This window comes from Pezoporus wallicus, unplaced genomic scaffold, assembly GCF_028554395.1.
Source record: "Pezoporus wallicus isolate ANWC-B61680 ecotype Strahan unplaced genomic scaffold, APGP_CSIRO_Pwel_v1 contig_8673, whole genome shotgun sequence".
Taxonomy (NCBI): Eukaryota; Metazoa; Chordata; class Aves; order Psittaciformes; family Psittacidae; genus Pezoporus; species Pezoporus wallicus.
This window is the reverse complement of record NW_026637196.1, coordinates 1,877,921-2,022,099: the sequence shown is the minus strand read 5'-3', so window position 1 is coordinate 2,022,099 and position 144,179 is coordinate 1,877,921. Positions and strand designations below refer to the sequence as shown.

Below are 144,179 nucleotides of genomic sequence, written 5' to 3'. Positions count from 1 at the left end.
TTATGAAACATGGAACGCCCCAGGACCATCCAGAATGGGTCATAGCCAACACACACAACAGCTCTGTCCAGAGAGATGCTTTTCCTGTTTTGATCTTGTATGTGGTTGAGCGCAGGAGGACAATGCCCATTACTGGCCATACGGAAAGTCCAGCAGCCAGATAACTTTTGAGTAACCTCAACTGTCCAGCCACGCAAGTTCTTGCTGTTCCCATATACAAGAAGGTGGGAGACGCTTGACTTCACAGAGCAGCATGACTGGCACCCAGGTTACAGGCAGCGGCATATCCAGCTTTGGAGAGCTGCTCAAGAACTGACGGCTGGCCCAGAGCATGGGAAGGATGGTGCGGACAGGCTGCTGGGCAGCACACGTTACTTAAGCATTTGTGCTCCAGGCTGAAGGAGAGCGTTTCTGTGGAACCTGTGCGTATTCACGCATGTCCTCCACGCCTGTTATCCTGGCACTCAGCTTTGTCTTCTGGGGCAGAGAGCCTGATCTGATACACAGATGCTCTCTCTGAATTAAAGAGCTGGCAGAACTTGCTTATCGTATTTGCCAGGGCACCACAAGGAAGACAGGCAATGCCTAGCAGGTGTGTGAGTCATTTCTTGGCTTATTAAGAGTTTTCTTCCCATAACATTTTGTTCTAAATAAATAGCATTGTGCTTTAAGGAAGGCGGTGATCACCGACACAGTCTGCTCCTCATCTCTGGGAAGATCACCTGTAATTAGTAAGGACAGAGCTTCAGATCTCCTGGGCTATCACAAAAAGATCCAGAGGGGAATCTGCAGACTAAGTTACCAAACTAAAGGGAGAAGAAAGCAGGATTTTACTTTGAGACAGCTGAGAACCAAGAGCCCAAAACCTAAGTGGACATGATTTAGGATATCACAAAAGGAATGGAGTTACTGTTGGGTCAGAATCTGTCCTATTAATGTCACAGCACTAGACATGTTAGCTCACATGCAACACATTTACAGCTATTTTTCAAACCTCAGTTTTCAATATAGGTCCTAGAGGTACTAAAATATACAGGCAAATATTTTCAGCTGTTTATTATAGGAATTTTCCCCAGGACTGCAAATTCCCTTCAGACAGAGACATAGGCTTAGCATCAGAACATAAAATTCTGCCCAGTGTGGCCATGTTTAAAGAAAAGTCTTTCAGTATTCATCACTAACAATAATTTGCTTGGTTTTTTTGTCACAGGCTTTTAGTAATTCTAGAAACAAGCAAATCTCATCTGCAATACAACAGCATAAAACATTTTGTCTTCCTCTGCAATGAGAATCACATTAACTAGCTCAGTTGCTTGCGGCAACACTCACCTATTCAAAAGAGTAAATTGCAATGCAAGTGAGGTGTACTTACACATTAGAAGCTGTAAAGGAGAAAGGATCCGATGCAGGAGCAGTTTCTTATCAAGGTAACTACTTATATCTCTTTTTCCACACTGATCCGTAAGCCCCACATGGGGACTAGTTGGTTTATTGCTGTGATTGGATAGTCAATACACGAATTTTCCTGCCCTGGAGCAATCAAGAGTCCAAACAGAAGCACTGTTACTACCCTCCTGTTTGCTTTGATGGGGATTTAGATGAGTGGGTAGCAGGTGGGTTTCCTTTCTCTCTCAGATGAAAACTATTAGTGACTGCTGCAGGTGCCAATCCTACTTTCTGGCCATAGAAGGAGGGGTAGGGTATGCTGGTTGTAAAGGGAGGATTTGGTGCCTCTTTGTACTGGTTACTCTCATTCTAGACTTCATCCTTACTCACCCTTCATCTCTTTATGGGCCTTTTCCACACTTCCTTTGATGTGTGGTTAATGGGCTTTGTTTCTAAAGAGAAACCTCTTATGGCATTATTACACTTGGGAACCTGCTGCCTCCTGTCTTCAGAAAGCATGCTGGCTAGTTCTGGTCCTCTCTTAAAGCTTGGTAACAGAACTTGTAGCTCACTTCTCTGCAGGTGAGTAGAACATGAATTTCAGCTTCCTTTCACCCTGCAAAATTCCAATGATACTGTAATGTCAGCTTGTGCGGGGGTTCTCAGTAGTCAGGGGATGAGATGGTGCTTCACGGTGTGCATTTGTCCTGCAGCTCTTGCTTTGCCATGTACCTCAATCAGATATTTCAGAGCTCTTAGTTTGTGTCTGGTTGGGGCTGAGTAGCCCCAGACTTAGCTTTGGTCATTCTCTGACTAGCTGTGTGTAGCGCTTAGTAAAAAAGAAATCCATAACATCTAGGTCACACAGAAGCAATGCTGGTTATGAAGATGTTGTGATGATGTCTGCAAGAACAGCTGTTAGCAAATCAGGACAAAACCTTATAGCTGCAAACCAACAAAGACTTTCTGACACCACAAATATGTGAAAATTCATCTCCCTTTAGTTTGGTAACCTAGGTCTGCAGTTTCCCTTCTGAATCTTTTTGTGGTTACCCCATCAGTTCTGAAGTTCTGTCCTTACTAATTCCAGGTGCTCCTGGCTCCAGCTGACTGAGACTACACTCAAGCTGTTTTCTGTGATGGTCCTGAAAAGGAAACCTTCTGCTCTTCCAACAAGAGCATCGGATGGAAAGGTGCTGTAGGTAACAGATGTAATGACATCACATAATCTCTCCTGCAGTTGAGTCTATATAAAGTAGTTATTTTTCTGTTATTGACTCTTCATCTGGAGGAATGCAATTTTAAAAACTTACTGCTCTGCAGGTTAGGATGCTCTTTTCAACCTTCAGGCTATGCCACTGACGTCCAGTTAATGCTCTTACGCTTTTGTGCCAATTCAGTTTAAATAATATCTCCCTTCTCCTCTTTCTCCCGGTCACCAGGATAAAGTAAGATGATGTGACTATGTCCTACTTCCCTGTTTACATATGGCCAGACTACGCAAATCCAGCATCTCCTAGGAGGGAGGGCTCTTCATGCCCTCAATCAGTCAGATAGCTCTTCCCTGATCTGTCCATGCTTTCAGTTTCATTTGAACTATAAATGTCTTTCAGTCACAGCTTCAGCACAGTACTGTGCACCAGCATTAACTCTCATTTGTCTGACTGGTGCTCCCCTCATGCAGCCCAGAACCACACTGTCTCATAGTAGCAGCACTCAATGTCCCTCAGTTTTGCTCTCTTGCCCATTGCAGTCATCTTTCTTCTAACAGTTCCATCTACATCTCACCTAGTATCTAGTTATGCATTACCCTTTTAAATACTTTGCTGAAGCCTAGACAAACAACATCTGCATATTCTATTCCCTGCAAAAGTCAATTACTGAAGACAGTTGTGAAGTTAGTCTGCAGTTTTGCTAAGCCCATTGTATGTTTCAACTACACTTGCATCCGGAGTTATTCTTTCTGTCACAGCATATGATAGATTGATGTGTCATTGAGGTCAGGCTAACAGGGCTTCAGTTTGCTACATTGCATTTTATTTTTCATGTCTCAATACAGGCACTGCTTGCTATTTTCCAGTCATGTGGTACCTGTCCCGCTTAGATGTTTACATTCCTTGCTAATAAAGCCTCGGTTTGCATCTGTTCTTTCACCTCCTTTGACACAAGCTCCAGGAGTTTAGAACTGTGCTTTTGCTTCAGACGTGGCAAGTTATTTAAAAGCCCCACAACAGTCACCAGCCTGCCTTTTATTGGTTTGCATTTATCTTTCGTCTTGACAGTCACATCAATGCCTGTTATCTCACTTCTTTCTTGAGCCTCTTTTTATGGGATTAGAAAGCTTCCGAGTCTTAACTCTTTGCAATGTGTAAATTACCCTTAACTTCTGCAGCTCTTCCTTCATTCCATAGCGAAGTGCCAAAACAGAGGTTTCCCTAGTGCATCCTTTTCCATCCTGTATGAGCTCCCTATTTCTTAAACACTTTTTGAAATGAGCTGGCTACTTCCCTAACCACTTCTCCTTCCCTGCTTAGGATGCAAATCACAGATTGCTTTCTACCTTTAGCTTAAAGTTCTGAGGGTTTTCCACATTTCTGTCTTTGGACTTTTCAGTCTCTCTGCTTGTATCAACCAGATCCTTCAGGTTTTTCTCAAATCAGCTTTGTTAAAATTTTAGCTATAAGCCCATTTTTCTTCTCTTTATACTGGAAGTGAAACGAAATCACCTCCTGAAGTGAAACTAAATGACAAACCTAAATCAGTCATGATAAGGTGCTGACATTTACAGGCAAGGCTGAGGTTCCCAGCCCCAGGCATGTGAGCCCATGTGGACTCTTCTGTGTCTCACTTTAAAGGTGCCAATGTGGACATCCACATGACTGCTCAAAATGCCCTTCTAGGTGTCAGCTTAGTGGCTGGGCAGCAGAATGGAACAAAGAACAGGGAGTTATGCTGCACCGAAGGATGAGCCTATATAGTTCACAGCTCACAGCCTGGCACTCAGATGAGCTCCTAGGCTTGGGATGCTATGGGCTCAAGGAAAAGGGGTTTCCAGCAGGTCCATACTCAGCCTTTATATTCAGTATCAAAACTTCTCATCCCTCAAGTTGTGCTAGTAGAAGTGTTTGAGTTTCTTACCTACCCTAAAGGAAGAGAAGACAAAATTCCCTAAGCTCCTGCTACAACCTTCCACACTGTCTCAGTCTCTGCTCACTGTGTCTGCCTTTAACCAAGCTAAAATCCAGCCTAAAACAGGAGTTCCAACTCTTTATGGAGAATATCTTTATGGACCAGTGCTGGGGTACCTCAGCATTGGACAGCAACGTGGAATGTGACAGAGGTACGGCGTGACCAGAGCAACCAAGGGTTGACCCTGCCAGCAGGGTCAAAACTGCCCACCAGCTCCAAGTGAGCAGGGGAGGGGAAGCTGGCAAAAAGCATAGTGCATCAGATCACTTTGGTGTACGAGACTCAAAAGTCAAAACCATAATGCTGGGTTTTCTTCAGTCAACTTCCAGGCCACAGGGGATTGATGGCCCATTAAAACGCTCTTTGGATCTATAGATTTATTACTTTTTTCCTCATGTAACTAGTTCAAATACAAATCAAGTTTGTCGTGGCTCAGTCACATTTGCCATTCCCATCTGTGGGCGTTCAGCAGTCTTTGCAATATGAATAAGGGCATGCTGCAAAAACTGCCAACAGCAGTCAGAGCTGCAGCAACCTTAGGGGTGAACAGACTGAGCATGGAGTGGGTCAGCATCAGCTTAAGTGCTGTCCTGCAGAAGTATCCCCCCCCGCCCCGACCATTAACCCCTTTATTAGTGTTGACATGCAGATAGAATCATAGAATAGTTAGGGTTGGAAAGGACCTTAAGACCATCCAGTTCCAAACCCCTGCCATGGGGAGGAACACCTCACACTAAACCATGTCACCCAAGGCTCTGTCCAACTTGGCCTTGAACACTGCCAGGGATGGAGCATTCACAACCTCCCTGGGCAACCCATTCCAGTGCCTCACCACCCTTACAGTAAAGAACTTCTTCCTTATACCCAATCTAAACTTCCCCTGTTTAAGTTTGAACCCGTTACCCCTTGTCCTGTCACTACAGTCCCTAATGAAGAGTCCCTCCCCAGCATCCCTGTAGGCCCCCTTCAGATACTGGAAGGCTGCTATGAGGTCTCCACGCAGCCTTCTCTTCTCCAGGCTGAACAGCCCCAACTTTCTCAGCCTGTCTTCATACAGGAGGTGCTCCAGTCCCCTGATCATCCTCGTGGCCTCCTCTGGACTTGTTCCAACAGTTCCATGTCCTTTTTATGTTGAGGACACCAGAACTGCACACAATGCTGCAAGTGAGGTCTCACAAGAGCAGAGTAGAGGGGCAGGATCACCTCCTTCGACCTGCTGGTCACACTCCTTTTGATGCAGCCCAGGATACAGTTAAATCACCTAAATGTGGAGACTGTTTTCCCTGCCTTCTTTATTTATGCCTGAATCATGCTGTCTATGCCCGTTTCCTTGTTGTCTTAGACATGCAAACTTTTGTTTTTCAGTCTGGTGTCCTTACTGTACTGTATCCACTAGAGTTTAGGGTTGCTGCCTTTAAAGTACTTGTATGTCCTTTGCCATAGTTTCTTCTTTTTGCTTGGGACCAGAATTGCACGCCATGAGTTGGAGCATTTAATGATGAAAAGTGCATTCCCTTTGGACGTAGCATACAAATCCAAATACACCGGTGACTACCATTCCATACGTAGTTCCTGATCCTGGTGCTTTAACATGGAAGCTTTGACATTGCCACTTCTGTGTTTCCATGTTTGAAACGAGGATGATTGCATATTTATATGGTAAATGTTTACATCTGGAGGAGATGTGCAAATGCTGCAAGAATTGGGTTCAACAAACAGAAGTAAGACCCTTGGTGATGCACATGGATATGGCATCATGAATACCAGGGGAATAGTACTGATTTACTGATCTACATCACTTTAAAATGCCTGTGGCATTGTTTGAACCTCACTTCCAGTTGCAGTAGCTGTCATCTTTGCTGAAGCCTCAGGGAAAAGGGGCAGATTTATTTCTCAGATTCTCCTGTTTGCTCACTATAGAGAGAAGAAAGCAGGGCCAAGCTGTTGGAGGAAGATGTGGTGGTACCTGGCAATGAACCGCCAATCCTCCTCTTCCCAGTCTGTATTTTATGAATAGAACAACTGGCAAAAGCCAGTGTGTGCCCTCAGCTTATTGAAGCAAGTAAGAGCCTGAAACACGAGATGCAGTTAATGACAGTTTCAGTCCACTGTTACGTGTCCTGCCAGCCCTGTTGTTGGTTCCTCTGGCTCTGCGGTGATTCACCACTATCCTGAAAAACAGGCAGCTCTGGCACTGTTAGTCACCCTGCCCCGACATGGGAACGCTCACTCTGGGGAAGCAGAGCACATACTGCTAAAGAGAAACTAGCTCCTCCTTTTCCTGAAACCTGGAAAAACTAGTTGTAGGATGTAACAAATAAAGTTATGTTTGCCTTTTTCTCCTTCCTAAAGGCTTCCAAGCCAAACTTGTTTAAAACTACAATTAACACAGTATGACCATTGTCTTCCAGTCCTTTTCCCTTAGTCACTTTTGAACTGTTGAAGTCCTATGTTTTTTTCCATCTCCTTTTATTGCACTCTGAATCTGCATCATGTTCCTTAACAGTTAACTCCATTGCTCCCCCACATCCTCCTTCACACCTGGTTAAGCATTCCTGTGGTTCAGTTTGGCAGGCTGTTCTTGTCTTATGAAAGCAAGCGCCAACAACACTGACAGACACTAAATGCTCTCCTTAGTAGCTACCTGCTTTACTTGCATAGCTGCATCTATACCATCCGCACTCACCTCTCCTGCTCGGCCCTTCAGCCCAGTGATCCTCATGCCCTTGGTTTATTTAACCAAAGTACAATGACGGTACAGTCAGCAACAAGAAATGGAGTAACGAAAGCTTGAAACCAAAAAGATTCTTAACCTCTTGCTGTATATGCCACAACTGCAGTAACAGTCTTCCCACAGGCTCTGCTCCTAATGATGGAGCAATATCCCAATGTCTTTACACAAGAAAATCAGGGACTTGGCTTCAAAAGGAGTTTCTAACCTCATACGTAATTGATTTGGGTGTAACAGTGCTGAAGGGAGCAGAGATCTGCAGCGTTTAACTGGTGTGGGATCTGAAGCTGGTCCCCTAATGCTTTTGCTTTATGCATTGGCTCTGCGTTGTGAATCTGGCCAAGCTATGTAGCATAGCCTGTGGCACAGACAGATGTACAACTGAGGCAGCTCTGCAACGGAAAGGAGCAATTCTCCTCCCACCTCAGCAAGCATGCAGTCACTTCTCAGCAGCATGGTTTTCATTTCTTGATTCAATTTTCTTTAGCTTTTCCTAGCAGATATCCAGTGCTTTGTCTGGGAGACACGCATAATCCAGTATGTTTCTCAGATGGATAGAATCACATCCTGAGGAAAGCTGAAGAAAGAGGCTAGACATTTTTGATTGCATCACGAAGACCAGAACCCAGCAAGAGCTTCTTCAGCTTACCGTTTAGACGCTGATTTGCCTGTCACTGTTTGTGCTGTTGCATGATAAGGATGATGCAGCTACAACCAAATGTCTTAACGCTTTTATTGATGGCATATAGGGGTTTTGCTCAAATTTCCATGATTTTAGCAGAGAAAAAAAGAAAAGAACTAAATATGAAATATATACACTTGCTGCAATGGGACACAGAGGGCTGGTTTAATACTCAGTTTATACTGGTTTAATTTGATTGAAAGGACACATTCACATTGACAAACTGCATGGCTAAGGAGGGAGTCTTGTATCTTAAGAGCCAGGATCCGCAACACTGGAAAGGTAAGAGTAGAGATTTCATTCTTGTTTTGCCAAGCAGAGCTTTGATGCAGCTGCTAAGAAGGTCACTTTCTAGAGCACTTTCTTGTCTGACTCAGACCTCCAAGTACAGCAGCTATATGAACAGGAGATGCATTCACATTCTGTTACAGAAAGGGATTGATGAGGAATCAGTAGGAGGCTGCAAGCATGTAACAGCATGGGTGTGCATTGTGAAGGGCTGGGGGGACACAGCACTGACCCCATTCCTTTGAGCCTGAGTAAGACATAGAAGGTGACAGGGAATAGTGCAAGTGGAGAGGAAAACTCAGGAGCTTTGTGTTAAGGCTGACCTCATGAAGGGCCATCCAAAGCGGCAAGTCAGAGAGTCAGGAGTAAAGGGCAGGCTGTGTAGGGCATGGCAGACAGGCGAGAGAGCCATGCTGGCTGTTGATGTCACCCGTGGTCAGTGTGCCAAGGTACAGGGAGCACCCACCACGGGCTGTGTGTGTGGTGGCTGCAACGCCCTGTTAAGTGGAGGGGAAAGGTGGGTGCTGGTTGGATGGGACCCAACAGGAAACTAAAGAAAAGAGTGTACATAGACTGTCTGGAGCGATTAGAAGCAGAGGACAAGAACAATAATGAGAAATACTTCTACAACAATACCTCAATGGGTTTGCTTCTTGTTCTTTCCCCCCCCTTTTCTCTCCCACTACCAAAATGAACAACTCTGTAAATGAGCCCGTGTCTTTGGATTCTTCAGCCATCACAACCTGCTTAAAGCTGATGTACAGCCAGGTCTCCCGCTGACACACAGGCAGCTCTTGGACATACACTATGTACCACAAGCCCAGACTCCAGCTGGATGTGGTACAAGGCAAAATGCACTGAACTGCCCAGACTCCGCACCATTTCCTTGTATTTGTGTGGATTTCATTGCTTTGTTTCACTTACATGTCTTACACCTCAGCCCTCTTGACGTAAGGAGCTGTCGCTTCCCCCAGTTTAATATTAACTGCTTGTTTTTTCAGCAGCAGCTGGATGAAGCCAAGGGAGTGCGGAGCAGGCTGCTGACGGCTCAATCCGCCTCAGTTTCTCCCTTTCGGGCATGATGTAGCGTGCTCCATCCACCCCAGGACCCTCGCTAGGACAAGTGTGCAGGGTCTGACAGCGGGTGATCTGGCATCCCCAGGCGGGCATCCCCAGGCGGGCATCCCCAGGCGGGCATCCCGCAGGCTCCACCGCGCTCCCGCTCACAGAACAAGCCCCTCGGAGCCCACCAAGCCCCAGCTCGCACCCCGGCCCTGCCCGAGCCGCTTCACCCCGATCTGTGCCCGGCTGGGGTCGGGGTCGGGGTCCCTTCCCAGCGCCCCGCCTGACGCAACCCGCGCCCCGCTTTGCCCCACGGGCGGCGAAACATCCCGCCCTCGTTGCATCACCCGCGCGGGGCGGGGCGGGCGGCCCGGCGGCCTTTAAAGCACCGCGTCCCTGCCCGTCCCAACGCCAAACGTCGCCATGAAGCGAGACCCGCAGTGCCCCGAGGAGTGCCCCAGCCGGCCCGAGCCCCCGCCGGCCCCTCGCATCACCCCCGAGCCCCCGGGGGAGGCGGAGGACGCGGAGCTGAAGTGCGGCTCGGCGCCGGTGTGGATCTTCGGGTACGGCTCGCTGGTGTGGAGGCCGGGCTTCGAGTTCACGTCGCGCAAGGTGGGCTTCATCCGCGGCTACAGCCGCCGCTTCTGGCAGGGAGACACCTTCCACCGCGGCAGCGAGAAGATGGTAAGGGCAGGGGCGGCTGTGGAGCGGGGGGGCAGGCGTTGGGCCGCCGGTGGTGCGGGCTCGGCTTCTAACGGCTCTGTCCTTCGCTCTCCCTCACAGCCCGGGCGGGTGGTGACGCTGCTGGAGGACTGCGGGGTGAGTACCGCGGGGCTGGGTGGGGGTTCCCATTGGCTCCGGTAGCTGCAGCCCTCCCGGGATGCGGGTGGGGGGTGTTCCCCTCCTCTGCCTTCGTGTCAGTTGTGCAGACCCCAAAGCGAGGCAGGCTTGCACTGAAGTGTTAGCAGATGTGTCCACTGCAGCTACAGCATCCCATAACCACCTTTCTCTTCTTAGGCGTGCACATGGGGTGTAGCCTATGAAGTCCGTGGGGAACAGATCCCTGCATCGCTCCAGTATCTCAACATGCGAGAAGCTGTCCTGGGAGGCTACGACACCAAGCTGGTGAAGTTCCACCCTCAGGAGAAGGATGCAGAGGAACCCATCCAGGCTCTTGTTTACATTGCAACACCCCAGAACCCTTCTTACCTCGGCCCAGCATCTGAAGAAGACATCGCAGCTCAAATCATTGTCTCAAGTGGCTGTGCTGGTCATAACATTGAGTACTTGCTGAGACTGGCAGACTTTATGCGTTACTTCTGTCCTCAAGCAGAGGATAAACATCTCTTCTCCATCGAGGAGGCACTTATTTCCATCCTTCCGTGCCTGTGCTGCACAGAAGAGTCTCCAGAAGAAACTGCAAGCAACCCTCAGAAGTCTAAGGGTTGAAATAGGTTGCAGGGTCCCAGTAGAAGGGACGTAAGGGACAAAGCAATGGGGACAGTCTTAACTGATAAAACATCCTGAATAAAGGGAGCATTAGCAAGTAGTAGGGGAGGGAGGAAGTGGTGTAAAACATGCTTGCTATAGGACTTGCGATTACTATTTGTTCCACTCCACAACAGCTATCACGGCTTTCCAGCTGGGGAGCAGGGATCTTTTGCTGGAATTCTGCTCTGTGAGACTTGCTTCCAGGGACAAGCCTGGAGCACTCAGAGAAGAAAGAGGCTCCTCTATTCTGTCTACTTCTTTCTTTTTTAGTTTGAAGACTAGTTGAGCAGGACTTGACTGGCTTTAAGCAGTATACATGTAATTCTACCTCAGATTGGTAAAAAACTCTTTGTGTAGTGGTGGAGACCTGGGCAGGTTCTGCCAAATAAGACCTTTCATTTTTCCCCCTGCCACATCCCACCTGCAGTACAATGACCTGACACTAGATTTCAGGACTTCTGTGCAATATTAAATGAAGCAGCCTCTGTAGGCTCTTGTGCATCCTATTTCCTTGTGTTGTGAAGGATCACAGTAATGCACTTATTTGCTAACATGTATTTATTATGTGTTGTATTTCCCCCTAGGAGGGGCGTCTCAACTGCTCACGTGCTGCAGCGGTGTGCAGCCCACATTCAACCTTGCACTTGTGCCTTCTAGTTTTAAATCGGTTTCCTGAGGAGCTAAGCCTGCTTTAATGATAGCAGCTTTTCTCCAAGCTTCACTGACCTTGTGCTGCTGCAGACTTAACTGACTGTAAGGAACGGTCCTGCCTGGGTGGGAAGTCTGTGCTGCCTGCAGGAAACAGCAGCATTTTTAAGTAGCCCTGTACTGGGTGAACCTCTGGTGCTTCAGGATAACGTGGGTTTCTATGGAAGCATTTGAGGGTTCTATTTCCACACTGGGGTGGCTGGTATGCATTTATCTGACTGCAGAGGACCATGACTGAGCATACTTGCAAACGTTTGAGCTATTGCCACCCTGCCTTGAGTGTGTTAAGCAGAGAGGCGCTGCTTCAAGCTCAGGCATTCAGCTTCACATCATAACAGCATGAAACCCCATAGTATTTTGTAAGAAAACTTGCTACTGCAGCAAAACAGCTCTTGGGAGCTGACCCCTGGGACACTTGACTCCTCCCAAGTACCATGTGGGGTTTTTAATTATACAAAAGGATAGGGAGTGTTTGTATTACTGTGGCTTGTATGTATATGAAGTGGTACTGTGCTGTGCCCAGTAATAAATCAAACTGACAAAGTTAGCCTTCTGTACTTCGGTGTTGGTCTTTTTCATTACTGATTTAATTAAAGAAGGATCAGAATTTAAACAAAGCCAAACCAAAACCCAGAACCTAAACCTTAGCTGGAAACGCTGCTGTAGTTCCTATGATGTGGGGTTTCTTTGGTTTGTTTCAAACAAAACCCAACACCTTGCTGCTGAGCAGCTGGCCTCTGCTGGATGTACTGGAAGACACCCATTGACTTTCCCTTTGAGAAAAGCAGATTCAGTGACTTTCCCTTCCTGTTTTCCAGCTCTTGTTGATTCTGCAGTGCTAATGCTGATGACAGATGCAAGCCAGCCCTCCTGACTGTACAGGGCAGGCACAGAAATTCAATTCTCCCTTGGCAGAACAAAGGATTTTTGTTCCGAGTGTAACTTGGCATTGCTGTGTCCAAGAGGTAATAGTGGAAGGACAAGAAACTGCTGCCACAGCCCGATCTGCTGCCTGCAGCAACGGAGACAGTTATTTCCCTTCTGCCTTGTGCACAGGGGCAATGTGCAACTGCCCTTGTGATTCCTCTGGCTGCCAGCTGCCTTAGCACTGGCAGATCACAGTACTACCTGCCTCAGGACTTGAGTGATAGGGAGAAAATGAATTGAAACAACTGAATTTAGCACTAATTAAAGGCAGTGCATGTTTCAGGGGTAGTAGATCAGGGAAACTACACTTTACCTGTTCTGTGGAGCTCACACTGCAGCTGAGCAGCTGCATCCTCACATGGGGGCTGCATCCCCCAGCTGAAAAAGCAAAGGGTTAAAGAGCCAACTTACCTGCAGGGAAACGCTCCCTTAGAAGACAGGGGTCAGGTACCAAATTATCTCCAGGTAAAACAAACATTTTCACACCTTTCAAATGTTCAAAGGCACCACTGACAGGAATTACTGGCAGATGTGCCCTCAGCAACTTGCATGGAGAGCCCCTTGCTTCATTCATCCTCTTTAGCCTGTGTGGCCCCATAATCTTTCACATCACTGGTAAAAGACAAGCAGTGAGTGCTTGTGAACAACCCATCAGCTAAGTGTTTTAAGCACAGATAACACCACTGAACTACCATTAATACCCAATTAATTCTTTGCAATGGACTTCCAAAAAGGATCCCATTTTGTTCTCATCCTATAACTGCATCATCAAGTCACTAACACAGACAATGAGAGAATGTGACTTCTTTCTCCTGAGGCTTTTACAGTGCCCTGTGCGTCTCAGAACTGGTCCTGTTTTGATCAGTTGCTGAATTAAAAATATTAAGAGCCCAGATTTGAACTTTGGCCATGTGAGAGAAGAGAGATGACACCCTGTAACACTTAGAATCATAGAATTGTTAGGGTTGGAAAGGACCTTAAGATCATCCAGTTCCAAACCCCCTGCCATGGGCAGGGACACCCAAGGCTCTGTCCAACCTGGCCTTGAACACCGCCAGGGATGGAGCATTCACAGCCTCCCTGGGCAACCCATTCCAGTGCCTCACCACCCTTACAGTAAAGAACTTCTTCCTTATATCCAATCTAAACTTCCCCTGTTTAAGTTTGAACGCATTACCCCTTGTCCTGTCACTATAGTCCCTAATGAAGCAACTATCTGTCCAGCTTCTCTGTGTGCTGCTGCTCAGAGATGGGGACCACGGTGGCCTGCCTCTGATGAACCAAATGTGAGGAAGATGATAACTGCTGCTTGGAGGCAGTCACACAACCATGGCACTTGGGAGTGCCAGGCCAGTGGTGACGCACAAGGACAGTGTCCTACCCCATACACATTTCACTACAGGCTGCCTCTCCCCATGACAGGACTTAGACCAGGGCAGCTAGCTGTGGGTTTCTGGCAGCAATGCCGCTGGCCTGGTGGTTGTTTTGGGAATGAGCACCCATCTTGTCAGAGGGTGAGACAAGTGCCCTCCTTTGCAAAGTGCTGCAGGGCATTTCTGGAGATGCATCCCTTTGCACACACCGTTTTCTCTTCTCTAACATCCCTATGACCAGCTTGTGCCAATCAGGTCACTTCACATTAGAAACTGGTTGCAATAGAAACATGTTTACAAGCACCGTCAATCACATTTACACTTCCCAAGTCTTAAACCCAGCACAGCTCGTATGATTTCAGTCTCTTCTTCAGCCTATTCAGTTCTCCTGCCCAGCAGTTCCCACATAACCCTGGAACACTGGCCTGAGTCACCATTTCCTTGAGTACGTTAGGACAGGACCTACCCAGCTGGTTCGCAGTGGCCCAGCCAGCTAAATAAAGTAGATGACAACAGTTAATCCAGCCCTGGCCTTCCTATGTATAAAGTTCTCCTGAGGTCCTTAATAGGGCAAGAGAAAGGATAAATAAACTCAGCAATGTTAAAAGCATGCAGAGAATACAAAAACAGAAGGAAAAGTGTCTGGTTCTTAGATACTACAGTGTCACTTCAGCTTCAGAGGTGAAGTATTGAGAACTGAGGAGACTTCACACAGGTAAATCTCAATAAGATGATTCCAGCTTGAGTAAAAATGTAGTTTCAATACAGCATCACTGAGTGTGAACTTACCGTGCTTGGTGCACTTCTCTACATGAGATGCTGGGTCAGAAAACTAGTGAGACCAAACTCATATTCGTGGCTGAAGGCAATACAGGCGTGCAGCTTGGCAAGGGAGGGAGGTGGCAGGGGAGGCCAGTGGCCTAGGAGAGGGGTAAGGAACAGACCAGCATTCCCCAGCGGGGTGCAACAGCAGCCAACAGCTTGGTTGAGTCTACTGGAGGAGAACGTATGTTTGAGCATCCAGAAAGCGGGGCCAGCACAGAGTTTGGAGGCTATCAAGGAGCCAGCATGAGATCTGAGTCCCAGGAGGAGCTGAAGAGGAGAGGCATGGCACCTGATGCACATACACAGTCTTGAGGGGGTCCACCATGTGTGGTGGGGAGAGGCCTGCAAGTCACAAGCTGGATGTAGCAGCTGTCGCAGGAGCTGCAGCTGGTTGTATGCAGCACATGAGTTACTCCATACATGTCTGCTTGCCACTCAAGAGACAGGCTGAAACGTGGATTTAGTCACTTACAGATGTTTCACAGGCAAATAAAAAAGCAAAGGATAAAAGCCCCAAAGAATGCTCGTTGCTGCTCCTGGGCAGCCTCTGCAGGGGTACCCAGGCTGACCGCCCGGTGCTCTGCTGTAAGGAGCCTGTCAGGCTGTGCTCTGACACGTGCTCCCCTCGGCAGCAGAGGCTGGACAGCACTTGGTGCACACTGTACATAGAGTTGATGTGTCCAGAAATAACATCTGGCTCAGTAACAGCCTGTTCCGCTCCTGCTACCAGGAAAGGTTGGATGGTGAAGCAGGGGAAATAGAGAGGGTCTATTTAATAGGGAAATAATCCCTATAAGCGAGACTGACTTTGCAGAACATACCCAGCACAAAACATGCAGACCTGGTCACCTGTGCACTTGGACACTTCTCCATATAACGTGTTCCATGTTGGGTGCCAGGATGGTAGCGCTGCCAATGTGTCCCAAAACTCAGAGTCAACCTAGGCAGTAGCACCAAATCCAAAGGGTTTTTTTACAAGTCAAGGACAGATGCAACATAAAGAAGTTCGGTCCCAGCACGCGAGTGGGCAGTGATGCACCAACAGCATGCAGCCCAGCTCAGCGCCGCACGGAACAGGAAGGGACTTACAGTCAGGCCATGGAAAACTCACTTGCAGCAAAACCAGCAGCTGCTGAGCGGAGTTTGGAATTTCCTACTAACGACTTGCCTGGGCTTAAGCGAAACCCTCCCTAATTTATGTGTTGTATTAACATTATGAGAGAAGCCCCGCATGGCTTTGAAAGGGGGGAAGAGAGGGCGGAAGGAAGTGGGCATTCTGGGCAGCACTGGGCAGCTCTACATACTGTGTTTACAAACCCCATACACTTTGTGTTTGGCTCTTGGATGTGTTTTATCCCTGCTCGTCTCATCGCAGTGCCAGCCACACTGAGGAGTGTTTATGTTTGCGAATTCCTGAAGCACAGCCAGTACCTTGAACGCCAGAGAATGAGACTGAAATAACGTTAAAGGTCAGGGAAGTTCAAAGACACCGAGGTGCTGTTTTCCTAGCTGGGGACACCACACTGGTCCCAGACCACGCTGGGCTGTTCTTGGGACACAAGAACAAAGACTTCTCTCTTATGTCCTCCTGTTTACGCTGCTTTTTGCCTCCTTCACCTTACTGTTTTAATGGGACTCATTTCCATGGAGCTTCGATTAAAAGCATCAGGGATCAGTGTGGCCTGAGCCTGACAACTGAAGAGACACCTGATAGCCACTGGCACTTTAAACTCCTATCACCAAAGGAAAGGGAAAGTTTTCATCCTTAGGACTGTTCAAGCTCTACCAGTTGACATCACGGAGTGAGCCCCAGAGCGGTGCTTCATCCACAAGCAGGTACCAGCTCTTGCAGCAGCCACAAACCTGTAAGCACCCATAGGAAGACAAGTCAGAGGATGACTTTTGACGTGTCATTTAGCCTTGTTGGTTAGCAAGCCTGTGCTTCAGAACATGAACATGATGGATGCATACCTGAGCTGATGAAGCACATGGCAGGCACGTGCAGCTCAACTGTGCTATGCAGAGTGGTCATGAGCAGCCTCCAGCGCATTGGGCACACCATCCCATGCACAAATCCATTGGTCATACTTCCAGTTGCAGATTTCTACACACCTAGCACATACACAACACGATGCGCTCACTGGCACAGCATCTGCCCCACGTACCCTCATCTTGAGGGGAAGGGAGGTAGGGAACAGACCAGGTTAACATGAGCACTGGGTTTCACTAGCTCACGGCCTCAGCTTTGCCTTGAGCTGGAGCCATGGACCGAGCGACACCACCAGCACAGACACTACTGTAGTCATGTCACAGCCTCGCATCCAACCCACTTACAGCAATTATAACCTCATCTACAAACAAACTGCTTTGGCGGGGGGGTGGGCAGCCAGAGCCAGCTTGCTGGTATTGAGCTCTGTCTACACAAAACATATGTGACATTTGAAAACATTCAGAAAACAAAAAATGCAGCTTTTTATCCCCTCCTTGCCTAGACCGCACTCCAGCCTCCCCAAACCCCATGTCAGCACCGACGGAGCACGGGATGCCATAGGAGGAGGGAGCGGGACGGTGAGGAGAGGCAGGCGCTGCCTGTGGATGTGTTGATGTTACCTCTGCTCACCCCATGGGCACCCCGTGCCAGGGCAGCGCTGCTGGGTGCGTGTTCACGTGTCACAAGTGTCAGTGCTGCAAATGACCCGACAGGACCGTGGGGCACATGCTGCTGGTCAGCTGGAGGTGCGGGAGATACTGTTACAGACAGCTGGGGTCAGCAGCTTCGTCCTCGGGATGTCACTGGCTGAAATCTCTCCCTTAGTTTTGTGTTCCAGTGAAGTATCCATTTCTTCCAGTAAAATTGAGCCAAAGGTGCATTTCAAACAGCTGGAAGGGCTTTAGATTGTACATTCATTTTATATTATAGATGCATTCATTTCAGATCATACACACATTCGGTTTAGGTTATACGTACGTTCATTTTACATTATACTTTCATTCTGCCACATTTGGATTATAATTCATTCTTTTGGTCTGCTTTATAAGAGTATACTTTTCTCCAAGATGTTCCTCTCCATAAACACATAATCCCATTTTTAGAGGAGAAAAGAGCAGGAACGCCCAGCTCCTCATGGCTGTGATAGATGCTGCCTTTTATCTTCCCTTTGACAGCAACTGTTAAGAGACTTGATTACCTCTGTAGGGCAGGAGCCACATGAAACTGTGTCTCCTGTTGCTGCACAGCGCAGTCAATTCTGGCAGTATTTGTGTCTCTAAACTACATGCATATTTAATCTATTCCTGGAAATACATCCTATAATTTCAGGGCAACGAGTTCAGAACAGAGGATAAAAAGTAACTGTGGGACGAGCCTCATTCAGAAAAAATATGCACTGTATTCCTGCCTCATTTCACTTGATGGGAGGATGCTAAAAATGAGCAGCAGTTCAGTTCCTTTTGGTCCTGTAGTCATTTATCCACACCTTGCTCCAAACGCAGGGGGAACATTCCCCATTTTGACTTTTCTTTGGCAAAGCACCACAGCAACCTCTGCAAATCACTGCAACACCGTTGCAAACTGTAATTCCTCTTCACAAGACCTTTGTGATGAAGTATTATTTCCATCATATGGATGGGAGACTGTGACATCAAGAGCATGACTTCAAAAGCATACAGTGACTTTGAATGCACAATGTGAACACTGAGGGATGATGTTTTTCAGAGTACTCAGGACTGTACATCAGGTATTCAGAGGCCATGTGGGCAAACAGATAATGTGTGCTCATGTAATCAGCACTAGATCCCAGTGCAAACATGCGAGAGTCATCTGAAATGCTCATTGTGCCAACCCTTATGTTTGCCATTGCCCAAAGAGGACCTTTGTGGTTGCCAGTTTAGCAGTTGTTTAGTATTCTTACACCTTCACATACCTAAACTTGCATAATGGTTATTTGTCAACATTTTATATAGCTTGGGATGGTTTTGCTTTATGCACATCACTGAAATCTGTGGCAGTCCCTTTCTGAGGCCGAGGCTCACAGCTGCTGGCAGTCCCACACTTCTCACATATGTTTATTCCTGTAACATCTCAGACATGAGATCTGTTTTAAATTAAAGTACATAAACAACATTACTTGTCTCATTTGCTATCAATTATATCGCTGCAAGGAAGAGTTGGGCTTCTCTAATCCGTCTGGGACTATTCTATCAAACCATCTCTCACCCTCACCATGTAGTTATTTGATTCCAGGCACAAGGATACACGGCTAAGGACAGCAAACCTCAGTGTAGCCAAGTGACATTAATTATAGAATCATAGAATGGTTTGGGTTGGAAAGGACCTTAAGATCATCCAGTTCCAACCCCCCTGCCATGGGCAGGGACACCTCACACTAAACCATGTCACCCAAGGCCTCGTCCAACCTGGTCTTGAACGCTGCTAGGGATGGAGCATTCACAACCTCCCTGGGCAACCCATTCCAGTGCCTCACCACCCTCACAGTAAAGAACTTCTTCCTTATATCTAACCTGAACTTCCCCTATTTAAGTTTAAACCCATCACCCCTTGTCCTATCACTACGGTCCCTGATGAAGACTCCCTCTTCCAGCATCTTTGTAGGCTCCCTTCAGATATTGGAAGGCTGCTATACAATACACAATCTATACCTCTGATTGCCTGTGTTAATAGCAACTTATCAGAGCTAGGGAAGCAAGCCTCCTTCAGCAAGGCTCATGACAGTGTGTTTCAAAAGCAAGCATATAAACCACTTGGGGATATATATAGCAGCCATAAGAGAAATCATCATCACTTCCAGTCTCAAATCAACACCGTGTTTAAAACCCTATTTGTGCATTACAGTCAGCACCACAATGGCATTCAGTTTTCAGCTCATCCATAGGAATTGAGCTCAGTGACAAACTACTCAAACCTAAGCAGCAAATATTTTTTGTGTTTACCAGATTAAATCTGTACCACAGTGAAATTATGACAACAAATTAGATGTGGTAACTTCTTCCAAACTCTGAACAGAGAATGATGAGTGACTGCAGTCACCTGGACAAAGAGACAACACGAAACTCAATTATTGCTTCAGCAGGACCTCAAATCCAGAGCTGGAAATGGACCATTGTGCATCTTTAGATCTATTTCAAGATCCATGTCAAAGAAATACCAAAATACTGTACTACTATGGCTGTAAATGAGACTAAATCAAAGAAGAATACTGGATTAAATGCAAAGAAAAGAGGTCTTTAGGAATGCAGCAGCTGTCCACAAAAATGTTCATGTTCTATGATTCTGTGATTGACAGGCAATAATTAAAATGTCTCATCTTGCAGTTAGAGAATGAAGATGAGAGGAGCATGCATCAGAAGATGGGAAGGGAGGCTTTTTGAGGGCAACACATCCCTTCCTTACTGCAGAAGGGGTACTGCAGGCATTTATGGGCCTCATGAAGGTTCCCCAGTGAAGCTGTGGCTGCCCCATCCCTGGCAGTGTTCAAGGCCGGGTTGGACAGCACTTGGAGCAACCTGCTCCAGTGGAAGGTGTCCCTGCCCATGGCAGGGGGCTGGAACTGGGTGAGCTTTAAGGTCCCTTCCAACCCAAACCATTCTGTGACTCTATGTGAGCAATATGGAGACAGCAGGAGCCACAAGAAGAAGCAAACCCCTCACATCAGCGCCCACCAGACACATAGAGTGAACAAAAAAAAGGAAAAAGTTTTTTTTTAATCTTTTCAAGCTTCTCTGGAGGCTCACACAGCCCAAACATCCTCCTGCTTGCAAAGGAAAACCCTGGAGCATTGTCACAGGCTGTGAAGCATCACGCAGGGGTGTGTCAGGCCACGTGCCGCTGCATTTATGGGGCCGCAGCACACTCCGCTGAGCAGCACGTAGCCAGCTGCAGTCACGTGCCAAAGGATTAATGGAGCTTAAAAACATAATGAAAAGCAACATTGAGCCAACTACGTGTGAAATTCGCTGACTCTTCCGTTCTTTAAACAAACCCCAGCAACCCTCTACAGGTAGAAAATAGAGACAAGAACTCTTGGCACTGCTGTTTAGGACTGACTGCAGTGAACACAAGGATTACCAAAGGCAGCTGCTTCAAAGACACTTCTTTGAGGAAGTTAGATGGGGTTTAGAGTAATTTCTATAGAAGTTTGGGCTTGTCTATGGAGAAAAGTCACTTAAAGAATGAATGTGAATTAGAGAACAGATGTTCCCAATTAACGTGAATGTTCTTACTCTGCATCAAGCCTACCTAGGAGGGGTTCAGGACCATTGTTGCAGGGGTCCTGTAACCGTCCAAACCAGTATCATGGAATGGTTTGGGTTGGAAGAGACTTAAAGCTCATTCAGTTCCAAACCCCTGCCACGGGCAGGGACACCTTCCACTAGAGCAGGCTGCTCCAAGCCTCATCCAGCCTGGCCTTGAACACTGCCAGGGATGGGGCAGCCACAGCTTCTCTGGGCACCCTGTGCCAGCGCCTCAGCATCCTCACAGGGAGGAATTTCCTCCTAATGTCTAATCTCAATCTCCCCTCCTTCAGGTTAAAGCTATTCCCTCTTGTCCTGTCACTACATGCTCTTGTAAAAAGCCGCTCTCCAGAATTTCTTGTAGTAAGTTTCCAACTAGGTACCAGTTTTTCTTAGTTTTGAAAAAGCTGGTGAAGGTTTACTCAGGGTAACAGTGTACAAAAAATACATGCTTTGCTTTACCTTAATTCACAATCCTCATAATGCTGAGATGCAAGGCTACGAGTGTCACGTGTTTAAATATTCACACCTTTAATCAGAAACATTTCTCCTGCCAACCAAAAGCCCTGAAGACAACACTTGGGTCTTGAGAAGAGTTGGGCGAGTCCAAGGAGCAGGGAGGAAAAACCCAGGTGCTTGCCAACAAACATCACAGAGATGATAAGGGATACAGTAATTCCCGGACGCTTAGAAGCTCACATTGACTGCCGTCAAGTACAGCGGCCTTAACGCAAGCAGCAGTGCTGTCAAAGAAGGAAGACACCACAGGGAAACTCCAGAAGGCACGAAAGCAGGGTTTCAATGTTTTCCTCCCCTACCTCATTCTATCAGTGATGCTCATGAGCTGAGGAAACAAGGAGTCATCGTTTCATACCTGAGTGCTGAACCACATCCTCATGCCTGGGATGCAAACAAAGTCCCTCATACACCACTAGAAAAACATGATGTGAATAGAATTTGGTACAAAATGCCTGGAAGACCCATTAGCTTTGGAGTAACTTCACTTTCCTGAGGGATGAGGCAGGAGCTAAGAGGAGGGTGAAGATGGAGGAAACCCAACTCATCACACAGGTCTCTGTTGTAGGCTTTGCAGAGGAGCAAATGCTCCATTGTATTTCACATGCAAACAGCATCCCTTTGAGTAGCGAGTTACCCAAAACTGGAAAATTGTTTTGCCAGCCATTCCAGCAGAACTTTCCAAAGGACAGCAGGGGGTGCATCACCATCCCCTATTGAGCAGGAACGGATGTGCCTGCAAGGGTCCCTCAGAGTTATAAGGTGTGTTTCAGGCTGAATAGTCAACAAATAAGACAGAGGTAGAAGGGAGAAGCTGACGAGCCTGTAAGCGCATCTGGGAGCAGAAACAAGCCAGCTCACTCCACGGGGAGCAGGAGATCAGGACTGACAGCGCAGTGGTCACAGGGCAGCAGTTCCCAAATTACATTGATCCACATCCTGCCCCCAAGTGACTCTTACCAATTTGTGCTCTTCCTCCTCCCAGCTGCGGCTGTTCCTGAGCTACAATCACAGTGCAGATCCCTGTTCCTTCTGCACCGAGCTTTTCCCACTGAGCTTTGTGTGCCTCTCCCACCGGGAAATGCTGTTAAAGGAAATACTTCAGGAATATGGGAATAAAGCAAGATACAGCCCTAGGCAGACAAAGCTTTCTACAAACAGAACAGGAGGCAACAAAGAGCAGATATACAATGGCGGGAAAGCACACAAAAGAAAGGGGAGAAGGCATGGAAATAACACTGCATTTGGACAGTGCAGTATTAGTATCCCGAAGTTTAGACTTAAGCAGCTCTAGGTGAAAACCCTCCTGCAAAATCCAGTTTATCTCCGCAGAACAGGGTCTAGCAGCTGACTAAATGAGGACAACAACAGACTTTGATCGTTGATAGAAAATGGCTTGCAGGGTAATTAATCTCCCTTGATTTAGATAAGGTGGACTCCAATTGATAACACAATAATTAAAAACAGATGTTAAAAGAATTCTGAAGGCACCATGTAACCAAGGAACCAAACCATTTGTAAGAAGTGGTTTAAGAGTTTGTGTGCCAGGGACAGCACAGTGACTGTACAGCCAAACAGGAATTTGAGCACAGTGTGATGCAAGTCCTTGTCTCATATACGTGATTTTGAAGCGTCGTCAAGAGGATACTGGAGTGCTCTACTTTTATAATGTCATAATCCTACATGCTGGCTTTCACAACCTGTGCTGAGCAAGGACAAGCTTTTCCCTCACTACTTCGATGCATCACTGTCCTGGGTTCAGCAGTAGCAGTCATTTTTCTCCTTGGTAGCTGGTGCAGTGCAGTGTTTTGACTTTCGGCTCGGGAACAGAGCTGATAACAGTGATGTTTTGGTTTGGCCAAGGACTTTGTGAGCCTCATGCTCTGCCAGGGAGGAGGGGAAGCCAGGAGGAAGCAGAGACAGGACACCTGACCCAAGCTACCCAAAGAGGTATTCCATACCACAGCACGTCATGACCAGGATGTAACTGAGAGTTACCCGGAAGGGCGGGGAGACTGCAGGGTTGGAGGAGGTATCGGTCGGTGCTTGGTCGGGTTTGGGGGGGGCGAGTTATCGGTCGGCTGGTGGTGAGGTGTTGTATTCTCTTCCCTTGCTATTTCCTTTATCATTGTTATTATTGGTGGTAGCAGTAGTGATTTGTGTTGTACCTTAGTTACTAAACTGTTCTTATCTCAACCTGTGGGATTTGCATTCTTTCGATTCTCCTCTCCATCCCTCCGGGAGTAGGGGGAGGGAAAGAATGGGGGGGAGTGAGTGAATGAGCTGCCTGACTGGGTTTAAACCACGACAATCACTTGGCTTGAGACTTTTTCCCTCCCAGCTTTTTCCTTCGTTTTGCCATTCTCTAGGGTACTGACAATGAACCACATGTAGAGAGTACATGTAGGGCACACTGCTTGGGTGCTCACAATGGTACATTGTACTGGAATGCCCAGTCCACAAGCTTGAGGGTTAAATTCAGCATCCTTTTCCCCCATCTCCAACTACCCTGCAGTATTTCTTGAGAAAAGGTAACTGTTTCAATCACTTTTGCTTTCTGCAATACTGCCACTGCAGTTTTTGGTCTTTAAGACTCAGTTTGTCACTGCTTGGTAAGACTCTATAACCATGTGTGGCAGCAGGAAGAACGGGTGTTCCGGGGACCCTTCTGAACTAGACATCCACGTAGGCTGAACTACAAAAATGTGTGTGAGCGCGGGACAAAACAGCACCCTTTAGTCCGAACTTGCCAGATGACCTAAGAAAATGATCACTTTTAATTGTCTTCAACAGCAGTACTATGCAGTGAACTATATTTAACAGCTTTGTAGTAACTGACGAGTAAAATGCTGTAATCAAATAGCAGGAGGAATACACAGCATGCCAAACACCCCGAAACATACAGATACCTAGTTCACCATTCCAGCTTAAAACAAACTCAGTTCATTCAATATGCTTTCTGCCACTAGCAAATATGTTGAGGTATTGCAGGAAAGTGACTTTCTGCCATCAATCCCTAAGACAAGCACACAACATGCAGTTGTAGTGAAAAGCTGCTCAGACTGAAACTTCGAAGAACAAACCTTCAACATACACGTCCATTTTACTCATTTCAACGTAAGCATTTCCCAGTGTTGATCACAAAACTACCTCCACTTCCTTCAAATAATTCCCTATCTTTATCTTTTTAGCAGTGATTCCTTCTTCAAACCAAGAAATCAGAACAGCCATTGCATGAATTCTTCCTAATTCCTTGATTAATATCACAGAATCCCAGTTCTTCTATGATGCACAGTACAAAGAATCAATCTGTTTAACTATTTACAGAAACTGAACTGGGTATGATCTAGCAGTTCATCCACTTCACTGCTGCATTAAATCTTCCTCAACTTTTGAGCCTGACACAAGCTTCGGAAGCACTACATTTGTCACAACTTGTGATGCCATTTGGTATTTCTTTTGAAGACTAAATGACTTTAAATCTATTTTTATATTATCAGTTTTTAAAAAAGCAATAATTTAATCTTCCAAAAGAATTGCATGCATCAGTACATATTACATTTTTTCAATGTTTTTACCTTACCAATTCTTTTTTTCTCCATTTTGGATTACAAATTGATGCAACTGTCCAGCAGCTTGAAAATCAAGACTGCACACAAAGAAGTCATTTCTACTCCCACTAAAAAAATAAGGGGAAAACAAGTGAACTGTAGAGAATGATGTCCCAAAACGATCAACTGTATTGAATTCAACCATTGTAGTTCAAGTTCTGTGTAATTACACCTTACACTTGCTTCTGTTTTCTTGTGAAGGGCTGCACACCTACTCCAAAACACAAGACAACTGGTGAATACAGACATTTGATAAGGGTACAACTGTAACTGGAAGGTTACTAATATGATACCTGAAGGAATGTAGACACTCTAGAGCATTACAGTAAGCAGCACACATTTCCAGCCGTGTTTCCAGATGCACCCTCTGTGCTGTCTTCCCTAATCCTCTCATTCACACAGCTACATGCATAAAAAATGCAAAGACACCGATTTACATAAAATTATCTCACTCCATTTTATTTAAGATTTTCTTCTCCAGTTAGTAAAAGAAAGATGTGTCTCTCTTTATACATATGTACAAGTTCAGTTATAAAAATAGACAGCACATTCAAAGAGAAAAAAAGGCTTGGCATTTGTCTGATTCCCTCTAAATATCATATATACATGTGAGTAAGAGGGGAAGGGGGAAGTCTTCATGAGTTAATTAAACATCACCTCCCCCTCAATTATCCCCTGCAAATCTGTTTAAAAATCAATCTAAGCTCAGTTCTGCTATTTTCAGGTGTGCAAATTAGAGGCAGAGCCAACAGGAAGCACTTGCTCCACACTGCAGGACGCCAGGCAAAGGATTTGGGATCGGAAAAAAATTATAATAATAAAAATAATAATGAAAACAAAAAAAAGTAATCTTCCACTGTCACAGCCCAGACCTGCAACTGAACTTGCTTCTCTCTTAAGGGATGAAAGTGCCCTGGCAGAACAGCCTTTTCATTCAACGTGTCAGACAGAAGAACTGCCCCACACCTAAATCTCAGTGCAATGCAGACAACACTTACAGCAAAGCAGGGGGCTACAGGAGGAGCTGTGCACTGAGAATGGAGAAGGAGCAACCATAGACTGAGAACACAGATGGGCACTGGCAGCGCTGCCTTCTGTCAGCCTCATGGAACACAGCTACCGGTACCCGCACACTGTGGTGAACTCAACCAAGCTAGTACGTGTGATGATCACAAAGACAAAGGGAAAACACACTGGAGGAATAGTCAGGATGGCTGGGAAAAGAGACTTTTTCACAGGATTTGGCTGGAAGGGGGAATGGCACAGTTCTCTATCTCTTTTTGTTGCTCCCCATGCAGCACTGCAAGCTGCAGGACCGCACTCTGCTATGGCTCGGTGAGAAGAGCAGCAGTAAAGTCTTCCTCGGCACTTCAGCTCTCCATCTTCTTGATATTTGTCCAAATAACAGAATCTTAGTTTGTTTCTAAGCTTTCAAGAGTTCTGCACACCTCAAAAGTGAGAGGAATCATTTTAAACACAAGCGTTTGTGCTGATAACTCTGAAATGTAAACCAAACCACTGGCGGCTTCTACTCTGTGAAGCAGAGGCAGTGCTGCTGCTCTCACCAGGCCTCTCAGTCTCCTCTGTATTCTGCAGTTCTGAGCCTTCTCCTGACAAATGGTACTGAAGAGAGACCACTCCCTGCAAACCCCCTGAGACACCTTCCATTGCATTTCGAACTTTCAAAGAACCCAGAGGCCCATGCTAGAAGAATACAAGATTTTTTTAATCACACATCATCTTCAGCTTAGTCCCCAGTTACCCCTGCATGTACACACTGACCAGCTGCCAGCATGGAATCATCTTGCAACTCTACAGGATATTCCTGGGGTTCAGATAACCGATTTCGTAAGATAAAATGAACGCTGGGTTCCACCTCAAGCTACAAGAGAGAAAGTACACTGGTGTGACTTCAAGCACACACACAGCTGCAGGATATTGCATGGATAAGCCACATGCTTTCTTGGGAATCTGTGCCAGATGCATCAATAAAACACAAACTGACACTCTCCCAGTTACCCCAGACTCCTCTCCCTCCTTTCTGCAGTGTCTGCAAAGACAGTTTTTTGGAATACAAATAATCAAAGTGCTCACATAAACCACCCACTCCAATTGTGCTTTGATTTTCTTTTCACACATGTGCTGGACAGCAACAAGGCATTTGTCTGGATGCCTTCAACTGGCAGGGTGGTCTACTCTGAAAGCCAACACAGTTCAGACAAGCTTTGGGGGTTCAGTATTAACTACCGACCACCTGAGGTGTGGGCACCTTTGCTTTGCTTCCGAATTGGAGTTTCTGATATGAGACTGCTGGTCAGGTTTAAGCTTTTGGGGGTCCCACAGACACTGTTTCCTTTGCTCAAAGGGGAACTCAAAGGAGAAGAGGCGCTTGAAGGTCCGAAATCTGCAAGTCCAGAAGGCCGAATAATTGCTGTTTGCAGAGGGCTATTTGCAGACATGCCTAGCAATGGAAAAGAGAATCAAATTCCATGTGAGCATACATTCCACTTATGATTCTCCCAACAACAAACCTGTCAGCCCTAAGACCATCATGCATACATGATTTATGAGAGTTTAATGAAGAGGTAAGTCCCTAAGATATAAACCATCTTGCAGTCATACCCTGGGCCACCTGCAGCTGGTGTGAAGCTGAAACTCCACCACCATGAGGCGATGGAACCTGATGCTGTAACTTCAATGTAACAGCAGTGCAGGAAAGCCACAGCCATACCCATGGGATAAACATCACTATCCAATTTGTCTGGAAGAAAAACATTTGGTATGAGACAATTCAAGGGGCAGACAAAACTTCTGCAGGACTAGCCTCTCAAGGTCATCTGTGGTGAAACTGGCTATCCACTCACACCATTGCCATGTCACTTGTGTATTGCCTGGATCTCAGAATATAATGGACAGGCAATACCAACAATACAATGTTTTTTATCTATGTTTTGACAGGCTGTAAACAACAATCACCCCAAGTCATGTGGTTGGTTCTGCTGCCTCCCCTTCCCCACATACCTTTCGAGACACTGTACCCGTATGCTGCGTACGCAGCTGCCGAGGCTGCTGCTGCTCCTGCTTTGGCTCCTGCCATTGCAGCTGCGCTTCCAGCTATTGACTTCCGGCTTCTGCCTTTCCCTGTGCCGCCTTTTGAGCCGCCGCTTGTACCTTTAGGACGACCCCGGCTTCGATTTGACTGGCCTCTTCCAGTGAGAGGAGCATCTTGCATTGAAACACCTTAACAAGAAAAGAATGTTATAACAGTAACTGCTATAGTATTTCAGGTGACTCACAAGTGAACATAGCATCATAACTACCTGCCATTGACATTAGTACTGCTCCTATCAACTGATACTTTTCATTTACATCAACAGGAACACTGTTAGCAAGCAGTGATTGCGTGAAAAGAAAGTATGTTTACATACTTCACTTCGTATGTATTCAAAACTTCACTCTTCATTAACCACATTCTCACAAATTCCAAGTACTTATCATTATTATGAATCCAATCCACAAATAGGTGGAGAATTCTGGGTTCTACTTCAGGATGAAACATTTTCTTACTTGAAGACAGATAGGAAGTTTCTTCCATTTGCTACCTCTACAGAAACTTGCCAAAACCTATGGCTCTACTCATGTCAGTGTAGAAAACTATGGTAGTTAAAAACATCCACCATTATTTAAAATTACAGCTGCTCCAATCACCCACTGGAAATAGAGAACCAATTATTAGCTCAGCAGCAAATTCAACAAAAAGCTTAAAGATTAATAGTTCTGTGGCTATCTGTAATTTGGTAGTATGAACATAATGGAAAGAGAGCCCTCCGTAACATGGGAACAAAGGACAACACTTTTAAGAGTAACTGACACAGAAGAGAGGAAAGCCTGGTGAATGAGACTATAAACACATTTCCTATCTAATCAGAAGTAATTTCTCAATAAAGAGGCAATTTTTTTCCCCCATTCTTGTCAACCATGCATATACTCTGGCTAAAACACAGAAAATGTTATCACCTAGCCATGCTAAGTCAAGACAAGAGTACTGACCATTCACGGTATCTGAAACTGAGCCAGTAATGGAAGCAGGAGAGTTTGTTGCCCTTGACTGAGGTGCTGAAGAAGCTGGATCATCCACAATCACAAGCATATCACTACTGCTTTCATCGGGAGGGATAGAGCCCATATGTAATTCACTGCTGATGGATATCTAAATATGACAGAGGACAAAGCTGTTAGCTTCTCAGGTTAGGAAAGGGCATGGTACAGTAATAAGATGATTTTTAAAAGACATACAATCACAAGTAATTAACTGGTACTTCTGTTCTCTCTCATTTTCTCTATGTGAGGCTATATAATCTGCCTAATCACACCACACCCTCTATTTACATGCTGAGCAGCAGTAAAGACCTCCAGGAGCTACATCATTCCAATTCATGAAAGTACATGTTAAGAAGCAGGAGACTAATGGGCTCATCAGAGGTTTAAGGAAATTGCTGTTCAACTGTGTACCTTCAACTGCAAGAGAGAAAGCAACAGGATTCTTAACCTACATTACTGCTAAATAAAAAAACCTTGGTCAATAAGAGAACAATACAACTTAGGAGTCTTAACATGGTATAGAAGAAAATGTATTTGCTGCCTAAGCCAGTTTGCAATTCTTTACAAAAAGGTGAAGTAAAATGTGTGCCACTGAGAATTTACAATTTAAATTATAGAGGGGAAAAAAAAAAACACAGTAATTCAGAATCAGAAGCAAAGAAGGCAGCAGAGGAGACATAGATGAGACTAGCAAGGAGTACTTGCAAAGAAGCTGAACATCAAGCAGCTATTTGAGAGATACTGTTCAGGAGCAGACAGACACTGTTCTTGCTGTGGAAGGTGCTGGTATGGGAGAAAGCACATGGCTATAAATGTAAGCATGACAAAGACAGGAAAAAAGGGAGAAAAAAGTAGGAAGTTTCCAGGACTACAGATGGGAATGGAAAAATTTCAGTGGCTGAAAGGAAGGAGTCAGGGAATGAACTCATTGGAAGAAAAGAGGGGCAGAGAGTGAATGAGGAGGGGAATAACAGAATGTCCAATAACATGAGGGGCTGTAAGACAGCTAGTTACTAGCAGCTGTTATGTTTTCAGTATATTTCTTTCATTTCCATGGTTCACCTTTAACACATTTCACTTCCTCATATACTCAAAGTTCTACACTGGCTAAAATAACAGAAAGTGAGAATCCTACAGGATGTAAGGCCACAACTGAGACAGAATATGTTTAAAGCAGCGAGTCTTACCTCACTGAAAGGGCTGGGCATGGCAGAGTCTACACTAATGAAGGAGTCATCCCCATCAGCAGACAGGTTGGAGTTATCAGCTGAGGGAACAAATGGGATCACAAGGTTCATGCCCTCTTTCTTTCTTTTCCCATCTAATTCATCTTCCTTCTTCTTCTGAAATAAGTAAAGCAATACCAGGAATGAAAAAGACAGTAAAACAGAAGAAAGAGAATAAGCAACCCAAAATCTCAACATCTAATGCAGTATTATAACTGAAGGAATGCCATGTCCAGAAATTCCCAAAACAAGTTTCTGAAGATCACAGTAACAGATGCCATAAAGGCTCCTTCTTTAGATTTAAGTAGGGGGTATTTTTCTGTCATTCCCTGCCCCCTTTCCTGTAATAGCTGGAATGATAGAGAATTACTATTAGAGAATTACTTTGATTTCCATTACCTTTTGGAGTGAGCTTGAAATTCTTTACCATTACACAACCAATTCTAATGATCTTTTTAAAACAAACTGATCTTCCTTTTTTCCACAGAAGCCACATGGCTATATGGGTTTTATCTGTGTTTGGTGCTTCATGTGGTGTTTTTTGTCCTTGCAGAACAAAATCTGGATTAAGTCACCAATGATCAGTTGATCACTTTGTTTTTTCGTGCATGAGTCCTCAAATTGTTTGTAAACTACTGGTAATCACTAGTGTTGGTTGGGTATGCAGTACTTCCTTAGTTTTCAAGTTGCTAATGATTAAAATACAGATAACTATGCATTATGTGTTCTATAATATCCCTCTTCTGTGGAAGGAAGTGCCACAGATTGATGTTCAGTGGTGAAGGGAAGAAAGCTTTCCTCTAATATTAGGCTGCCTTTGCATAAAATGTTTCCAAACCACGTAACAGTGAGTCTGTAGCTCTTCTGGCTCTATCACTGACACAGGCAACCTCTTCACATCAAAGTACCTTTTCAGCATATTTTTCCCTTTTACGTTTACGTTCCTTCACACGATTTGTTTCCTCTTGCTGTCGCTTCTCTTCTTGGCGCTGACGCACTGTCAGGAAAGAAATACAAAGTTGTCCACCACCATAAAGATATTTCATATCCTTTTGTGAATATTACAAGAAATTCCAGTTCTAACAGACCTGTGAATTAAAGTCAGCTGTATTAAAACTAAAACACATTGAAAACAATACTGTATTAAAACTATTTGCATACAGATTACTAAAAAGTCTTACAGTGAAATCCTTCTTTCAAGCAACATAAAAGCATATACACAGCTTCAAAGGTATGATAAAATACAGCATTTTTACTAGTACTATTCTTGTCATGACCTACATAATTCTTGTTAAAGCTCTGTCATTCAGGAACAATGTAATGATCCTGAATGTGTGCCAATAAAAACTTTATCACATCATGTCTCTCTTGCACAACTTCATCTTTCAGCTCAGCAGTGATATGAAACCAGCTTGTACTAACAAGAGTTGGCAATACAAGAAGAGCCAGGAAACAGAAGTTGTTATCAGCAATACATGTGTTTGTAGAGATAAAAACACAGATTTCATAAGCTAATGAAGTGGAAGATGGGGAAAATGCTGCAACATGAATTTCACATACATTTCTTTTCTAGTTCCTCGTCATCCAGCAGAAGGCTGACCACTTCTTTTGGCTTCAAGGTGTCAGGTTTGAAATTGCCACCTGAAATCACCATTCGCTGGATCTAGAAGGGAAAAAAAGGAAGGAAAAAAAAGGAAAAATTACTCAAAAGAGCCATGAACCATTCTCACTACCCTTCACTGAAAGCCAGCCAAAAAAAGATGCCAGGATATCTGTGTAAGTCAGAATTGACTCAAATTCCCTTTTATACCAAAGTTAGCAGCAAAATTTCAGGGAAGATTTATTAGAAGTATAATTAAGAGTATAAAATATGAGAAACAACCAAGCTAGAAAGCAGAAAAATGACATCCCTTGTGCAAAGTTTCACATCATCTAAAGCACGATGTACTAAATAACAAATTGTAACAGTATTATTAATATACTGACCAAAAAGGAAAAAAAAAACCCGCAATATTCCTGTCAGGTCTACATTACCAGTTCAATTTTTCAAGTAATCTGCACAGAGGATCATGCAGATCACGTTCTTAAAGGGTACAACATTTTTAGTCAGCTTGACTGAGAGCTAAATCTCATATTGGGTAGTGTCTCAGTTTAAGGAATTCATTCAACCTCTATTACTGCAATGACATATATAAAGAAACCCCAAAGAGCTGTAACTTAACAAAGGAGAACAAGCTTTAGTGTAAGCAAATTGTGATGATTTGAATCACCAGCCAAACAAACTATGCTTTTTTTTGCAGGTTGGTGTCAGGTGACTCTAGTGCAGTATGCTAGGGAAAACGGGTAATTCCCAACAAGGGAAATGTGAATGCATTCAGCTGGAGATGCTTCAGTTGCTGCAGCACCGTAACCAGAATTTAATTAAAGACAAAAGCTAAAAGAAACCTCATGTAGACAAAACATCTTCATGCTGTATACAATATACCTGCTGCTACCAAAGAAAGAAAATCCGCTTCAATTTTTCTTGCCAATAAAGATTCACAAGGTTTCAGGTTTCTAATACTGCTTGATGCTGCAAGACACTGAGCTCTTCTGGCAACCCTCCCACCTCAAATGATTTTCACTTGATTACCTTCCAAATTTCTTTAAAAAATCATCTGGGATGTTAAACATGAGAGGAATCAGTAGCCCTGACACAGCAAAGACAGACACTCTAGTCTTAAAGAAGCCCATGTTGTTTCATTGCATCATAAGAAATAGCTTCATGAAGTCATACTGTGAATGACTAACTTCTTCCTAGTTCATATAATGCAGCCGCAGTGCTGCTGTGTTAGGGACATAGATTTGTTTATGTGAACAAAAACTTCTGGCTTCTCTTCTGTCTCCCTACAGGTACTTTTTCTGTTTCTTTACTCATTTTGATACCATTTCTGCATCTTCCTCCAGACAATTTCTTATTCCTACCTCACTCTTTTCCTTAGCCCTTTGTAAGATGCGCTCCTCAATGGTGCCTTTACATATCAACCTGTACACAGTGACTTGTTTGGTCTGACCCAGCCTGTGTGCCCGGTCCATGGCTTGCTGGTCTACTGTTGGGTTCCAATCGCTGTCATAGAAAATCACCTGCAAAACAACACCAGAACAGAAAGGACTAAATAAACCTACACATTTACAGCACCCTAAATAAATGAAAATCCAATATCCTGATAAAATATACGTCTCACAGAATTATCCCCCCTCTGCAGGCTGTAATAACCGAGCTTTGCCCACGCCTATAAAGTTTTTTCCATTGCATTTCAGATAAATTCAAACTGTAAATGTTTCAACTTCCACAGAATGTCTTAAATATGTTCTTCAACAAATCTGCTTCAGAGGCACAAAATTCCTATATTTGCCACCACATTAAATCACTGTCATGTAATTAATTATAGGCTTGCCGCACCATGAACCTATTTTAATGTTATTTACCTTAAAGAAAAAAAAAGCCCATCAAATTAAAATTTCACACAAAAGTAATACTCCGATTTATTTTTCTTTCAAACCTGGATAAAGTCTAGTCTAGCACTTCTGGTGCTTTTACTATGACAACCTGAAATGCCGCATTGCATCCACACTGCCCTGTCCTTCCAACAGTACTTTATACACAGGAAGCACACAACCCAAAACCATTTAAAAATAAATTTGGACAGCAAAGTATTGAGAAAGCTACAAAAACACAGAACTCGTGTTTTTGTAACAGCAATGCTCGTGTGAGGAGCCTGCAGGAGTATGCCTGTGCGTCCATCTGTTTATTTCCTCTCTCGAAGCAACTTCAATTGAGACAACTTTTCAGGTCTGAAAATGCTACAGATACTTGCTTTCTTCTTATTTCTTGTAAGTGACAGGAAGATAAGATGGGGTATTTTTTTAAAAAGAATTATGTAGTATTTTTGATTCAGAGTTCTTTGGCTTTGTGGGGCTAAGGACTACAGGCTGTCCTGGGGTCAAATCTGCATGCACACAAGGTATTGGGTTAGAAGCACAAGAATAGCCGTTACTGCAAAAATGAATGGGTCATGTAAGTCAATATTCCTTCCCTAGTGATTAGTGACAGCTGCTCCAGAGTGCAAATTCTTGTAATTCATCTAAATCAGTATGCCCTTACACCTCGGGTGAGTAAGGGGGAGGAGAAATTTATCCTTCCCAAGTAGCTGATATTCAACTACAAAATACACTGTACTTTTAGAGGCATTGCTTCATTCTTCTGTGCACAGGAAAAAGCAAAACCAACACTTGTCCTACTGATTTCTCTGCAGCTGAACCTTAGAGCAAACAGTCACACATGAAACAGCATTCACTGCATGAAAATGTCAAGTGCATCTGCAGACCCCTTCAATCATCCCTCCTTTCTAGACTCTGGTACTAAAGCATGTGTGGAGAAGTGATATGCTTCCAAATACAACCCAAAACTGTGTTATCATGTGTCCAGTATTCTACAACTTTATCATCAAGGTAATACTATATTGTAATTATGATCAAAGTAAGCAAGGTTATGCAATTTCATGATGTGGATGGCTGCACTGAAAACACTGAGCAGCGCGGCTAAGAGTGCTGACTTTCTTACAGAAAGACCAATTTTCCTACATAAAAAGTGAGGCTGGGAGGCAGGACATGAGCAGCTTAGGAGGAATGGTGGTTGTAGGCATATGAGGCAGGAAAAGCAAAGAAATATTTATACCGAAAACTACATACTATATATATAAATACTGGAGTATTTTGTACAGTTCTGGTGTCCTCAACATAAAAAGGACATGAACTGCTGGAATAAGTCCATCCTCGTGGCCTCCTCTGATCAGGGGACTGGAGCACCTCCTGTATGAAGACAGGCTGAGAAAGTTGGGGCTGTTCAGCCTGGAGAAGAGAAGGCTGCGTGGAGACCTCATAGCAGCCTTCCAATATCTGAAGAGGGCCTATAGGGATGCTGGGGAGGGACTCTTCATTAGGGACTGTAGTGACAGGACAAGAGGTAATGGGTTAAAACTTAAACAGGGGAAGTTTAGATTGGATATAAGGAGGAAGTTCTTTACTGTAAGGGTGGTGAAGCACTGTAAGGCCCAGGGAAGCTGTGAATGCTCCATCGCTGGCAGTGTTCAAGGCCAGGCTGGACAGAGCCTTGGGTGACATGGTTTAGTGAAAGGTGTCCCTGCCCATGGCAGGGGGGGTGGAATTGGATGATCTTAAGGTCCTTTCCAATCTTAACTATTCTATGATTCTATGATCTTTTAATTCTGAATTACTTTACCAAACTTCACTTACCGTATCTGCAGCTGTAAGGTTAATGCCCAAGCCTCCAGCTCTTGTGCTTAACAGGAACACAAAAATATCATTCCTATAGAGGAAAAAGATTTATATTGTGAGTGATAAACAAGAAATAACCACAGAAGTAAATTTTTTTGGCCCATACAAAGTGAACAGGGCTATTTCTATTACTTGAACACTTTGGAACATTATGTGCTGTTCATTCATGGTCAAGTAAAAAAAAACATATGAATGAGAGAAGTTAATCTACAAATCAGGACTGTTGGAACAGGCAAACATTCAATTTGCAATAGCATCCTATTAATCTCTATCAAAACAAAACAGGGCATGTTTATCTTGCCTGAAACGGAAATTCAGATTTCGTATGGACAAAGAACAATTCATTGTTTCACAGAACTGATCACTGTTGAAAAAATCTCGCCTGAACAATGCTCAATTGATAAAGAAAGATAAATAAATGTTGAAACTGTGTAGATGCAAGTTTTGTTCTAAATAGGGTGCTTTGAACAGAACAAACCAGAAGAGAGGTCTCTATGAAGGATGACCAAGTACTATTGAAAATTCAAGTGGTAACAGTGAAATCAGGATTTTCACAAAGGTTATGAACCTCACAAGTGCTACTGGGGGGTCAGCAGTATTTAAAATTGTTAACCATAACCAGAACAACCAAATGGATCTGTGAACAGGTTGACACTAACAAAGCAGATGATACTAGTAAGAAGTCCAAATAGGCTGACATACTATACTTCAGCAGTGACAGAGCAAGGCCCTCTGCTTAAGAGAAGACACTGCAATGCCATGTCCTTTTGGTACGTCCATATACATACAGCATACATACTGTCCATATGCATATGGGAATCCAAAATCTAAAAGTACAAAACTCCACCCTGACCTATGGACAGCTGGGAGGAATTGAAGCTGAGCTGTCAATCTCTAGACCTCATCTCGCACATTCAAAGCCAAAGGAGCCAGCAGGTGCCTGCTCACAGTGTAGGTAATCCTTGGCCAGGAAAACTTTTCAATCTCGTAACAACAGTGGAACGTGCAATAGAGGCAGTCACCTGTGAAATCCTTCTGGAAATGCCATATGGCAAGGAAAGAAAGTGGATAGTGCTATAGACTAGGGGAACAAATTATCATTCCATAGCTACGTATTTTCTGCACCTTGCTAGGATATCCTGCAGGACAGTTTAATCTCAGTCAGGCTTTTTTTCCTGGAAATATTTCTCATCAGTAAATCATGTATAAGAGGAACTCAACTACCATTTTAATAGGAATCCTTGTTTAGACTGGCTGACCTGTATTTCAAAGGGATTTCCTGCTGAAATGATTATTTTTCTTCATTTGTTCTATTCATTAATAAAAACGCATTCTGTTCATTAATAAAAACAAACTTCTTCACTTATTTTGGTTAAAGGACCTTACAGGAAGAAGTGTCAGGATTCCAGGAGGAACCCGTTTCTCACATCTGGAAACCAGCAGAAAAATACTGCATGGTCCTCTCGCTTCAGGTATTTGGCACACATTCTTTTCAAGTTTTACTGCTCTGAGGAGCTCACTAGAAGACTCATCATTGCAACACAGTCCTTCAGATCTTTAAGCCTGAAAGGCTGTATATAGCTTCCCTCCTACCTTCTGCTATGATACCTTGGGACCACTAACACAAGGACTGTTCTCTAGTCTAAAATGTTGCTTTCACCCTGCAATAAAAAACCATCTATGAACCTAACTCCTCTGAAAAACAGAAGTTCTTAAAAGCTCACATCAACATCCAGGGAGGATAACCCTACTTTGAACTATCATACCAAAGTGACATCCTGTCAAGCCACATCCCATGATTAAATGAAAACTTAATAACCATAAATTCAATCATTATAAATAATGTGCCCTAGTGGAGACAAAGTTATACTAAACTATATTAACTTCTAACAACATGATTACACACTTTCCTTTCTTGATGTGCCCATAAATGGATTGCAAGCATCCATTTTGGCTTACTAAATGAAAAGGTTTATAGCATATCTTACTATCTAATAAAATCCCCATTTTATCACTTATATACTAGTTTAAGGTTTCTTAATAAAACATGCTTGAATGGTTTGTTTTGCAGCAAAATAGGTCATTTTCAAAGCTCTAGCATATGTGAGATTTTCAATCTCATCTTCACAGTGTCAACTGTCAGGGTATATAATAACCAAAGAACATCTGCCTTTCTCCTGAGCTTCTTTACAAGCAATAGCATATTTGGAATGGCAAGAAGCACAGTAAGTGGGTACACTAAAACTGCTTCCAATACTGTTTCACTGATGACAAAATCCTAAACATCAGTACCACTGACTACTGGTCAGCAAATCTCTTAGAAACTGCTTCACATGAGAGGCCCGTTTGATATCAGGAAAGATAATTTAAGTGCATATTTCATCTATTTCCATTACATCTAATACCAGCTCTCTATGTACACACAATTTAGCACACACTGTACAATACATTACCTGTTCTGAAAATCTGCTACCATATCCCTTCGTTCAGAAATCTTTGAAGAACCATCCAATCTCATGTAAGTATGTTTCCTATAAACCATGTATTCCTGTGAAGGGGACACAGCAGATAAATAGAGTTGTTCTTGAAACTACTCAATCTTCCAGAAAAACCCAATAACACCAGAACTGCTAATTGAAAAAAAAAAAAAAATCCCCTAAATTTCAGCAACATCAAATATTCATGCAGAATATGATCTGACCCCTTATCACATGAACATAATGAGATTCTCACTGAAATTATGGACAATTTCATATAGGAGAAAGCAAACACATTGAGAAAAAACAAGCATAAGCTTAAAAAATATGAAATACACATCTGCATGAAATAACACTACTTTATCCTTATCTGTTGAAAGAAGGTAATTTTACTCTTTGTATTTATATGTGCCATTTTCTAATGGCTGAATTAAGTTGCAGTTCTTCAGCTGAAGGGAAATCAAATAAAGATGGGTTTATAAGTCTGTAAACAAGGTTTGTGATCTCTGCCCTGCATAGATTAGGTTAGTATGATACCACAACACTTACAGTGACACAGTTAAAAGAAATAGGACATATTCTGTCCTTTCATATTCAAGTAGGCAGATGAGATGTATTTCGATCTCTCGGGTCATATAGCTTTGCCCTGGGTTCAGCAGTAGCAGTCATTTTTCTCCTTAGCAGCTGGTGCAGTGCTACTGTATCTACTGCTATATAACTTCTGGAAGGATTTTATTACAAACTGAGTCCTTACTTGATTTTTAGCTTGCTTAACTCCAGCTTCTGCTACATGGGTGGGGAGGAAGAGAAACTTGCTAGGGGGCTTATCCAACAAATAAAGTTGAACATTTAGGAAGTCAAATAGCAAAATGGTGTGCTCCCAAGCCTTTAAATAGAATGCTAACAGAAAACACTGATTCCTTTTTCAGACCCAACCAAAACCTCAAACTTTGCTGTCTTCCACAAAAGCCCAGAGAAATAAAAGTATTTCTTTTTAACCACTGTAAGTATCACCAACAGGAAACCAAATTAATAGTTCTCCTACAAATGCCTTTTCAGACCAGCCCTTTAGTGGTATGGCTGCTAATCGAATACTCATTTTTTTTTCCTTTCTGAGGCAGACTGGCTGTATTTAAATAACAAGTAATGCCTTAATTCCTAATTTCCTTCCTATTGTATAAGCCAGAGAACTTCTATCAAACTTTCGCACAGGATTAAGATGATAGAGGAAAACAGTAAAAGTCTGTGAAATTACAAGCAACATAAACAACATACAGTTATTGACTGTTCTCCCTGTTCCTTCCAATGAAAGGGCACATGAGCATCATATGAAAACACAAGGAAGCGGTTTAAAACCAGCAAAAGAGGATAATTGAGCTATGCAACCCCTCTTGTACATTTTTCCCATAGCATCTGCTGCTGTACACGGCTGGAAGTGTAACACTAGACTGGACCTTAGATATAACTTTGTATGGCAGCTCTTATTTTTCCATATTAATGCATTTACTGTATATCCTTCAGTACAATTTTACATCAGGTTTGCTGCACCCAAATGACAGTATTTTCTCCAAAACACTGTTGCTAAATTTGCATCTTCAGAATTTGTCTTCTGTAGGCTACAGCTCTCCTACCTCCAGCAAGTCAATCATCCGTGTCATCTGGGAGTAGATGAGAACTCTGTGTCCTTGAGATTTCAGCCGTGTCAACAGAAGATCAAGAGCATGAAGTTTTCCACTGTCAGTGATCAGACTCTCTTTGTCTAAAAGAAATGGATGAAAAGCAGGTAACTAATAAAGCCAGAACAGCTACATGCAACAAGCTAAGTTCTAAGTTTTCCCAGCACTTCACTGCATTATAATCCCTAAAGTAATGAGCTGTGATCAGAGAAACAGCAACACCTCTTCTGGCTGACACTTACAGTCACACTGCTAACAATAACTTCTGTTTGCTAAGATGGGAGTATATGAATATACCCACATGGCAAGATTTCATCACAGATTGATCTCCTCACTAGTACAGACTCAATCCTTTTTTGGACAGCCATTTCCCTCATCTAAGGATTCTGACCACATCAACAACCACAACACGCCCTGATAGTTGAAGAATTTTTTTCCACTTCTCATGTTAAAACACTGTCCTTTGGACATTCGCTGCTACCTGCTGCTGAGCTTTGTATTCACCCTCAACAGATCTAGTTTTGAGATCAAACCCCTCACTAACATAGAAAGTGAAGAACAGGAACAGTTCTCTAGGGTGGCGAGGCACTGGATTGGGTTGCCCAGGGAAGTTGTGAATGCTCCATCCCTGGCAGTGTTCAAAGCCAGGCTGGACAGAGCCCTGGGTGTGAGGTGCCCCTGCCCATGGCAGGGGGGTTGGAACTGTATGATCTTAAGGTCCTTTCCAACCCTAATGATTCTATGAATCTATGATTCACAGCACTGCCTTAACTCTTCTTTTTCCTCCTTGCCCTTTGCCTTTAAGAAAAAAATAAAAAATAAAGATTGCCATCTGGAAACATTTCTTAAGTCACTTCAGATTTTATACTTTATGTCCTCTCTGTTTCAGCACTGCTCATGAAGTATTTTTCAGGAAGGAGATCTTCCTGTTTGTACATTCTGTACATAAACTTCAGTTAACAATACCCTACCACTGAAAGAGGATAAAGAGACATTTTCTTCCAAAAAATTATCAGTTGGAAAGGCCACTGATGATTCTTTATTCTTTGGGATGTCTGATTTTAGGTTTACAGCCAAAACGGAAAGTTGACAACTGCAGATGGTGCAGGCTAGTACAGAACCCAAATATTTTCAACATGTCTAGCAGGTAACACTTCCGCACACTTCTTGTTGCACAGAATGAATTAACTCACGGGCTGAAGAAAATCCAGCTTTCTGGAAGGCAATTAACTGCCTTGCACAATATTCCAGCTACATTAAAAAGGTACATATAAAAATGAAATTATTCACCTGAACATTTTCATACAGCTAAAACCAAGTCCATACTAGTGGAAGAGAGGAGTACAGATCACACAACAGTGCTCCTAAAAAGGGCTTATCAGCATGGCAAACAATACCATCCATGAGTACCCAAGTGCAGTGATGCGGCACAGAGGGCTAAGTTTGACTCTTGCAGGTTCAAGGGCTTTGGTAAGAAAAGCAGGTTTGCCCAGGTTTAATACACCTTTCAGACAGGCTGTAAAAAACAGAAAGCATTCAGGAAAAGTCCCCACTATTTCACTGTATTAAAAAGCTTTTCCTGCAGTAAGGGAATTCAGAAACTTGGTTTGTTTCAATTTTTCAAAGGGCAAATGGCAATACTCAAGGTTCCTCTTTTGGACAAAGGCTTTTAACAACTGAAGAGAACTGTATACCAGCAGAGAAGAGCACAGTATCCAGTGACTTATTAGAAGTGTAAAACCAAGGCAAATTTCCCTCTTATCCCTCTAATAGTGAAGAAAAACTAGTCAGAAACACTTTAATCCAGAAACATGGGAGACTCTTCATCATGTTAATACTTCAATCAATATTTCTTTCAAAAAACATCTTTAGCTTAAATACAAATAATGGACCTGATGCTGGAACTAATGGGATCTACATTAGACATCAGAAGAAGGAGCCAACAATACTCCTTTCCAAAATTCAAGAAACTGAGATGTCAATAATGCTTAAAATTATCAGCTCTTCTATTTGCACTAGAAGTCAATGCTGTGAACTCCCCGGTAAGTTTAGACCCATGCTCCAGCAATTCACTAGTTAAGAATCCAAGACAAGAGAGCTCTGCTCTTTCTTGCTTGTCCCCCTATCCAGACAGTCACTGTTTTTCCTCCAATTTGCTTTCCTTTCTGAGGGTGATCTTGTTGCTTTGCCAGGAGCAAGTGCCACCTCTTTGACTGAATCATTAGCAACCACCTCAGGGAATCCATCAACTCAGGAGCTAAGCCAAAGAGATACTCTAAAGAAAACTCTAGACCACAGCTCTGGATGGTATTTGTTCCAAGTGCAACATATTTCTAATGACACACTCATCTCTAGAGAGAACTCAATTACATACTATTAACTATTGTTACTAGTTTCATGAATTCTTCTAAAGAAAAACAAGCTTAGAACTCAAGCAATCAAGTAAAAATGGAAATTACTTGCAGTTGTTTGGTTTTAAAATACCAAAAAAACTCCAAGTCTGCACAGTAGCAATGTTTATACGAAATGTTATTCTTTCCTTTAAATCCATAAAGCCATGGCATTCTTTTATTGTAATTGGTCAGCTTGCTGTTTCAGAATGAATTAAATTGAGTGAAGCAACATGGAAAGTCTAGATATACATGACAAACTAGTATGATTATTAACCAAAAGCCATCTGACTGGAAGGAAATGGAGAACAAACAGGGTATGTTCAAGCGTCAGTCTTGACTGGCTCAGATTAACATATTAGCAAGTTTCCAAAAGCAAAATGCTCCCGGTGTCTCTCACACAGGCATAAATAGGTAGAATTAAGTTTTGGCAAGTGGAAACAATGAGTGTCCTTTGCTGCTGGCTCCTTAAGTCTCCATTGTGTAAGCTACTATTTTTAAATAGCAATAAAATACAAATTACAAGTAAAGAACTTATTTGCAGATGGTCTTACAGTCTGAAAAGTTACCAACTTATTAACAGCTCATAATTTCTCCAATATCTTAGTGTCAGAGCAGACTGCACTGGTGAGAAAGTTGTGGGGTTTGGCTTTTTTTTATGGTTGGAAAGCAAAACAGAACTAACAACAACAACAAAAGATTTATGTCTCTGGAAGAGAAAACCATTTGACTTTAACCTGGCATCTCTAAATGTGCTATCTTGATAACATTGTGTTTTGTAAGATCAAACAGTTTTGCATGCTTAAAGCCTGCCACCTAGTGATTCAAAGGACAAATTCCGGGAAGTGGTAAGAGAAAATGTACTTTATTCATGCCATCTTCAGGAAACACTATGAGTACTCAAAAAAGAAAGGGTCTTCTACTTCTAATTTCTCTATTTCTCATTCCCTTGTATCTTGGAGGACGAAAAAGGTGGTTTACTTCTATTTTTATATGGCATTTCCGAAATTTGCAATTCTACCTTTTCCATATTTAATGACTGGTGAAAAACTCCAATTACAACATCTTTGGAGATATAGATACATAGATAGATATATACGTAGATATATATATATTTAATGTTGTGTTTTTAATAGCATGAAAAGAGCTTTTGAAATTTGAAGCCAGTCAGGAGATGGTCCTGGACTGCACGTGAAAAAACTCTCCCAAGGATGCAGTTTTTGGGTTCTTCAGCACTGCATGAAATAAACAAGAAAAGAGAACCAGACCAAAAAGAAAGTAAGTGTCAACTGATATTGTTTAGGTTTCAGTCTGAAATAAAAAGTCCCTGCCTCCAGCTATGCAGGGATACAGACATAAATCATCTACATGGGGATGCAGTGGGATCCTATGGCCTGGGAAGAACAGCCATGAACGATTATGACTCAAAATAACCCTTGTCAGGAGCTCTGGCTGATGACTGTAGCTGGGCTCAATGCTCTCTGGAGAATGAGAAAAAGTGCCTCTGGGCATGAAAATGCAGAGGAAAGAGAGATAAAGTCTGGGTTCCAGTTGACACCCCTGGTTCCCCTCCCGACAGTCTGCACGGCACAATGGGGTCAGTGAGGAGCTAGCTGACTCTCACAGTAAACAGCCAGTGAGGCCGGTGCTTTTTATCGATGCTAAAAGGACTCAGACACTTCCTGCCATTTAATCCAGGACCATTTTTCTTTCAAAGAACAGGAAAAGCCTCAAGAGATTCCCACAGTGATCGCAGCTGAGCCTGCTGCCAGGGTACTGGGAACACCGAGACTGGGAGAGGATAGATGAGGGTTAGGAGAGAGACATCCCTTGGTTCTTCTTGCCACCCATTTACTGCAGACCTTCACACCACCCATTCCATTTGACACTTGCTAGACTTCAGCCTTGCAAATGGTTCCTTTAGTGTATCAGTTGTTTTCTGTAATGCACTGTGCATGCTTCTGCACATATAAACACAGCTGTATGCAGTGGTAGGTGCCCTTTCCTTTCAGATTAAGTTTAGGTTTGAATGCTACCTTCCACCTAACTAAAACACAGCTGTATGAAATTACTCTTCTTTAAATTCACTTGCAGTTCCAACATCTCCTAAATGCAGGCTTTACATACACACTCATCCCAACCATCAAAGTCATCAGCTTAAATGGAAGTCTTCTGAAGAGAGTGCAGCCCTCTCTCAGTGCTACATCTGATACTTTTCTTCATTTCTCTCTGCATGCATCCACCTTAATTTATCCCTTCACTATTTCTCTCCTTTCTGCTACAGCAATTCACTTCCTGTTCCCAAATAATGGATAATTCAATGAATCCCTGAAAAAACTATAAAGTCATCAACTGTCACTTAACACTATAGTCTAGTGAGAGCTCATGAAAAAGGGTTTCTCCATTACATAGGTACAAACATGCACGTGCTTCAAATGACTCCAAGTACTTATGAGGTACCTTCTTAAACCGGACTGTAGCAAGCAAAAGGCCATTTTCCTTCTACTGTACTAACTTCCCCTGCCAAACATCCTTGACCCAAAAGGGTCTGGGAATAACTTAGCATCTGGCAGTGTAAGCTGTTTTTCCTCTTGGCTATCTCTCAGATCTCTAGTACTTTCTGCAGAACTCTGCTCACTGCTCAGGACCATCTTCCGACAGCCAGAATATGTCTGCCCCATGGAATTCAATGCAGTACTGGCAATCAAATTCTAGGAAATCTTGGATTACTTTAGTCTAATTCTTGGGGGAAAAAAAAAAAAAAGAAGTATATTTACAAGTACACTGGTACATCATCTTCTCCTGCTCTACCAGGAAGCATGAGTAAGTCCTCTATTCCAACTGAACCTCTGCAAATCTCACACCACATGCCTTGTTGCCCAGGCCAATTTCCTCTAACTTGGTCTCCAAACCCATTCTTCTCATTGTACACTGCTACAAGTAATTTTTATCTTTTCACAAGGAAGACCAACAGAAGATCTTTTAGGTCAATACAAAGGCCTTCCAACACACTTAGAGGTAAGATATGACTGTTAGCAATCTTCCTATCTCCAACCTCAAAACAGTATTTGGTTGTGACAGAAGACTGCTTCAGTAAGCAAATCTCTCTCTTTACAGTCAATTTGGGGGCTAACATGCTAGGAGGGTTTTGTAAGCATTAGAAAAGTTTGTGTGAGGCTTTTTCAGTATCCATGGACAGCTTTGCTGCAGACACAGGATGTGAAATCATGGTGTGTTTTAAGATACCAGGGTTAACTTTCACTCAGGAGGAAAAATAAACACGTAAATACACAACCACCCCCTCATAAAGCCCATAACCAAGTGTAATTACCACCGAAGAACAGATGTCCATATTTATCTCATCTCTGTTCCATGACAACCTCCAAACTTACCTGGTATCCTGATAAAAGACCAGCCGTTCTGAGGCCTGATCCCTAACAGCCCTCCTGGATACTCTGGGAAGAACTGGGAGGATTGCTTCAGCCAGTCAGCTGCTAGTTCAGGGGCTCCATTGAGTACACATTGCTTTGCTTCCAGACATCCTCCTTCCTTCAGTGCCTTGCGCTCGTATTCTGCACTTCGATCATTGCAGTAGAACTCCAGTGGCACAGCTGTTACCTACAAGTTAAATAATCATCAATATTCTTGTTCAAATTTCCCCTCATCCCAAGATCTCCAGTTCAGGTACCTTCCCACAGGATCAAATTTTAAGAATTAAAGTTACTGACATGTACAAATGGAATAAATCTTAAGCTGGGCTTAAAATAAGCAAAGATGCAACACCTCCCCACACCACAAAAAGTCCCATGAACAACCAGGCACACACTACTTGCCTTTTGATAAACAATGCCTCATGCCAACTGCCACACAACTGATAGAAAAGTTGAGAGGAAAAGTGTCCTTGCTGCACCTTTCATTTATGCCCTTCACAGTCAAGTATTTACCTACCACAGATGAGACTTACGTATCATCCTTAACAGAAACTCATGTGATGATTTAATATTAGGAAGATACATAGATTAGAAAGGAAAACAAATGAACAGGGAAACATCCCTATTTTGGAACAGCACATTTCTTGGGCTTGACAGCTGAACTGAACAGAAATGGGCTGCAGGAACAGTGCCAGTGAGCACAGGGTGATCTTTTTCTTCTGGCTATTCTCCGAATTCCTTTCCCTATTACCTGCTTTAGTATATACAACTCAGCTGGGCAGACTAGTGTTGCAAACACAGCAACTCTGATTTCATGCCATGTGAGCTATTCTGGAATGGTTCCATCATCACTTTAACTCCCTCTGCTTTGCCACACCCACCCAAAACTGTACAGAAAGCAGAAGGTCCATGTTAGCCGAACAGCTGTATGCCAACGACTGTAATATCCTTAGGTAAGGAACCTGTTCCAGCAGACAGGGCTGGCCTTTGTACAATCCAGAGCTTTCTCTTACCTCACTCATACCAGGGCAAGGGACAACTTAAAGATACTGCAGTAATAAAAACCAAAAGCGGAACTAAGCCATGGTACACACCACAACAGCCTGGGTTTTAGTTTTGATACTTCACCAGGAGTTAAACCATGTGATCCAAGCAAACACAAGTAGAACACTCTCACACAACTATAAATACACAACAATTCACCTATCCAGCACAAGAATCATTCCAATAAAATGCGGATCACCACCAACTTCTTTCTATTTTTCCTGAATATAAATATGTTTTGGGCCAACATTCTGGGGTGTTTACAAAAGCTATTTATAAGCAAGTTTAGACAAGAGTGCTGGTAGAAACTTTCACATAGTACCTACAGACCTAATTATGTGTTGAAACTCATCTAAAATTGCATCTAAACTTGCATATTAGCCAAATTAACCTTACAGTATGGGCTTATAACAGAGAGAAGTTACAAACTTGCAATCCTTTGTAGGTTTCTTCACCAACATAGGAAGCAAATATATCATTACTTTGCAAGTCGTTGTTTTGATTTCAAAAGTAAAATAGGGAAAAAAGAAATCCGTGTAAATCCATGTAAGTTAAAAATATTGTCATGAATCCTAACAGTGTGCGAATGACATTACCTATGGGAATAAGAAAAGCAATGTGACAAATGAAAATGAATGCAGGGGAAACCAAGCTTGCAAAAGTTTTCACATTATAAAAGAGGAAGTGGATCTGTGTTGGAAAAAACAGTATGGGGGTCTTCAGGTTTTGATAGGGAACAGAAAAGTAGTGGGGTTTCTGCACAATTGAGTAGGGGTGGAAATTACTGTGATAATGGAACATTAAACATTAAAAGAAATATCTTTTTATTGCAGATTAAAAGCTTTCAAGCATTTGGAGGGGTTTTAATTTTTTGTTCCAGCTTACTCTAGCATGACATAATTAACTGTTGCATACTAAGAATCATAGATATGAAGCATTATATCATGCAAATGAAGGTATTTTAATGACTTAACTAAATGATAAGCAATAAAATAGTTTAAATATCACCAGTTTTAAATACTGTCAGAACAGTAAGGTGAAGGGAGCAACCCATACCTCAGGACATACTGCCTGATACCTTAGATGCTGGCTGTACCTCTCTGAATGTTTACCAGCTAACCCTAAGTAAAAGGTATTGAACAAGATCTTCTGGCTGGAAGCTGTGGTCCAGTCCTGTTTTACAGGAGCTCTGTGGAATAGATTCACCTCACAGAGACTTCTCTTTGCAAGAGCCAAACAATTGTTTAAACAGATTCATGAGCACAATTATAGTACGTATTAAAAAAGCAGACAAAATCTTGCAATAATGGTAAAGCCACTGCTTTGCAAAAAGCCAAGAGCTATTTTTAAACCAGACTGGCTTATGGGTCTATACATACAGCCACCTGAAACACTGCAAAGTGGAACAGTCTGTGTTAACACTTTGTACACATTTCCATCACTCAAAACAGACTTTTAGGGTTGATGCTATCTTGTACTGCCATCTGCAGTCAAAGCATAGGACTGATTTTTGAGGGAGATGGCAAAATCTCTCAATTCAAACATGCAACCCCAGCTCCCTCAGCCCTGTCTCTATAGCAGAGGTGCTCCATCCCTCTGAGCATCTTCGTGGCCTCCTCTGGACTTGCTCCAACAGGTTCACATCCCTCTCGTGCTGGGGGCTCCAGAGTTGGATGCAGGACTGCAGGTGGGGTGTCACAAGAGCAGAGGAGAGGGGGAAGAATTACCTCCCTCAACCTGCTGGACACACTTGTGATACAGCCCAGCATACAGTTGGCTTTCTGCGCTGCAAGCACACACTGGATCTATTGAAACCAAACAATACTGATTGAAACTGAATTAGTCAGCTTCCTAATCAGAATACAAGATCCATCCTCCAAGCTATATGTACCCCAGAAAACTGCCTGCATAGAAAGAAAACTATGACACTGACTCGCCCCTCACCATCCCATAGCTGCTATATAAACATGCACTCCTATCATTCACTCCATTAACTTCCCAAAATTCATCACAGGTCAAACAATAACAGAAGGCTATAGTTTCTGAGAAGATATGTGTCCTTTCTGCTGCTTCAGGTCTTCTGCACTCCTGCCAAAAGTTTCTAACAAGCATAAAATTAAGTCTTTGTATTCTTAGAAACAAGAAGCCATGCTTCCACTTAACCATCTTTAAACACCAGCAAAGCCAAAACAAGTAACTTTTATTCATGAGAATAAATATTAGAGACGATCTCTCCTTGCCCTTCCCTTCCCCTTCATATGTAGCCTTCTAAGCCCCTTCTCCTCCCTTCCTGATGTAGGGGGAAGTATTCCACATATTCTTCATCTGTAATGCAAATTTAGGTACAAAGAGTGAGAAAACAAAGGAATCTGAAGGAGAAGTGGCTTTCACAATTTACTCTTGGAATAACTGCTTGTTCCTGAACCAGGTAATCGTAGAATCATAGAATGGTTTGTGTTGGAAGGGACCTTGAAGCTCATCCAGTTCCAACCCTCTGTCACGGGCAGGGACACCTTCCACTAGACCAGGCTGCTTAAAGCTCCATCCAACCTGGCCCTGAACGCTTCCAGGGACAGGAATTTGTTGTGACTGGGACGTGATGTGTGACTTTGAGAAGTTCAGTTTGGATTTCTGGCCCCTGGAGCTGCAGGCACAGATGAATTCAGCTCAGGCAACAGCATGTACGTAATAACAGAGAGTCCTACTTGCCATCTACCCTTCTCCAGAATCATATGTATAACTGCATGTGGGCCCATTTGATCAAGCTTACAGCAGTAACATCAACAGTGAGTAAAGAACGTAACATCTGTACGGTCTGGTAATAAAAGTATGTTTTGCCCAATTTTGTCAAGATCCAACAACATGGAATGCAGTATCCACAGACTTCAGAAGGTCTCTTGTGTCGGCCCAGGAAATTTCAGCTAAAATAATTTCAAAATTCAATTGATAGGTGATGGGACAATCCCAAGCAGTACCACTTAATATCCAAAAGATTTAGAAAATTCCAATTCAAATAATTCTTACACAGTGCAATTTGGTGTTTCCTTTTTGGCACATAAGCTGATGCAATGAGAGACAACTAACATCCTTTTCAAAAAGGCACTGCTCCTTAGCTCCCTTTTGTCATCAGTGTTGACCAAACAATCGCTCCATTCTGTTCATAGCATATCTTCATCTCCCTCTCAGATTATTGGGGAACAATCTACTTAACCTCTTCTGTAATTTTACTGCTTTTGGTACTAGGAGAGAAAGTGAAATCTTATGTATCTCAGAACAACTCCTGTGAGGTACATCTCAGAACTCTCCTTTTCCCTTCAGGGCACATTACAGTCACTTCCCCTACAAAAAAAACTACTATTGAATACAGTAGCAAAAGGATATCCTCACAACAGTTTTACCCAACCAAAAGAAAGTAATAGATCATCCTGTTCCTAAGACACAATTCTAACAAGATTTAAAACACAATAGAAAATACATAATTTACAACTTAACTTGGGACTTACCCGTGGACTGGCTATGCACAGGAAGGACGGCAGCTCAGTCACCTGGCAGCACCGTACATATGAGGTAGCTGATCTCCTTCGATGTATGACATGATCTGAATAGCCAGTAACTGCTTTACAGTGGCTGCTGAACACAAGGTTCTGAAAACAAAATTAAAACTAGTAAGTTACTAAGTCTATAAAGAAATACTCTTAAATATTGTGACCACTCATGGGAAAGACAGACAAAAAACACTGGCCAAGTATCTCTCTTTGTAAAAGGAAACTACACATCTTTTGCAGTGAGAATGTATGGGATCTTTGTGTAATTATCAGAACATTCAAATCCTGAAACAGTTGAAATTAAAATAGCCCGTACCAATACCTGTGTTTATGCCCAGCTGGAACCAGAAACAAGTTTTAGGCTCTTTGAACCTTTTGACTTTAGCTTTTATAAAGAAGGAAAGACAGGAATATTCTTAGGTCTGCCCCTCAAGCTGTTTTCAAGCTAATCCTTGATCTATTCTGAAGCATAAGTAAAATGAAATTTAGAAGAGAAAAAAAACTAAGATTCTAAATGAGACTAGTCTGGTACCCTTGGACTTTCATCGTTTCCAACCTTTTCTTCCTTTTCTGTGCAAACCAGCTCTGAATTTTAACCTGAGAACTTTCAAGATGGCAGCATGGTTACTCATACACATGAACACACCCATGTATAAATCCTGGAACTTGCCACATGTGTATCAATATCCTTTTGATAGAGAAAAATGTACTGATTCAGAAGCGGGGGCATTGAGATGCACCAGCATTAAAAAAAAGAAAAGGGGGAATTTTGAAGATGCTCAACCCCACACAGAAAAATATCAGAAAACTAAATTTTCTAGAGCAGGTTGCTCCAAGCCCCGTCCACAACTTGGCCTTGAACACTGCCAGGGATGGGGCAGCCACAGCTTCTCTGGGCACCCTGTGCCAGCGCCTCAGCACCCTCATAGGGAACAATTTCTTCCTAATATCTCATCTCAATCTTCCCTCTGTCAGGTTAAAGCCTTTCCCCTTGTCCTGTCACTACAGGCCCTTGTAAAAAGTCCCTCTCCAGATTTCTTGTGGGCCCCTTTTAGGTACTGGAAGACTGTTGTAAGTCCTCCCCTAAGCCTTCTCCAGGCTGAAGAAACCCAACTCTCTCATCCTGTCTTCATAGAAGAGGTGCTCCAGCCCCTGATCATCTTCATTATGTATTATCATTACTTATAATTTTTTTTTAAAGCACGCAGGGCATTCTTCTGCATACTACAGGAAACACGCAGCAATTTTAATCACATAAGAGGTATACCTTTCATTGATCACAGGATGTGCCCTCCTAGCTTTCCTAGCAGTTCACTTAAGTAAAATGTGACTAGTATCTAAAGCTTTGGCATTGCTCTGCCCCAGTTCCTAATGCACCAGAATCAGCTGCATGCTACTTTCACTTTACAGAGCCTCCCAATTTCCTAAAATCCCAGTGTCTGAAGTTCTATACAACAGGGTACATGACAGAAGCAGATGCCTTGTCTATAACATTGCAACTGGATATATGTATTCCTCCATATTAAGAAAAGCAAACTAAAACCATCCACAGCAGCACTTTATTATGGATCATAAATTCTGGGCCCTTTCCATTTCCAGAAGTAAATTCACTGGGCAAGATGCAGACTGCTAACGTGTATAATTTGGAACCTGCTGACAAGGGAGAAATATAGCCTTACTGTACATAGGTGCTAGCACCACCTATGAAATACAGTTACTCCTAGCATGTAAGTGGGTCTTTCAGTTGCTACCAGCATGACTTGTGGTGGGGAGCTGGCAAAAATAAAGTGTGTATGCTCTGACTGAACATCCGCTCCTCCCTATAGAAGGTTGAGTGCAGAAAGAGCTGACAATAGCCTTTCACTGACACTCAGCAGGGCTAAAAAGCACAGGTCAAAGCTTGGGCCACACTGGATATGTGATCCCAAAAGCAGGCTTTACTCAGCTGGCAATTCTTCATCAGTAATGCTGGCTTAACACAACTGCTTCACATGTTCACTCCTGTCCCCGCAGAGCCGCTTCTTGTTGACCTAGCTGTTTGTACTCCTTAAGATGCTGATCAAGATGAAAACAAACCCTTGCCCCTCCACTCCAAGTTAGTTTTGTGATCTGTTTCACCACCTGGTAAAACAGGCCGTGTGCTGAAACAGCAGAGTGGGAAATACAAGGCTGGGAGTACCTGGCGGTGGGCAACAGATGTGAATGGTGGCTTATTCGTCTGAGGACCAGAAGTGGTGGCAACAAAGCACCAGCACTGCTGCTGAAAGGGGAGAAATCCCTTCCATGGCATTTGTGCCACTTCTTGCTCGAGTTATATCACCTGCCTATCCCTCCAAAAAGCCTATTTACCTACACATGTAACCAAAGAACCAATTCAACAGCCATGAAAAAGTAAGTTTTCTGCAGTTGGTGCATACAGGATGTGACAGTGCAAGCCCACATCAGCGGAGGCAGGATTCAGCAGCTGGGAGTAAAGAAAGTACAGCAAAGATCAGAAAGGAAGAGCGACTTCCTTCCCAGCAACAGCAGGCTAGTATATGGACTCAGACCAACTGCCTTTGAGTTAAGTAAAAGCCCACTCACTGGGGGTACAACTCATTTTACAAAGAGGAATCAGTGTTGCATGCAGTCACAAGAGCTTTCCAGTAAGTCTTACAACACCAAGTGTTGGCATACTGATTGTGGCCCTGGTCACGAGAGGAGTTTGGTAACTATTTCCTGGAAAGCAAGAATACAAGAAATGGCTAACAAAGTGTAATTCCAAACCTATGCAAGTTTGTTATTTAATTCTCTTTTGGAAAACAATATCAAAGAGCCATCAAAGATGGCTTTAGCCCTATTAGAAGTACCCAGGAAGAAACATAAAGGAAAACTTCCAAGAAGGTATCAAAAATAATTGAAAAATTTTACTTTTGCATATATAGAGTATTAGAAGTAAGTCTTGTACATGGGCATTAATCCGGTTTTCAGTGCTATGCTTCCTGCGTACAAATTATGAGCAGGTCACAAGAAAACATCCCTCTCTGAGTTCCCTGACATACATAGCAGTTAAGTATTCATGAACAGAGCAGACACCAGATACAACAGGGACAGTGGAAACCAGCTTCCATCAGTCACATACATGGAAAAGACTGGGTAAAGTTACAGAACTGAACACAGCCACAGCTCTGAAATGGATCCTATACCTTAGTACAACAAAGCCAAGAACTCAAGAGGATTGTTAAAAAGTAAGAAGTACACATCTACTAAAACTTTGCAATACAAAGGAAGTGTTGGAAGAGGCATTCCCATACTGAAGAGCTCCAATTAAATATGGGTGGTTGCTACCAGCATCTTAAGCTCATTAACAATCCTACCTAATAGAAAGAAAATTAGGAAAGCAAAGGATAGAAGAGTTCATTTCAACAGATCAGATTTTACATTAATTTAAATAGAATCATAGAATAGTTAGGGTTGGAAAGTACCTTAAGATCATCTAGTTCCAGCCCCCTGCTATGGGCAGGGACATCTCACACAAAACCATGTCACCCAAAATCAATGGATACAAATGAATACACATCTTCTGGAGGTGCTGAATAAGGGGAATGAAGAGACCTCACACTTCTGTGTTTATGTGAAGAAACTCATACTATATTTAGACAGATGTTACCTCAATTTCCGAAAGATCCGTTAAAAATAAATGTGGGGTTTTATCTACTGACTTATTTTCATGGTTTGTCTCTTGTATCGGAAATGCTGATCTGAGCGGTTAAGAAAAGCCTTTCCAGATTTATACCATTTCCTTTGTCTCTCTCCCTCCTCACTCCCTACACGTTACTATCTTATGAAGCCCTAGAGAAAGCCTCAGGGAATTTTACATTGAAAGTTTCTCAAATCTGGGCTTAGATGAAAACAGTGAGGTCATTTTCACCCATGATGCTGCTCGCTGCTAAAAGGCATGCTTGTTTTGCACACCTTTAAGAGGTTCTACATACAAGCTCTGAAAACTAAATCCTGCAAATACAGGTTATTTTCAAGTGACTTCAGGTGGTAATTTGTCTAACATGCAGGTTAGAAAACAGATCTAAAGAATCTGTCGTAACTGTAGGGCTAAATGTCCTTTAGATTTACTGGGGTTATCACAAATGCACTGTATTGCACACACTGATGAACTCTGCTTCTCAGCTGGCTGTTTTCTCCATAAAAGGTAGTAGTTACACCAGTCACTAGTCACACATAGTCACAGCACTGGGACCTCTGAGCCACAAGGAATGACTTCCTCAAAGGACAGAAATTATTTGGAGAAATCAAATTACATGTTTAAGTCATGCTAGGTTGGGGCACAGGTGGGACTGTAGCCTACCTATATGCTTTACATTTCATTTTTAATATTAAAACCTACATGTGCACATTCTTATTTAATGTCTATAACATTAACTCACCTTCTGTTCTCTAAGAAAATTTAACAACTTCCAATTTTTTCGTATTTATGCACACTAACTCAAAGGGTATGCAAAGATCTCTATCTTCTACATACATAAAAATGAATGCTACCTTCTATAAGGGCATACAACTTTTTATACCATCTTCTACTCCTTTACTGTTAGGCTGCAACACTTATGATCCCACAAAAGTTCTCTTTAACCACACCAAGGAAACAACAGAGCTATAGTGCAGTTTTAGAGATAAGTTATTACACAGTCATTATACCAACTGCTGAATGTAATCCCAAAAAGCTAACTGAAAACAAATTCATACAGCACAGCATTTTATGAAGCTAGACATGGAAACATGGAATATTTGAACACCAGCACAGCCAGAGTTAACTGGCATACACGCTCAGTTGGCTTGCTCTTTGTTTGATAACTAGGAGGACTCATTTTGTTGGCTTTGCTGTTAACACTGCAAAACATGACACCAAGTCCAAGGTTGGTTTCCTACTGCTTATGCGTCTTCAATTTCAACTTCCTCTACACACTATTCAATTGAATTCTGGCTATCTCCTTTCCCCTTCCAGACTCATGAACAGAAGCAATATTCCCTAGAGAAATTTGGCACAATCTGTTTCAGAAGAGGTTTTTTTACTGCATATCTGCTAACTGCCCCAGATGCTTTCCTGACTCTGTGCTAGCACTTTTGTGAACTTATTTCCCAGTGAAACAAATCAATGGAGCTATAACCTAACTCAGGAAATCAACAGCAATTTAGTCATAAAAAGACAAAACCTTCACACACATCCCAGGCAAAAGATCAGAGTAAATGACCTTGCATTACACAGTAAGATGAAAACATCTGGAGTCTCTCAGCCAGCAGCAGAAGCAGATTTCACAGAAAGACACCACTGACAATGCTTGTCCACCAGCTCTGAAACACTGCTTGGCTGAAGTCTCTGCTTTCCCCAGGGCTGCAATAATGTATTGAATTTGATCTATTTCAGTCAGAAACCAAGCACCTTACATGTAGGAAACATTACAAAACTCTTAAGCTGACATGTAGAATCCATCCCTGATACGTCACGAGTCTAGTTCTGCTGCTTCAGTAGCATTTTTAAGACTTCTAATTCAACTGATTTATTCTTTATAGCAGTTTTGAAATGCATCACCACATGGAAGACAGTAGTTAAAATTACTTCTCTATTCAGCTCTCTGAACTTTATATACTGGATCTAATAAAACAGATAATAAAATGATCCTGCTTCCAAGTTTGTTTTCCCCAGTTGTATAAGGATAGAAAGGTTTAAATCATTTGCCAGTCATGAGGATTTGCTACCTACCTCCGCAGCACAAAACTGTTGCTTACCTGCAGCAAAGTGCAGCTGTGCAAGTTAGGGAAAGACAGCGGGAAATTTACATCAAGCAAGAAATCCCTGTTCCTCAGAAAACATGACCCCTGCTGTTTCTCCCCTTCAGTTTCCACCCAGGAGCGAATGTGATGGAGCCTGTAGGATGCTTTCAGAGACAGGAAAAGAGCTAACCACCTGAAACAGAACACAGTACATACATTCATTCACTGCTTTGTGAAAGAAAGGCTTGAGGATATATACAGCATAACTATTTGATGCAAATGTTTCTTTCAGAACATCAGGCTTACAGTGTCCTGACTTAAATATTTTTTGCTGGATGTTTTCCAATTACATTACTCTTATATTATTTTTTCCTAAGGTGGCTTAAGTGAAGTGATTAAATCAGAAGAAACTTCAAAGCACTTGTTTAAAAGGCTTGAGTCCAAGTTAGCCACTGCTACTTAAAACTGCACTCTGATTTCTTTGTTAATTGCTCCATATATAAATTATTCATAACCTGCATAATGAATGCAGTATTTATAATACAGATCATTCAGACAGGTCCAGAGAAACTGGATTTGTGTTACTGAAACACAACAAGAAACACTAGTCCCAAATAGCCACAATAAAAGAATATTAGCCCTAAGCAAAACACATTTATTAATAAAGACTTGCTCTTAATCTCAGATTTCTTACAGGCACTATCTAACATCAGTCAGAGTACTGTCCATTGCATACACTGTAACTTACCCATACAGTTCACAATGCTAAAATTCCATTATCCTAAGCTTATGCCTTGGAATTCCATTACATATTAAAACCAGGTATGTGGAAACTAGACAACACGGTTCACAGCTGAAGAACAACTGTCACAGCACAAGTGTATTCCGTGTGTGTTAAAACACATGCTCAAGAGCAATTGGCAACCACTGCAATAAACTGGCCTTCAGAAGTCTGAATTTTGCACTTGCTAATGTCAGCAACCTACAGTATGATGTTAAGTAAATTCTTCTGTGGCCCTTTGACAGTCTTGTGTATTTACAGTGTCAAATCTTTGTTAACAGAGGTTTTCTTTTGACAGTCATACAAATCACCTTGCATAATGGTTGCCTGCAATATTAGATAATAGACAAATGGTAATATTAAGAAGCATAGAAAATGCATGTTTATAGAGATGCCTCTGACATCACCTGTGCTTTTCCTACAATTACTAAAGGGGAAAAAAACACCCAAAAAAGTTGTCCTCACCTGGCTAAATGTCCCTGATTCATGAGGTTTGCCATTTCCGCTGGAGAGACATCAATAAATCGGAGGAAAGAAAAACAGCTTTCTTCGTTGATGCCTACATCATAGAAATACTAAAATTAGGCCAACATATTTTGCAGACACTCAACTGAAAAAAATAAACTTACTCCATCAATTCAAGATACACATTTTCTCACATATGACAAATCTAGGTGACTAAACAGGGGATCATAATTTAACCTGGATCTTTCAGAAATACTGCAAATTTTATCTGAATCACTGCTGGCTGATTCCAAGTTCTAGTTCGTTTTCCAGTCTGGGCAAGAGAAAGGAATTTTACCAAGACAGAAACCCCATTCTAGGGCAGAAAATCACGCAGCCAGTAAGGACATTGATTTCACTTTGTAAGAATAGATAGGCACTGTGCACATTTGCGAATCCAAACACATATCTACCAGACAGCTGACCAGAACACACACATCTCAGGATGTCTGCCAAACATGCTCCCTCTCACTCAGCCAGCCAGCCAAACGGGTTGGAAGGAGATGTAGGAATTGATAGAGGAATGTGAGTATGGGGATAACGATGTAACAGGTATGGTGAGAATGATGGAAACACTGCAGTGAAGGGTGGGGAGCAGAAGAGATACCTTGCACTGTTAATAAAGAAAGCCTTTCAGGCCCACCCATGCACACTGCATATCCCCAATATCATTTTGTATCTTTTTTAATTTCTACACAAAAACTATATTGCCAAACTTATTTTCCTTTTATGGCATGTCAAAAAAGGTCCCCAAGGAAAAGCCTCTCTCGTGAAACCCCACTTGGAGTCCTGTGTCCAGTTCTGGTATCCGCAACATAAGGACATATAGCTGCTGAAGCAAGCCCAGAGGAAGCCATGAGCATGATCAGAGGGCTGGAGCACCTCCCGTATGAATGTAGGCTGAGAAAGTTGGGGCTGTTCAGCCTGGAGAAGAGAAGGCTGCGTGGAGACCTCATGGCAGCCTTCCAGTATCTAAAGGTAACTACAAGGATGCTGGGGAGAGACTCTTCACTAAGGACTGTAATGATAGGACAAGGGGTAACAGGTTAAAACTTAAACAGGAGAAGTTCAGGTTAGACATAAGGAAGAAGTTCTTTACTGTGAGGGTAGTGAGGCACTGGAATGGGTTGCCCAAGGAAGTTGTGAATGCTCCACCCCTAGCAGTGTTCAAGGCCAGGTTGGACAGAATCTTGGGTGACACGGTCTACTGTGTGGTGTCCCTGCCATGGCATGGAGGTTGGAACCAGATTATCTTAAGGTCCTTTCCAACCCTAACTATTCTATGATTCTATGGTGATTCTATGAATACCAAAACAAGCAGAAAACAGAATCAGCAAGACATACAGAAGTTACAGAGTTAAAGTTACAGAGAAGCAGAGACTCCTATAGCTGCATCTGGTTCTTCATACTTGTAAAGGGTTTTGCATAACTGAACAGGGCCATACTAAGAGATTTCAGCATAGTAATGCAGCCATTATTTCTCTTGTTTTTTTTCTCCCAGTTTTTCCAACTCTTACAGCGAAGCAGTCTAATCAACTCTTTTGAGAAAAAAAAAAAATCAATCACCTATGATAATAAATTGTATTTTATAAGCAGCTTATGTGATTGTTTTTGCTCATTGGTTAGATCCTGGGTCACTTGCATCTCATCTATTTTCTACTTGAAAGAGAAGTTGGCAGTTTAACATATGATACAGAATGTACTGAAATGAATCCAAGATTTACCTGAATTGAATCTGTGAAGAACTCACATTAAACTAAAAAGGCAGCATTAATCCCTTGAAGCAAGTTAAAACAAGACAGGAAGAATAGAACAAGAGACTGCAGTAGGATTAAACAGTAACCAACTAACAAGCTGTCTCCATATAATTCTTCCAGCTGCTTCTATCTGTTCCTCATTGAATGTTGCTCCTCATATGTAAAAGTACAAATACTAACAAAATTTCACCAAATTTTAACCAGATTATCTCAGCGGACTAATTGATCTGGCCTGTCAGTCCTTCTCACTGAGTAAGTTACATCTCATGCAAGTGTGCATTCCCATTTGCTTCCCAGCACTGTAAACCTACCCTTCCTATGGAAGAGAGACTGCTGGATGTGGTCTGGTGCAAATGGCGAAAGTGAAACCCGTAACCACCTGAAAATGAAAGCAACAAAACCAAGTAAAATCACTAAGGTGTTAACACATATAGTGTTCAATTACACAATCAGCAGAAAATGCAGAGTAACCATTCAGTTCTCCACTGTAAGTATTTCAGCACCCTAGACAACTGGAATTGCATGGAAGTAAGAGAAAAGCATCATCAGCCCACAGGCACTATGGTTAATTTGACGCCGAGACACTCCATTGCTCTGGAATTGCATTATACAGTGTAGAACAGTTAGTCTCATCTTCAAATATGGCTTTCTCATCTTTGCCCTGAGCACTCCTCATAACTGATGCACACAAAATTAATCAAGAACTGACACAGTTGGACAAAACGGCAAACTGCATGCAGGCAGCTTCTATTCATCCCAAGTAAGCATTAAAAGCTGTCAAGGCACTAGTAGATGCTGAAGATATACCATGTCACAGACAAGCAGATACTGATAGCTTCCTTAAACATGAAAACTCACTGAAGGGAAACCCCAGGGCTTTTGGTTTTGTTTTGTATTTTGAAGAATTCTTTTAAAGCCTAATTCTATTACACATCATCAGCAACAACTCTGAATTCCTCTTCCTGACTTTCGTATTCAAAGGGATCTTTGATAATCAGGATTCCACCAAGGGTAAGAATTAGATATCAGATGCTTAACAGCTGAATGAACAAAAGAAAACTAGGAATGCATTGCTTGGCCAATGTACGGTAACATACACCAGGGAGTTAATTAGCACTTACAAAACTAAAATAAATCTAAGTAATAATATTAAATATGCTAAACTGGAGAGGAAGTGGAATAGGCTTGCCTGTCCCGTGAGTGATTGAAGACCCTGATCTGTCCATGACGGTAGATAAACTTTGAAATCTGGTATGGCTTTAGGGAGATGTGAAATGGAGACCAAGTTTCTTGTCGCTCAAACAGCTCTGGGTGATTGCACACCTATAAGAAAGAGAGCAAGTCAAACGCTGGGAGGAATTAATTTAGTCAGGTGCAGCATTTACATCCCAAATCAATACAACTATTGATCACTATAGTATTGCACCGATATTTTTGTGTATCTACCAATATTTGAACACAGCATCATATCTTTCCCTCTTCACATAACAGCTGTTGCCTCTTCTTCCTGAGTGAATGATTTCCTCACAACCAATTTGGAACCAGACCAGTTAGCAGATGCATGCACCATTTGGCTAAAGCTCTCCTACCCAAACATCATGCTGCACTGCATCAGAAACACAACTGAACTGTGTTCAAATTTGCTTGCCTATGCCAGAATTTTTTTTTATATGGTGTTTTCTAGAAGCCATATTTTATTTCTGTGCTAACAAATGATAATTCCTTTTAAAACAGCCTTACCTTCCTGAACTGCATGACTAGATTCATGAGACTACTAGTGGTGGTCTGTGCTTGCTGAGTAGTGCCCATTGAGGACTGCAAGAGGTCATCAATAGAGATTTTGTTTTTCAGGGCTTGGTATAACAGCTTCTGTCGACTTGTCTGCTGGCAGTACATAAGAATTTCAATCTGAAAAACAGTAAATAAAGATTTAGCCTTTCGTGTCTCTGAAATGGAAGATGAACCACATCAGTACACACAAAGGACAGAGAAATATATCTTAAGGAAAACATATCTTTCCCAAAAAATACATATACAGGTGGCTACATTCACATCTAATTCAGGATCCAACCTGGGAAAGTTTAGGTAATGATGTAGAAGACTGACCTTTAAAAGCATGTGGGCACAACTAAGTAAACAGATTCAGAAGAAGCTCTGAAAATATCAGATCTGCAGTTGATCGGCTTAAAATCTGACCTCAATTCTACTATCCTACTGTTAAAATGCTACCCATTTAGAGCCGTCTTCAACATGTGTCAGGAGCCCATGACAGTGACAGATGCATCACATAATTACAGTGTCTGTGGGAAGCTCTAGTTCTGAAATTAATAAGAACATCACAGCCACGTAGATGTCTCTTAACCACTGGTCCCCATAATCTGGGGACATGTTGACTACAAGATCATCCAGTATTGCTAACACCCACATGAAATTAAGAGACTAACAAGAGGGAAGAGTATGATGTTGCCACTATGCATTTCTTGCTCTGTAAAGACAAGCAAAAAAAAAAACCCCTAAATCCACGCCATACCCTTCACAAAGACAACTGGTGATGTTTATCACCGAATCACTGCTGTATCAATCTCCTTCACCTCAATTAGTGATATTTCTATCAACTTAATCAGGCTTAAAGGTTTCTATTTGTAACCACTAACAAAAGGTTTTCTCTAGGAGAAAAGTTTATTAATTAGGGATTCTTCAGTTACATTCACATCTAATGAGATTGCTGGGATGTGGTGCCAGAAACTGAAGGTCTGTGAAAGGTCTACAATCAAACTTCAGGTATGCAGGCTGCCAAATGAGTTTGCAAAAACCAAATCAGAGAACAGAGCTATGACAATGACGTTGAAATACTCATTCCAGATAAATACTTTTTCTCACCTTATCTGATAGCTCATTTTCCACATCCTTCTTGATTCTTCTCAGCATGAAAGGCTTCAGGATCATGTGCAAGCGGGACAGTTGGTCTGAAACAAAGGGAATGGGGAACAAGGAACAATTACTTCAAAGGAGGAAACTATATGGTGTTCTGCTACAAATTAAGTCCCTTACTCCATACAGCACATGAGTCCTTACACCACTGAGTTGGTATTTCTCTGTTGGTATTTCTTTTTCCAAATGAATGCTGTGCTACACTATTTATGAATCTGAAGATCTGCATCAAGGAATGAAGTTCTAAAGCATTTTTTATGTTCTATATTTCTCTGGGCTGAACAATATGGGCTCAAATTTATCATTGACTATTAGCGCAAAAGAAAGTGTCAGATGAGACATTGTTAATTCACAAAGAGATCATTACATTTTTAAGTCTCACCCACCAAAATTATAGCATCACAAGAACAGGGCATACAGCACTGACAGACAACTGCAGTCTTTACAATAACCTGTAAGAACAAAACCTCTGTGTACTCGAGAACTCTTAAAGCCTTTATTTTGTGACAAGTTCCAACTGTGCTGTGCTCTACTCCAATTACATATCAACTACCTTACTCAGCTAGATTTTTCTATCCCCTAAAATTTGCTGTTAAGATTTCTGCCCCCTCCAATTTTTTTTATTTTCTTCTGGAGCACAAAAGGCGTTTGGTTTGTGTTGCAGATACTTATAATATTTGTTTTCCTCTGTTTGGGAAGGAGGAAGACTGGAGACAGGCAGCAAATCAACATTTTCACTAGAAGTTTTTCTCTTCATTGCACAAGCTACATTACAGTCAGAAACACAAACTTGCGCATAAACTATGGACAACAATCCTTAACATTCCAATCCCATTATGCACCCACTACTTTAGATGATGTTTCTCATACAAAAAATGAGAGATAAAGTTTAACCATTAGTAGTTGAGAAAGGCAACAGATTTTTTTTTTACATAAAAATTACTGCAGTTACACCTTGCACTTACTCTCATCAATGGCGGACTTGTTCTCTGCATGACTCTCTATGTCCTTGGAAAACCACTCATTGAACTCTTCATGGGAATCAAACAGCGTTGGCATGATAAAATGCAGTAGGGCCCACAGCTAAAAGGAGAGGAGAAAACAACAGATCAGCAAAAGTCACCCTACTGTGGGCAAGGTAACCAAGGATCTCAAACTCTTGCAGGTCCTTATGAGCAAAATCACTCTGCAAGAGTACAAGACATGGCAAAATCAAACAAAAACCCAGCTGCATCCTCTTCCTCCTCACCCTCCTGACAAATGCCAGATATATCAACAAGACACCATTAGAAAGCAGTGAGAAACACACCACAGTGATTTCAGCCAACTGAAGGAAAAACCACAAGAATTAGGTTTCATCCTGAAATCTAGGTAATTACTCACCACCAGGTATCTTCAGTTTCATTTTTATCTGGATGTGTGGCACATTTCTGCATTTTCCCTCCCAGAGCTGCTCCCATGTTTGTTTGGCAGTGGTTTGCCACAACCACACAAATACAACAGGTTTCTCAACTGTTCACATATATATTTAGTGTATATTCTTGCTATAAGAGAAGTCCACCCCTGTGAGCTCCTGCATACCTCAGCCATTGTGTTCTGGATTGGTGTCCCAGTCAACAACAATCTGTTTCGACACTGGAACTGTAGTAGGATCTTCCAACGAACACTGATGAATAAAATTAAGAAAGATCATTAAAACTGCATTTTGTAGAAGGACATGAAACAAAGTATTTTAAGACCAATTGCTTCCAGTGACCTTGCCAAATGATTTTTGGAGGTCACTGGGTAAAACTATCACAGCTACTCCCCAGTTTTTTGAAAGACAATTACAGGAAGAAGTAGCCTTTAACCAATTATAAAGATACATGCATAATTTATTCTATTTTTCTGAGGGTCTTTTTACTCTTTTTCTTAATACAAGTGCTTGGATATTAATAAGATCTTATGATCTGAATAATTAACTTCCAGAAAGAAACAGTTATTATGAATCAGAATGTCATGTATTTGTCAGACTTTACAACTCTGAGTGTATACTGTGGCAGGAATGCTGAGCTATACATTACAGTCATCTTAGAAGGGCAGTTTCCAAAGAATGCTGAAGAAACAGACTTTGGTCAGAGTGAGGCTGCATCTAAAGCAATCTTCAACTTACTGTGTACAGTGGCAACTTGGACAAAGGTTATGGGAAAGCAATTACAGAAGCAAAGACGGACAAATCCATTACTTGAAAATAAACAGAAAACTTTCTGGCATCGAGTCTTATGACAAAGATTGGGCTTTATTGCAGCCAACAGTATTCACAGGGTTCTGACCTTCATTTGTGCCTGGAAGTGCCACTGAAGAAGGAATCAAAATAATGCATTTAATGGAGCCAATATAAGCAATTTATGCTAAAGACTGTGGACTGTTCAGCAAGCAGAATTCTGAGAGTAGCCAGGAAAGAAGGTGAACAGAAAGAAGCATTTCACACTGTTCTGTTTAACTGTCCTGTACTCCACGAAAGCTTCTCCTCTGCAATTACTTTGTAATTACATTTTACATATTTGGAGAAGGAAAATCTAAATGCAAAGAACTACTGGATTAATCCAGCGACAGTGTATTATACAGATACTTAAGTAGGTTAGACAAAGGTTGTCAATTTTAACTTCTGTCAACTTATGGAATCCTGACGTTTTTGCGATATTCCTTCAAGAAGTTGATACAGATGGCAGACTTTATTCCAGTTAATTTATTACCTGGAGCTACTCTTGAGTGCCTGTGCTTCATCCAGTACCATATATTGCCACTTCACTCGCTGGAAATACTTCACATCCTGTACTACTAGCTGATAGCTGGTAATCACCACGTGGAAAGGAGCATCCTGAGTATACAATGTCTTCTATAAACACAAAATAAGAAACAAACATCAACATAAGGTAAATACATTGTAAATAGTTCACTTTTGTGCACTGAAATTTCAGGCTTCTGTTTCATAATCTTTTCCCATTATTACTGCATTTTTTTCACCAGCTGACTTTTTAAATTAACTACAGCACAGTTATTCAACTGGTGGATCTGGACTTCAGCCCATTACTCCCTGAACAATTTCAGATGCTTCTTAATGTGGCAGACAAGACCCAGGCACTGAACCCTACAAAACTCTGTTGTTAAATCAGGAACAATCTGACAGGCCTGCAGGGATGCTTGACTTGGGCATCCTGAGTTAGGTTACTCAAATAGAATGAACAGTCCTTGACACTGAAACTTCCTGCTTTATTTACAGAGCTCTAGTTTCTTCAACTGAACACCATACTACTGCATGGAGCCCTGTACAGTACTGCTCTCCAGCATAAGAGAAACCTTCTACGTTATTATCTTAATGCAAAAGCTACTACGTGGACGAAGAAACAGAACTCTGTATCCACACATTGTTCAACTTGGTGGCGTGTAGCAACAGTTTCTGGTTTACCCTGAACAAATAACAAAGATGGCCAAAGTGCACAGACATGCTGGTATTACCTGACTCCAGAACTTCCTGATCACCTTTCTGTCGTGGGGATTTCCCCAGTAAGGGAGCACCTGAAAGAGTACAAAAGTAGAAAGACATTATTTCCAAATAAAGACATACCTCCTCTAGATTTTCATACTGTGTATTCTACACAATGAGAAGACAGACCTCTTTCTCCAAACAATGAAATGGGATCTACCTTTATTAATAGAGAGAAAATTGGAAAGCACTTAAAAATACCTAGAAACAAGGCACTCCAGGCAAAGGCATCAAGCAACTTATGCCTAATATAACAACTAGATCAAGGTATGCTGAGAATCTCTAAATGCCCAGTAGCATGTTACACCTTCTAGTCAGGTTTTTCTAAGAATTAAAAATGACACTTTGCTTATGGCAGAAAATGGTCTGCCCTCAACCGCTACAGTTAACCCTTACAGGGCTAAGTGAGCTCATTCTCCTGTTTAACATTCCTCACTGTTCTCTTGGGTTTGTATTTCAGAACCGACTCCCAAAATCTGAAATAAAACATCTGGTCTGGACATATTTAATACAACAATTTTTAAAAAGTGAACATTACTGCCAAAGAAATCTGTTAATCTATTTAGAGCTCAACATTTCATGCGTCCTTATTACTCAGAACAGGTTTTTGCAGTGCACAGAAACCAGTTACTGATTAACAATGTTGTGCTGCCATCTTCTGCCTGATGACAGTACTACACTCAACCAAGACAAAGTGAGGAAAGCTCATTTCTGAGGTTGCGAAACCTCTTACACATCTCCATCCTTCAACTGGCGAACTCCAAATTCCAAAGTGTCTTTTGCTGAATGTTCTTCCAGCTGTTCTGAAATGAGGATGCTAGCAAAGAAGCAAACTAATCAAAAAGTGATCTGCCTTTAAGCTTATATATTCTGCCACACACCTGAATAAATTAATTCACCATGATTTACTACAAGCATAACTGACTACACACTTCTGAAGCAGGAACAGAACTGGTTGAAAAAGACTGATCAAAGTTTTAAACATGTGACAATCATAAGTTTAGAAACCTTCTTTTTAAAGCATGTTCTGTTCAATGGCTGAGGTGAACACTACTATGCAATAAATCCAAAGAAGAGCTGTATGACAGAAAAAGGTAAATTTTTAAAGTCAAAAAAGGGAAAATTATCTTTTCACAACCACCATGACTACATTTTTTTTATATTTTTTCTGTGCTTCATTCACAAGGAGGAAAAAGCATAAACAATTGCTCGTCTATTCCATATGAAGAACCGATTCAAGGAAATGAGAAAGTAGGCAGAATGGCCAACTGATCTAATGTTTCCACTCCAACGTTTTTAATCAGGGCCCCTATTATTCTGAACTATGCAAATACATAAAAGGATTATTTTTAGGCAAAGAACTCAGGAGAGCAAAACAGTTTGCTTTTAAGAAAACAGAACTTTCTTGCACATGCTCCTTACCTTAAATTTAGGTACAAATCTGGCAAACTCCTGGTGCCAGTTGTTAAGAGTAGAGGCAGGTGAAATTATTAAAAAAGGTCCCCAGATGTTCTCTCTCTGAAATGCACACATACATTAAATTTAACATAAAATTTAAGGAAAAAATACATCCACAACTTAATTGAGGCAAAGGGATACAGAGACAGTTTGGTAACAGCTTTACAACTACTAAAGGATGGCGGCTGCATAAAAGATGGAAATATATGCAACAGCAAAAATTCCTCCCAGCACAGTAGGTTATATTAGCACATAGTAGAATCAAATAGAGATCTAATGCAGATTTAATGCAGATTTAACTAAGTATATTTTGTAACAGCAAATTTGTTCCCACAACAATCTCTTTTGTGTCCAAGAGTTGCCACCTTCACATTACTAACAATCCCTGGCATTTTAGGAAGGAAAAGAACTTCAGGTGGCACTGGAAAGCTTTGCTCCATTACATCACATGAGAATGCCTCCTGGTGAATAACAAAGTTGATCCATTCGCATATTGGTAGTTAGAAGCCACTTGCATAAGGGAGAGCCAGAAAAAGTAAAAGCCCTGTATAGGCTTCCAAAAATCTCAGGTTGCTGTGCAACAGGGAGACAAGCCTATCTGATACCCCTTTCATACAAATGAGCTCCAGAGCCTCTGGCTCTGTACAGCCTTCCAGTATTCTGGTTGATAGTGCCAGTGAACTGGTATCAAAAGGAACATAAATAAATGCATGTAACTGTTTGGTCACTACTGCAGCTACTTCTGGTCTCAGTATCACTTAGTTGATATCTCCTATTTAAGACAAGTGACTGGATGCCAATCCTTTTTTCATTTAAATAAAGAATGTCTATTTCTGCATGAAGAAGCAAGCTCCTGTTGCTTTTGCTGTTTTGTTTGTCTGCCCTGGAACAGAAGAATCACTATGTTTCCCAAAAAAAACACCCACTGAAATATGGAACCACACTGCCATGAAGCTCAGAATCTGGGCTTCATTTCTACAAGTCTCTCTGATTTGTAAAACTTGGTGAACCATCAAGTGTACAACCTGTTCCCTCATCACACTTTCATATTCAGTGTAAGTGAAAAGATACTGCTCTGTGAATAAATGAAAATTCTTGTTTTTACTTATATATACATTTATATAGAAACATATGCACACCCCCACACCAATTTCAAAGGCTCCACTTTAAAACAAAGGGGTTTGCCCCTTTTAAGACATTTAAGATTTATAATGTAGAATGCATTGTCAACTGTGAAAAGCATGCATCTTCCATCAGGAATAAACTATAATCCACCTACCTCAGCCAAATGTGCAAGGAGAGCAATACTTTGTACTGTTTTACCCAGACCCATCTCATCTGCCAGGATTCCATTGATGCCCTGCAAAAGAACCATAAATTAACACCTTCATCTTACCACTTTTAACTTTTACTTGTTTCCTAAATAATCAAGAATAGTAATACGTGGCTTACATTATATTTTCCTTTCTACTAAAGACATTACAGATTGAGTATATGAGATCTGTTTTTAAACCCAGTAAATCTTTTTGACCAAGTTTACTCTAATGGCTAATAACCCTAAAAGCGTAAAACATTTGCAAGATGTACTAACATACCTGCTCATATAGGTTGGCCAGCCAATTCATGCCTTTTAGTTGGTAACCTTTCAGTTTTCCATTGAAAATGGTAGGCTGTGGAATATCTTCTCCTGCTCGGATGGATGGGTTTGCTAAACTGTAGCTCTCTCCAAAGCCAGTACCGGACTTGTTAGCAGCCCGTAAAGCAGCTGCCCGACTCTCCTTTGCATCTTCATCAAATGATCTGGTCTAAACAGCAAGAGGAAAGCATATGTAAGATGATGAACATATGTCAAGAAACTATAGTAAAAGGCTTTACATTTCACATTACAAATAGGATGTCTCCCAAAAACTAAGAGAAAACAAGCCTGTTCCTAAAGCCCAAGTATTTATACTCTGGGTTTCTACCTATTTAGCACAGAAAATGGCAAAGAAATTAAATTCAGATCTGACACCCAGGATTCAACTTGACTTGGCTGCTATGGAAGATCCTGGTTCTGTGGCCTTTACCAATCACTCTGCTTTCTCTTCTACTTCACAGATCCAAAAAATACATACCCGGGCCTGATGAATCTGGTAAGCATCCTCAGCATTCTTCAGAGCCTGGGCCTTGTAATAGTTACTGTCTGAAAACAACATCTCGAAGTTAGAGCTCGGCAGCAACAGTCTCCCAAATTTACACAAATTCCAGTAATTATAATAGTGCTTCTTACACAGAAGGATTTTACATTTGAAATTGTAAATTTGTACAATCATGTGGGGAGTACAGTAAATCATGTGGGGAGTATAGTAAATTTCAGAAGAGTGCACAGGAAGTATTGTAGATGAATCACTTACCATAATCTTCTTGGGTGATGTTGACTACTACTCCTCCGCCAATATCAATCTGCCTTTGGGTAGAGCTGTCTTCCAGTTTGCGCAGGATTTCCTCCTGTATTCCGTCATGTCCCATATCTCGTTTACGACTCATAAAGTGGGCATATAATTCAGTTTGTGTGATCAGGAAGTTAAGTTTTCGCTGCTGTCTTTTGGCCTAGGAGAAGAATCACAGAATAGTTAGGGTTGGAAAGGACCTTAAGATCATCTAGTTCCAACCCCCTTGCCATGGGCAGGGATGCCTCACACTAGACCATGTCACCCTAGGCTCTGTCCAAACTGGCCTTGAACACTGCCAGAGACAGAGCATTCACCACTTCTCTGGGTAACTTGCTCCAGTGCCTCACCACCCTCACAGTAAAGAACTTCTCATTGCACATAAAAACAGTGACCACCACCATAAGCATCTATATTAAAATATGAAACTGCTGTAAATTAAAAGCTCTTTTAAATTCAGTAATTATGGCAAACACCACCATAATTTAATAAAAGAAAGTTTAAAAGATGTGTTCACCCTGAAAAATTAAAAGATTGACAAAAATAAAGAGGATTTTAGTGGTCCAAAGTGAAACAACTGAACAGTTAAAAAAATACTGTCATGACAACCTAACTCCAACACTCCGTTATTTACTAGTAAAGAGAATTATGATAGAATAAAAGAAATACATCACTAGGTAATACAGTTCAGGTATTACCCTTGTTTTGCATTCAGCAAGACAAGAGAACTGTTCATTCTTAGGTTCTGATTAAAAACCGCTATAGTTAGAAGCTGTCTATTAATCTAGGTCAGCTCCATCTCACTCACTTGTAAAGAATTTACACAGTTTGAAGGCTTTATTTTTTACCATCCCTAGCTAACATTTGATGAATTACATTACAAGTTTTAACATAGCAGAAGAAATATGTGGAATACCACTGAAACAGAATAAATAACAAATTCACTGGCTGAATTTAGGAACTCAAATTGTCCAGTTACTTCTGTGTCTCCTCAACAGATTAATTATCAGCAATCTGTTGGTTTGCTGTACCTCTCTCATCTCCTCATCCAGCTTGCGTTGTTCCAGAGCCTCTTTCTCAGCTCGTTTGCGATGTTCTTTTTCCACCTTTTCATACTTTTTCCAATAGAGAAGCATCTCTTTGGTAAGACGACGTGCTCGTGGTAGAGTTTCCTTACAGTTCTTCTGGGCCTGGATAGCAGCTCGGCGTACCTCCCTCATGCACTGATGGGCAAGCTAGAGAGAAACAACATTTTTGAAACAGTGGTAAAATGGGCAGCTTTTAAAGAAAGCCCATGATAAACACCACCAAATGTAATCAGAACCAAGTCTGATCCTTCAGTAATGCTTCTGAAATGACACAAGAGACAGTGAACTTCCAAAAACCTCACAGGATGTTTGAGAAGACAAAAACCTGAAGACAAGTTTCAGCATGGTGTGATACTTAAAAGGACTGATCTAGGGGGCAGGTCCTTGGAAAAGGACTCGAGAGAGAGTTCAAGGTCTGCCTGCAACTCTGACTCAGCTATTCTAGACCCTTCTGTGGTTCATTTCTCACTGTTGTAATAAGGCTGCTGCAGTTTTGGTGGAACACAATCCCATTCATGCAAATACACTAAAAAGTAGGGGAGTATCCTTTATTTTTCCTACCATCTCATGAAGAAGCATAATACAATGTAATTTTTCACTCTAGTATAAACCAATCAATGCATTGTCATAATGGTCAAAGTCGCCTGGTTTGTTTGTGACGGGGTTTTTGTTTCCTCCAGTAAAATTTGCACATCACCAATTTTAAAACACGGGTTTCAAATGATCAAACAAAATGAAAACAAAGGGGAAAAAAAGTGGAATTTCAAAGCCTCTAAGTCTGCTGCATCACTCACTTGCTAAAATGCAATTTGTGATACCTACAAATACAATAAAATCACAGGCTGTTTGTCCAGACAACACAAAGAAATCCAACCTCCGCTAGCTAAGGAGAACCGTAAGAGAGAACCTACCTACAGCAAAGTTTCTTTAATATATACATGCAGGTCCTGTTTTCTGCATGTCTTACACAGAAAATGCTCCCTTTTTCCATTTTATATATACATTACAAAAAATATTCTGCATCATCTTGTCTCTGATGATTCTTAGCCACACATTTAATTATCTTTTCATTAGCCATATAAATGAATCAGATACTTGAGCGCAACACTTGAAAACTGCACTGAAAGCCATCACCAAGTGTTCTTAAAGTAAAGCTTTCTAAGTAGAAACAATGACACTTCTCAGAGAAGGCTCTGATGAGAAATGAGATGAATTCCTTTTGCAATCACTTAAGCACAAAATCATTCTATTTTTAATCTTATCTCCTATATAACTTTATGTAAATTAACACATTTAATATTCTAAGAGCTCCTTTGGTTTAATCAAGAATGCTTGAACCAGCAAATTCTAGACAGTGGATAGACGGGCAGTTCAAAAGCCAAAAGAGTGGCCCAAAATCATTAATTTATTCTATCAAAAATCAGTAAATTAAAGATGTACAAACCAATCTTATGGAAGCCAAAAAACATCTCAGGAAAGAAATTCCTCTTGCTTGTTTCATCTGTTGCTTATGAAACATGCCAAAACAATACATCTAAAAAATGAAAAGCCTTACACTAAATGACATTCAGTGCTTCCTCCTATACTGCCCTGCTAGTATAGCCAGTATTGTAAGAAAGAGAGAAACATACAGAGGTTACAGTTTGCTTACTACATCCAGTACAAGTAACAGTATAAAGCTAAAAAACACTTGCCTTTTTGCTGTTGGTTAGGAAAAGGTTGCGGGCTGAGGCTTTTTGTTTGTATGCCTGTAAAAAAACACAAACCATCTTAAAATTAGTTAAAGGGCAATGGCTTCACAGTGTTTTAAAAGATCACCATGCAGACTACAGCAGATACACATGCCACACCACTATAACTGGGTACAGGCACTGTAAGCATTTTTAATTTGACTGAAACAGCTTTTCACCCTTCTGTATTCCAATTCCTGAAGGAAGCATGTAAAACATCTCCTTTTTCAGGATTGCTCCTTTAATTACTACTATTGCAAAGTAGGGTTCTACTTTTCCACAGTTATCACTGAAGTAATCAAAAATTTCCACCGTCTTCCAAATATGTTTAGGATTAATAGAGATCCTATATGATCAAAATCAGTGTTTTGAAAAAATAAGGTCTATCACACTGCACATATCCTTTGCCTGGCTTCATAAGGGATGATAAAGGGATGATAAAGCCATCACTCATATTCAACTTCCTCAAAGTCTATTAACTGTGAACTCCAAAAAGCAGGTTCGAAGGTCCACTATGATCACATCTCAGAAAACCAGCGACACTGAACCCAGCTTTCTACCTCAAATGTGCCTGAAGCTCCTTCTGTAAATAATACACTTTTCCCTAGATGGTTTCTGAAGTAAGTTTCAAAAAACACATGCGCTACTATGACTGAAACATTCCTTTTTCCTTTCCTGAACTTCATATAAAACACAGACACTGGTTTGCTCTATGTTGCTATCCTGTAGACCAGGAGTCTTAAACATCACTGGAGGTAAGAAATGTGAACTACACTTTGCTTACAGATTATAGAGTATCAGTTTGATCACTGAAGACCACCAGAAAGATCAGCTCTGCTTTTCCAAGTGTCAACTCCCCACTAAGCTGATTTTCTATTTCACTTTCTTGCTATCATCACTGGTCTAGTGCCATCAGCCACGCTCACCTTTGGCAACTCCTTTTTAACAATGCTAAGCCACACTTTCCGCCGACGTGCATTAAGTTGCTCAATACTCAAATGCTTTTTCTTGGACCCAGGCGGTGGTGTATCTTGAGAAAACTTGGCAAAAACTTTGGTCTGGTGATGGTGGCATCGTGGTGACTCCTCTGAAGAGAGTTCTTCATCCCGTCTCCTCTTTTTCTTTACTTTTTTCAACTTGCCTGCATGGCAACAATGATCATAAAATCAAATTTCTGTTCTGGGGATATACTTACTCAGGTATCTTTCCTGAATAAACTATTTTAGTTGATTTATGCATGGAACCAACAAGAAAGCCAAACTTATCCATGTTTCCTAACACTGGTAGCACCAATTTATCGTATTAGATATTTTCTCATTACTTCATAATACAAATATCTTCCTGTTTAATAAATAAAGTGGCGAAATGTAATTTTTCCACCCAGGAAAATATGCTTTAGGAGTTAAAATGTCTGGGACCTGGTGCAGTGCCTGATGCTTTGAGGTTAAACTGTACTTAAAGACACGTAAAGGTCAGACATTTAAAGGTAACAGCATTAGCATTTGGAAGGATATCTCAAACCGAACTTCTCAGCAGCTGATAGGCATCTTATCATGTATTACAGATACCAACTTTCAGAGGAAACTGATACTGGTATCGGATACTAAAAATATTCTTTGTGAATATGCAAAGTCACTGATGCTGCACGATTAGTGCAGGACAAAAAAAAAATACACAGTTAAAGGAACTTGCAGAAAGATAGGAAGGAAGGAAGCCTTAAATAGTCCCATTAAAACACAGCTCAAACTGAAGTACTTGCACTAGAGAGGATTCACCTTACGCTGACAGTTCATAGCCTTCTCTTCCTGCTTCCTTACAGATTTACAGCTGCTGCCAGCTCAATCAAGCAAGGAAACTTGTAGTTCTCGGCAAACATGCAACTGAGAAGCTCCAGCTGAGAGGTTACAGAAGTAATTCTATTTTAACTCTCACTGGACACCCGTCCTGAGTTCCCTCTGATTTCCAGAAAACACTCCCTATCATTTCTTGTTCACTAGAATTACATATTCAGGAATAAATGCAGCAGGTACTGGATGAGTTCTTACATTTTCAAGAAACTATTGTGTTTTCAAACAACTCTGAGTAAATGGACAATGCTACACAATGGTCCTTACGGATTCCAAAGCAACAAATAAAGCTGTAAGGTACTTACTGCATAATTCTTTCACTCTAGATTCAGAGGTCTACACAGAAAATCTAAAGCTGTGAATTCTCAAATCACACTCCTTTTTTTTCTCCCTAGCTTTCTAGGAGCCAGAAGAAAAAGCACAGTATTTTCTAAAGATTTTCTTTGACAGAACTGGGTATCTCCATGCAAAACCCAAAAGTTTTGAACATTTATATTTATTCAAAGGAAATAATGGAGGAAAGAAGTTTGATCACAACAGCCATTTAAAAACACAAGGCAAGTGACTTTACCTTTTAATTTTTTCTCTTCTTTAAACTTCTTTTTCTTGGGCCCTAGCAGGTGGCGCTGCTGCTCATAGTAAGGATCATGTGTAGACAGCAGTCCGGCACTGTAGTACTGATATTGCTGCAACTGAAGTGGATGTAAATGAGCACAGTAATGGAAAACAGAAGTAGCAGATAACAGAGATAGCAGGTAAACAAGTTCAGGTCTTGATCGTAAGTAAGAGATCAGAAAACATGCATTTCTCCATATTCAGCATTATTATCAAGGATCATACAGTGTCCAAAGTGAAACTACTCCCGGAGGTGCCCTCCACGTTCTACATAGGGAGCCAAGCCAACCCAGTTAAGTAAAACTGAAAGAGCAGGCAGTGAATCTTACACTTTCCAAAGATACTGCTCTTCCTCTTCTATACGGGTACTGCCCAGAAAGACAGCACATTACATGAAGTGGTCCAATTATAAACCTTCTATTTATTTTGTCTGCATTCCCAAATTACATATGTGTTCTATCTTACCATTCCAAAGAATAGGTTTAGATTAAAAATCTTTTATTTCAAAAGATTTCCACAACGACAAATAACTTGAACATTCGGATTGTCAAGTAAAAACATAGTCACCCCATCATTTTTTTCCCCACATTATTAATAAAGTCAGTATATCACAAGCATTATTCAACTAAAACATTAAAGAACTACATACAGGTTACGTATAAACAGGCAAACTAAAAACAGTACAGGTCAGAAAGTAATCATTTAAAACCTAAGCATACCATTAAGTTGATAAAAGAAACTAAGACCATCTGGGTTTAGAACTTAACAAGTAAACAAAGGAAAGAAGCGCACAGAAACAAAGACCTGGATGGGAAAATATTTCTTCGCTCTTCTGGAGGAGTTTCAAAAGAATATGAAATAAGATGACAAATTTTTATTTCAGGCACATCCTCTTAGGAGGACTTCCTCCCTCTGAGACTACTTTCTGGTGCAATTCAAAATAACAATGAAAATGATTTCAGCAAAAGTCCTTACAATTTGAAGAAATAGACAACTAAAATCAAAACAGTCACAGAATTTGGCCTAATATTAAGAAAAAGACAGAAATGTGGCAGACTGTTTTCTTATAGGAAGGGAAAAAAGAGAATATAAGAAGAAAACCCAAAATAAAAAAGGTTAGAAAGAAAAGAACCAAGCAAATCCCCACAGAATGATAGAAAACAGCAAGAAAGACAGTTACTAGGTTTCTTCCAAGAAAGAAACATCACCTTATTACTCATCACCTCAACAATGATCCAATTATATTGCTTTAAGTTTAAATATACAATTTTAGTCTTAAACAGCAGCTACTACCTGTATTAGAATTTCACTTCACTGTATTAGAATTTCACTTCACTTTTCATATATGTTATCCAGATCTTGCATTCTAGCACCCTGTATTTGATCTACTGTCTGGGACACAGCACTGTGGAAGCTACATATAACACAAGTGCCAGTACCAGCTACATAAATTGACAGATTCTCAGCATAAGGCATCAACAGCTTTTCAGTCTATGCAATTAATTAAGTAACACTTGTCTGAAACTGATGGTAGATTGTTCTAGTCTAACAAACAACAGGATGTTTTCCAATCCACAAAATATTATGGGTTTTGATAAAAATGTAAGAGCAGCTAAAATAATGCAGTTAAAAGAGAGAATGAAAATTAAGGAAATTAAAAAAGCCTGGATTTTTACCTCTTTGTCTTTGCTATATTTACTTTGATGCAGTTTCTTATATTTGTGTAATCGCAACATATCGTGAAGTTCCTCCCTTGAAAGGGAAAATTCTTCATCCTCCTCGCCATCCTCATCACTCAGTGAATCTGTGTCACTGGAGTCATCGCTCAAAAGGATACTCTAACAAGAATAAACAAAACTAACTTAATAATCACAAGTTCCTATAGTGAATTGTTTATTTATGTTAAGCACTACTGAGCCTTTACCTAATAAAGGCCTGTGGGTCTGGCCCAACAGCAATACTTAGCATTTACAAAGTGTCCTCCATCTGAAACACCTCAAATGGAAAACAGTTTCCTGAGGTACAGCCCTGTGTAGCTGTGAATCCAAAACACATTTTCTGATCTGTGGGGAGCTTTCTGTTAGTTTGGTGATAGTTGCATGATTCTAGAATCTACTTTGTGGTTTTGGAAAAGCAGCAGCAAGGAAAGTCATGATAGCAGTAGGGGCATTTTGTGACGCACAGCTCCAGGGGCTTTCCTACCCCATTTGTAGCTTGTCCTGCTATTCTACCACTTCCCTCCTGTATTAGTTGCAGCAGGTTTGGCTTTTGTCTGACCTCTTGGCAACCTGCTTTTGCTAAATAAAGAAGGCTACAGTACAGTGAAAAAGCACGGATGGCATAAAGCCACCATTCCACACTCTCCTTCCATCCTCATTTGGACCTTGCACTGAGTTAATCTTAGACAGAAATATTCAGCCAAGTCCCAAGGTCCGTTTAATATATTTCATAATAGATCATTTTAATTTGGACAGTGTACTAATATTACTTCAAGTTTCTGAACGCACACACACTGTGAAATCAAACTACAATGCTGCTGCTCACCCAAATTGAAATGCCTACTCTCCATTTTGCTACACAATGAAAATGAAAGCCTCCGGTCTACAGAGACTGTAATTCTATTTTGCTCTACCCAAAATCTAATATGATATTTATTATCAACTGTCACATACTCTTCTTTCTTTCAATTTCCAAGATAAGAAGCCTCTGTAGAATGTATTTTTTGCTTTGGGAAGCATTTTTTCTTAATGTTAAAAAATACAAAGAACCCAAAAAACCCCAAAATCCCCATTCCTTTCTTCTTAGCAACGGAGACTAACTCCAGTTACCTCCAAACAGAGCAGCAAACAAGCAGAAAATATAGAACAAGACTAGAGAATTCATTTGGAGCCCTCTTTTCAGCAACACAAAATATTACCACATCTCTTTATCAGCTTATGACTTTGTCAGTGTGAGATTTTGCATCAATTAACTTGCATCACGTGGGTTAGGGCAGCTCTTAAAGCACATTAGTCTAGCTTTCTGAGGTCTCAGTAGGATATTTAAAATAAAATCAAATGGACTACTGAGATAAGAACAAACTTGCTGGATTTGAAAAATTAATTTGTGATAATGCACTGACTAGTGCGCAATGTATATTCTTGTTGCTCTTGCTTGCTTATGTGTTTCTACACCATGACCTACATCAAATGACAAAATGGAATTACTTGTCACTGTTTACAGTGTGTTGACTGGAACTCATATGATTTCATAACAGCAGCATTTCTCTCCAGTACTCTTACCTTCAGCCACTTTCTGCTTTTCTTCAGTCTGGAAAAGTTATACAAGCTTCCTTTTTCAGACTTTGGTTCTGTTTAGAGAAAAAATAAAAAGAAAGTTGTTAAGAAGTAATGCTTAATGTTTTTCCAAACTTATCCCAAAGAAAGCAGAGATTCAACCCAGTGCATATGTACCTGACTGCAGCACTCCATTCAAGGAATGCGTGTTCAGCAGGCCAGAATTCCCTGCTCCAGAAGACTCCCCAAGCAAAGAGTTTGAAGGCTCTTCCTTAACTTGCATCATGGGATCCCCAGACTGAGGCAGCAAAGGATTGTCATCCAATCCATCTTCACTTTCATCACTGCAAGAAGATAGGCAATATGGTGACAATGAAAGAAAAATACTCAAAAGAGATGCCCATGCAACTTTCTTACATGTGGTCATTTTTCTAAAGGTTTGAGAATTGAGGCTGCTTCAGATCTGGTTTTATACATTAGAAATATTGCTAGTAATAATTTTCTGTTAACCCTTCAGCAGTAGTTAATCATCCAACCAGCCTGGCTATGTTACTAACCTGCACCTTCAGTCTTTAACTAGGTACCTACTTTGAGAAACACGAACTCTCCAGTTCCAAAACACTGATGAATTAAATGTAAATTGTCTTGGGACAGAAACGTATCCTGATGACTCACTTTTCATTGCTACAACTTACCTACACATCAATTCTACATCTGACAACAATCTTTGCATTTCAACTATGGCTACAGGCCATGTCCTTAAAAAATTCAACTTTGTGCTAGTCCATACGACATTTTGCAGACAAAAAAATGTTTTGACCACTCAACTATAAAAAAGAGCTTTGAAACATCATGCTAATTTGTACACAAGATGGCAATACACTGCATTATCAGCATGAGCTAAGAGAAGCACAGTTCAAAATCACTGAAGAAGAATTTATAATGAACAAGTCAGTACTAAATCCTTAATATGATGTTGTCTGGAAACAATATCATAAAAATGTTTGCCTTTTCATGGTATTCCCAAGGGAAAATGGAAAAGGTCTTGGTACCTGGATATACTCCTGTTAAAGATGGCAGAGGTCTGTCGTAAAAACTGATCCAGTTGCAGAGCTTTCTCCAGATACTGCAGATAAAGGGGTTTTGCCAGCTCTGAGCAGCTGCCATCCTCTCTGGCACCCAGCTCCGAGGCCATAGAACAAACTTCTCCTCATGCACAGGTGCCTCTGAACACACAGCTGTTAAGAAGAAACAACAATCATCACCACCACCTCCTCAAAAGGGACCAACTTGGGGAGCAGGCAAATCTACTGCATACTACACCAAATGCTAGTACTTCCAGTAAACATGACCAAGGTAGTTCTGGGCAAAAAGCTTAGGCTGCTGTTAACAGGTATATTAAACAAACAGAAAGTCACACTAAACTTTTCACCACACCATTACCATAGTCAAAAACTAGATTATTAATTTTCAGGTTTATGTCTTCATGGATGCTGTCTGACAGGACTGAGCACTACACTGGCCTAGTAGTGTCATAAAAATTCAAAGTACAATGAAGCCAGTCCTCGAACATCCGAAGTAAACTTCTACCGCTATTAAAGATAACGTGTCCCTGCCCATAGCAGGGGGTTGGAACTGGATGATCTTAAGGTCCTTTCCAAACCAAACCACCCTATGATTCTATGTTTCACTCTGAATAGAGGGCAGCAGTGTATCATGGAAGTTGAATGAGAGCAAATAAATTATTATTCTTAGGTTGAATCATATATATAACCTTACTCCACAAAGGAATAATTACTGAAAATACTGGTTTTGCCATTCAGTTCATAGGTGTAGTCTACAAAATACCAACAGGACTTTTCCTTTATTTTAAAGCAATGGTATTCTTAGAGCACTCAAAAGTGTTACCTGCTGACAAACAAGCTACAAATACTTGACCAAAAAACCCCCTCAATTCTAAAATTCAACCGTTATCTTTACTAAATTAAAACCAACATATAATTAGCAATTTATTACATACTTTGATATTTACAAATTTAGAACCCATTCTAGCTTTATGTTTTTTTCAACTAGGAAAAATAGCCTGATTTTTATTTTTCCTTTGTTCTCAGGATTTTAGATTCTTAAAGGGACACATCCCCTCTGCAATATCTGCATAATACATTACTTTAAAAACAAGGCTATCAACTGCCAACTGCAGTTTTATTTTCCTTCAACTACAAAAGATGTCATAACAACTGTTACAGTAATAGCTCTGTCAACTGGAATTTTATTTTCTTCAATCACAAAAGATGCCATAATTGTCATAATAATAGTGAGAAAGTCACAGTTGTTACCATGTAAATGAAAGTGCTGTCAATACCCTAAATATTATAATATTTACTAATAAATAAATGCCTTAAGCTTTTTCTTCTGGTGGAAGAAAAGAGTAAAAGCAGTCAGCTTTTGAAAGACCTGAATTAACTGTTCTTCTGAAGGATTCTTCTGGTTTCTACCAATTCTTCAGAATACTATGAAACCTGAAGCAAATCTCACGTTAATTTCATTTGAAACACTCTATATTTCATCAATTATTAAACTGTTAATGACTAAATTATTTTAAGCTTATGGAAGTGAAAACACAGGTTGAGTATCTGGCCTTCAAATCGTTCACTCTTCACGTATACAGTCTGAAAAACAACATCTGTTTTTTCCAAGTCTTTTATCCTCAAAAATGATAGTTACAAAACCTGTGATAAGTGATTACTGCAGTGAGACTCTTGATTGTGGCTGAACAAGAGCAAATCTTAGTATTCCTTAATAAAACCCAACTTTAACATCTTTATCCATGCAGAATAAACCAATGTGCCAGAAATGGTTAGAGGCACAACAGCACTCATTTAAAAATTGTTTTTAGATTGAAGCTATGTAGGTTCAGCTTTCTATGCACTATATAGATCTTTGTACACTTGATAGTAACGACATGATTGATCTCTGTTAGCAAATACCCACTTCAGTAGAAGTTAACAGGTAGAACAAAGCACCTCAAAGCTTTCCCTATGATAAGGGTATCAAGAATAATGTTTTCCAGGAAACCTTCATCTACATACATGGTATTTCTTAACAGCCATCTGGAAATAAAAACCAACCCCAAACCCACCCTAAACTGTCCTCCAAGAGACAGGGCCATGAAGAAAGTAAAGAGGTTAGAAAATATGAAACATGCATCTCTGATGGAAGAAATCATTCATGAGGAGATAGAAAAGGACACCCAGAAAGTGAAAGTGGCTTTCCTCCAGATCACCAATGAAAATGGTACACATTATAAGTACAGGAATCAACCCCTGGTATCATATCAGTACAATGACCTCTTTCACTACTCCATTTCAAAATGTATCCGTCAACAAGAGCACGTGTTATGTGAACATGGTGTTGTTTTACTTCCCCAGTCAAAATGTCACATGTGACCATTGTTCAATGGTTTTACTCAGAACCACAACGCACCTTTCACCTGTCTGCTCTTTGCAGAAAACCTCCGTCCCAAAACTCAATGTTTACTGGCACTGTCTGTCCTTGAGGCACTGCGGGAAAGAAATGTGCCCCAAGGAGCACCAAGTACACAGGACTTTATTTGGATTCAACAGACCAAATGTACTCTTTTTCCCTCCCCAGTGATCCTTGCCTTTACAAACATATATAAGCTTAACAGCAAAATAATGGGAATTACAATAGATTTGAGGTCAAGTTTTTAATTGCAGGACAGCAAACAGGCCAGAGACAAAACAAACACAATCATATTCCTGATCTAAAACGAGTGACTGGATGCTTTTCCAGCTACCCAAGACACACTTGCCTAAGTGCTGGTCTACATGGATCCACCAGTCTGCTGTATCAGTGCCCCTGCTCCACACAGGCAATGATGCTCATCTGTCCCCATGCTCATACAGCTTAGGAGATAACCCAACCAGAAGATTGTTTCTTTACTCATGAGATATAAATGATCCCAGGAAAAGAAGATGCTATCAGATGTGTCCAGTAATTAGAAAACTAAGATATTTTCTCAGGAGTGGCTCACTGCTACTGCAGAGTTCCTAGGCAAATATGAAAGCAAGGGAGAACACCTTCTGTCTGCAATGACTGCAGCAACTGTAAAGCCTTGGTTTCCATTCCATATCTTAACACATTATACCCCCTCATTGCATACACTATGCTAAGTGTGGACACGTGGTACGTGGTACATGATAAGCACCTGTCTCATCCATAGTCTTTTCAGATACCTATGTTCTTAAATATTACTTCCCAAATCAGGAAACTTTACATTTCCACATTTAATAACGTCCTCCTTGTCCTGATACAGTGTAAACACTCTGCATTTCACCCTTAGAAAAAGACATGCTTTTGCTTGTCTTCCTATTTTAGTTGTCCCATGAGGCTGCTGTACATACAAAGTTAATTATTCTTGTCCTCAAAACAGTTACTCCTCTCCATGTAACACCTACCAAATAAACAAATAATCACAGAAGAACTTAACAATATTCTTAAATGGATTAACAATGCCCCAAACAAATTTAATATGTTACACAGCCACACTGAAGGGAGAAAAGCTCAGCCACTGAATTCAGCCTCTCATTTACTTATATGCTAACAATCACACAGGGCTTCTCTGGTGATCAAAGTAATAACATGGAAAGGTAATTGACAGATACTTCTTTATTCTCTGTTCTTTTGTTCTCATTCTAGGTTTTAAAACCCAAAGATTTCCAATGGCAAAAAACTGCTTGAATAATGAAGCAAGAGAAGATGGGAACAAACAAGCCAGAGGCACAAAACAGCCCAACCCACTACAGCAGGTGACAGTGTTCAGGACATCACCAAGGTATTGCTTGAGGGGATTTACATGGTGATTACTACTTCATTCCATTTTTGTCATTTATGCAATGCATCTATCCTTTTGTATATTCAGTTTAAAGAATATTGCAGAAATACAGATTTTCAGTATGTATAAATTGCTGATAGTAACAGTTAGCTGAACACTTGTATGTTACAGGTGGTAAAGTGACTGGATGCTGCGGAGTAATCCTTCTGCCATCGGGACTTCCTTATGTACATAACACCAATTTTATGTTACCTTTCAGTAGTTATTTGCTTTCTCTCTTCATCTCTCCAAGAGTTGTAACAGTTTAGAAAATCAGCATTTGGAAATAAATAGTTGCTGCACTGCCTGGCTGGCACCTTGAATCCTATAACATTTTTATTTAATCAGTAGCTCCCACTGAAACCATTTCATTGTGTCATGTGGCCCTTTGAATTATTAAAAGCATGGGCAAGATAGCAGGATCCAAGTTTAGCTATATATATATACTAGCTTCATATAAATAACTTCCGTAAAAATACATACTTTTTAAAGATGTAAGTTCAGCTCTGATGAAGACTGCCTTATCCTGTTTTAAATCACACTGCTTAAACCAATGTTAATGTAGGTGTAGGGTTTCTTCACCCACTGTTTTCTCAAGTCTGCCCATTATTGTCTAATCAGTAAGTAAACACCCAGCACTGGAGAAGAATCCTCCAAGGCCATCCTCAGAGAGCAGAGCTTTATAACAAGGTTTCCAAGTTTCATACCCATTGACCTGCACCACCCAAACAGCAAAAACACCACCCTCACGAAGCAGCCTAGCTTTCAAAGTAGTTTTTCCTGTTTAAACAAATATCCACTATTTCTGAATGAAGTCCAACAAGTATTTGCTACTGATATCAATTTAAAGGAGAAGCCCCACAAAGTGGCAAGTGCACAGTGTAGCTGCATGTCAGAAAGGACCTCTTGTCCAGCTGCTTGAAATAGTACTTTTTCTTCCAGAAATCTCTTGGTTTTCTCTTTTTTCCTTCAGTTGCTGGCATCTCTACAACTCAGGTAAGGCCCTTCTCTTTATGACTAACATTAACATCAAACATGATCATGAGTAATGGTAGCAACTGCACTCCAATCTGAGGGCACATGCACACACACAAGCTGCCATGAAGGTAAAAGGCACAACACACCAGCTCATCCATAGTACTTCTTCTCGGGTACGTACCCATAACAAACATGAGGCAAATCACAGAGATAAAATGAACTGAGCCTCACTTGCCACACATGAAGTGGATGTAGATGAAGTGTTACCAGCTCGCAGATGAGCACACTTACCTGTTCAAATACTGCAGCCCACAAAAGCAATCTCCTGCCTCTACTCCATCAACACATTTAAGCACACTGGCACAACATTCACATAGACAAAAACCTTAAATCCCAGTTGACACATGGAAAATATATATTTCTCATATCTCTATGTACAGCACTGAAGGGGTCATCCATAAAGCAAGATTAAAAACTGGGAGCAGAAATACAACCTTTTACACTATCTTAATTCCCTCACAATTATGGCAGTTTTCTGGGATTTTTGTGCTTTGCATTTTGACACCAACTTACTAAGAGAGATTTTTCCAAACTGATACGAACACCTAAGAAGTTAAGAACCTTTAAGAAAGTTACAACTGAGACATACAACTCTCATCAGAATAGCGGAATGCCCTAAGAATTTCCTGCAGTAACATCTCCAGAGTAACCCCTGACACAAACATACACAGATTTAGTCAAGATCTATATAGAAAACTTACGTTAGTACAGTAGTATAAGGTAGGTATAATTTTGTCAGATTTCTTTACAAGTGTATAATCTCTAATACAGACAACTGTGGCATAAAAAACCTGAAAAGGTATCCTGCTTGGAGGAGAATCACGCTCTTCTTTCCCTGTCCCATTTTAACTTGCTTTGATTAATGTAAAGTTACACTGACAACCTTTGTCCAGAGTACACCATATGCCAGGTCTGAAAGCAAAACATAATACCCATATAGTGGGTTTTATGGCAGTGCCTTAAACAGAACTTTCATACATAAGAGATTATTGTTTTAAAAAAAGCAGATAGGAGCGTATTTAAACCTAAAGCCATTAGATTCCACTACTCAAGCTGAATGAGTAAAAGAAATGTTCATACGACTGAAATGTGAGTTCACATCATTTTGGTTCAAAATTAAGCAGCTTTAAGTGCTTTTCTGAGTAATGAAATCTAGTTAAAACTAGATACTGTCCTATATATAGTACTTCACAGTTTTGCTTTTGTGGTAAGGCTATATATTGTTTTCCAAGGATGAGAGCATTGCATGGATCTCTGTTCCACCTTTTAACTGATTTTAAATACAGCAAAGACCCTGTGGGACACAGACGCTGAATATTCTAGTTGCTGAAATAACTGTCACAGATAGGGCCTGATTTATTATGTTAAAAAAAGTAGGAAAAAAAAAATTTGGTTCTACAAAAAAAAAAATTGCTGGAAGCATATACCTAAGTGTACAAAAGAATACCTTAAAACACACCCAATGCAGCAGCTGGCATGCCACAGCTTTGCTTCCATAGTTAAACTAGCAGAAAAACAAACTTAGCCATTTAATCGTTCAATTAGAGTAAGTCTGGTCCCAAAAGGGCAGTAAACATCATTTACAGAGGCCTCTGACAATGCCTCCATACTCTGCTCTACAACCCAGCACCAACTGTTACCCTCAACCACTGCCATTGCTTCACTCCTCCTCTCTGTACACTGAACACAAACTGCACAGTTGGTTTCGGTTTTGTTTGGTTTTCATTCCTTCCACCCCCAACCACAAAAAGGGAACTACATCCAAGAAAGCTCTGAGAGAACCACTTTCTTCCTGCCATCTAGAACAGTCCCCATCTTTTAATTTAGCTTGCCGAAGAGCACACTTGTTACAGAATTTACAGATTATGTTATACCTACAAAACTTCCTCATCTGAACAGTCAAGAAATCATAAAATCACAGAATGGTTTGGGTTGGAAGGGATCTTAAAGCTCAGCCTGTCCCTACCCCCTGCCACAGGCAAGCACCTTCCAATGGACCAGGTTGCTCCAAGCCCCTGTGTCCAACCTGGCCTTGAACACTGCCAGGGATGGGGCAGCCACAGCTTCTCTGGACATCCTGTGCCAGCGCCTCAGCACGCTCATAATTTTTTCCTTATAGCTCATCTCAATCTCCCCTCCGTCAGGTTAAAGCCATTCCCCCTTGTCCTGTCACTACAAGCCCTTTTAAAAAGTCCCTCTCCAGATTCCTTTGCAGCCTGCTTTAGGTACTGGAAGACTTGTAAGGTCTCCCCAGCCTTCTCTTCACCAAGCTGAACCAGCCCAGCTCTCTCAGCTTGTGTCCAGAGCAGAGCTTCTCCAGCCCTCAGAGCATCTTTGTGGCCTTCTCTGGACTCACTCCAACAGCTCTATGTCCCTCTTGGGGGACAGCCCCAGCCCCAGCGCTGGATGATGCAGGAGGGTCTCCCCAGGGCAGAGTAGTGACAGGATCACCTCCCTCAATCTGCTCACGCTGCAGCCCAGCACACGGCTGGTTTCTGGGCTGCAAGCACACACTGCTGGCTCATGTTGAGCTTCTCACTGACCAACACCCCCAAGTCATTCGCAGAGCTGCTCTCAATCCAGTCTCCACCCCGTCTGTAGTTGTTTGGGACTGCCCCCACCCACGTGCAATCCTTGTCCCTGCTGAACTTCATGAGGTTTGCACTGGTTTGCAAGGCAGTGTTTTAAGCAGCTTTATAATACATGTGCAAGAGAGAGACTAGAAGTGAATCACAGGGAATACCCTTAAACTCTGAGAAAAAGTTCAGTATCTTGCCAGCCTCTAGATGTCATGACCTACTCCTATAGATAAAGGAATGACAACACAAATCTGATTCATGTCACAGGCACATCAGATGTGCTGTATATATCCACAGAGTAGATCTGTTCATATCAGAGAACTTGAATTCTAATAACGCATGTAAGGGACATTTCAGTATATAAAAAAAAGGAGCTTGACTTGCACCATTTTCTTCATGAAAAGATGACAGTAATCTAAAGGAATTTATTATTATCACCTACAACAGTAAGGAGGTGTCTTACCACACAAGATCAGCAACAGTCAGAATGTACAGTTAAATAATAGTAATTAAAACAAAAATTGTATCAGGCTGTGCGTCTGCAGTGAAACAGGAGTGACTTTCTTTACACCGTGGCTCTGAAGAGGTGTTTCCCAGCGCACACAAACACTAACCCACGTCTCAGGTACACTCTTGTCTAGGAAGCGATGTCACCAGCACGCCCCGCTCTCCACGCGGAGCTTCAGGTAGCCCCAGGCCTCCCCCGAGCAGGGCGCCCCCGCGTTGGAGCAGCAGCGGCGCACGGGGCCTTGTCGGCAGAGGGCAGGTACAGGCCGAAGGCCCAGCCTACACCCCCGCGCCCTGCCCAAGGGCGGCCGGAGGGTCCCAGAACCGCCTTAGAGCCGGAAGGACGCGGCGCGCAGCAACCGCCGCCGGCCCCCCCGTCCGTGACGCCGCGCCCCCCCCCCCCCCCCACGTCCCGCTCCCCTCCGCGCCTCCGTCGTTCCCTCCCCCCTTCTCTCCCGCCCCAGCCCCCCCCCCCGCCCAGCGCACGCGCCACCGCCCGCCGCGCGCACGTGCGCCCGCAGGTGCACGGCGGCGCCCCCGCCACCCCCCCCCCGGTCCCGCCGTTCACCCCCGCGCCCTCCCTCCGCCGTGTGTTGGGGGGGGTCCCGGAGGCTCCCCCGGTCCGGGCGGGAAGGGGGGGTCGGCTCCTGCGGCGCTATATCGGGGCGCATCCGGAGGGCAGGGCGGGGAAGGGGCCTGTCTCTTTAAGAAGAGGCCCGGCTGCCACGGCCGCTGCTTGGCGGAGAGAAGGGGGGGTGGGGGGTGTGGTGGGTGTGAAGCCACGGCCTTGCCCCGGCGGGGCCCCGCTACCGCCTCTCGTAGCTCCGTCCCGGCCTGTCCTCGCCCGGTCGCCCCGGTGGCTCACCTGTGTGGCGGGCTCGCCTGCGGCGCGGCGGCGGCGGGGGGCTGGGGGTGTCTCCTGGGCTCGCTCCCCCGCTCGCTCCACCCGGCCTCTCGCCCCGCGTTGCCGGGGCTGGCGCTGCCTGTGTGCTGCCGCGGGGCGCTCTCGACTCCTGCCTCGCCAAGATGGCGCCCGCGCTGCTGCTGAGGAGGAGGCGGCGGCTGCGGGCGCTGGGACGGCGGCGGCGGCCACTTTCGCTCACTGAGAGGAGAGGAGCAGGGACACGGGGAGCCATGGCGGGGGGGAGGAGAGGCGCCATGCCCAGGCCTGAACAATCGAGCCCCGCATACCTCCCCGCCACCCTGGCCCCGAGCGTAGTCCCCGCAGCTCCGGTCGCTTCGCCGCAGCCTTCGCACGGGTCCCGTGCCCGCGCTGCGGGCAACGTCCCTAAACGCAGTCGGCGGGGGGCACGCTCCCATCGATGCGCTCCCGAGACCGATTGGTAGAGTCTGGCAGTGACGGAAATTGCCGAAGGGACTCGGCCGAAGCGGCCGGGTGAGCTAGCGAGTCTCGCGCGAGGCGGGGCGGGCTCTCGCGAGGCAGGGGGATGTGTACCGGAAAGCGATGCGCTCTCGCCCTTGAGGCGCCGGAAGGGCGGTGGGGCGCGGGGGGAGCGCGGCGGGCATGGCGCTCCCTCAGACACTTCCCCGGGGCCGCTTCTTGCGGGCTCACCGCTCATCGCCGCGGCAGGACGTTCACCGGGTCCTCAGCGCCGCGGGGGCAGGCCGGGAGCTGCCCCATTTCCCCGGCCGGGAGCGTGGCGGGGCAGGAGGTGGCATGTGCCCGGCCACCCCCTCGCCTGAGGGAGGGTTGAGGCGCGGACGGCGCTGGGAAGCGTAGGATCATGGAATCAGCCCATTTGGGAAAGGCTTTTAAGACCCATCAAGTCCAACCATTTACCCCAGCACTGCGAAGGCCACGACTAACCCGTGGCACTGAAGGCCTCATCTGCATGGGTTTTGAACACTTACAGGGGTGGTGGCTCCACCACTGCCCTGGGCAGCCTGTTCCAATGCTTGAACACCTTTTGGGTGAGAAACTGTGCCTCATTTCCAGTTTGAATTCCCCTGGTGCAGCTTGAGGCTGTTTCCTCTTGTCCTATCAATTGTTACTTGGGAGACCAACCCCCACCTCCCTACAACCTCCCATCAGGCAGTTGTAGAGAGCGATGAGGTTACCCCTGAGCCTTCTCTTCTCCAGCCTAATCCCCCTGGGTGCAGTCATTCCTCTTCAGGCTGGTGCTCCAGACCCTTCTCTGGACCGACTCCAGCAACTCATTCTGTCTTGTAGGAGTAGGGCACAATCATGGTTAACGTTACCATGGACAGAAAAGGGGTATGTGGTGGAGGGAAGCTCATTTTACTACATGCCCTTTGCCATGCATGAGCAATTGCATCAGAGGAGCCTGGGACAAAATAGGCCTGAAAGTGAACTGTGAGGACACTTTGTGCTTACATGGCAGTGGGGCTACTTGGTGTGGAACACGGCTGCCTCCCCAACCCCAGCCAGTAGTGCACTTGAAGTAAATCATTAAATTAATGATTAAGCCAGATCACTTACTGCCTGAAGATAGAACTTTCTACTTTGTGGCTAAGTTCTGTGTCATCCCAGCACAAACAGTAGCTACTACAGATACCAGAAAACAAAAATAAGGCCATGGCTATTGCCCCAGCAAAGCTTCACTATAGAGTTGTACTTAACTAGTCATGGTACTTACATCCCTAACTACAATCAGCAGTTAGATTGATCAGAAGTGTACACGATTTTGTCACACATTATGAACAAACTCAGAACTGAGTACTAGCACTGAGCAGCATGAGAAGGTCTTATGGAGTATTACAAAATAAAACAAGAACTAAGACCAGTCCTTTCAGAAAATAGTCACTTTTAACGTTGTGCATTAATGAGCAATCACTCAATTCCAATCTATTTCTTTATGCCATTCCCAAAAGAGAACTAGGCAAAGCCACAGCCATGTTTACCCAGGCAGGTTTTGCTACGTAAAGCAAGACAGTGGCACAGACTCAGTGACACTGTCCAATTCCTGTCTGGAAATCCTTATTCTATCGTAATATGGTTCCAGATAGAGATACACTTCTTGGAAGAAGCTGAGAATGCACCTCAGTCTCTCACTGAGAATGGAGCCTTCAGCAATTTGTTTGTTTCCTGCACAGAGGTACTCTAGACGACTCTTCTACATTCCAAACTGGACACCTTCACATCCTTACTTCTCTTCTCTCCCTCCTTCCATTGTCTGATACATCAGAGTTTCCCCTCTCTCTAATAAGAGTGGGTAGGCCCAGATGCTTTCAGTTGTGGGAAAAGTAAGTGGTCTTGAGCAGTCTGGCTCTGAAGAGCCTGTATGGGGTATCATGGCATACCTTGCTGCTTTGTGATAGCACTTCACTGCTTAGAAGAACCTTGCTCCAGATGAATGCGAGGACCTCCAGTGCTGGAGAAGGGCCCAATCCACCACCAGCATCTCTTCACAGACCAAATGAAACACAGGCTCAATCTCCAAATTAAAAGTTGTAGGACAAACTCGTTTCAAACCTGTTTTTATTCTTCTAAAGTGAACTGAGACAAAGGAACTGTACATTTTGATTACAGAATACTGTTAAGGGTTTAACAACAAATGTAGCAAAATGTACTGACAAAGAGCAAACCTTGGAAGTTCTTCTACCAAGTTTTCTGCCACTCTCACAGGTAAGCAAGTCCTTTCAAAGAAGACATGTATTTAAATACTGCTGGTCTAAGTACTCTCAGTGGAGAGGAAAAATAAAACAAATCAACCACAAAACCCAACAAAAAAACTAAGGCACATTTCCCCTAACAGTATTCAAAAGAAATGTGTGCAGACAGATCAGAAGCATCTGGTCACACCAGTTTACATCCAAAGAAAACCATCTCAAATAGGCTTTGTATGTACTCACACACAGACATCATGTCCCTTGCAACCTGGTGTCATTACTAGTACCACATGTGCAGATTGCTCTGGGACTGCAGTCTGGTGGTTACAGTGCCTCTCATCTCTTCCACTCTTCCTTATTTTATTTTTCTCATCAGCGTTCACCAATACTCATAGCCACAACCCTGAGAACAAAACCTTCTTTATACTGCAGAGGTTCCCCACCCTGTCTGAAGCATCTGAATGGCAAAACATGCCGTATTTTTAAAGTATTTAAAGTAACTGTGTATAAATTCATCATTTCAAAACCATGGAAGTTTCAACAATCTTGTGCTTGCAAGTCAAATACAGAAATATGCCCCTTTCCCCTTCCTTCCCCCCAGAAGTAATTCCAAGACTCAGGCATGGCCTACATTAATTTTGTCATGTGATAGAATAACTACCGATTGGAGGAGCTTTACTTTTGGTGGATACCAGTGTTGTGGTTTAATAAAACAAGGATACCGGAAATAACCTGGTTTTGCTTTGATACCTAATTTTACTTGGGGGGGGGGGGGGGGGGGGGAAGGGTGCTATTTGTTAAAGCTAATTTAACTGCTTCCTCTCCCTCCCCATTTATACACACATTTCAATCTCTATACCACATTAGTGTTACAGTCTTATCCAGAGGAGTTTGATAGAGCAGTGCTGACAGACAACACTCGCATGTAACCTTCAGTGGGAAACTGCTTTTCCCAGCCTGAAATAACTCTGACTTGGCAGAGAAGTCCTCTTGATTAGTACAACCCTGGTTTTGCTAGCACAGTGGTTCATTCATTTCACTTTTATGTTGTACAGCTATGCCAAGAGACTTATCTGTATGGAAACCAAGCACACACGGGATGGCCAGAAGGTTTTTTAATCTTTCCAAGCCAACTCTTTCTAATCTCAATGAGCAAGCCTCTTACAAGCTCCCCTGTTTACATGTCTGGATTGAATAAGAGTTTTTACATGCCCACAACAGGCAATGAAAGAACCAATACAACTTAAGACATTGGTCTGATAAAGCAAGAAAACCAAAAGTCACTGTTTTAAAATAAAAATATAGCTCTTGGATCTCAAAAGTAAACCCAGAGAAGAAGAGCAAGACACAGAAGGAATTTCCTTCAAAAGAAAGACTTATTTCCATTCAACAATGGGTTTACCCATCATTGTAAAGAAGAGCTTTTGTTTTACACTTCTGCTTGGGGGATAGCCCCTTTTTTCATTTGGATGTCTTCAAAAACCCAGTCTAAGCCTATCAAGTCATTTGTTCAGCCAGCTTGAGGATGGTTTAAGGTTCTTCCACAGATTTACCTCTTGAGTTTGATTTTTTAAGCTTTTCTTGACAAAGTACATCCCAATTGTAGAAGGATGCAAGATGGGACACGCCTTTATTTGTGGGAGAGGGATCCATCTTTGTAGTTTCCATCCTCCTGTGGGTTGTTTCTCTTTTTGAATTCCATGGGTGTTGGTCTGATCAAAAGACCATCCTTGTTCATTTTGTAGTTTCTGACTGCTCTCTCTTTTCGCAGTGTCTGGATATCTAAGAGCTGACGCAGCTCCTTTGGCAGCTCCATGCAAGTGGGCTGATAAGGAAACAGGAAAAGAAAGAGAAAAGTAAAATCAGTACATATGCCTACACATGCTCTACTTCTGTTAGTACCAGATAAGATCTCCCTCTGTAATTAGCCAATGAAACAGAACAATCATCTCTTATTAGATCTGGAATATACCAACTACCTGCTTACACAAACAATACCTCAGGGGAAAAAAAAAGTCCCCCTCCCCTAACTCTTTCTTTTAAAGGCAACCTAAAGGGAAAAATATTAGACTTGTGTTTATTTACTCCTTTATTATGAAGATCTTCAAGATTTAAGTAATAATTCACATATGGGGGGTTTTAGATGTCTCCTGAGAAACCTTTTGCACAATGAAGTTGTTGTAAAACCCCAAAGGAGGCATAACCAGTTGTAGGAAAGCTTTCCCAGCTTTTCATTTAAAACTACAGTATTCTATCCTAAGGGTAAAAGAAACCTTTTGTGGAAGAAGCCAACATAGTTTACAGATCATTGAAACAGCTACTTAGGAAGTATGTGGAAGAAGATATACTCCTTGATTTGATCCTGAGCAGGGCATGGGATATTGTTCAAGATACTGCATTCAAGGATCTGCTCCTCAACAAGGACTGCAGTGCTGACCATCCTTGTAGGAACAGCAAAATCCACAGTTGTGAACAGCTGTAGAAAGGGGAATTACACAAATAAGGAAGCTTGATAAAAACTAGTAAGAGGCAGCCAAACAAATTCAATCCTAGCAGGTAGCATGGAGACAACTTCAGGACAACATACAAGCAGCATAGGGTAAATGTGACCTAACAGCAAAAAATACACAGAAAGAGTGAAAGGAAATTGGCAGGACAACAGATTAGGGGAATAGAGACTATGAAGTAAGCATCCTTCAGGAAAGCAAAGCCCCATCCAAGTGAAGAAAATAGTAAGGATGACATTACAGAAGATAACCAAAGGGTGAGCCAGAATAACTTTATTAATATTTAACAAAAATATAACAACTAATAAATTAAGCACAAAATGTCAACCATTGCTGCAGGGTCAAGCTATGATCAGAATACAAAAGCAGCACAATAAAAACCTGAACAACAGAAGATGAAAAAGCTGAACTAGTAACCATCATATCTTGTCTGAAATCTGCCTTGATACCCAGGGATTAGAAGGTGGTAAATGCTTAGAGAAGGTCCCAGGAAAGATACAGGAAGCAGCATACTCGTAAGTCAGAAATCTGTATAAGCATACTGGTAGAAACACTAAGAACAGAATGAGTGGATATAAAGATGTAATGCACTGGAAAAGACTTACCAGAGCATTTGTAAAGGGAAGGCCGTGCCTCACAAAACCTGTGCCTAGAGGTGTGCACAGATCCAGAGGAAGGCTAAATAATTCAGGCAGGTTTACAGAAAACCAGCAGAGCAAGCACTTGAAAACACCCCACCTTAAGTTCTGTTTAACCAGGAGAATGTGCATCCAGTTTCCTAACTACTACAGTATCCTACAGTGAGAGGTAATCTATGCCCTAAACCATTTAGAGCGAAGTTGTGTGTCCATGAAGATAAGCATGTGTTGTGTGCAGGCCCACCTCACCTGCCAACCAGGAAAATTCCTGGTTCAGGCACCCAGTTATATTTAGACACAGAGAACAGAGTTTATGCCATCACGGGTCATGAACGTGTTAGCTGGTATGATATACTGCACCACACCTCATCTGCTGCAGGTTTACCTTAAGTGCATTGGGAAATCAACCATCAACTCTGCTGCACAGGGGTGTTGCTTTCTCTGTTTTTTGTTTTTCTTCCTTAAAACAGATTTAGCTGAACTCAGACATGGGAAGAATTCCCTTAAAGTTAACTTTCATTGCTTACTCAGTGAAGAAACTGAAGTAACAGACCAGATTCAACTAAACCAAACTCCATATTTGGAGTTTGAACATGTATGGCAAGCAGATTTTCAATGAGATAGAAGATACTTTCATTAGTCTGATCTTCTCACAAGATACAGAAACAATGATTAATAGGGAAATGATGCTGAAAATGGCTACTTTTACTACCCACACTACAAGATTTCTAAAGCAACTGCAGGAAGTATGATTATCAGATGTGGTATCAAACAGATCTTCAAAATGCCATTTGAAATGCTCAGGATCAGATTAATTCCTTGGCTAATCTTATGGAATAAATGGATTTACGGAAGGTCTGACTTCAGCAACCTGAGTACCACTTACAAAACTTCTACAAATAGCCCAATGCAAACCAGAATTTGTACGCTTTTCACTTTAACAGACTGTTCTTTTTCCTGTCATACCTACTTCTGCATGCGTTCCACATGGGAAATGCAGACGTCAAGCTCATTTTTTTTCTCCATGAACTATGAACAACCTTCTTTTTTTTTGGCAGCTCTCCTCTAAAAAGAAAAGGTTTTCAGATATCACCTCTTCTCTACCTTCTATGAAGCAACTATGACCTCTTGTGGTTATCTAAACTAATCTCCTAAATCCTTAGTAATGGGATTTACTGCTCTGAGCCCTTCAGTAATTCCCAAAGGATTCAAGTCTATGCTTAAGTGCTTTGTTAAACCAGGGCAAAGAAGAAAACAATTTCTTTCAATGAAGGTAAACCTGCATTTTTTTTCCTAATACATATTTTGAGCCATTTATAACTGCAAAAATGAGGCAGTAACAAGATTTGATCAGGTTAGTTCAGACTCTGTGATGAATGAGGATGTTTGACCATTCACTTTTCACCTAAATTTAATGCCAGCAGTGTCTTACAGTTATTGGAAACCCCAAGATTACTTCATTGAGAAGACAGAAAAACCCCACACCATTTCTTGCACTGCTTCTTTCCATCAGTGCAAGAAATCATCTTTACCATCACCACCACCACCTCCCCCATATTAAAAATTAACAAGCAATTACACAAGAGCCACTCCAAGGTGTCTGGACATGCAGCACTACTGGTTCTATGTAACCAAAGATGAAAAGTGATTGATTTTCTTTCTTTATTTTTTAAGATAACACAGTTGAGAATAAATTAGGAAGACAAAATAACTCAGAGATACTTCTACAGAAATAAAAATCTTTGGCCAATAAGAAATAACATTACTGAGAAACAGTCAGTATATGAGAAATGGCTCCGCAGTAAAGATAACAGAATAGGTTAAAAACAGAACAAGATTTGGACACTAAATGTTACTACCAAAACAAAACAACTCTGGCAGCTCCAGGCACCAGCATTTTATAACTGCCTATCCCTCTTCATGCCCTCACATATACGTGGTCCCTGTTGAGCTCAGGGGTTCTCAGCCTGAGATGAGAGTGAACAGAGGGCACGTTCTTAACAGCTGCAGGTCACCATCCAGAATACCCTGTGCTAATGGACATAAAATGCAGCTAAGTAGATACAGACATCATCACATTTGCTGCTGCACATAGGAAATGAGCTATGTGGCATCAAGTAGGGTGCACAGTTGAAGAAAAGGAAGCTGCTGTAGCTAGGTCCTCCAGAGTGCATCCATCAAAGACTTATATCAACTCACTAACCAGAGAAACAAGCAAAGACTTACCTACCTTTGTGCTCCAAAGGTGATCTGCAGACCCAGAGCGATAAGCATTCAAATAGTCATGTACTACAGCTGTTAGGTCAGACATCAAGTTCTCCATTAGGGAAGAGTGAAGCAGCAAAAGGTGCATAGCCTTCAGAGCAAGTGCTTTAAGCAGCGAAGGTGGAAAGGGTCTCAGGAACCATATGTCAGGATTCTCCTGTGTTTCCCAATGCAAATGAAAACAGTTATTTAAGTAGCAAAAAACAGAGCAAAGCTTTTCATCACATTCTTCTGCAGTTTACAACACATCTCCCAGCGATGATCCCTATTTTAAGTGCTACTGAATGCTTGCAGCTTCCAAGGCCATGTATGTACAAAGCCTGTGTATGTTAAAAAACAGGGAGTTTGGGAGTTGGTATTGCTTCCTTAAAAAAAAAAACTAACACACACCTATTCCAGCATTTAATGCTAGATTCTCTCTCACCCATCTCTGAAACAAGGCTGGATTCCTAAGAACTGAGCTGAAAGATCTAAAGGGAAAAAACCTCCCATCAAGGAAGCCAGGGAAACAGCTGGGGATAGTGTCTTCAGCCATCACAACTGAAACCAGAACAACATGAAAATAAGTCCCAGTTAAGCACTGCAAGAGTGATTTACACTGGTGTACTTACTACATATATATTACATGGTCATTTTCCACTTTTAGTCTTCAGACCAATAGAAGGATTTGGTCTGGTAAACTAAGGAAGGCTCAGATTTGCCATACAGAATTCTCTACATTGAGGTTTTGAGAGTCACTATTATAGTTCCAAAACTTACACAAAATTAAAGCTGTGTTCAAATTAGAGGTTTCACTGAGTAGCTGTTGGAGCAATAGTGATTAACATTTAATCCAGGCTTTTGAGAAGGGCTTTAAGTCTATGACCAGACAATGCAAAACCACACAGATTTACTCAGGAAGTTACAAGGCCAGTGTGAAAGGAGAAAAAAATGATCTGGTAGGAAAGAAAATAGTTTCTATTCAGAAAAGAAATCCTGCATATATAGTGGGGTCTCTTGTTGTTCCCCTCATGCTACAGGCGTTTGTATAGAGGCATCTGAGCCAAGCTCCAACTGAAGCTGGCTCATTGGCAGGAGCGGCTGGAATATCTCTGCATTGCTCCAAGCATTTATTATAGGTGTTGGGAACTGACTGTGTGTGTTGGGATGGAATGACGCCCCCCTCCCCCAACATATGAGTTTAAAGCATCCTTGACCAGTCTGGCAAGCCTACTACCAAAACTGCTCTGACCAGCTCCACCAGCCCCCACCAGACCTGGCCTACAAACTTGGGTCCTGTGTTCAAGACACCCAAACCCTTTGACTATGACACCACCCTTCTAACCATTTATTAAGCTGGCCAATCCTCCTAGCTTTTTTTAAGGTCCTCCCCTGTATCCTGGAGAATTGACAAAAGACTATCTGAGCTCCAGAGCCCCTGACTACCTCACCCAGGGCTCTGTAGTCCTTCTTTATGTTCCCCAGGCTACTACTGTCTATATCACTAGCACCCACATGGATCACTAGAAGTGGGTAATAGTCCATGGGACTTACTAGAGCAGGCAGCCTCTCTGCAACATAAGTATACTCATTAAGTATCTAGTTCCCATAGCTTCCTCTGTCTCCTCCCCCCCATCCCAGAAAAGCAATTAAAAACCCAGCAAAAGAGATGCCACAACTGGCACTGGCATATTTATATGTTATTTAACTCATTTGATACCCTTCTATGATATCCCCTAAAGAAGGGAAGGCAGCAGATGTAGTTTTTCTGGATTTTAGTAAGGCTTTTAATACTGTCCCTCACAGCATCCTTCTGCACAAGTTGTCCGAGTGTCCTGGTTTCAGCTGGGATAGAGTTAATTTTCTTCCTAGTAGCCAGTACAGTGCTATGTTTTGGCTGTAGTCCGAGAGCAATGCTGATTACACACCGATGGTTTAGTTGTTGCTCAGTAGCACTTACCCAGATCAGGGATTTTTCAGTCTCTCATGCTGTGCCAGTGAGGAGCACAAGAAGACAGGAGGAAGCAGAAAGGACACTTGACCCAAACTAGCCAAAGGGGTATTCCATACCACAGAACATCATGCCCAGTATATAAACTGCGGGGAATTGGCTGGAAAGGGCTAACTGTTGCTCAGGGACAGGCTGGGCATCGGTCAGAGGTGGTGAGCAATTGTACTGTTCAACACATTTTTCTTGGGGAGGTGAACTGTGGCAAGTTCAATACATTTATCAGTGATCTGGATGCAGGCGTTGAGTGCACCATTAGCAAGTTTGCTGATAATACCAAAATGGGAGGGATCAGATAGACCAGAGCATTGGACTATGAGTAATGGGCTAAAATTTTAACAAGTCAAAATGTCAGATTCTGCATTTAGGATGGATAACCCTGGTGTGTTATCCTAAAGGATTCCTCCAAGTTCTGTTACAATATGAAAGAAATTTTAGGGTAAAATGCAGTTGCTACTTCTAGGATGGACTGCAGTTAACATGCACAGAATCTACCCTACAGTAGTTTCCCAGGCAATCCTGTGACCTTGGCATATGCCAAGGTAAACTAAATAGAGAGTGGAGCGGAGTGAAGACATTGCAGCCAGGCTCTGTTACACTCCTACAGATAGTGAAGAGACCATGTACTGATAAGGCACCTCACAAACAAGGACTGTCAAGTGAGATTTTCACACCAAAATGCATATGACTAGAGCCAGTGGAGCTCCATGGCATCTATTTAGGCTCATCACATAGTGAAAATTCCATAGGTGTTTAGTTAAGAAACTGAAATTTGCATTACTGTGAAAGAGCCTGAACAGATGACAATGGCCTCTTAATGCATCAGGAGACCTGAGAAACAACGGTGATTTATGAGAACTGATAGCTGGAGAGGCTTTGGCCTTGTGGGGAGATTAAGAAAAACAAGACCGAAGAAAAACAGAACTGAGGAAAATAAAACTGAGAAAAACAAGCTTAATGAACCTCTAATCAAGAAAAGATGATCCCTGAAGTCTGCTACATCCTGACAACATCTGGACAACCGTCAAAATATGTTTTTCAGGAGCGAGGAGAAACATGATTAAGTGTCCTTCTGGTGAACTATCCCTATTATAATTTTGTTTTAATACAAAAATCACATCTACAGGTTAAAAGACCCCTGCCCAGGTTGGGAGAGCCTCCCCTGACCATACATAGCTAGGCATTAGTTATGTACTCCTTATGCAAATTAGTTGACCAATTAAGGATTGTGTAATCCTTATGCAAATTAGTTGTCCAATTGGTAAATTGTGGAAGGGTTACAGGGAGTTACTAATTTGAATTAAACTATATAAATATGCAAAACTAGGGGGAGGTGATCATCTGCTGTATTCAGCATTGGTGCAGCCTCACCTGGAGTTTTGTGTGCAGTTCTGGGCCTCACAATTTAACAATCTTAGAATCACAGAATGATTCTGGGTTGGAAGGGACCTTAAAGCTCATTCAGTTCCAACCCCTTGCCACGGGCAGGGACACCTTCCACTAGAGCAGGTTGCTCCAAGCCCCATCCAGCCTGGCCTTGACCACTGCTAGGGATGGGGCATCCACAACACAACAAAAGAAGGATGTGAAGGTTCCTGAATGCATCCAGAGGAAAGCAACAAAGCTGGTGAAAGGGCTGGAAGGATTACACTATTAAGCAGAGGCCTATGGGCTTGTCTAGCTTGGAGAAAAGGAGGCTGAGAGGTGACCTCACTGCTCTCTACAGCTTTCTGAGGAGGCGAAGTGGAGAGGGAGGTGCTGATCTCTTCTCCCTGGTATCCAGGGATAGGACACGTGGGAATTGCTCAAAGCTGCACCGGGGAGGTTTTGACTGGACATTAGGAAGCATTTCTTTACTGAGAGGGTGGTCAAACACTGCAACAAGCTTCTTAAGAGAGGTGGTCAATGCCCCAAGTCTGTTAGAGTTCAAAAGGCATTTGGACAATGCACTTAGTAACATGCCTTAACTTCGTCAGCCCTGAATTGGTCAGGGAGTTGGACTGCAAGAATCAGACTATTGTTGTGCATCCCTTCCAATTGAAATAGTCTATTCTATTTATCAAGCATATGTTCCCTAAATCTTAGGAGATCATGGCCCATTAAGTTTCCCGTTGTTTGTCCCCATCCAAAAAGATAACAAAACCAAAGACAATAGAGAATAACGATTTGGCAAATGCTACTGAACTGCAAAAGCAAGAAAAAATTCACCAGTCTCATTTTTTCATTCTAATAGTGCTGGCAATAAAAGCTTTCCCTTTCCTTACTTGACTCAGGATTCTTTATAACCAACTTGTTCTGTTGTTTCAAAATTCAAATATATTAAGATACCCAAGTTATATATATCCTCTATTGTGTAACAAGAACCTCTATTTGTGGTTCTTCAATACCTCAATTTCAGATGAGCTATTAGGAAATACCAGCATAAGCACTGATGCCAACTAAAGCTTGCATGTCCCCCAAGCCAGTGTTAAACAATGTCCTTAACCAGAGCAATCAGACCACTGCATAGTACCATGTGCTTAAAAACACCCGCAAACATCTCAAGATGGGCAAAACACAGCTCACAGTTGAGTCTTCATAAGATGCCTCACAGAATCACTCACTGAAGCCATCTGCTGCCTGCAGTTCATGATGGCATCCCATTTGGAAGGTATCTTCAAGTGCTGCATCAAACACTCCTGTAACGTGCAGACACGGTGTGGAAGGAAGCCACCTGTTTCCATTGAGAACTGCAGAGCATCAGCAACCTGTGATGAGAGGGATCGATATGCCATGACCAGTGTCTGTTAACCTGAAGCAAAGAATGTGGAGGTTTTACAGTGGGAATGCTTATTAGAAGTACTGCAAAAAAATTAATCCTCTTTTTGACTGCATACAGGTGCAGATCTAGTAAACTGACTCCTTTGGCAGCACCCACTCAGCCCCTGCAATAGTGACCACAGAACTGTAACTGTCCTTTTCTGGCCTCCTATAGTAAAGATAAATTCCAAGACCCATTCCTAACTTGTCTATAAGATCTTGCAGGGGAGAGGGAATCTCTTCCTGTTCAATACCAAAGGCAAGCAAGCTGGTATGATTTATTAATGACTAAAGCTGCCTCTGAGATATCAGCTAAATAACTAACTGCTGCTTTCTCTGGGAGAGAAGCCAGGTATTTGCCAAGCTTACTAGAAGAAAGTGCTAAGCCAATCCATTCACTGAATTTCCAAGGAATAAAAGATTGTATGAAGGTATTACGAAGAAATGCAAAATGTAGAAGTGTCACAAGTAGAACAATCAATCTTGGACTAAGGAAAGAAATGTCAGACCCTCCTATGCTCTGTGATAGGGCAGAGAATCTAGGGCTGCCTATATTTCTGCTGGGCTGACTACATTGCTGCAGTCCAAAGAAGTCTAAAACCACCAGGTGAAAAGGGGCAGGAAACGCACCTGGGGAAAGGATCTGCAACAATTCAAAGTGATGAGTTAACTGAAAAGAAAATGGAGAAGGCCCAAGAAAAGCTGGGCTTCACTGGATTATAAACACAACCCACCATGTCAAGAGGAAGTCTCCATCACTCATTACTGAACAGTCCTTTATATTGTATTTCTGACCACTAATACTTTCTCTGGCTTTTCATTCTCAGTGGCCAAACACAGATGAAGAGAAACCTCAAGAAAGACTTTCTCAAAGCAAGAAGTTACTTTTACTCTAAGTCAAACTAAAGATGATGTTCAAATCTATGGAAAGGTATTCCACTCTTCTAGATGGTTAGAGAGAGCATTTCTAGTAAAAAAAAAAAATATCAACACTTTTCAGACAAGGAGAGAAAAGACTTAAAACAAAAGTGAAAGCATTTTTGTGATCAATATTTGTAAAAATACTCATCTGAATGAACAAGGTTATAGAATAAACTTGCCCACAATGAAAACAAAGTTTTAGCTTTCACTGTGAAGTTTTGTCCAAAGTCACTGCATGCTCATGGTTTGGATTCAAGCGCAGAAAAATTACAGCACACTAAAAAGTAGTGTATGTGGAACCAGACAGCAAGAGTGACTTCTTCACTTGTATGTTTTGTGATTCAACCTTGCACGGATCTCTGTCTCATGGGAAGTCTACAGCTGCCAAATTTTCTTTACTCTTTCAGCACACACCTCTAGGAAGAATTGTACTATTTCCCTTGGTAGTACACAGATATGCAACCAACAACATTTTACAATAGGCAGTGATTTCAGAGTGTGAGAATGCTCTAGCCTCATGATGCAGTGTCGAAGTGTCCCAGAAGGCCATGTTAGGGATGCAAGCACTGACAACAGCCAGTTCCCTCGTCACTATGCAGCTTTTTAGGCTGCTATAACCCAACAAGGTTCATGCCCCTTCTCCCTCCCAGGCTGTCAAATGTGAAATGGCAGTACCAGACTTCCACAAACATTATAATTCGAAGTTAGTTCAACAGGTGATGCTTAAGTACTATAAGAACAAAGGGCCAGACAGTGAAAATAAGAAACCTTTCACTGTCATCGTCTACATGTCAATTATATTAGGTTACTTACTGGAAGGAATAAACAGTTGCAGCAACTGGCCAAAACCAGGGATAAATAACACTTTTCAAATGATGCAGGTGGGATCCCATCTAAACTACAGTTCTTCATTCCACTGCTGTGTTTTTTAGGCAGTCTCACTTGTGCACACAGCCTGTTCCAATTTCAACAACACTAGGAAGCTGTCTCTAAGAAGCACTTCACAAAAACCATCTGTGAGAGTTTGCTCAGAGGTATCTTTTAGTTACTCGGTCCAGCAGTAGAAAACAAGACAGCTTAATTCCACAGTGTCGCATACACTGAAGGGGAGCCAAAACCAGACTACTTCACTAACTTGCTAACATGAGAAGTAGGATTCATGCCAGTGAATCAGAGTAATTGAATCTAAGTCTAGAGATCTGTCAGTGCAAGGAAATCACACATGTCAGCTTACACAAGACAGCAGAACAATGAGTGCAATTCTGTGTACTTTGAACATCAGGTTGGATAGCTCTGGTTAGTTATTTCCACTGTTCCAGTTACATTCTAGCCAGTCCAGTTGAGAGCATTGGTGGCAATTTTCACCCCTACACTTTTCATGCAGTCAAGACTTAACAATGATATTGACTGATATTTCATCTATAATGGAATAACATAATTTTCGGTTGCAAAAAGCCTAAGATGAGCAAGGGACTGAAAGAAACCTCTGCTCTATAAAGCTTACTACATAGCCCAGATTAGGGCCTTGAAGTGCTACTATACGCAGTCATATCTATGACATGAAAAGTCAGTATATATGCAAGGACAAGTCATACATAAATGTGTGCAACATATCCATATCCAATAGGAAAGATCATAGTCATGATGTTGTTTTTTTCTCTTTTTAATTCTCCTGTTAGTCACATATTAACTACCACAAGTTCCAGGGCCTGAACCAGCAAAACCAGACTTTTGTGGTAACCTGGCCTGTTCTCTCACTTTAACCGCTGCTTTTATTAGCAGGTGCTTCCAAGTGCTGGATACCTGTAGCCTGAATCTGCTTCTACATCTGAAATGCGTAGAAAGAGTAACAAAGAATATAAAGCAAAAGCTGACCTGGCTTCTGTTTAACTCACAGCAGCCTCAAGTTGTGCCAAATCTAAGCGAGACCAGCTAATACATCTTAACCCCCCTCCCCCATCAAACTTGCTGCTAATATCATATATTAACTATCTTTTAAAATGGGCCTACAAAAGACTAACACTATCATCCTTGTCTGCTGGTTCTTTTTAGCTAGAAAAAGAACACTACAGTTACATGGCTCCACAACTGTCACATTCTAGTAATGTTAAATCTTCTCTGAGAGAATGCCCTAAACAAGGCTGAAGTTTCTCCTGTTGCAACTTTTGTTCCCAACCAGAATATTCTGAGGGTACCTGTGTATCAAAGACGTTGAAGAGGAGAACACCATACTGGTGGAAAAGGCAGTCTGAGATCCAGCGGCAATCATGCATGACCTGAAGCAAGAATGAGTTGTCAGGCAAACCTGTGTCCAACTGCAGCTTTTTTTGGTGCAGCTAGATCATTATGGATGTATGTGACCTCTACCACCACAAACATCCTCACTCACCCCTTACCTTCAAGATGTTTTTATCTTCCAGCAACATTTGTAATCCATTTTTGAAAGCCTGTGGTCCCAGAAGGAAGATATCAAATAGAAAAATGCAGCTCTTTGATGCTATCTACAACAAATTCAGTTGCAGAGAAAATGAGTGAGGGACAGAACAACAAAGGATGTGAAAGTAGAAGAGAGTGTACTGTTACCCACAAGCCATAAACTCTTACATAGAGGTTGCTGGGGAGATCAGGCTTAGTTTCCTTAATGCTAATTCATAGAGAAGTCTTGCTTTTTCCAGAGATGCTCAGAGACTCACAATAGAAATAATGGCCCTGTAGTCTATTATACAAGTTAAATACAGCATTTTGAGACATATCAAGAGCAAACACTATGCACAGTACTTAAAATAAATTCCTACACCTATTATGGTGGCATTCTTAAAGAAATCACTTCCAACAAAATTCTTGTGCCCATGACATTCCTTTCATTGTCAAAGACCAGTACCAAGGAAATAAAGGACATCATTTTCCATCCTAGCATTTGAAACAGGATCTAAAATTTAGGTTTTGCCTACGTTCAGATTCATAATAGTTCAACAAAGGCTGTCATTTGAAAGTGATTTAGCCATACCAAAGCAATCATTTTGTGGACACTTCTGCATAAACAAGTTAAGTTTGAAGGACAAACTCCTGGACAAGATTTTTGTTTGAATAAACACTCACTTTAAAACCTATTTAAATATAAACTAAGACAATTTTAAGCTAACATATTAAGCTACTCTCCTTTCAGTCCCTTCCTTTTCAGATACTGATAATATTGCAACTAATTAAGATACATGCATCTTTAGATGGACTTTACTCCTTCAATTGTACTGGTGTTGTGATTAGGTCTTGCAGTTTTTCAATAGCTGTACTAGTGTAATACCTCTACCTGTGTACACATTTATAAAGATGGCAAACCAAATATGCTACCCTGCTATATACAAATGTATATAGTACATATAAGTTTAGTAATTTGCTTATTGCCTTATAATGGCCTAATTCTTTCCATAACAGGTATTTTACTAAATGCCTGATCTGTCTTGAAGAACATCATGTCTAAAAACATTCACATGAGTAAGTCTTAAGTACAGGCTAACCCCCAAATCTTTCTCAGTTATGCCTCTGTTTAGTGGCACATATTGGGAAACACCTGCCTCTTACCTCAAGCCATGACAGTTTTCCATAACGACACAAATTAACACCTTCTCCTGCTATACTGACCACACACTGCTGTTTTAGGTGCAGCACCTAATGAAAAAAAAAGGAGGGGTAAAGTAAGTAGTGTGAGAGAATGACAGACAGAGGGGCAAATTGTAAACCTAGTACTTTCACAGACATAAAAGGTTTTCAGACAATTAAGATAAAGCAATCTATAGTGCATGTGTAACACACAAGTAGAAAGTTTGTGTAACACACAAACAGAAAGTAAAAAATCAGCTTCTTTTTCAAGTGACAGTTCATTTCCTCTGTAAGAAGAGAAATCTCTTCCTGTGGCAAAAAGCTTTTTCCTCTGTATGTGCAATAGATTTACCATACTAAGAGCCCAACTCCCAACTGATGTTACTGCAAGACAAAATGGCATGGAGGACCTGTAGTATTGCTGGTACACTTCAGGATCTAAAAAATGTTATTAAATGGAATAAAAATATCTGTCATTGGCAATGACTTTGGAAACAAAGCCTTTCTACCACATCCACTTATGGCATACTTGATTTAAGAGAAAAGTACTGGCATGTCTAAAGTTCTAAACACCTACAAAAACAATGCAATCAATTCCCTCTCCAAATGCCAACTAATCCTCACATTGTTTCCTTCCTAAACAAAATAATTACATAGTAATACTGACCCTTCACCTCAATTACTGGTGATACAGTCTGAAAACTGGCAACCAACATGCACTGATGCAGATTCACATTCACCCACTGCAAACTCACATGCATTGCCATCTTTTCCTGCATCTACACACACTTTAAACGTATTTTGATGCCACCAGAGATACCATTTCTACTTGACTTAAGCCCATTACTACCTATTGCTCAAATTTCACTACAGTCTGCAAAAGTGATTTCCAGCATAAGAGGTCCTAGAAGCAGTGCTTACAATCCTGTCACCTCATGGAACTGAACAGGCTTAGAAGTTATATATGCTGCATAACAGCTTTTATCAGTACTTACTGCTGGGCCAAATTTCTCATGGAAAGAATCAATAACTGTGTAGTCCACATTCTCTTCTTCCTTCTTCTCTAAAAGGAAGAAAAAAGAAATCATTAGATGCTTCCTCTACTCGAGCGAACTTTGCACAGGGTATGTACTTCAGGTGTATAATCACTCTCCTAGTTTAGCTGTTTGGTTATTTTCCCCCTCTACCTCCTGAACGCACCCAAAGAGGTTACTGAACCATCTGATTCAGGTATGTACAGCCTAGAGCATGACCCAAAATTTTGATTTTTGACAAAAAGACTGGCTGTGTAAAAGTGAGTTGCAGCATTACTTCTTGTTTTTATGTTCCATAAAGGAAACAAAAAAGTTTCAATTTAAAAAATTACATCTGGGGTTTTTGGGGGAGTTGTATTTTTGTTTTTTTGTTTTAAAGAAGGACCTAATTCCCAGGCTCGTCCAGGGAAGGAAAAAGATTGGAACGAAGACAAACCCAACAGACAGTGCCACATAAAACACAGGTAGCTAAGTGGGCAAGGAGTTAAAGAGAATTTAATCCAGATTTTAATATTTTAAACACCTGCTTTACAATATCTAATGAACAGGAAAAGAAGGATTCTCTTAAAAGATTCTCCCTTCTCCTTAGGTAAGTTGCAAACATTAATAATAAACTCTAAAATAAGTCAATTTAATGATGATAAGAACAAATGTTTAAAAGCTCCCCCAGATCACATCAACCTTTGCTTATTTTCTCCCCCACTACTCAGGTAAATGCAGCTAACTTTCCTTCAACCTATGTGGGTCTTGCACTCTTATCACAGCTCTATGAGAACAGAAGGAGCTGATCACGTTTTGCATCTGTACACGTATATTTGTATACAGCAGAAAGCACACGACAAAATCAATGTAATCACATGACAGCTAGCACAAAACTAAAGAGCAGTAGTTTTAGTGAGCATTGAGTTATCTATCATGCCACATACATTTCAGGAACAAGTATAAGATTAAAACAATCACGAGAGGAATGCTTACTGGCTAAAGCACTTTGATTTCCCCAAAAGTTGTGCTGCTCAGCCACTGTTACAGTTGATGACAGCTACAGGATAAACATTCTAGAAAGCAGATGAGTTTCCTTCTGATATTGTGAACATTTCTGAAGGCAAAGAGCATGTCTGCCAGTAACAAGCTCTGTACCTATCTTTCTGTGACCACTATTCTTTCAGAACACATCCTGTTCTGGTACAGGCAAACCAAGAGATGACAGTCTCTGTGAAAGATGTTGTCTGACACAGACTAACTGCATTGCTTGACTAATATCCACATTACCTGAGAGGGAGCATTTTAAGCTGTTTGAGGCTCTGAGCTGGCTCTTTATGGAAACAGAACTACATGATCTACAACCTGCTGGTTCTTTGTCTGCTTGTTTGTTCCCTTCAACAGCTGAAGTCCACCTGCGTGAACAAGGCAACCATACATAGAACAGATGTCAAAACATTACACACTCCACCAGCATGGACATTTTAATAAAGAAAAATACTTCTTCCACTGTCATCTGCTTGTGACCAGACAATGAACCACTGCATATGATGCAATGTCCTTGTCCAATGTGCATGGTTCTTAAAGATCTTGAAGCTACCCAACAATAAGCTTATCTTGCACAAAAGGGCCTTTATTTAATATAAAATTTCGTATTTATTCTGAAAGTAAAAGGTTAAAGCAGAACCTGAATATGTTTACTGTCAAGGTCAGCAATGGTTTCAAGGGAAGAGAGTTCAAAGAACAAAGTACCTGAACTGATTACAAGAACCACACAATCTAAATATTTATGAATCTTTCACACTGAATCAGTAATATTTGGTCCATTATTTAGTTACTGTAATTGAAGGGTTATTTTACAAGTTCACCAATACATAAAGCACTTATATCTGAAATATTATTGTAATCGAACGGAAGTTATTAAATTATGTAACTTTCATTATATTGCTATAAACCCATCCCATTATGATTACAGAGCTCAAATTATGTACATATCTATCTCAGTAGAATAAAAAAATTAAAAAAGCCTTTCTAATGAGCCTTCAGGTATAGCTGAAGAATCTTGTACCTAAAAATATGTATTTAAAGGATTATCACAGAAATCTGATTCTGAGGTGACCATATTCAAGTATGTGTGAATGTAGGCTTACTTAACAGGGAGAAAGAAGACAACAGCAAAGAAGAAGATTGCTGCTAATCAGAATTCTATGTGCCTTTTAACTATATATTAAGGACTATTCAGTAGACAACACTTCATTCCTACTTCTTTTAATAGAAAGAATAAACTATTCAAATATGTTCTTGTGAGAAGACTCAAACCAAAGCCATCTAGAAGCATGGGTCAGGAGGAGTTTGAACCATATTTTTACCAGCTTCCTAAAGTCACATTTATATATGATTTGAGAGCATTCGTGTAAGTCTAACCTTCCCTGTGTAATTGTCCTGGAACTGTTCCACCACAGAAGAATTGATTATGGGAAATCTTCCCTGAAATCACAAGCTGACAAGGAAACAAACTAAGCAAATTCTTCTACACTGGAGGTCTTCCACTAACCGCCTCTGTAAGGCAGAGAAATACAAACTTAGCACAGGTGAGTCTGAACATCAGTATTATGCTAAATGTAAGTGGTGGCTCCCTTAGCAAGTGCATCCCACCCCTTCTGCTACCATGAAAGGAAAGAAACTCTTCAACATACTCAGAGAGGACTGTTGTTCCTTTCCCTGAATCTGGCTCATCCAGCAGTTCCACTGCAATAGAAAAAAACAATTTATGCTGCAGTGCTGACAAGCACTTGTTATCTCCCCCTGAAAAAAAGAGAACCATAACTGATACTTACCACCACGGGACATGGCCATACATGCAAAAAAAACCAAACAAGCTGAACTCAAAGTATAGTATAAATGGTTTAAAAATCACTCTGATGTACAAATCTATATAAAATAACTTCCATGGATAGCCTAGGCAAGGAGCGTTTCAGAATACTACCAGTTAAAACCAAGCTAATGGCTTAGCATCTCACCAAAACAAAGTCAGTATCAAACAAGTAATTACTTTGAAGACTACACAGAAATTACTTTGAAGGTACAAGGAAAAAGCAGAATGGAGTCAGTTAATCACTTGGTATGTCCAGTAACTGCCTTCTAGCTATTTTCCCCTCAGAACTTTGCTCCTTATCCCCAGATAAAGGCAGATGTCAACAGAAATGCACAGGACTTTCATACACTGAAATATTTTTCTTAAATAATTCCATATTCTTATCACTAGTGAACCACAGAAAGAGGTTCAGATAAATAGAGCATTTAATAGGGATGCTTTTGCCTGTGTAAGTAAAAGAACTTTAAGCAACTTCACTTGCCAGCGGCACATTAATGAAAGTCTTGCATGTATAAGAACATACACAATGAACGTAATTTGCCTTCAGGATATAAACATGGGATGTGTTTATCTCAACTGATTACCTTCAGAGGGATTACTTTTATTAGTGGTCTTATTGGATTTTATTAAACTAATAAGCTTTAATGTAGTACCGTCACTAGACCTCAGACTCATAGAATTATAGAATTGTTAGGGTTGGAAAGGACCTTAAGATCATCTAGTTCCAACCCCCTGCCATGGGCAGGGACACCTCACACTAAACCATGTCACCCAAGGCTCTGTACAACCTGGCCTTGAACACCGCCAGGGATGGAGCATTCACAGCTTCCTTGGGCAACCCATTCCAGTGCCTCACCACCCTTACAGTAAAGAACTTCTTCCTTATATCCAATCTAAACTTCCCCTAAGTTTTAACCCATTACCCCTTGTTCTGTCACTACAGTCCCTAATGAAGAGTCCCTCCCCAGCATCCCTATAGGCCCCCTTCAGATACTGGAAGGCTGCTATGAGGTCTCCACGCAGCCTTCTCTTCTCTACGCTGAACAGCCCCAACTTTCTCAGCCTATCTTCATATGGCAAGTGCTTCAGTCCCCTGATCATCCTCGTGGCCTCCTCTGGACTTGTTCCAACAGTTCCATGTCCTTTTTATGTTGAGGACACCAGAACTGCACACAATACTCCAGGTGAGGTCTCACAAGAGCAGAGTAGAGGGGCAGGATCACCTCCTTTGACCTGCTGGTCATGCTCCTTTTGATGCAGCCCAGGATACAGTTGGCTTTCTGGGTTGCAAGCGCACAGTGAAGCCGGCTGATGTTCATTTTCTCATCAACCAACACCCCCAAGTCCTCCTCCGCAGGGCTGCTCTGAATCTCTTCTCTGCCCAACCTGTAGCTGTGCCTGGGATTTAGCCGACCCAGATGTAGGACCTTGCACTTGTCATGGTTAAACTTCATGAGGTTGGCATCAGCCCACCTCACAAGCGTGTCAAGGTCCCTCTGGATGGCATTCCTTCCCTCCAGCGTATCAACTGAACCACACAGCTTGGTGTCATCAGCAAACTTGCTGAGGGTGCGCTCAATCCCACTGTCCATGTCACCGACAAAGATGTTGAACAAGACCAGTCCCAACACTGATCCCTGAGGGACACCGCTCATTACCTTCACAGAGTGGGGAATGACTATTACAACTGGGGGACAAAAGTAGTGTAGTTTATATAACACTCTAATTGCTACTGATTTTAGGAGAAAGATGTGCAACTGAAGAATTCAGTGACCAAACAGTGGATTTAAAATACTGAACTAAGAGCATGCACAATCCCTGTACCCCTGCTGTGGTTTAAACCCAGCCAGTCAGCTCGTTCACTCACTCCCCCCCCCCCTCCTTTTCCTCCCTCTTTCTTTCCTTCCCTCCCCCCCTTCCTCACTCCTGGAGGGATGGGGAGGAGAATCGAAAGAATGCAACTCCCACGGGTTGAGACAAGAACAGTCCAACAACCAACGTACAACACAAATCACCACCGCTACCACCAATGACAACAATGATAAGAGAAAATAACAAAGGAAGAGAATGCGATACCACCCTCCAAAAAAAGTCTGACCCAGAAGACCCTGTGTTCTTCCGGGTAACTCCCAGTTACCCTCCCAGGCATGATAGCTCTTTGGCTATCTTGGGTCAGGTGTCCTGTCTCTGCTTCCTCCCGGCTTCCCCTCCTCCCTGGCAGAGCATGAGACTCACAAAGTCCTTGGTCAGGGTAAACATTACTTAGCAACAACTAAGAACATCCGTGTCATCAGCACTGTTCCCAGGCTGAAAGTCAAAACACAACGCTGCACCAGCTACCAAGGAGAAAAATTGACTGCTACTGCTAAATCCAGGACAACCCCAAAATGCAGTTAGAGAAGCCTCACCATTTACTATTTCAGCGCCAAAAAACATCTTTATTCCTGGACTGCTTCTGCCAGTTTCCAAGTTCTTAACTGAAATGACCAAAAAAAAAAATAAATAAAATAGACATACATCAAGTTCCACTTCCACTGTTTGGGGTAGCAGGTTATTATTTGCAGAGCAAAGCAAGAACACAGGACCGGGTAGTACTATTAACTAGGGAGAACAAGCAAATCAATAACTGAGCTGTTTTCAGCGTCAGCTCTCAAGAGTCTACAGAAAGTTTCTGTAGAAACACTGTGCACCGAGCAGGACACAACTTGCGGCTGCTGCCCCCGCACAGGCAGCTGCTACCAATTCCTACTTTTGTTTCGTTTACCCCAACGCTGAGGCTTCCCGAGCCACAGCAGCGCCCTCGCCTCCGCGGTCAGGCTCAAAGCGCGAGGCCCGCCCGCGTTCCCTTCACCCCCCTCCTCTCCTCACTCGGGCGGCGCCAAGGCACCCTGAGGGCGGACGTAGCACGGCCCTGCCCACCGCCGCGGCCGGCCCCGACCTGTCCGCAAGAGGAGGCTCCTGTCGGGGTTCACGTGCTGCAGCACCCCTTGGAAGACGCCACATTTTAAGGTGACTTTAACGGCTCTGCCCAGCAGAGCAGAGAAGCCCTCGCTGCTGAGAGCCATGGCGCATCCCGCATAGAACCAGCGCAAGCACCCGTAGAACACCTCCGACAGCACTGAACGGTGCCCGGCCTGAGGCACCACACCGAGACCACGCCCCGGGGGCGGGACCGTCGTAGCTTACAGCCAATCACAGAGGGGAAGCGTGCGTTGGCAGCGCGTGCTGTGCGCGTGCGCGCGGGTGCCCGTCGTCGGCCGGCGGAGGGGCGGGGTGAGGCGGGCAGTGAGGGCCGGGCCGGGCCGGGCCCGGCTGGACGCGGCGGGCGGGGCAATAAGAGTCCGTGCGGGCTCCCCTTCCGCCTCAGTACGGCTGGGCGGCAGCGGCGGGGCCCGTGCTGGGGTGGCTGTGGTATCGCTGTCGCTGTTCGGCTACGTAACTGCCCGCTGCGGAGCTTGGCCCTTCCCTTCCCCTGGGGCTCAGCGGCGGTGATGGGTTCCCGGGCGTCCACGCTGCTGCGAGACGAGGAGATCGAGGAGATCAAGAAGGAGACGGGCTGTGAGTGTAGGGCCGGGAGGTGCGGTGGGGGCTGGGCGCCTGGAGCTGTCTGTCCGCCCCGTCGCGGCTGCGCGCCGAGCCCTGCCCGGGGCGGTCGGCGCTCGGCGGCGGGGAAGGCGAGCGTAGTCGCTGCTCTCCTGGCTGGGCAGTGCCTGGTCCCAGCTGGCCTCGGGCCGGTGCCTGGCTGCCCCCTGCTACTGCAGACGGGCATGTCTTGTAGGCCTGCGGAAGCTGGGAAGCGGCTCTTGGTTCGCCTGGTGGCCCTCGGGGGCTGACAGGAGGGCAGCTCCTCCAGTCTGCCGCTCGGTTGGCAGCGGCCGCTAGCTGTAAATACTACTGTTGTCGTTTAGGGTGCCCCTTGGCTGGGCTGGACACGGTAGGGCTACCTGCGGAGGCTGGTGTTGCTTGGCGCAGTAGAACGCGAAAGCTGCTGTCACCCAGACCGCCGGGATCTGCGAGTCCCTTTGGGTTCTAGATGTGCTTGGAGCTGTAGGGGAGAGGGAGCCATCGCTGTGTGTTCGATTGCTCAACGGCAGCGAGATCCGGGTGGGGAGGGCGAGAAGAGGTGCTCCTGGTGTCCGCAGTGTTGCGTTCGGTGAGACTTAAGTCGTTGGGGGTTTGAAGAGTTCTCAGTTTCTGGTGCTGGAGTTTCTCTCCAGCAGCTGCTTTTAGCCCGAAAAGTCTCTCATGGTATAGTGCTTTTTTTCCAAATGCTATTTGTTTCATAGGTTGTCACGAAAGTTACCTTAAGGGTGTTCAGAATGAATGCTGAGTGGCATTTAAAGCGTAAAGGAGGTAACGCAGCTTGTGAAAGAAGTGAGAATCCCTGTGCGAGTCAACAACTGGGAGAGCATGATTGAATCAGGACTGCAATATATAGCTACTTTACCTTGTAGTTTCTGATCGAGTTGTTCTCAGTAAATATAAAGTACTTTAGAAAATCAGTGTCGTTAATTTGCCCGATAGAACGGTTGCCTCTCGGAGAGTATTAGCAAATACTGAATGATAATAAATGGAGGGTGTCCTCCTAACTGGTTGGCGAAAGGAGGTCATAAATCATATGTATCGTTCTGCTGTGTCCCTCCCCTCTCAGGTAAATAAGGTCTTCCTAGTGAAACTTTTTTCCTGCTTACGCTTTTTGATTTGCTCTTGCTACATGAAAACGCCGTCAGTTTTCTTTGAAACAGAAATGGCATTATGTATTCCTTTTAGGTGATAGTTTATTTGTGTCAGGAAAACAAGTGGCTACAGAAAAGGAGTGGAAGAAAATGAAGACAGTACTAGCTAATGTAATGGATAGCTGAGCCAGTTAACATAGCTTCCATGATCCTTTTTCCATCTGTCAAGGGAACCTTCTCCAGGAAGGCTGTGATAAACAAGTAGTAATATCCAAGTATGCTTATCCAGCAAGAACTCACTGTTTGGTGGTTGCAGGTTTTTTTTATTTTTTTAAACATAAAGGTAGCATCCCCTCATTTAGAAATAGGCTTTAAGAACCAACCCCCACATTTGGAATGTTCTTCCAAAAGGCTTCAGTCTTTGCCTTGTGCCAATAGTTGATTCATTGTAAGTGGTGTTTCATTCCTAGAGTTTTACTTGCATGGTAGTTAAATAAATACCACTGAGATGGCTGTATAGGTATTCTAAGCAATAAAACCACTCAGCTCTAGTTGGCCTCTTATGTCTTCAAAGTGGGGAGCTTAACATTGTAATGAGTTGGGCTTCAGCTTTGTTGCCTGTATTTTGTACTACTCAATTTTGTAAGTCATATCACTTTGTTAATCAAGCATTGCTAACCTGAGTCATGCTTGTTGTCTCTGACTTTATCAAACACATATTTTTTTTCCTCCAACCTGTAACCAGAGTTTAAGAATGTGATTTTCCTCTGCCTCTTATACTTCTCTAGGTAGATGGAAAATTCCACCAAGCTCTTAGCACTGTTATACACTTCACATGGGTGCAAATATTTATGCAAGGTACAAGGTAGGGGGAAAACCCCAGGATGCTGGTTTATCTGGAGCAAAGTTCCTGGGGAGAATGCCAAGTTAGTGTTATTGACTGGAATATCTTGTGGTTTGTTAGAAACTTGATGCTGATGATACATTACCTACTAAAGAGTTTGAGAAAGGGACTTAGATATGAAACAAACTGGCAGTACATGTCCCTCCTGAACCCATGTTGTTCCTAAGGGTTCTTTTTTTTTTTTTTGGCCTCCTTACTGTGAAACATGATTCCATCAGTTCATCTGGGGTAAGTATGAAGTACTGAACACTTAACCAATTTGATTGAATAGAAGGGACCTTGGTGGGGTAGCAGTACAGGTAAAATCATGTTTCAGTTATCTTTGAGCCTTTGATTTTTAAGAAGCTGTCATAAATTGCAGATTTTTTTTTCCTCCTATGATCGTCAAGGAATGACAAAGTCTTTATTTTGTATGAGAAGGCTCTGAAAAGTGTCTCGTGATGCAGCTTTCATGAGAGATGAGAGCCAAAAAGGAAATTGTGAAAGAATACAGTGAGGGACCTGAATCATCTTCCTTTCTTTATAGCGATGATGTGCTTTTTGTCTAGTATGAGATAAACAAAGGCATTTCCTCTTCTGTCAAGAGTTACATACTATTTATCACATACTAGCTGTTATGGAGGTGTTACAGAAATGGAGTTGCTGACATTAGTTTGGAAATGGTACCTAAGTAGAATTTTCATCGCCCTCGCTGGTTCCAGGAAGAACTTGGGAGCACAGGGCTTCTTACTCCAGGCTATTCTGTTTTCACCATCAGTTGTTGTTATGGCATATCATATCTAAAATACTTAATCAGAAGTGCAGAAGTCTTTAAAATACTGGTGCCTGCTGTTTAGTGTGTTTCTTAACTTGAAATTGTGGTGTGTTGGCTTAGGTGGAACTGATCAAATTGCCCAGCCTTGTGCAGAGTGAAAGTTACAGAGGAGACAAGGGAAGAGGAAAAAAAGCCCCACACAGTTGCTAGCAGGTCACCCTAAAGGAGGGGATGGTTGAACCTAAATAAATAGGCTGGAAAAAGAACAAACCTGGGGAAAAAAGAGAACCTAATAAAATGCCTCAGTTGTCACAGATGAGACAACTGCTGTGCAACCTGTTCCCATATAAATTTTAACAAGTATTGTACATGTGCTGGTGAAGGCTTTTAAAACAATTGAATCTGCAAATGGCACAAGCTCCTAGTTTAACATTGTAGAAAAATCACATCTTCACTGAGTAAACATTAACATTCAGTTCAGTCTTATTAACTTCATCCAAAGAGGCTCTGAAAAGCCAAGTTCTTCTGCAGGGCATTCTTTCAGTGTTAAAAGGAATTCATGTTCTAGATACGTTTAACCTGCTCCCATCATGGATTGATCTAATGATCTAGATATCTTGTATCTTGGGTTGCCTAATATCTTGGTAATGTTGACAGCATTATGCTAAATTTAATACTGGCTTTGAAATTTGTGTTCAAATTGCAAACTTAGGTCTGCAATAACTTCCTGCTTTCTTTGTGGCCTAACTCCTTCCCAAACTTCTTCAGAAACAGGCTTTTTAATTTTTAACTCAAAGTTTTAGAAGCTTGCAAATTACTTTACTGAACCCCCAAATGAGCAAACTGCTTAGATTCAGGCAGTCCACTCAAGGAGGAAGAGTGATCAGGTGTACAGGCTCTCTGACCACTCACTATATGCAAGAAAACTGAGTACACTTTCCATCTTTAGATGGAAAAAGACAACTGGAGTAGAAATAAGACAACTGGAGTAGAGATAAGTGAGAGAAGGAAAAATACTATAGGAGAGGCCTGCAGTGTCATGAATGATGTAGAGGTCATCAGTGGAGGCTGTGTCCATATTATTTCTAGCCCTAGAAGAATTAAGGGAAACAGAGTGGAACTGTGACTCAAACACCTTTTCTTTTTGTAATCAGTAATTGCTGTTACTGATTCAGATAACCAAGGGATGTTGGAGACCAAAAATATAAATGGGTAGAAGGCAAAGTTAGACAAATTTTTAGGCTTATTTGTGGATTTTTGAATACTAAGACGCAATTTACAGCTTATAAAGTCACTACTCTGCTGATTGCAGTGTGCTTCCAATAGAACTTGTTTTGTGTGATCTGTTTTTGAATGCAACTTCTGGCAACAGTGGCTCAGTGTAATGAGATCTGATTGAGGAATTGTTCTAATGAGGAATCATTGCCATGCTAATTTGTATTTCTTTCTTTTTTTTTCCTCCTTCAGTCTCCCACAGTCAAATCACGCGCTTGTACAGTCGCTTCACCAGCCTTGACAAAGGAGAAAATGGCACTCTTAGGTGGGTATCTACCAATTCAGCTGTCCTTGCACTGACATATTACATGTCTGTAATGGTGGCTTTGCCGTTGCAGGATGCCTGCATGTTTTCCTCATAGAGTGAATCAGTGAGGCTGTTATAACAGATTCTTTCATACCTACTGTCTAGATGGATGTTCACATTTGTTCTCTTTTATGAAAGGTCAAGAGAAATCTGATTGTTGAACTTAGGTGCTCTAAATACCAATTGTCTTTGCTGTAGTACTGAAAGTTTGTAGCCGTTAATACAAGAAAGGTCAGATTATGTATTCAAGGAATTAACAGAAGTTCAGAATGTTAAACCACATTTTAGATCGTTATTTCTTACCTTTCTTTATATGTTGCTTCTAATAATTATTATGATTCCACCATATCATCTTCATCCTGGCTTTCATATAAAAAGATCATTTATATTTTTGGGAGCATGGGCTCTTAAATTGTTTTGGATACCCAGTGTCCTTTAACACTACTTTGATCTGCAAGCCATTTACTGTTGTTAACTTTACACCTCTTGTTAAATGCCCATGTCTATTAGTATGCTCAAAAATAAAAAGAGCTGGAGCTGGGACCAAGTCACTGTGAATAAGCAAATAGATGTTTTATTATTTAAAATAGTAGTGTAGGATATTCCAAGGCCTTTGAAGTAATTGTCTTTTGTGTACAGTTTGAAAACTACACAAGTTAACTGGTTTCTTACAGCTTAATCAATTAAACAAAGATGAGGCTTAAACTTTTCCTGCAAAACATTTTTCACTTCAGACTGACTCTGCTGGAAGGAATATTCTCAACTGAAGGGTAAACTAGTGGGATGATTGCCTGTTAAAATATGTCTCTACCTGTGGTCTTTGTTCTCTAGCCTTTCCCACTCTGGTTATTGTATTGCGTGTTGATATTGCCTTACTCTTTATTAAATGAACTAATTATGAATTCTGATTGTATTAAATTGCTTACTAGTCTTCTCTTGTGATGTTGCCTATGGATTGCGTAGTACTATGGAAATATGAGAAATTAGAGCTGTCAGTGACTGCACCAGGGAGCAATTTTGCAACCAAGATAGTTGTTCTAAGACCATGCTGACTCTGAAAATCTGTTGCTTTTCCATGTTGGTGGTGGTATTCAAGGCTTATCTTTGGAAACTAACCTACAACATTGAAAACTTGCCAAAACTACTACAGAACCAGTGCACAGGGAAGCTGGAGGAAGGGGAAGGGGACTTTGCAGCATAGTGTAAGAGGTCTGGCTGGAATAGAGTTAATTTTTTTCATAGCAACTCTATTCCAGTCTTAAACCAGTAAACATAGATTCAGGGGTTGCCTGGGGTTTTGAATGTGATTGTAGGATGCACTATAAACCTATAAAAGCTAGACTTATGTGTAAAGCGACAATCACTGCTTAGCAAGTGAAGGTGACAAGTTGTAAGATACACTGGTTTTGGCAGGACTACTGATCTACTGTAATTTCCTTTCCTGAAGGAAATACGCAGCTCCTTCTGGTGCCACAAATTGCTAACTTCTCAGTTAACATTTAAGTAACTGGTTGTGGAATTGTGCTGTAAACAGGACTACTGAGTATTGCTGGTTAAAAATACTCTCTCTCCCCTTTTGGCTTGTGTAGTGCTTTTTAAGTATTTTTAAGCTGACTGGCTCCAGTGACTGGGACTGTGGCTGTGCTGTAAATGTCTGGACTACATAGCTGAAGGGATGACAAAATCGATTGTGGGTGTGGAAACAATTGGAGTGGGATGGGCAGGAACTCCTTAAGACCACACTGTCACCAAAGCCAGTGTATCATGGAAACTGTAGCATTGGCTAATTGGCAATTGACATACAGATCAGCTGATGATACTGTAGGTAAGGTTAATACTATTTATGTCTCACTATTATATTACTTGAAAAAGAGCACTAACAGCCTCTTCAAACTCTGTATGTGGGTTTAGTCTTCACTGATGATAGCTGCCACACTAGTCTTGAACCTAGCACACATTCTTCCTCAACTCTTGTCTCCAACTTTAAACTTGCCTATTGAGCCCATAAAGTTTGTGTAACCTTCAAAGTGATTGTACTTGGTTTACGTAAGAGGAGTAATTAATTAAATATGCTGTGAATGTCTGTTGCACAATGCTTAGTTTCATAGTGTTATGGATGAGAAGCTGGACTTCTATTGTTGATAATCACGTGGTACTTGGGAAAGGAAATGAAGTTTGTTTGGAAAATCCCAGTAACTCTGCAAATTGTGATCCCTTAACTTGCAGTCTTGGCCTCCAAGCATAGCCTGTTCTCAAACATGCCTGACAGTGGCATTCAAGTTTTGAAACCTGGCCCAGCACCCACAATATGTGGAAACCATGAAGTTTAAGTAATAGAAAACTACTTCCTGAAAAAAACAATGATGGCAGATTAAGAGCTGTAGCTTGGAAAATTGTAAATGTTGGTTTCTGAAATACTGATCAAAGAGAACGTGCTACTCTGAGGCAAGTGAGATGAAGTTACCACTTGCTTACTAGCAGCAAACAGTTTGGAAGGCATGTCTTCTGTTTGTTTCCTGTGAGCAAGAACAACTGTTTCTGTAGGGATGACTTACACCTTTGACTTACAGATCAGACATGACAGAAGTCACTCATGTGACTGATCAGGAAAAGAAGTGGTAGGTGGTTCTTTATGGCATGAAGTAAATCTTCAAATGTGTACCACTCTTCTGAAGAAGGCGTTTGGATCATAAAATGTTAGGGTACTGGAGTAGTGTGTACTTCCATTCCTTTCTTCTAGCACTTCTGTTTTGCATATCGTTTGTCTTCTTTCCATTGCTTTACTTTCCCTTAGCTCTAGGTAGCCCTACCCTTCTCTTCCCTTTTGAGGGAAGAGTACTCTCTTACTATTTAGAAGTAAAAAGGATGAACAACCAGAAGTACTGGAAGAAGAGTCTAGTAGGTTTCTTGCAGTCTTTGGGGTGAGGCAGAGCTACTTTTACAGTAGGGATCTGCTGTATGCTTTAGAGGATATATTCATGCTTAGAAATACTTGCCTGTCTTAGAATGTACAAATTCCTTACTGCAAAGTATGTCTAAATATGAATGCACTGACATGTATATATTGGGTGGTTTGCCAGCATAATGATAGCATGTAGTTAAGGTTGCTCTGCATGTTACATTTAGGCAAGGATTTAATAGAAGCCGGATTCCTGGAAAGGTACGTGAGCAAGGAAGAAATAGAGGGCATCTCATTTCCTGTAACTCCAGCCTCAGCCAGGTGAAGTCGGTCCCTAATGACTGCAGGAATCCTTAGTTTATAAAGTACAGAATAACTTGCCTCATGCATTCATTTACTTTTATGGCTGTTACAGCTATTCCAATTACAACGCTTGCTCAGTAATGTGCTCTTAATAAGCAAAAATGGTCTACTGCAATCCTGATAATGACAAGACAAATAGATTTGAAACCTGGGGAATTGGTTGTGGTTAATTGTTAATCTCCTGTTAGAAAGCAGAATAACCGGAGGCTGAAATGCCAAGTGTAAATTGAGGCTGTATATCAAAAAGTAGTGATATGCAAGTAAAAACTTCTGAAGCATTAGGATTTTGCTTTAAATGACAGAGAGGGCAGCTGCTGCTTTTAGCTTGTAAATGTTAGCATTGATGCTGAGCTCTTGTTGGTAAAATATTGTTACTAGGACACAGGCTTTCCACATCACTGCATCTTCTGCCTAAATGGCTAATGCATATTTTGCCTTTCAGCTATAGCTTAAAATGCAGCAGTCCTGAAGGGTCTGGTAACAAGTTGATCTTGTTATACAGATGGTAACTTTGCCTATTACAAATAATTCAGGCCTGTTCAGAGCAGAAGTTTGCTGGAATAGCATAAACGCACAGTCAGGTCACTCTGTTAGAGGTCAAACAGTTTACCCATGTTGCAACAGATTTATCATAATTGGGACTCTCAGCAGCACTGTGGTGTGACTGGGTGCAAGGTGTGCTTTAGAATGCATTTAAAACTAGAACATCTTGCTTCTTTGCCTTTCCCAGCCCAGACTGGTAATCGGGTTTTCCAATTCCTTCTTTTCCCCTGTGTTTTAAGATGACAGCATTACAAAAGACCAGTATACTCAAAGTAATAGCAAAACCTGTTTTGTGTTCACTTTGCCAGTTTTTTGGTGTAATGACATCATGCATCAAACCTTGTTGCCAATTCATGTGTTTTCAAAAGTAGCAGGCATTTGGTAACCAAGTTTGAGACTTTGACACAAACTTTAAAACCAGCAGGGCTATATTTGACTTGAAGGCAATTGCTGATATTTCAGGAGATTGGGCAGGAAATGTCAAGTTACGCATCCAGACAGAGTTGTTTGGGATTTTTACAGGCTCACCCCATTGCTGCTATGTTTGCAATTAAAAATATAAATTATTATGGAGTACATCTTGTACTGACTGATAGATTGGTGTGCTCTGTCATGGAAAAGACAAAGGAGGAGGGATGGACCCAAACGTGTTGACCACAGTATTCACCAAGACACACTTGGTACATCTGTTTTGGTCACACCAAGGTTGTCTCACTTTCCTGCTAGTGACATTCTATTAGGTTGAAATAAAAGAAAAATTAGGGCAATCCTAGGAATAGAATGAACCCCATGTTCATGTCATAGTGATCTAAAATGTGTTGACATCAGTACAGCTCATGACAACATCTAGATCAGAAAAAGCTATAAGAATGTAATCATAGCTGTGCTTATATACTGCACTGTTTACATACAATCATGAGCAGAGAAGGGAATGGCTGGCATAAGTATTGAGTATTTGCAATGTACTGGTGAAGTTACATCTGGTGTACAGGCCCCTGTTCAATCTAAATTTTCTACTTTAAAATAGGAGTGCTGCTTGGTTGAATCTAAAATCTGAAATTTGGCACTTTTAATAAGGTATAAAGTTGTCCATAAATGAGAATTTGTATTAGAATATGCAAATCACCTGTGGTATGTTTGGAGGCGTATGGTGTCCCAGGCTCTGGACCAGGGTAGTCTGGACAATGCAAACTCAAACTCAAATGATTCAGTACCAAAATAATTATTAAAATATATATTATTTTCATTTTGAAGCCATAGTTTCCTTCAAAGCCATTTCATAAGCTTTCTTTAAGGTGCAGACTAGTTGGCATCTTACAGGAAGGTTTCTAGCACAATTAACATCTGAGAAGCACTGTTAATGTGGTAAATGAGCACTGGTGGTCTGTAATGTAATACAGCCTTGACATTGTCTTGTGTGCCATTAGTTGTAGAGAAAATGTGCTTTAAAGAGCTACACCTTAAAACCCACTAAGTGTCTGTCTGTGACAATATTGCCCAGTGAATGTTTTACTGTGAATTCTCTTCAAGGAACTTTTTCTGCTCTGACTTCAGCTTAATGCAGTCATCTTGTGTTTCTTGCTTTACTCAGCCGGGAAGACTTCCAGCGGATTCCAGAACTTGCCATCAATCCACTGGGAGACAGAATTATCAATGCCTTCTTTCCAGAAGGGTGAGTTCCAACAGAACAGGCACAAAATGTGTAGTTCATCAGAAGTTCCAATGGGACCAAAATGCTGCTAATTAAAGCACAGATTTTGGATTTACTAATAACTGAACACCTCAAACTTGTCATGAAATGTGTGTGGGTATATTGTTTCCTCAGCATGTTTGTATTCTGTAATGAGAAACACCAACCTTACAAGACTTCTATGTGCTTTGTTAGATGACGAACTCAGGCTTCATGTCAGTTTTCTGCTCTTGCTGTGCTGCTAAACACTTAGAAAGCAAGTAAAGAGCATATATTTACTTTGGTTCTTAAAGCGGACTTATAGCAGTGCTATTTTATGCTAAGTAGTATTGCAATTACTATTGAGTTTCATTTTTCACCTTTTAGCCTCAAAGTATACCTTTGTTATTAGATCAGCTTTTTTGTTTTCAGTTTTTGATAACATTTAAGGCCTAGCTTATGGCACTTCTAACACAAATCTGAAGAGATTATCAAATTTGCAGTACTCTCTCTATTTTACCACTCTAGATTGTTCTATGCAATCTGCTCCTGTTCTTGAACACATTTGCCGTTACTGATTCATGAAGATTGGAGTGTGACTAATCAAGTCATAATATAAGCTAATACCAAGCAGACTTTCCTGAATAGAAAGCAGGAGTCATGGAAAGCAGTTAGATAGGTGGTTCCCACAGTGTTAGAGAAAAGAGCTGTTTGTCAGAGCAGTGAGCAATGGCTACCCCACAGACATAAGCCAAGTGTGACAATAAAGCTGGCAGGGACAATGTACTTAATAACAAAGGGCACAGCACCTGAGCAAGAAAAGCAGAGTAGCTGCAGTGCCTTGTCAGGTCAGCCAACAGTCCAGTGGTTGCCAAACAAGTTGACAGGTCAATCCAGAGAATAGGGGTTCAGATCAGCAAGATATACTGACGGACTTGGGCACAGCTGCAGGATAGCTTGGGCAAGGGCCAAAGGTGAGGGCTTGAGCTTAAACGGAGCTTGCAGGCAGGGACTGGGGAGTCCTCAACAAGACTTCTCACAGCTTCTTTCTTTTGTACATCATACTTCATAACAGCGTGATCCCAGGTTGGAACTGCACTGTATCAGAGCTGGGTTTGAGCATAGGCAGCCAAACCCTGGGAGAGTGGGAGTGGAAGAGTCTGCATGGTCTTGATGCTTTAGACATTCATACTCTCTACTGAAATACAGAACCCATATAAGCTATGCTAAAACTGACCTGCTATAATGCTTATGCAGAGAGGACCAGGTGAATTTCCGTGGATTCATGAGGACACTAGCTCACTTTCGACCCATAGAAGATAATGAAAAGAGCAAAGACCAGAATGGACCAGAACCACTGAACAGCCGAAGTAACAAGCTCCACTGTAAGAAACGTGAACCTTCCTATAGGAGCAATTATTTTTCCTTTTTTCTGTGAAGGAAGTAAAGGGGCTTGGAGTCTTCTGTGCAGCTGTTTGCTGTGGAAGGATATAGAATCATAGAATAGTTAGGGTTGGAAAGGACCTTAAGATCATCCAGTTCCAACCCCCCTGCCATGGGCAGGGACACCACCCACTAAACCATGTCACCCAAGGCTCTGTCCAACCTGGCCTTGAACATCGCCAGGGATGGAGCATTCACAACCTACCTGGGCAACCCATTCCAGTGCCTCACCAGTAAAGAACTTCTTCCTTATATCCAGTTTAAACTTCCCCTGTTTAAGTTTTAACATGATTAAATGGCTTGCACGCAAAGTTATTTGAGATTTAGAAGCACTATCCCTTATGTGAATGGTCTTTTCTGCCATTTTCTCCAGTCTTCCATATAATACAAGGCTTTTTCCTTACCTTCAGCTGAGTACTTTCTTTACTGTTTGGATGACTGCCTACAGTATATGAGCAGACTGCTCTTGCTCACTAATCAAAGTTGGCAACAGTCCTCAGAGCACTTAAAATTTCTGTCTTATCTCATGCAGAATATAGTCAAAGAGAATTAATGGTAATGTATAAGTGGTTGGCTCTGAGGTTAAAGTTCTGAAGGTATCTTAGTGGTAATTATACTTCCATGACTTGGGGCTTTGAAGAAATACCTCTGCAAGCAGAGTGCTTCTGAAAGTATTCTTACTGAGCACTTCACTAAGTTTTTTCATTTCTTGGCAATAATTTTATTCCTGAATGCAGTAATAACACTTTTATGGAACTGAAAATGAATTTTTATGGGGAATTGAAGTTCTAAGCTAATTCTCCTAAAATAACTTAGGAGCACTTTTATGTATATAAATCTGTTGTTACAAGAAAAATAATAGCACTTGAATTAAACTGCTCATTCTTTTCTTCCCTGTAGTTGCTTTTCGGTTATATGATCTAGATAAAGATGACAAGATTTCCAGGGATGAGCTTCTTCAGGTAAATAGCACAGGGCTGCTTTGAATGACTCCACCCTAACCTTCTGTATGATTACTCTCTTCATTCTGAATGAATGTGGATTTCCAACCATCTTCTCAAAAGAACTCCTGAAGGACTTTGGTGACTAAAGTCTCATACCCTATCTAAAGCTTTAAACCAGAGATAAGCAATTAATCTCATTTGGTAGCCTATGCTGTTCTTTCAGACTGGGAACGCTAGACTCACGTTTAAACCAGAGCGTTAGGCTAAGCAGATCCTATTGGAAATGATATCTAAATATCCAACAAATACACTAAGCCCCTTAAGAACTACCTCCTAATCTAACAGGACTTCACAGGGATAGTCACCGAGGTGGATTAGGTCGTTTTGCTGATCCTCTGTGCATCCTCTCAAGAGAATAAAACTTCTTGAAATTGCAGCAAAGGTAATCAAAGTTCATCAGTGCTGCATATATACATGAAACTAGGCTTGAGCTAGGAGTAATTACATGCTACTAATCCTGGGAAGCAGACATGGCAATTTGTGGTTCCTGCTGTAGGACAAGGATTTGCTTTTGACTGAAATTGCCCTCTGTCTGCACAGGAAATACTAATTGTAGAGAGTAGCAGCAGGTATCATTTGATACTTAAAAGCTTCCTGTAGGCAAGTATCTCAAACAGCAGATACTTGATTAAATGTTGGTATGTTTTGTGGGGAAAAATATGGACAAAAGCATTGGAACAAAACGTCCTCATTCCTAGTTCCAAAAGCTTTCTCGTACTCTGCCTCTTCCTGCTGTCTAGTGAAAAGGCAGGATTCTTTTTCAAAGGTGGCTACAAAAGGAAACTGTCTTTCCTGAAAGCAGTGATGTACAAAGGAGAAATGATTTCCATGAAAGTCCTCCAGGGCTGTTCTTGTAGGGTGTTACTTTGACAGTGTACACAAGTGAAATAGCACTAAGAATACTTCTGTTCCTATATCAATAATGGTTATTTTATTTGCGTTAAAAAAAAATAGTAATCTGGGGACTTCTGTATGTTTCAGGTATTACGGATGATGGTTGGTGTAAATATTTCAGATGAGCAGCTGGGCAGCATTGCCGACAGGACAATCCAGGAAGCTGATCAAGATGGAGATAGTGCCATCTCCTTTGCAGAGTTTGTAAAGGTTGGTAAACTACATTGTTAATGACTAAAGGAAACTAAAGTAATGGGCAAATCATTCAGACCTAAACGGAAATGGAAATTGAGGGGAAGTTACTCAAATAGTCCTGCCTGAATTTGGGCAAAGCAAGCTTTCTGTTAGCTCTTTCTCTTCCCATCTTCATCAGGACACCCTTTTTTTTTTTTTTTAATATATTGTCAGGATGCTGATAATTAGTCCATGTGTTTCTTCATGCTCTTACATGAGGTAACATATGCTGTAGCTCTTGCAAGCTGTGGGATTGAATATACTGCAGAATTCTCACTTTTTGCAGCCACTTCTTTCTACAGAAGTAGCCTGACTAGCACAGTTACAACGCAGTCGTTCTGCTCTACTTGTGCTGATCAGTTTTCACTTGTAGATTTTTATCTGTTAGCAAAACAGCTAATATGAGCATTCAAGTTCCTAGCTCTAGTCCTTTGAATTACATCTTTTGTTAGTCAGAAGTAGGTAGTAGTAAGGAGCCATTATATAGTCAGTGGAGAAAGCTGTCCTATAGCAAAACAATTTCAACTACCTAATGGGATGGCATTGACAAGAGGAACCAGACCTGGAGGTGGACAAGAGGCATCAGAAACAAGTTGCAAGGTAGGAAATTCTGGTTAGCCAAGAGGAAGACTTTACCAAGAGGATGATCATAGCTTCTGAAGATACAGAATCTCCTTCCTGGAGAAACTTGACTTAACTGAACAAGGCCCAGAGCAGCCTGATCTAGCTGGTTCTGCTTTACATAAGAGTTGAGGGAGTTGGATTAAAAAACCTCAAGAGGTCTTTTCAAATTTAAGTTACTCTAATCTTGGAACAGTGAAGTCTAATGCCTGAAACAGCCTGGAGCAGGCTGTCTTTGTACCTCAGTGTTAATAGCAATTCAGCGAATGAAGTTGTCAGCTCAGTTTTACAATTATCTGTGTTAGTGATGCTGTGCTCTTGATTTTAGCTCTTCATTGACTGCTCATGCCCTTTCCTCTGCTCCATTCTTCATTCTGTTTCCTGCCTGTGCATTCCCACACAATCTAATTTTGGGAATCCAAGCCTTCCTGGGCTTTTGGCAGACTGAAACTGCATTAGTTACATGTTGGTTGAAGCCTTTGTCCAGCTTTAATGGCTGAAGTTTCTTTCCTTGGAATAACCTTAGTCCAGAATGAAAAACAGCAGTCTGTAGATGAAAGACTAGCATGCCAAATTGAAGACATCCCACGTTCCTGCCCACTTCCTCTACACTTGGGTAAGAAACCTTGTAGGAGAGAAGTATGTACAGTAACTTAAGTAGCTGTTTCTGAATTTTATTGCAGGTTTTGGAGAAAGTGGATGTAGAGCAGAAAATGAGCATTCGATTTCTTCACTGATGGATGGAGAGCCTGTTCCTTTCTACCCCTACTATATAATAAGTAGAACTTCATTTTCTCCTTAGCACCTTCACCCAGAGCGTTGCTACTGGTGCATATACACTACATCTCCAGCCCCTCCCTGATTTACCAATGTGAACATTCCCTGTGCATCAGGAAAAAAGGGAAATGGCTGCCATGCAACTTGGAAAGGAGCATTTTTTTTAAATATTTTCCTTCAGTTTTTTTTTTAATCCTTTCTCCCTTGCCTCCTCCTGCACTACTGTTTCAGCAAAAATGCCTCTCCTTGTGTACAGCTGTTTAATCTACAAACTGATTCTTCTGAGCTCTGACTCAGAATGGAAAATGGGAACATGCCACAGAAATGCCCTCTGAAACGTTTTGGAGACAAGCATCTACTCGATTCCTAGGTGCAGTGATAACAATTCACTTTTTGCTTCCAGTAGCAATACCACATTACAGCTGCCTTCCCTCCCCCTTTCCATTTGGCTCTTTACATGCAGATTTGTTTCTTCCAAGTCTGCCTTTTACTTGAGGACTTCTCAATTTCTATGGCTTCATTGTACAACTAGCACTGAATGCATGATGATAGCCTAGAGTACTTTAAAGTGCTGTGAATAGATTTTATTCTTTGTAGGATGAATTCACAGGGACAATAGGAGAATCTGTGGCAGAGACAGGCTGTGATGTCCTCAAAAGGGATAGGAATTCTGCACTAAGTTGCTTAAATTGTTCTAGTAGCACATGCAGAAACTTGGTTTTGTCCTTGACAGCCACTGGACCATGAAGTACCCTCTCCAGGTTACTTTGCTCTAGGATCCCTCCTCCCATCAGGGTTGTTTTGCCTCTGGAAGTGTAAACTTGTTTACCAGTGTACATAATGCAAGAAAACTAGTCATGCCAAAATCTGGATTTGCAGTTCTGTCACTGCCCCTGGAAATGGTGTGAACTGGATTGTTTTTTGTTTGATTTTGGTTTTTTTCTTTTAATCATAGTGGCCTATAAATAATTATTTACATTTTCCAGTATGGAAGTCCTGGTGTGTTAGATTTGTGTTGAGGGTAGAGGCTGTATTTATGAAAGCTCTGGCTTTCATAAATACATAATATGTTCTTTCCCAAATTACATGTTCTTTCCCAAATTATATTCTTATCCCAAATATTTTAGGATATATTTCTACACAAATATCTTTGCAAGTGTAAGATGATTTAATACTGATAATGTAGTGCTAAAAGTTCAAGTGTGTTAAAGATCATTGAAGATTCAATAGTACCATAATTTTCTGTGGCTATATTGGCAAATCATCTCATCCAGTTCAGCTGAAGCATCCTACAGTCTGGGAGATCCTTCCAATAAAACCAAAAAACCCAGGAGCTTCTTTGTTGAAGAATTGGTGTTATAACTGCTTCTCTATGTCATGTGTTATCATTTCTATAAATACTTACCAGTCTCCAACTACTCTCAAATGTGCATTTCCTTTTTTTCCCATTTTTTTTAATCATCTCTTGTGTTAAAGAATAACATGCAAGTGTCTGAAGGTTTTTTGATTTAAGGGATGGAAAAGTGAAATGTTGCACTTCATTGTTTAGCAGAGTGCAGCACAATTCTAGGAAAAAAATGTAAATTAAAAACTTCTGTATGAGAGGAACATTATAGTTTTATAACAGTGTCATGTAAAATAGGAATTAACAATGTGAAAAGATTGAAAAGCTAAGTGTTTTTAGGCTTTGTTATTTGCTTAACAATAGGTGTTGCTCTCTTCTGGCTATATAGTAGTAACCTACAGTTGTGCCTTATTGTCCCAGTGAGACTGGAAACTGTATTTATCAATCCATAAATAAACCTTCCACTGTATAAACCCTATTTCCCCCCCCCAACTATCCTTTAATGATTAGAGAAGTTAAATACCAGTAGAGTGGTGCTAGCAGGCCTTACAAATCAATTTCTTATCAATGAGCTTATTTTCAGAGTATTAATGATCCTTTGTTTGCCTGGTAGAGTGGAGGAAGCTAGCGCAAAACATGAGCCCAAGAAGAGAGGTCACACACCCATACTACTGCACTGTGGATCGTGTAACAATGGGAGCTTTACACCTCTGCATGGTTCCAAACTAGGCTTTCTTTTTTCCCCTCTCCACAGTGTTGTAGCGTTGTTCTAATTAAAAGGTTTATAATATCAATGTTAGTGATGTCTGTCCTTACAAGTCCCCACCTTGGACATCAGGTATTCTTGCCAATGTGCTTTACGGTGAACACAAATACTGTAATAGGAGTTTTAGAGTCAAGATCTTCAATTTGTTAAAGTTGTTCAAAACTAAGCTATACATAAACAAGATTTCCACAACAGTTGTACTTTGCTTGTAGAAATTAAGTCTTCTTAGGATAAAGGTCAGCTGTGAAGCTTAAAGTCTGGAAGAGGAATAAGATTATCCTTATGGATAAGTGTGGCATGAGGTCTGTACAAAACAAAATACTGTATTCAATACAGCATTTTGCTCATGAAAGCCAGGACTAAAGGTAACGTTAGTTTCCATAAGCTTACAATGGAAAATTACTTTCAAAGTCTGCTTTCAGTTCTTTTAATTGCCAACTTAGGTTGGACAGAGCCTTGGCTGACATAGTCAAGGTTGAGGGGCCTGTGCCCATGGCAGGAAGACTGGAATGACATGATGTTAAGGTCCTTTCCAACTCAAACTAATCTGTGATGCTGTAAGTGAGTGTGTGGATGTAATACTTAAGTTGGGAACAGTGTTTCACTTTAAGCTGCCAGTCTTGCACTGAAACGCTACTTAGTAGCAAAGTGCGCATTAAACGGATTAAAATTTCAACTGAAAGGGCTTGTAGTAGCTGTCTGCGGTGAATCACGGTTAGACGGGGGTGTTTCTCCAGAGTTTTCTGAATGGGTAAGTACTCCACGCGGTTCAACGCAGCCACCCTTCAGCTTGAAGTGTAGAATTACCGCTGCTTAACGAAAAAAGAACAATAGTTTGTGCCCTGTGAATGAAGGTTGTCATTCAGACACCCGACAGCCGCGGGCGCCGCTGGGTCCGGCGGGAATCGGCGCGGGTGGCCGCCTGGGGCACATTGCTGCGCAGTGAAATGGAGGACGGGCGAGCGGGCCATGCCTGCGGGCCAGCAGCCCAGGGGCTGTCCTGGACGTGCCCCCTCTTGCCTCGAGTGCCGGCAGGCACCGTGGGCAGGCGGGTGCTGGCAGAGCTACCGGACCGGGTCCCTCGCAGCCCTTTCGCCCTCCCGCCTGCGGGGCCCGGCCGCGGGCCCTCACCCCCTGAGCGGCTCCTTTAAATCCGCCTGGGGCGAGGCCGTGAGCGGGCGGGCAGCAGTGCGGGGCTGTAGCAGATGGCTGGGAGGGAAGCGCCTGCCTCCCGCACAGCAGAACGTCCGGACTAGCTGGGAAGAGCCGGAACGCGCTTTCGGCGAACAGCTGCCGCTGACAGAGACCGTGCAGACGAGAACCCAAAATGTAGCATCCGAAATTAGCCTGTTTGTCTCCGTCTGCAAGCATAGCGCTGGGTATAGTTACTCTTCTGTTATCGTTGTTATTCCTGGAATTTCTGTGCTGGATGGATTTGGCTATTTTGAATAGTTTTATCCTTCTTTTCTGATGTCTTTATGCTGTAGTGACACAGGCGTGCACAAAGGGGGTGGCTTCTAAGTCGTTTGACAAAATCAGAACGTGCAAGTGGTCTACAACGCAATATAGAGAGAGAATATAGAGCAATTAATTGTAGCCTTCTGAATTCGTGTGATTGTTGATAGTGAGCCAAAAAGGACTTTGCATGTGATGAAACATATAAAACCAGTGACGTATTAGTAATGTGAGATCAGGTATGCCCTGAATTTTTCAAAATTATTGGAGGTATTTTTCACTACAGAATGGAACTTGGTTTAAATTAAAAAAGGAGAGGAGGCGTCTTACTAAAAGAATTACTTTCACTAGCCTGAAATTCCTGATGTGCTGTATTTGATAACAAGTCTTTAAATATCGAGTTTGTAATAGAGTTAGAAGTGACTGCATTTTCAATGTGCATATCAGGTCGAAGTAAGAAATGAAGTGGTTAAATGAGAAGCATGGCTTTAGATCTTGTGGGGATGTGGCATTATCATACATAATGTAATAATGAATTCGTTGTTTGTAACCGGTGAAATAACTCAAAAGAAATACAGTAATCATATTTGATACAACCAGTTCCAAAAGCAGTAGCTGCTTATGAGAAAAATTTCCTAGGGTATGTTTTACAGTTTCATGTGCTGTATTATTCACGTAGTAACAGTAATAGCAGCTTATGAGCAACATAACATTAAGGCACAATATGCTGCTGCTGCTGAATATTCCTACGTATGCGTGTCTGTGTATGAATTGGTAAGATATACCAGGGGATTTGCCTTTGGCATATTGCATGTAAAGATATTTCTGCTTTATGTTATCATTAAAAGAATAATAACCAATCAACTTTCTTTCAGAGAAAGTATGCTATTTTTGCAGTAAGGAAATTCAGTTGGATTAACATTTGTTCTTAAATGCTTTGAATTCACAAGAGCTTCGAGAAGTATCTTAGACAAGACAAAGCAACAAAAATAGTTTTCTGTTACCCTGGTCTATGTCAGATCAGCTCTCTCCCCTGCTTTACAGCCTTGCCCATAGCGCTGTGAGTTTGCAGTGTGAAGATATGCACGAATATGGCGTTCATTTTATGGTGGTGACCCGTCGTTCAGGGGTGCCAAAAACCGTGGGCCAGCGAAGGGTAAAAATTCTGACCGAGCCTGTGGAGTGTGGAGTATCTCTTGAGCGCCTCCTACGTTCATTCTTAAAAGCTAGAAAAGGACCAGTGTTTGAAGCCAGCCCTGACATGCCGGAGGTTACGTGAACGCAAGATGTGAGCACTTGTGCAGTCTTAAAGAGAAAACGATGATATTCCTAAAATAGGATGTGAAGGGATGTTTCTTTAACCTGAACAGTATTCAAGGAGCATGTTACTACAGTGTGTGTGTCATGGGATAGAAAGCTCAGCTGTAAAACAGCCTTTCCTGTTTTCTCTGCCACTGTAAGAAGTTCTATTCAACGTTGTACTGTCAGTGTAACAGTTATCCATTGGAAACCTCATAGGAGGGGAAGGTGGTTTTCTTAAAAATATAAAGTGAAGCATAGCACTCATTTAGGCTTGAAGTCTTCTGAGTGGCAGAATGTGTGCTGTGCCCAAGATGTCTGTCCAGCAGACAAGCACCACAGCAGGGGCGTTCAAGCTGTGTGCCCAGCAGTCTGGTGCTGTGTTGCTCATGTCCAGATGCTAAGTCTGAGATCCCTTACAGAGGACAAGGGAAATCAGCTGGCAGGTCCTTATGTTTTCTGGCCTCTTCCTAGGCTGGCCACTATTCTAGGTTTCAGATATGTCTTTGTGTACCCTTTTGAAGGTGATAGTGGTCTCTGTCTCTAATATGTTGCTGGAGTCTACTATCCCGATCTGGTGTCTTCTGAAATTGCAGGGGTATGTACTGGGATCTTGATGACCTGCTAACCTTAGTGCTGTTAACACAAGTGCTTTTGAGAGCCCTATTCCTGTTCTATGTTCCTTTTGGTGCCCCCACACTCAGACATTGCTATTCGTAACGGGGCTGCAGCATCTCCCATATGAAGACAGCCTAAGATTTGGACACTTCAGACTGGAGAAGAGAAGGCTGAGTGGAGACCTTAGAGCAGCCTTCCAGTATCTGAAGGGGGGCTATAAGGATGTTGGAGAGGGACTCTTCATCAGGGACTGTAGTGATAGGACAAGGGGGTAAACAGGAGAGGTTCAGGTTAGATATAAGGAAAGCTCTCTCCAGTCACACCAGTCTTAGCCTTTCTGTTACAGTTCTCTACATTGGGTTTAGATGACTTGTTAACTAGAAAGTGGAAGGAGACAGAGGCAGCTAATTTTTTTTTGAAGGACTGTAAGTTACTTCTGTTGTATTTTGTGCTTCAAATTCAAGCTTTTGTCATTATCAGCTTTTCAGGTTAAATTTGACCCTTTTTAAGCCATGGGAGAGATCTTAGTGGAGTTGTGGTCTGTAGCATTAATTTTGCTTTTTGTATCTTCACACATCACCACAGTTAAGTTTTTGTGTCTTGGTTTTTTTACCTAAACCTGTTTCTAGATCTTTCCTTCCTCACATACTCAGGCTGTAGGGAAGTGATTATCTTCTATGTCCCTGTTAATACTGTTTATCTCCTGGAGCATTTGCATGTGTGGGAGAGAAAGTAGTATTTTGGAAAGTTGGATTTGTTGGATCTGAGTTTCTGCTTACCAGTATAATTAAAACTAAGGGTACCTTAAAAAGGAGTGTGTGGGGTGGGGTGAAACTTAGCATAATTGTAAGCTGTTGATTTTAGTATAGCTTCCAATTAAGTGTACTGATTATGTCAGAACATTGAGTTTTTTTTCTCTTTTCCCCCTTGGTGCACTGATCAGAGAGCATGTGGATCTATACCAAAAGACAAATGGTGCAGTTTTGGTGGTAAATTTATTTATGAGATACTTCATCTCTTTTTTTGGCTTTGAAATTCTTGAAGTTTAGTTGCCTGTATCCAAGAAGTTGTCTATCTAAATGTGAGATTTGAAGTTCATGGAAACTTAGCCTTTAGTTATGGTAGTTAAAAAAAAAAAGAAAAAGCATGAATGGGCAGTAGGCCAAAACTTAATAAAAATAAAACTTTCTGAATTCTTATCATAACAAGATTAATATATTTTTTGAGTTATATGATAGTAATTGAATTTTCATAAATATTTCTTGTCCTAGTTCAATTGATAATATGTTCAGTAAGGTATGAAACAAGAAAAATAGTTCCTTTTTTTTAGTTCATAATTTCCATTAGCTTATACGTGTAGAGTTGATCTTGTCACCCTCACTTTCAGTGCCTGCTAATTTTCAGTAGCCTTGATTTATATCCAGCTGCATTTGCAAGTTCTGTTGGTACGAGTGTGAACTCTGCTCCCACACAAGCTATGAAAGTCTGATAGAAAGCATATCAAGCAGAGCAGTTAAAACCCAGGGCATGCAAAGGCAGTGAACTTGTTATAATGAAAATTAAAAATAAAGTAGATTAAAGCCAACTAAATTTCAGCATTGGATAAATCATTCCTTTGTATGAGTTGCTTTAAGTGTCAACTCCTGCTTTCTTATAATAAGCCTTACTACAGTATTTAGTTTAGTTAATTCAGAGTTTTAGAATGAGTGAAAAACAGCCCAACTTTTCAAAGACTGGCCTTGGGAATTGTTCCTGTTCTGATAAGTATGTTTGGGGAGTACCTGATGTGAATCATTTGCTGTTTGTCCTCAACTTCTCAAAGCCAAATACCGATGGCAGGTGCCTGAGGGAGGATTTGAGTAGGAAGGGTCAGAATTGATAACATGAGAATGGAATACCTACCCTGAAATTCAGGGCTAGGGGTTATCTCTGGATTTTCTGAAGGCATAGGGCCCTGATGCTTGCGGAAAGGCTGTGTTGTGCAGGAGGTGCTTTGGTGAGCTTACTGGGAAGTTTTAATAACGTAATTACTGTGTGATGAAATAGCTCTGCCTGTAGCAATCCATTATTCTTGCAGTTAGGTTGTCTGCTCAGCATCCTGGAGAACAGTCATTAGGCTTCCTTGTTACAGGGGTTTGTTATTAATGTGAAAGAATTTCCTGCCTTACTGGAGTCTGAAATGGTGCCTAAGTTCCTATGAAATGTGTGTCTGTTGATGGTAGTTTACCATAACAAGGGCATTTATCTTCAGAATATGCACAATTAAAAAGTTATTTTGGTAGTGGTGTATACTTCATGCTCCAGAGATAGTCAGTTGAGCATGGGCTGTGGCTGTTCTCAGTAAAGAGAAACCAAGAAATTCCAGGGAAAAAGGGAATTTGGTACTGTGTAAACTACATTTTGTGGAATGAATGACAGACATGATTTCATTCCAGGGAGCAGAACAGTTTCTGAACAAAAGCCTTCAAGGCATGTGCACCTGGAATACTGTGCTCAGTTCTGGGCCCCTCATTACAAGAAAGACATTGAGATGCTGGAGCAGGTCCAAAAAAGGACAAAGGAGCTGGTGAAGGGTCTGGAGCACGTCTCTGATGGGGAGTGGCTGAGGGACCTGGGGTTCTTCAGTCTGGAGAAGAGAAGGCTCGGGGGGACCTTACCACTCCTTGCAACTGCCTGAAAGGTTGTAGTGAGGTGGGGCTCCATCTCTTCTCCCAAGTAACAAGTGATAGAACAAGAGGAAATGGCTTCAGGGTGCGCCAGGGAAGTTGAGATTGGACATTAGGAACTATTTCTTCGCCAAGAGTGTGATCAGACATTGGAACAGGCTGCCCAAGGCAGTGGTGGAATCACCATCCCTTGTTCAAAACCCATGTAGATGAGGCCCTCACTGACATGGTTTAGTGATGGACTTGGCAGTCCTGGGGTAATGGTTGGACTTGATGATCTTAAAGGTCTTTTCCATCCTAGCTGGTTCTGTGGTTCTGTATGCTGCCCCTTAGCCTGTTCTTAATTCAAGTTTGCTGTCTTAGGTCTTCCATGCTTGGGCCCAGTTCACTCCACCGTCCTTTCCCTTAACTAAAGGAAGGGGGTGGCTATGATAATTTGAAGAGTAACATCAACATTTTTTCTGTAGAACGTTTGAAAACATCAACTGGTTCCTGGAAGGCACAGCTAATCTTTTGTGTCTGTGCACATAATCATGTATGAATTGAATAGCTTCCTAGATGTAAATTTAATCTCATTTTTTCGTCTCTCTCTAGGCTCAATGAAGAGAATGTGGATTGATCAAAAATAACGGTGAGTAAAGCCAGAGGTACTAAGTATCACGTACTAAGCTTGTCAACTTTGTTGGTTGATTTAGGGTTTTTTAGGCTTTTGGGTTTTTGTTTTGTTTCTGTCCAAAGAAGTCAGGCATTGAGATTTTAATATTTCATAGGATACTTTCAGAGAAGTGGAATGTTGCCACAGTGCCAGCTTTCAGCTTGGCCTTCACTTGAAAGAACCTTGATTTATCATATATTTTAACAGGAATAAATGCTTTAAAGTTAGACAATTCCTGTCCCATGATGTCCTTTTGCTCTGCTAAGAGACACCAATTATGTAACTGTGTTAACTTGGAGTAGTTACCTTAAAAGTTGTGTTTGTTAAACAGTAGGACTGAAAGAATGGTAACACAGATGTCAGTTATCAAGTAGAAAGAAGTACATTCAAAATGTCTAAGGGTGATCAACAACCTGTGGAGTTTTAATGTATTTTATTTTTCCATTGAGTGAAATAAAGATTTTTTGGTGGTTAAGGTGTGTAGCAGTGCTATATTCTGTTCTCAGCTCTGCCACAAACTTCTGGCATGTTTTGTTGCAGCTCTCCATGTCTGTTTTCCTCCATCTTCATAACAAGAATAAGACTTTCCCAGCAGTGTGGTGGTGAAGCTCATGATCAGCTGAAATATTTGAGTGCCTCAGAGAGAATGTGGTGGTGATGTGTGCTCTATTTCCATTTCATGATCTACTTGCCGCTTTTAACATAGGAGTTGAAAATTGCCATGGGAAGATTATTTCTGAACTTGATCAACTAAAGGGTTAAGGTAATTAGAATAAGAAATACAGACAGAGAAGAGAGGAAGGGGTTAGAAAATATGCTGTATCCTCATGTTCTTGTATGGGGAAAGAGAAACCAAAGGAAAAAAATTCTCTTTCGCATCTCTCATTGCAGTACAGGAGAATGATAATAAAGATACCTGGCACTGGAGCACATGCATGTTTCCTTCTAACCCAGGCTGGCATCAAACTTAAAGCAAGAAAACAAAAATCATGTCTTAACAGCTACTGTGACTCAGTGATACCAGGTGGGTGTCACTGTGAAAGGCCAGGAGATCAGGGACAAGATGAGTCAGGGTTACTAGTACCTAGTCTGTGTGATCTTCCAACTGTCATTTAGTGCTCTTTTTTTCTACAGCACTGTCAGTTTTGTGGTTAACTAGGGGATAGTTTATGGTGTTTCTTTGAATTGTGACCTGCCATAGCATAACATATTTTGTGTATGCAGTGTGCATCCAGGTGCTACCCCAACATTGTGATGCTGGGTGTTGGAGGCATAGTTAAGGAGCCCTGTACCTAACTAACAGTGGTATATTTTTGGATGCATTGCTCCTGAGTGAGCGTAGATTTCAGCATTTCTGTAGCATTTCCTTAGCCAGTTTATGGAGATCTACAGTTACATAAAAAATCTTAGAGCAAGGGATTATTGCAGTTTGGGAAGCCAGCTAATTTTGTTCATTAGAATCAGGCTTTTAAAGTAATGAACCAGTAGGCATGTTAATGTTGAATGTATTTTATTCTGATTGCTAAGCTACCCCTCTTTTTTATTTTGGGATTCCAGATCCTCTCCTGACATTCAAGAAGGTGGTCCTGTTGCTTGCTCGTAGGCTGTGAAGTGTTGATGTTTCTCTTCTAGCAAGCAAAAACCTGTCCTTCACTTCCATGGAGCTGAACGAACAAAGATCTCTTCACTTGTTTCAACCATCTCACCCAACATTTGATTCACCAGATGACTTCTCCCACAGAAGTACCCCATCATTTTATCACAACTCAAAAGCAGAGTAACAGAAATCAGCAGTTGTTTCTCTGAAGAAATGTCCTCTGTGCAAGCTCTTCATCCAGCTCTTGGCATTGTTTTAAAATAAGAAATATTTTGTAATCAGGTTCAAGTGGAAGCTAGTATTCTTCACTGATACCTCCTTCTTCATTTTAGGAAGGTTAAGTACTTCACTGTGTCACATTGGAAGTCCTAGCAGATAAAGTGTCTGCAAGCATTGCTGTGTCAAGCTGTCTTGATACACTTAAAAAAATGCAGTAGGAAAAACGGAACGTATTTTCTGCTCTGACATGAGGAAGAAACTTACCAAGCAATTGGAGATGTCCCATACAGGTATTTTCTAGTTGAGGACCCAGGCTTGACTTTGGAGATAGATGTCTTTGATGTCAACTTGCATAAAGCAGCTAGTGCAGAGGAGCAAATGCAGAATTACCTTGTCTATAGTGTGTAAATGCATCGACCAAGGCTGTGATCCAAACGTATATTTGCCTGTCTAAACCTGAGGTAGGTGCTGGATATGAAGAGCTTTCACCAGAATAAGAAATCACTCTGCAGCATTTAATTTTTGGCAAAGAAAAGTGAAGCTTTAAAGGCCTCTGGGGTAACAAAATGATGATTAGGTTTATGTTAAATCATTCTCCCCTCTGTCTTTTCATGACTCCTTAGCTGCAAAAGGAAGAAACCCAGGAACATGTGGTAGAAGAGATGGGGCAGAACTTCTTTCTTTATTAAAGAAATTAACTTCTGGTGGGATAGAAGAGACCAGAGAGGTGAAGTTGCAGTTTATCCACTTGACTTCCTTGGCACAGTTTGAGTTTTCAATACTGCTGATGGAATCAGTTTTTTGATTCTTCTGTGACTGAGAACTGATGTGACCTGTGTGTTACCATCTTTAAGGTAGAAGCAGGCCCAAGAGAACAGGCTGTTACCACGTAAGAGGGGCGATTTGAGAGAGAAAAAATACTTAGGACGGGCCTTTTTTGGTTCCTCTTATTCTTCCCCAAACTAAGACGCAGTCTGTTGTTCTTATGTTTACACAAGGTTCTTTGTCTCCATCGCTTGTGATTATATAGGATGTTTTCTGTCATTCTGAGATGGGAGTGTACGTTGGTTATGTGCTCCCTGCTGTGGTATTATATATGGGAAGTAAGATTTCTTGGCAAAAAACCCCACGACTGGGATATGTATTCTGTTCCACTTCAAACCTGAAGCTCTTCTTAGTGCACCTTATTCCGAGCTTGTGATTTAGCAAATGTGACTTACTAGCTTAAAGTAGTATTTTTAAATCTGGATCAAATAAAGGTATATAAATTCTGTTAATAGGTTTGGGAGATGGTAGAATCATTGGGGGTGGGGGTGGTGTCTTAGATTTCTTCTTTTCTTCTGTTTTTCCTTTTAGAAAACTGCTGGAGAGAGTCAGACAGCCTGAAAATGGCTGACAAAGACAACAACTGAAATCCTTAAATCTTAATGATTGATTGCAAGGGCAGTATTTTGATACTTAAAATGTAGTCACGTTTTATGGGACCAAGTTCCATTGCAGAGTAAGGGCAAGTGTTGATGTTGATCCTCCTTTTCAGAGTTAAGTCTGTGTTTAGAGTTGCATTCTAACAATACAATTTAATGACAGCTTTCCCATTTGTTGTTTCCATGAAGAAAAGAGCAGACATGAAAGTGGTGGGCAAGACACCGCCTATCAAAGTAATTCCAACTGTAGTGAGCACTAAAATTTTGTGTAACATTGCAATGAGCTGTTTGATCATAGTCATGTTGATCTTGATGAGGCAACCACCAGCTTGCTGACTGCTTTTAAAAACATAGGATTGCTAAATATGGTCTGAATTTTCTGCCATCGGAGGCTACCAGAAAAGCACACTTCCTTTTAAGGCCTCCTTAGGTTGAAACCAATGGGATTTAAAGTAGACGTCTGTAGAAGCAGGATCCATCTCTAGGTGATGGAAAATACTGTCAATATTGTAGGATTGATTGGAAGTGGTTGGTTGGTATCTGGTGTAAGAAACAGCTGATTTTTAGGTTTGGGAATTTCCTTTTCTTCCTTCTGGTGTTAGGGCTAGCAGTTGTTTCTTGCGTAGCTTGATGGCAAAATAACTGGGGGACACGAAGGTATTTTTGTTTCCTGTGAACATGTACAAAAACAAAGCACTTGTCTGACTGGAGAGTAGCCACTTTAAGCTCTTTGATTTATTTTTCCATAGGAATAATCCTCGCCATTTTGTAACCCTGCATTGTAACAAAGAATAGAATTGCTGACTTTTCCTGACTCTTCTCCATGGCAATGTAACATTAGTTTTCAAGTTTCATTTTAGAACAGAATATTTCTAGCAGGGCTAAGGATCTGTGGCTTTCACAGAAGTAATACCCATGCAAGCCCAGAAGACCCCCACTGCCGTACATTTCTGGCCAGCACCTTACATAACTTCTGTGTTGGGAAATGCTGCCTCAGCCTACTTTTTATTGTTCCACATATTTTTCCTCTGTTGGTTGGAAATCTTCCCATGTGAAACATGACAAAAACAAGGGGCAAGTGCAATAGAACATATATATATACATATATATATTTTAATACTTGTGGACAAAATGATGTTACAAGTTGTTTGAAAACAACAAAATCACCAATGTCTTCCATTTTGAGATGTGTATAGTTCCATAAGCATTAGTGCTTTGTAGCAAACTGTAGTGCCATGTTAGGATCAGTGCATGAGCCTAGTAGTATTTTTACAATTTGAGTGACAAATTATTGATAAACAGTGATAATAATGTAATTAACAATAGAAAGGATACAATAGAAATGTCACAAACGTGGTCTAAACATGCAGTATCCTCCCTTTGACAATGGCAAAGCTATCTTTAGAAATGAAATGCCTTTACCTAATGGGCTTCATAGAATCATAGTTGGCTTTGTGCTTTTAGTCTATCTGTTCAACTGCAATAGTAAGCTGCTGTATGTAGGCATCCAGGATTCTCATCTCTTATTGGTGGGATTCTTTTTAGTCTTTGTTTAAGGTGTTTTCTTCCATGTGCAGCTTTTACAATTTTATTATTACCCATCCTGTTATAGATTCAAAAGTATGAATATGTTGATGAGTTTATGTGCATTTTGTGCACATCCCTGCTACTGTGAGATCATCTACAATATCCCTTAAGTGATTTTTTTTCTTCACCTATGACTATATAATCGTTACAATTAGTTAAACATTAACCTCATTATATAATAAGTTGATATTTGCAAAATGCTATCTGCATAATAAAAGTAGGCGGCTTTTATCCATTATTGCAGGAATGGGGAACCTTTCTCGACTGAAGTCCTGTTGAATCTTTTAGTACCTGTAGTGGATCCTGCATTTACATACATCATAATAAAAGAGATTGTAATAAGGTCAAGGGCTGTTGAAAAACAGCACTGCAGACTTTATCTGTGCAGCAGGCTATCTCAAGCATATGGGTCAGAGATTCCCCACCCCTGTATTACTGAGAAATCAATATCCTGTATTTTAGGTAACTTCTAGTGTTGCTTTCCAGCTCTAAGCTCAATTTTAGTAATTTCTGTCTCTCCCTCTGCTTTTTTTTCAGAAGAAAAGTTTAGACCAGGGGAGGTCCAAATGATTTTGCTCTCAATGGGCAGCTTGGACTGGTATGATTCCAGATGTGCGATGCTCTGTGGATGGCATCCTCTGATTTCCTAGGAGAAAGTCTTTTATTTGGTGACAGTATTGCTCTTCACCCATTTCTATCTTTTACAAGAACAAAATTCTCCTTCAACTTAGAGAGGATACTGCATTTTTTTTCCTGAGATCTGCCTGTAAATGGCCATTGGGGGAGGGAGGGAATGGGTAGCTTGGTTTTGATAAGATGTATCTCTAAAGTGATTAATCAAGAAGCATGTTCCTTGGTGCAAAAACAGTAACTGGGCAGAGTTAATGTATGTAACAGGGAAAGCAAACAAATAGAAACCCCTAAACAACCCACCCTCTGCATCTAATTGATTTCCAAGAAAATTGGTCAGGGGGGCCATTTACAGCAGCGCTCTGGGAACCTTTGCTGAAGAGTTAGGTTCAGTTTTCTGTGGAAGTAGCTGTACCATTAAATATAGTAGTTTAGTGCTTGGGAGAATCAATTGAAAAATACCTCTGAAACTGGAATGCAAAATAGCACAGTATGTAGGGGGAAGAATCCCTGATGCAAACAAAGCCATAAGATGATTTAATAAGAAAATAGAACTTTAGTAGCAATAACTGTTTTGCATGTGATAGTAAATAACTTGCATTAGCAAGACTGTACAGTAGAATAAGTGGGTAATAACCAAATAAGTTTGTGGCGCTCTGTGCTGCATGGAGTTGCGTGAAGAGTCTCTTCCTGAGAACATGGGTGAATTCCTCTTCTGTTCCTCTCATTGGAGGGAATTTAGCACTTGAATACATTGTTAATGAACCTGATATATATATATAAACAAAAAAGCTCTGTGACAGATCTGAAGCACTGCAGTGAGTGCTGGGGAAGAGCAGACAGTTCTTTTTGAGGGGATAGCTGAAGTTTTCTTCTAGTTTTCTCTCTTTTGTAGCTTAGCACTTCTGTTTCTCTGAGAAGAAACTAAACCCTTCCAAATACTAGAGTGTGATGAGAACCTGATTCTCAAGTTAAAAGCTTTTATTGTGGGACGTACTTTTTGTTTTCTTTGCTTAAAAAGACCAATCTGAGATGGTCTTAAATAAGAAATTAGAGAACACTTGACACTCAAACCATTTGTTACAGCCCCAGCACAACTGTAGAGGTCTAAAAATGTTGCTTTACAGGAAAATAATTTTAGCCTTGCTAAACACTGTTTGAAACTGTAATTGATTTCTGTTGATGCCTGAAGTTTTGCAGAGGCAAGTACTGTGGAGCCTCTGGTAAAGCATTATTATCTACAGCTGTAGCCTCTGCACCCAGCAAAGTATTTCCTATCAAAGGGTTACATAAAAGAGCCACAGGAGTTCTAAAATGTTCATAGTTGATGCTGCTTTCAGTGCAGAGAGGTGCAGAGACAACATGGCCTAACAGATAGTAACTCTGTTCAGAACACATTATTACATCAGAGGTTTGAATCTGTCTGGCTGGATTTCTTCTAGGAAGCTGAGGCAATTTGAAGTCTAACTTCCAGCTGAAAGGAAGCTTCTAGTGTTCTGAAATTATGGAGGTGAAGCCCTTTGGCTCTTCAGAAGTCGAGAATGGCACTGTGAGGGCTGTGAGCATTTTTGCAGTATAAAGTAACCAAAATAAGCATGAGAATGTCGAAGTGTTGGATAATCTGGAATATCTGTATGAAAAGCTAATTGATGTGGGAGGTTGTAATCCACTCAAATTCCAGCTAATGAATTATTGATCAAATTGGCAGCTGCCCATAGGGGACTTTAATTTGATTGTTATCTGCTTACATTAGAGAAATTATAAATTTATTCTGGACTGTGGTCAGCAAATACATTTCCATAATAATGAAAACATGGTCATGCTCCTGCTTCAGAAGTATGAACTTTGTGGCTGAATAGAATTCTAGGGTTTCTTCATTCAGAGAAGCATAAGGAGAGTGAGGTAAGGAATCAAGACTGCTGTAGCCAGGCAAGCTATCTGCATATTCTTCCCAGATCAGCCTTATTATAGTGGTATGTAGTCTGTTGTCTACTAGACTAGAAATCACTGTTCACAGCAGCAAAAAGAATCCCTTTGCCTTTCAGCTCTTGTACTATGGCATGACTTTTGCTCCAACCCCTTTTATTACGCTGCTTCTAAAACTAAACGAAAGTGTTAGATGCAACCGCATTGCAGTGTGGGGTATCAAAGGTGTAATGACCAGCACTGATACGCCTCTTCACAGAGCTAAACCCAGTTGATTACAAGTACGTGCTGTTTCCACATCCATTAGTGCTGCCACAGAAGGTCTAGCCAGAACTTGTGTTGGGAATTGCACCTTCAGGAATTGCACCTTCTGCAAGTGAGGATGATTGTCAAATTCAGGACAAAAAAAGTCTTGCAAAGGCTCCTTGATAGTGAGTGAGAAGAAA

At 41.7% G+C, this 144,179-nt stretch overlaps 4 protein-coding genes and 1 long non-coding RNA gene across 8 annotated transcripts; 3 read left to right on the top strand and 2 right to left on the bottom strand.

Moving 5' to 3' along the window:
- The first annotated feature begins 9,734 nt into the window (after positions 1-9,734).
- Positions 9,735-12,094, top strand: CHAC1 (ChaC glutathione specific gamma-glutamylcyclotransferase 1). The gene is made up of 3 exons (XM_057403998.1): positions 9,735-10,022; positions 10,122-10,157; positions 10,356-12,094. The coding sequence occupies exons 1-3, from the start codon at positions 9,762-9,764 to the stop codon at positions 10,785-10,787; spliced, it is 729 nt and encodes a 242-aa protein (XP_057259981.1). The 5' UTR covers positions 9,735-9,761; the 3' UTR covers positions 10,788-12,094.
- Positions 12,095-25,473: 13,379 nt separating this feature from the next.
- Positions 25,474-88,104, bottom strand: INO80 (INO80 complex ATPase subunit). Its single transcript, XM_057403992.1, has 36 exons — positions 87,856-88,104; positions 79,025-79,210; positions 78,150-78,316; positions 77,979-78,046; positions 76,374-76,535; positions 74,654-74,774; positions 73,162-73,376; positions 72,200-72,253; positions 70,449-70,652; positions 69,382-69,577; positions 69,103-69,170; positions 68,584-68,793; positions 68,268-68,348; positions 66,953-67,048; positions 65,503-65,562; positions 64,740-64,882; positions 63,586-63,670; positions 62,970-63,087; positions 61,954-62,039; positions 60,814-60,981; positions 60,263-60,396; positions 59,385-59,452; positions 57,278-57,371; positions 56,047-56,224; positions 50,227-50,367; positions 45,641-45,866; positions 39,814-39,941; positions 38,159-38,253; positions 35,664-35,736; positions 33,333-33,491; positions 31,929-32,031; positions 31,277-31,365; positions 30,330-30,485; positions 29,092-29,251; positions 28,063-28,281; positions 25,474-27,502 (listed from the first exon to the last, which is right to left on the bottom strand). Exons 2-36 carry the CDS (start codon positions 79,165-79,167, stop codon positions 27,285-27,287), a joined length of 4,686 nt encoding a protein of 1,561 aa, XP_057259975.1. The 5' UTR covers positions 79,168-79,210; positions 87,856-88,104; the 3' UTR covers positions 25,474-27,284.
- A 3,792-nt stretch (positions 88,105-91,896) lies between these two features.
- On the bottom strand, positions 91,897-112,253 carry EXD1 (exonuclease 3'-5' domain containing 1). 3 transcript variants are annotated; one of them, XM_057403995.1, is made up of 11 exons: positions 112,122-112,253; positions 111,592-111,660; positions 109,005-109,056; positions 107,599-107,723; positions 106,291-106,358; positions 105,278-105,364; positions 104,095-104,199; positions 103,894-103,974; positions 100,582-100,725; positions 95,953-96,148; positions 91,897-92,406 (listed from the first exon to the last, which is right to left on the bottom strand). In XM_057403995.1, the coding sequence occupies exons 1-11, from the start codon at positions 112,246-112,248 to the stop codon at positions 92,084-92,086; spliced, it is 1,377 nt and encodes a 458-aa protein (XP_057259978.1). In that variant the 5' UTR covers positions 112,249-112,253; the 3' UTR covers positions 91,897-92,083. The 3 variants fall into 3 exon arrangements, with proteins under 3 accessions (XP_057259978.1, XP_057259980.1, XP_057259979.1); XM_057403996.1 differs by having other exon boundaries at positions 92,136-92,406; positions 95,957-96,148; XM_057403997.1 differs by lacking the exon at positions 100,582-100,725.
- A 300-nt stretch (positions 112,254-112,553) lies between these two features.
- On the top strand, positions 112,554-128,964 carry CHP1 (calcineurin like EF-hand protein 1). The gene is made up of 7 exons (XM_057403999.1): positions 112,554-112,741; positions 116,985-117,057; positions 122,496-122,576; positions 123,831-123,958; positions 124,917-124,978; positions 126,002-126,124; positions 127,453-128,964. Exons 1-7 carry the CDS (start codon positions 112,675-112,677, stop codon positions 127,504-127,506), a joined length of 588 nt encoding a protein of 195 aa, XP_057259982.1. The 5' UTR covers positions 112,554-112,674; the 3' UTR covers positions 127,507-128,964.
- Positions 128,965-130,820: 1,856 nt separating this feature from the next.
- LOC130596414 (uncharacterized) lies at positions 130,821-139,443 on the top strand. Of its 2 annotated transcripts, none has more exons than XR_008971520.1 (4): positions 130,821-131,036; positions 136,290-136,326; positions 136,891-137,004; positions 137,908-139,443. It is a non-coding gene; the product is annotated as an uncharacterized LOC130596414 (long non-coding RNA). The 2 variants fall into 2 exon arrangements; XR_008971521.1 differs by having other exon boundaries at positions 136,891-137,113.
- Positions 139,444-144,179: the final 4,736 nt, after the last annotated feature.

Bases quoted from the DNA above. Each gene is read 5' to 3' on its own strand.
- CHP1 (XM_057403999.1), top strand. From the start codon at position 112,675: ATGGGTTCCCGGGCGTCCACGCTGCTGCGAGACGAGGAGATCGAGGAG. The intron at 123,959-124,916 runs GTAAGAAACGTG...TCTTCCCTGTAG, and splicing joins CCGAAGTAACAAGCTCCACT to TTGCTTTTCGGTTATATGAT. The intron at 124,979-126,001 runs GTAAATAGCACA...TGTATGTTTCAG, and splicing joins CCAGGGATGAGCTTCTTCAG to GTATTACGGATGATGGTTGG.
- CHAC1 (XM_057403998.1), top strand. From the start codon at position 9,762: ATGAAGCGAGACCCGCAGTGCCCCGAGGAGTGCCCCAGCCGGCCCGAG. The intron at 10,023-10,121 runs GTAAGGGCAGGG...TCTCCCTCACAG, and splicing joins ACCGCGGCAGCGAGAAGATG to CCCGGGCGGGTGGTGACGCT. The intron at 10,158-10,355 runs GTGAGTACCGCG...TTCTCTTCTTAG, and splicing joins CGCTGCTGGAGGACTGCGGG to GCGTGCACATGGGGTGTAGC.
- INO80 (XM_057403992.1), bottom strand. From the start codon at position 79,167: ATGGCCTCGGAGCTGGGTGCCAGAGAGGATGGCAGCTGCTCAGAGCTG. The intron at 78,047-78,149 runs GTACATATGCAC...TTCTCTAAACAG, and splicing joins GAATGGAGTGCTGCAGTCAG to AACCAAAGTCTGAAAAAGGA. The intron at 62,040-62,969 runs GTAAGTGCAAGG...CCTTTGTTTCAG, and splicing joins CAAGTCCGCCATTGATGAGA to ACCAACTGTCCCGCTTGCAC.
- EXD1 (XM_057403995.1), bottom strand. From the start codon at position 112,248: ATGGCTCTCAGCAGCGAGGGCTTCTCTGCTCTGCTGGGCAGAGCCGTT. The intron at 111,661-112,121 runs GTCGGGGCCGGC...TGGTCATTTCAG, and splicing joins GAGCCTCCTCTTGCGGACAG to TTAAGAACTTGGAAACTGGC. The intron at 105,365-106,290 runs GTAAGTACTGAT...TTTTTTCATTAG, and splicing joins ATGAGAAATTTGGCCCAGCA to GTGCTGCACCTAAAACAGCA.